The sequence below is a fragment of the Clavelina lepadiformis genome, chromosome 2, assembly GCF_947623445.1.
Source record: "Clavelina lepadiformis chromosome 2, kaClaLepa1.1, whole genome shotgun sequence".
In the NCBI taxonomy this organism is placed as follows: Eukaryota; Metazoa; Chordata; class Ascidiacea; order Aplousobranchia; family Clavelinidae; genus Clavelina; species Clavelina lepadiformis.
In genome coordinates, this window is record NC_135241.1 from 19,893,737 (window position 1) to 19,998,813 (window position 105,077).

Genomic DNA, 105,077 nt, shown 5'->3' on the forward strand with positions numbered 1-105,077 from the left:
ACCACAAATAAAAGACTATTTTTCGATTGGCCTTATATCAATTATATAATTTTTGTATAGTTATACGTTGAAACTCTTTGTAAATCGCCAATTAATAATTGTGGAATGAAATTAATTTATTTTTTGATTCGTGATTGATATCACTCGGCGTGATTCTCTTCTTGACTGAAAGTTCTCTTTAACTGGCGGCAAATTGTCACAATGTATGAAATATTGTCGCAGCAAATTTCTGTAGCTGCTACAGGAATTTGCTGCTACGGTGTAGCAATATGCGTATGCCATTGGCTACTACTGTAAATATTGATCTTGTAAATCGTGATCATTGAAGATCTTCTGAAACACACACCCCAAACACTAATTAGTATTATAGTTCCGTTTTACGTGCTCGCTATAGTTTTTACATGCTGTATAGTGTATATAAAGATTATGGTTCTCACGGTTTCGGCTACAATAAATAAGTTATGATTTAACAATAGCTATATTCTCTTTAGGCAGATATTTACATAATAATAAACTAATGGCAGTATTAGGTGGTGAGAGTTTGGTTATTTAGCACACATTGAAAGGCTGAAAGCACTACAAAGAAAATGAAAACAGTGTTTCCCAATTAGACCATTTTTATCATTTGGTGCTATGGTATGATAATGTTTATCCTCGGACTGAGGAATGTCTTTGCAACACTTAAACCCGGCGACGATTCCTCATCGCTCGAGCCTCGGTTACCAAATTCGTCTTTTTCAAGCTTTTGGTGAGATCCGATTAGTTTAAGTCGTGTCCTGCCAGTTTCAGATATATTGCGAGCGTAGTTTGAAAACCGTGAATTTCGTGTTAGTGAAACAGGATGATAAATACACTGCAATGGAAGATTGTGATATACAAAGGGATTTAACTATACCTTACTTCAAATAAAATCGTTATTAACCTTTTGTTGGTAGGTCTACCACAAATAAAAAAGTGTTTTTCAGCGATATTATTCAAAATTCTTGCTTTATGGGCATTGCTTTTGGGCAAGATATTTAACAATTTTTATGAACCACTACATTTTTATTACGGTGGTTGTTGATATCTGATTTTCTTGGCATGGTTACATAATTATTGAACCACCTTAATTGCACACATGCATTGCCATTTTGTCAACCACAAAATTAAATTAATGGTTTTCCTTGTCAGAAGATCGAAAGATGTTGTAACGATGTAGAGTTGGACGCCTATGTGTAGTGGGAGAGCTCTCACTTGATGAAGTAGGCGATATACGGTTTGCTCTTTGAATCGTATCCAAAAACTATTCAAAAATCGTTTGCACTGAATCATTTGCAAACCGATTCCAGTTACATTATGACAGCTTAATTTGCCGTCAAACAAAGCTTACCTTTGAAGAAGCTGATTGGCTGTTTCGACTGGCATCTGGTTCTTGCTCTATTCCTTCCGGAGCATCAGGCACTACATCGACTTGACGAGGGGAGGGTTCAAAACTGCGTTTCATTCGAATGGGAGTTAAAACCCGTTTTCTAAGTATGTCCATAAAACCTTTCTTTTGCGCAGTTTCTGGGGTGATGGGACGACCGTTCTCGTCGGTTCCACGTTGTGATTCACTCGTGCTTGGCCTATTTTGGTACGCGTCTAGTTCACCGTCATCTTCGTTGTAGATATCGAAATCGGCTTTCTTTTTGATAACTCCGCTCCTTTTTATGGCAAAAATAGAAGAGAAGTCAGTGCGAAATCAGTGTTACAGCCGACAAAACACAGACCTGTTGTCCCGTCGCTTCAATCCAGTTGCCATCACTAAAAGTGGTGAAACATTTCCAACAACGACTTTTACCGCTTCGCTCTGTCGTCTGCTGTCGAATGTCATGCCAGCAAGTTGCTTGGGTAACCCATCATCTGCGTCATCGTCATCATCACTGTCATGAATTCCGTCGGAGGAAGTGACTCCTGCGTGATTAGTTAAGAGAACTGTTGCTATTAACACCGCTCGTACAGTATAGCTAAGGTTATTCGAGATTACTGAAGGAAACTGAAGGAGTTTTCTTTTTAATTATCAAAGTCCAAGCTGGTTTTTATACGTGTACGCCAAGCAAGGTATAAAATGTTTGCAGTTGCACCTACACACTCATCTAAGCGCAAGCATCTTGGAGAAATCTGTTATTAAATGAGCTAATTCGTACCAAGCTTTGCGACGAGCGACTCCAAAAATCTTGTTCTATCGTGACGGGTAGAAAGCTCAAAATAGTCCTCACTCATTCGTCTCAAACGCTTTCTGTTTTCTATGAGATCTATCACGTTACCCGTGCTTATCTGTAACTGGGTAAATTACAGACTAAAACAAGACTACAGTCGCTTACTGCCCAAGTCAGGCTAACAGTTACAGCAACGAGACAACTTTTTAGAACAAGTCGTTATAAATTGTACCTTCGTATACATTGAAGTCAATGAATTTTTCTTCGCTGATGCATCCGTGCTTTCCTCCGAATCTTTCTTAAATGGAATAAATTCTGGTTTCGAGATGTCACAAGGAAGCAAGAATCCATCGTCATTTTTTCGTTCCAGAGTTGGAGGTACTGGCATGCAAAATTTACATTAAAAAAGGAGTCGTAAAAATGGCTAATTTCAAACTTTTCTTGAAAGTTTCCGTGTTGAAGTCATTAAGCATTTTTTTGCATTGACGCATTTTTGATTGCATTATTGGCCAGCGTATGATAACATTCTGTTCAATGTTTAATACACTTGAGTTCTGTTTACCATTGAAAAACATAGATTCTTTCAAGGTGTGAGATATGGACTGATCGCTCTGCTTAAGTTGATGTGAATATCCGTATCCGAGAGCTCCGTAACGGAACACATATTCCAGATCTACGTCAGCTATCTTTTTATCTTTCACCATCATTGGAATTAGTTTGTTTCCGTACATTTCCTTCAGAAGATCATAGAGGTGAATTGTAGCTTGGCTGTGGCAAGACCGCAAGAAGACATGCCAAAACAAGTTAGGTTTTAAACAAAAGTGAATATGGAGTTCGTGTATTGGCTATGCTACCATCACATCCCTACCCGACGTTTGCTCCTCGCTTCATACCGGAAGATTGATTCTCAACTTCTATGAGCTCAAATTTAATCAAGTTTCTAGGATCGTCCGGCTTCTGGCTAAGTTCAATGGAAAAAATCTGTGAAGACAATATTCAAAGTGGAAGTTGGGAAGTGTATAATTCAACACGTTAGGTAAATGCATGAAGTCAAATCATGTATTTTCTCCTTCTCGCACAGAGTGCACAAAAAACTTTTTTTACAGTTTTGTTTTTACCTTCAATTCATCCAACGCTATTTCAGCATTTGTACTCGTCGAAGTATCACGATTGGCATTACTAGAATTCGCAGCATCAGAAAATGTTGATCTACATAGTTTTACAGAAAATTGAAAGCTGAATGCGGCACCACGTGGCGTAATTACGTTTTGTACCTTCCACTTTTCCCCATGGTCAACTTGGTTTTAACTGCAAAGCCATCTCTACGGAGGGAAACAGTTTTCGAACATTTTACGATTCCCTAAAAATTAAGTTATGGAAATTAACTTGTAGTGCTCGCCAGTCTAACCGTTAGGTAACGGCAGAGCACCTCGTTTAGGCATTTGCACAAAAATGTTTTTGAATGTGTTTTATTTCACCCGAAATAAAGTGCAGTCGAAGATATTTTTCACAGCTTCTTGTTAACCTAACTTAAATGTTATAAACCCAAAACTAACCGAAATCTTGCTTTTAATGTCATAACCACTTTTCTTTAACAACGGAACGGATGAGCTTGAACTACTTTCGGTGAAATGGTCACTCTCTAAAAATCTAAATTCATCTGCATGCAGTGACTTATTATCTTATCGCACATATTTTTTTGGTAAGTTTAAATTGTTTTCAATGAATGCATTCATGCGCGATTGAACTACTCCCAAAGAAGCATTCAAACACATTCGATGGGCTACAAATAAATTTTCTGTTTGCAAGTGGGCCATAGGTTAAATAAGTATGCAAATCACTGATTAAGGTTAACTTATGTCACGTTACAGAACGTTTGTATTTTTTGTAACCCTTGGCAACAAATTGAGGGTAAAAAGTTGAAAACCTTCCGGTCAAAGTTTGCTGATTGTAAAACAAAAAATCACCATTTTTTAACACTCTCCCTCTTATGAAATTGCGTGTGGACCCATTGTGAGACTGTAACTATACGTTATATCCAGGGTTGCCATTGTTCTGGACTCAAAAATAAGGACGACTAGGAAACGAAAGAATTAAGAATAGGCCTACTATCTTAAACAGTGCACAACAAGAAAAAGCAATCAATGTTCCTAAAAAAAAAAAAATACGAGACACTATTTGCATGTTCTTAATTTTGGTAGGCCTATCTCTTTGGTACAGAATCAATCGTATACTAAAGGGAGCGAGATGCTTAAACTAGGAAACTCTGCCCTAAAAAAAAGACAAAAATAAGCACGTCATGGTAACCCAGATTATACTATACAGTAAGTGTAACGGTACCTGCACACTGATTCGCAGTAAAAGCCTAATTTCCGAATATCCAGCAAAGGTTGAAGTAACAAAAAAAGTCTTGCTAAAATTGCTCAAACTTTTTGCATGAACACTCAGAATTCCTGGAATAAATTAGGATTTTTAATGTTTAGATTAGCGTAGCCTGTTCTGCAGTTACCGTTTGAAATTTTCATCTTTATACAGCTGTCAGAGTTTTTGGCAGATTTACCTTGAGGATAGGAGCTGCAAAACTCCTGACGTTTACGCTTCGCCGCGGGATCGAGTTCCTGCAATATTAGCTTTGCGGCTGCCGCCGCCTTGAGGTCAACTGCTTCCTTATTGTTCATTTCACAGTAAAGCTGTGTTATAGGATAATCTATTAACATTTTTTAACAATTTTCATTTGCCATTCATACCCTAAGTCATCAAACAGGATTTATTTTATTACATTGTGACATAACAAGTATAACTAGCCTTGTTCACAATATTTTTTGCAAGGTAATGCTTTTCCCAATTATCCATTCATGCTGTTTATTTGAAAGATTAGAGTTTTTTTTATATCCCATTTACCTTCCCGTGGTCGACGAAGAAGATAAACAATACGAATAAAACATTGATGTACTGTGTAGTCTATACCTCTAAAGTCTAAAGTACTTAAAAAGCCATGACCCGTGAAGAACATTGAGTACCACGTGATTATTGTTTACCTCTTTTGTCACGCTTCGGTAGCAGTTGTGGGCCAGAATGACGAAATGATGGTATTTGATTGCTTTGCTACTAGGGATGTGCTGCGGGGAAGATTATTCTGGTTTGTGCGAACCGGAATATCATGAAGATCGACACGAACGAATCCCGAATCTATTCGTATTAGAACCAAACAATAAAATTTCATCCAAAAGTTGTCAAGTCTTGCTTCTAAACTTATGTAATCGATAAACAAAACGCTTTGTTTCGAAAAATAGTGTTTCAAAAACGATCGAAAAAGTAAAATCGTTAGGAAAACGACCTTCAATGTAAGTACTGCTGACTCTAGCTTAGCATTGTCGGGAAACTAGATCCAGTTTTTGTAGGAAAGTCAGTAAATTTATAAGTAACATTGTATTCTGGTTCGCCATTGTTGGTATTCGTGTTCGCCCGAATCTTCCATAAAGGCAATATTCGGCGAATCTATTCAGGTTTGGTTTCGTATCGGCCCATCCCTAGTTGCTACCCTATGTATTCAGTCGGCTCAGTCCGTTGTTATGCCGAATTGTAAAGCGTGAGAAAATATTGTAGCTTACTTCAAATCAAATATTTCCGAGTTTAAGTCGAGCAAAAACTTTCCTCAGTCCGAAGATAAACATTATAACGCCATACTCATTGATGACAGAGCAAAACAAAGAATGCCATTGTCATTCGCTGGTGTATCGTACAAACTTTACAGCAGGGTAGTTGGACCCCATACTCGACTCCAAGCCTCGGGGATGAGAATTTACGATTTCTCATTATTTGTATAGTCAACGGCACTTGACTAAGATGGCCAGTCTCTCTCGACGGCCTGATCATTCATGACGCTTAGCTTATAGCCTACCCAGATGTACCCGTGCCTAGTGCACAAGTACAGAAGAAGCACAACCACATGACATCGCAAAACCAGTAATAGCAGGGTTATAGTATGGAAATATATCAGTGTATCATGTGGTTGGGCATTTCTGTACTAGACCTATAAATAATATTAAAATGGCATAATAGCAGTAGGCCGGCTTTTTTGTTAACTCATAGTTGATGTGCCTTTGTTTGATTGTCAGTGGTGCACTGCACTAATGCTTGTAAATTTTTTATTTTATGTTGGCCACAGCCATGTGATAACAGAACAAGTCAACCATGTAGGCTAACTAGAGTTAATAGACCCTTTCCGAGTAACGCCCGCCATTTTTTGGAGTGGCAAGGTTTTTTTCAGCTGCCTATACTTAACAATTGAAATTGTCATTTCACTTTTATTCTGTTTTAGATTAAAAGTTTTCTGGGCATCGGATTTGAACAACTTCGCTCAGGTGAGTAGAATATGAATTCTTTATGCAATAAAGATGGCTGCCACTATTTCATAAAAAAATCATGCTTTGAAGCTATTTTTCACAGTTTTTTCTTAACCGAACTTAAATAAACTAAACTTAACATAAATCTACCTTCTAATCTACATTTAACTTCAATAAAACCTGAAATAGTTAAAATCAACTTTTTACATGCCCCCATTCTTCTAACCTAACCGCCTATCTTTAACAACAAGCTGCGTGACCTACATATGGTGAAATAGTCACTTCGAATAAAGATTGTTGTTATTGCCTAGTTCTTAATTGTGTATAGTGGTTTGAATCCTACGCACTGGACTTATTCGATATGACATCTGGATACGTGGCCAGCGAAGCATGCAACATAAAATGTGTAAGAGTAAAATAAGAACTAAGCAACATATTTAAAAAATTTTTTTATTGCGTGAAGGAATTCATATGCTACTCATTCGGTCGAAATCGTTACAATTCAATGTGTAAACGCTTGCAATTTAAAAAGAATCAAAGAATCTTTGTTAAGTATAGGCAATCGAAAAAATCTTGCTACCCAGACAGTAAGTCCACAAAAATTATTCAATTCCACATTTTGACTTGAGGTTGGTCGAGTCTTTTAGGCGTACCAAACTAGCAACTCGAGTTTGGGTCATTCATGAAACTGATTTGAGTCAAGTATTTTTTGTTTGCACTGATATAGGTAATGATTGAGTGTTAGAACTCTATCTTCGGAACCCATGTTATACTCCAAATCCTCAAGAGAGTCGTGCGGTCAGTAATATGGCTAACGTTACATACAGATTAGAGGCATACGTTATCAATGATAAAATTGGGGAAATTGATTAAGAAAGGGATTCCTTACTAATTGACATAACTTGTTGATCTATATGTTGTTAACATATATCCCCATCATGTACATCAGATTTTCCCAATTCCAATGTCATGACTCATTGTGATAAATTAATGTACCTCAACTCTGGTGTAAACATTTCATTGATGTTAAGCATTGTTTACATTTTCTCTCATTCTATCTTTCAATAATAATCAATTGTATTACTGCCGCAGTGTTATGAGATGATACACACAACCAGGCTTCAGTACTTTTCATGAAACTTCACTGAACGTAAAGTGCGAATGCTTGCATTGACGTTTCAGTTACCTCAACGTAAAACTTCCAACATACGACTTGAGTGTTAATCTGAAAAAAATTTGGCACTTCTGCGTTTATGAGTTTTATTCATCTTGTGTGTGCCTAACTTTCCACTATGGGCTAAGACTAGGTATCCATCCATTCCCTTGGAAGCTTGACTTGGTTGTATGGTTTTGGAATAAGTATCTAAGGCTTTTGGCATATTTGCCAAATTGCAGTTCTGTTCACAGAGATATAAGATAAAAAGCTGTAAGTAAACTAATATTGTAGTTTATAAACGTCACTGAATATTTACTAACTTACTGCATGTGTTGTAGCAGTTATAAATTCATAATTTAATGAAGTTCTTTTAGGTGGTCGGTGTTAAAAATAGGCATTATATACTTGCACGTTTATTAGATATGTGCAAAACCGTTTTGGATAGAAGTTATCTGTTTCTTCTTGTTACACGATGAATGCAAGTAACGCAAGTATACAAAGTTTATCAAAAATTGACATTAAGACAGCATCAATTACTGATGAATATGATGTAAATTGGAATCAAAAATTAGGAACAGGAATATCTGGACCTGTTAGAGTTGCCACAAAACGAAGTACTGGGGAAAATTTTGCCATAAAAGTTGTTCTGGATAGACCAAAAGCAAGACAAGAAGTTCAGATGCATTGGATGTGTAGTGGTCACCCACAAGTCGTATCGCTATTTGAGGTTTTTCGAAATGAGTTACAATTTCCCGGGGAATCGGAATCACAATGTAGACTCTTGTTGGTTTTGGAGCTTATGGACGGAGGGGAATTATTTTACCGCATCAGCAAGCAACATGGTTTTACAGAACGTCACGCTGCTGCAACAACTATGCAAATTGCATTGGCTGTACGTCATCTACATAGCATGAACATTGCACATAGAGATCTTAAACCAGAAAACTTGTTGTACAAAAATTCATCAGAAGAATCTCCCATAAAGCTTTGTGATTTTGGTTTTGCAAAACATGACAATGGAGATTTAATGACCCCACAATTTACTCCGTACTATGTTTCACCCCAGGTTCTTGAAGCACAGAGAAGACACAGAAGAGACAGAACTAGTGTTGCCACTTCAACACCATATACATACGACAAAAGTTGCGATATGTGGTCACTTGGTGTCATTATCTATATTCTTCTGTGTGGTTACCCGCCTTTTTACTCAGAACATCCTACCTCAAGAAGAGCTATAGATCGAAGCATGAGACGAAAAATTATGAGCGGGACATACCAATTTGCCGACCGTGAGTGGGGTCGGGTGTCCAATCGAGCGAAAGATGTTGTGAAAAAGCTTCTCTGTGTTGATCCTCATGAAAGGATGACTATAGAAGAGCTTGTTCAACACCCTTGGCTCACAGAAGAAGCACCTGACACCCTTCTCCAGTCTCCTGTATATATGTCGAACAAGGCAAATATGCAAGAGACTGCCTTACTTCACGATGGACATCTAAAGAAAATGAGAATTCCTGATCGGCCCACTAATTTAAAACCTATTGAATCTGCCATTAATCCTATACTTTGTAAGCGAAAAGAAATCAGCAGACAGGGAGGTATTCACTTCACTGCTCACGAAGCGCCTATTGTAGATCACCCATCTGCAAAATCTTTGCGTGATGTCATTGCAAAATGTATGTATCCAAAGAGAGAAATTGATAATCCTCAAGCAGAAGTGGAAACAGCGATACAGGTTGCTGTTAAGGAAAATTCAGAAAACAAAGTGTTAACTCAAATTTTAGAAGAGAACTCTTGGAATGGTGATAAGTTTGACACTGATGTTGAGTTAATGGATTTGGCCCATCAGTTTAAAACAATTTTGGAGTCGTTATCAACTACGAAGTTGTATATGTATGCGAAGGAATGATTTTTCTGAATGAAAATTTCTGTTACCACTTATCATACTTGTGCTAGTCGCTTATAAGCCATAGTATACTGTATTAGCACATCAGGCAATTGTATACTTTCTTTATCAGGCAATTGTACTGTAATTCTCTAACAACAGTCAAAGTTTTTTGGTAAAAAGTTTTCTTCGGGATGTTCATTGGTTTATAAAAATTGTATCCGAGTTATTTTGCACGCATTTTAGTTTTTGTGTTTGCATATAAATTCTCTATAGAATTGTTTGTTAAACTTTCTTTCCTGTTTCTCAAAGCTTAAGCAAATTGTTTTTGATACTCATTGGTGCATTCTGTTATGATTGGTAAAACTTAGCATAATAATATAGCTTTTCAGCATAATTTACATTATTGTGAAATGTTTAATTGTGAATTATGCTGCTCAATATGCTTCTGCATGCACATGCAATTTTACTAACAAACTTTGATTTTCTGGCAATGTTCCTGTGCAATGTTGTATTTTGTATTCTAATACCACATCTATTGTTGTGAAACCTATAAATTTTGGATCTATGTAATTTGTCTTTCTTTCTACTTGTGTATTGGTGTAAATTTTGTTTAACCCAAACTGAAAGTTTTTTTCTTTTCTCAAAAATAATATCTGCTTTTGTTCGTTTGTTTTCTAGTTGGTCATAAACATGCCTGTATACCTCCTGAAAGTTTTGAAGTGATTGCTAGATGACACAATTAGAAAGACTATTTTTAAACACAGTAAAACTCCGGTTAACAACCATTTAAACACAGTCCGGGATATCTTGTGTGGCAGTGTATATCATTTTGCTGTTTTGTTTCATTAACATGACCATGATTGCAATATACTTGGCATGAAACAGCTAATCCAAACCCACCTAACACAACCGTTAGTATATTCTGATTTTATGCTCCACTAACATAGCTGACCACCAACCGTGGTTCTACTGTATGTGTATAATTTTTAAAATATGTTTGAACTACACACCATTATATGCTCATAATAGAATGCCCTACTGTATAGTGTGTACACCTGTACGCTGTTGTGATTTGGTCTATAATGAAATAGTACTGCCATCTTCGAAAATGATTTCAAATAGAATGAACTCAAATGTTTCATACACCATAGGTAATCTTTGCAAGTTTGATCAGTTTACCACTTTGTGCATATTATTCATGAGGGGGATTAACGCAGTGCCGCTTATGTATTGTAGGTATGTTAGCTTTAATTAATCGGTTTACTTGTTCCAACTTGAATTTAAATACTAGGTTGCTTAGCTGGAAAATGTTAAACGTTGATCCAAGAAATCAATACAAAACAGAAAAAGATGCTTTTACCGAAGACAAATTAGTTAGTAGGAACCCATACAAACAATTTGAGAGTTGGTTTGACGAAGCGTGCAATCATCCTGACATTGTTGAACCAAATGCTATGGTCTTAGCCACTGTGAAAAAAAACAAACGTCCAACTGCTCGTATGGTGTTAATGAAAGGATTCGACGAGGATGGATTTCGATTTTACACAAACTATAGAAGCAATAAAGCCTCCGAGTTGGAAGATAATCCATACGCTGCACTTGTCTTTTACTGGTTTGAACTAAATCGTTCTGTGCGTGTTGAAGGACGTGTTGAAAAGCTTTCGAAGGAAGTTTCAGAAGAGTATTTTAGCAGAAGGCCGAGACCAAGTCAGTTCGCCGCTCATGTTAGCCAACATCAAAGTTCTCCAATTTCAAGTCGTGAAGTTTTGAATCAGCGGGAGTTAGAGCTTGAAAAGGTATATCCTGATGGTGAACCTGTTCCGAAACCCGATTTTTGGGGTGGCTATTTTGTCAAACCAGATTTAATAGAATTTTGGCAAGGCCATGCTACAAGAATTTGTGATCGAATTGTTTTTACAAGAAAAGCAAACATATCCGATAACTTTTTAAAGCAAGGAGAAGATGGTTGGATATATCAACGTCTTGAACCATAAAAGGTTTTGGCAAGTTGATGTGATTTGCCTTGAAAATGCTCAAGTGCCTTGGGTCTGGGTTGATGTGATTTATTGCTATTCCTAACTCCCTGCTGCAATACTAATATGCATATTACCTAAGCTCGTATTCATTGGTATTGGGCAATGTCACGTATTTAGGAAATTTATCTAGGAAAATGTAATGCAAACCCTGTAGGCTAATGATTTCAGTAGGTGTATGATTTTAAGACAAACTGAAGTGAAATGTTTTTCCAGCATATATTATTTCTGTAGATAAAATGCTTTTAGATTTTAGAGAGATTTTATTGTGAGTTATACAAGTGTATATGTAAATTATTTTGTTTATTTAATTGTGAAATGACAAAGTGACGCTTTGCATTGCACAAGCAATTTTGAAAGAAGTATATATTTGATTCATAACCATAAAAATGTTTTTGCAACCAAGCCTGTATCCATATCCTACAACAGATGTTTGCAAAATGTTTAGAAAATTATTTATTTGTGGGATCTCAGCTTATATCAGAGTTAACATCTAGGTTTAAAAATGTTACTGTTATTTTAGTAGACTTTATAAAAGTCAACATTTGCAGTTGACATGTCTTGTGTTGTACCATATTTATTTTGTTACGGTAATTATATTGATTGGAAAATTTGCAATGAAATTTACTCAATCACAGTTTGCCTTTTATTCAGGACGTTTAGGAAATGTTCACTGCATCCAGGTTTGTTACCAAAATTGCAACGAATTGTATTAATTTGGTCCTAAGGCAGAGCTACAGCAGCATGTCAAAAAATGACAAAATATCAAACATGCGGAAACCTTACAATGATCAAAAGCATACATTTGTAGAGGGAGATCTAGTCAGCAAAGATCCGTTTAAACAATTTGATAATTGGTTCAAACTGGCCAAAAGTAATCCTGAAATTGTTGAACCTCATTCCATGACGTTAGCAACTGTAAAAGAAGATGGTCGACCTGCTGCAAGAACTGTTCTTCTCATGGGCTATGATGAGAAAGGGTTTAAATTCTTTACAAACAATCAAAGTGCAAAAGCCTCTGAACTTACTGCAACACCCTATGCTTCCTTAGTATTCTACTGGGTACAGATATGTCGTTCTATTCGCATTGAAGGAAAAGTTGAAAAGTTACCTCAGGAAATCACAGAAGATTACTTTGCTAGGCGACCACAAACCAGCCAACTTGCTGCCTTAATTAGTCCAAATCAGAGTAGTGCAATTGAAAGCCGTAGTATTTTGACACAGCGCTTAAATGAACTTCAAGGCAAATTTAAAGACGATTCCCCACCACTGCCAGAATTTATGAGCGCCTACATTGTTATTCCGGATTCAATTGAGTTCTGGCAAGGACAATCAACACGGATGCATGATCGAATACTTTTCACAAAGAAGGAAAATAGGATTGATTCAGAATTTTTACATTATGGGGAAAACGGTTGGGTATATCAAAGATTAGAACCCTAAAGAAAGAAATTTGTATGTTTTGGGTTGATAATCAGTTAATTTTTACATGTTTTGTAAGGTCAGAAAATGGTTGTATGTAATTGCTTGTGCACTGTATTACACATTATTTTTGACTGATTAACGTCACTTCATGTTAAGCGATTAGTCTATTGTGTACACTAAAAAGCTGTCTTTTTATTACAATACAGATATATATAGTATATACTTAATTTGTTGGTTTGTAGGCAAGCTACTAGCATATGCGATTTGTTTGTGAAATGTTTTCTGTTTTGATTTCTGTTTCAACTAACAGTTTGGTAGCATGTGGGATTTTACTTGTTCACCTATTATTTAAGTTATTTCTAATAGTTTTGTATAACCTGTAAGGCTTATACAACAATATACGTAGAAACAAAAATGTTAAGGAATGTACCTTTAAGTCTATACATAACCAAAACGTATTTGAGAAACCGTGGAAAATCCCTCATCGACTCTCAAAGCTTCATATTAATCTCGGTCTTTAGACCAATTACTTTATACTCATAGTAAGAAGTTTTATTCAGTGATGTGCTACAATTTTATAGATACTGTTCTATGTTGTTGTCCATCGTCATCATCATCAAAACCATAATCCATTTGTGATTTGCAACATGATTGATTGCTATCAAATCATTGCTTTTAGTGAGCAGGTGGTATAGGTACTGGTGGTGGGCAAAGGTAGGCAACAGAGTTTGCAGTTTGACTTTGCATCAGATGGATGCTCTGAAGTTTCTTAATGGTCCAGTTCCAGTGGCATGGTTTCAATATTTCTGCGGAGTAAGGTGGAAAAACAAAAATCCTAAAAATCAAATTTATCCAGCATCTGTTGCTGGTTGTTCAAACAATGTCGGGGAAAAAGACCGCAATTTCATCATCACCAATAAGACGATTTTCATTTTAGCCAAGGCTGGGTCAGAGTTGGCAGGGGAACCTTTCTACTACATATTTTTTCCTGCATGTTCGTGGATATTTGAGATAACTTTATCAAGACGTACATTAATGATGCTTACCGCTTCAATGTACATTGGGCAAAGTCTCAAGGTAGGGTCAGCATCATTAGGATAGGGTCTTTTTTTATTGAAGCACATAAAAGCAGAGATGATTGTTGTCATTTTTTCAAACTAGGACGTTTTAAAGAAGCCACGGCCTTCATCGCCACCTGTGATTAGGATGGATGAAAAATACGAAACTGAATATGGGATGCCATCGACACACACAATGTGCGGTGTGACGGCACCGTTTTCTCTCCTGCTCGTCGCTTCAAAGTTTTACCAGGTTACGCAAAATGTTAAAAGATTTTTTATACATGTGGTCTGCAGTGTATATCGTTAAAGATCTTGATTTTTGAAGCTTTGCATTGAATTTTAGATGCCTTTGCATCAAGGAATTGTTCTTTCTGGCATCTGGTCTTCAGCAGTAATGATTAGCAGGGTTTATTTAGGAATGCATTCTATAATGGTTAGAAATTTTGGTAGTCAAATTATTTTTAGTACTGTAGTGTAAGCTATGGTAAATTCAAAATCGATTTACTTACCTTTATTGGTATTTGTAACAGAAAAGAATATTGTGAAACAAAACGATAATAAAACAAATGTAGCCGTCAGTCGGGATTTGAAAATGTATACAGGTATTAGGTTTATCAAGCGCCACATGGTTTTACTAAAACCAATGTCAAGCCAACTAATAGAAAGTAGCAATCAATACCATACCAGTAATATGAAAAGCCAGAGTACCACACTGAAATCAAAGGCCTTTCTTCAACATAGGAAACATGTACTGGAGCAATACTTTCTATCATTCTGCTGTCCTTATATCCCACCGTGGCATGGCTTGATGAATCACTTGTACACAGCAGCCTGGTGTCTTGGTGTGTTGGTGCTGGGTCTTTCTTGCTTTCATGGGTGGTCTTTCAGCTAGATGCTGACATTGATCAGCAAACTGGATTGCCGAGATGGAACACTGCTCGTGGTGACATGGCTGAGATATTAGGCTGGTGTGCAGGTATTTAATGCAAAATAAACTCCTTTCAGTTTTATTCAGAAATGTGTTGAAATCAGTTTCTCCACTCCACTGTAAGTTTTAAAGAGCGTTTTTTGACAAATATGGAACGTAACAGGTTTTTTAATTGGATCAAGACAATCTGTGTTGTCTAAAACGTTGATGACTCATTTGTCGCCAACATCTCAACTTCAGGTTTTGTTGCCAATTACAGAGGCGGGTCCATCAGCGCTTCGATGTTTAGTGCGTTTCACAGCAGGCTCATCTCTGCTTGGCCCATTTGGTTTCATGGTTAGAAAATTGTTACTTCGGTTTTTTGTACGTGTAAATGGGTATCAGATTTCTGATATTAAAGCAGCTAAGAGAAAGCCTAACGTTGAGCTTCCTTACAAGTTTCTTACCACATTTTTATCTGGTTTTGTGAGCACGTATGTTATTCCCTCAATTCTCCAATATTGTAATTTATGGTGAAGTCTTAACTCTAAAATCACCACTCGTTTGCCAAATTGAGTATTTTGTTTGTTATTGATATTTTAACCATTACCCTGGTCTAGCTGATATAATTTGTTGACAATTATGCTTAAACTAGATTTTATCTTAATTTACTTCTTGTTTTATCTCATTGTATTTTCGTGGTAAAATTCTTTTTAATATAGTTTTGTTGTTTGTCAGTGTGCCTTTCTGCGAATGCTACTTGTTGTAATATTCAAAATTTATTTTAAGAGACTTTTACTTAACCTATTGTTGTGATTAGTCTGGTTTTTTGCAATAATGATTAACTAAACTGTAATTATTTAACTAAAAATCATGATTAAAAGTTTTATTCATTCCTGTTATCTATGCCTCAAGACCTGTCTGGTTGGTCTTGTTACACAGTAGTGTCTGTGTGTATTTGCAAAATTTAATCAAATGGTCTGCTATTCAGATGTTCTTTTGTTCTATGAATACTTTTGTTATTATGAAATATTGCGAATTCAGGTATTTTAAGCAAATTTTTGCGATTATTATTTATGCAAGTAAATAAAACTGAGCTTTACACATGATAGAACCATCGTCTTGTTTTAAATATAATCTGCAGCATGCTACGCTATGCTGCAGTCCTCATAACACCTTGCACTAAATGTAATTTCTAGTCTGTCCATGTCTTTGCTTGTAGGTGGATGCATTTTGCTCCAGTATAGTGATTTCCAAACTTTTTTTGGTCACAGCACCCATTTTCAGTGAGAATAATACTGCAAAGTTGCTTACTGATTTTAACAAACTGACTACCACTATTTGTTATGCTGCAAATCCCTTATTTTGTCTGGAAACACTGCTCTTGTACGTATTACTTTTAGCTTAGCTGAGTATTTGTTTATGAAGCTGAAAGTCATTGTTTGGAGCTTGAGGTCCAACCGACTTTAACACAACATTTCTTTTCATGAAGATCTTAGATATTTACATGGTTTAATGTAGTTCTGGCACTTCGCATGAAGATAAACAAACAACTTATAAAGACCAACAAGAATAAAACGTATTTACAGTATGAAGTTTTGAGCAGTGAAAACCACTGATACATTACCAACGCTGCTAAAAGCACAATAGTTGTAAATGCAATTTGGCAATGATAAACAACATTGACCTTTTTAACGTTTTTCAACAACAATGATTGATGGCTTTTTAACAAGCTTTTCAAAGTCTTGTAAATTTTTACACACCACAGCATAAGAAGAATGCCTAGTCAGGATAATGCTGAATTTACTTCATGTTTAATGATGCTACATGACACTAAACATACATTAGCATTTTACTACTCATTTAGTAAGTACAACAAGGCATAGAATAAAACTGTGTGTAAAAATATCCTTTCAAAAGCGATATATATGGATCATAGCCAGCCTGAGATGAGAAATGCAACCGTCACTTAAATATCTGTTCGTCCAAGACACCATGCGGAAGTATTTTGGAAGAAAAGCCCATCGCTGATTGAGGAGAAAGGTTTTCTTTCTGAATTGATAAATATCGTCGCAGTGCAGCATCCTTTTCATCAGGTTTCAGTCAATTGTTCGAGAAGTTGCTCGGTTGATTGCTGATTCTCCACAATAGGAGCAGTTGTTGTAAGAACCTGAGGAAACATATAACAAAATTAATACTTGGAATCGTAATGATCACCTGTAATGAAATTCAGAACTGTAATCTGTTTCATTGTAGAGTGACTTGATCTATGCTGTCAAAAAGTAAAAGATGCAAATTATAACATGAACACTGAATAGCACCTGATCTGTCAACTCTGTAGTCGCAGCAGTTGTCTCTTCTGAACTAGTCATGTAAACATTACCATCTTCTCCCTTATTTACAATATTGAAGCATTAAAAGCATTTTCAAAAAACATCACACTTACCAAAGCTCTAAACGTTTAATGGTTTGTCAGCAAACACATAAACTCTGCTGATAAAAACACAATACCTGCACGAAGGTAGCGCCAGGCTGTCCTATAATGTAACCCTCATCAGTTTGGATGAGAGTATATCCTTCAGGTAATTCGACATATTGCCCATCACCAATGGAAACCAGTTGCTTGCCATCCTCTGCGGCAACCATTGGAGTTCCATCTTCAGCAGTTGGTACAACATGGGTTTGCACCTCAGCTGCCTGAGTTGTGAGGTCAGTGTTGAGGGCTGCACTAAGATCCATTGACGTATCAATTGTGGTCGACGATGTTTGAACCTCATTTCCTGTCGTAGGCAACAGGTTTCAGTCTTATGGAGCCAATTATTCTATACTGATGCCAGATAACCATACCTGATGACACCAGACCAGCAGCCTGCGAAGCAACCTGTATGGGATTGACTGCCGGTGATTCAACCACGGCGGGAGTTACTCCAACAGCTTCTCTTGTTGCAACCGGTTGAGACTGGTAACGACTAGCCACTTGGATTCTGGCGTGCTCTTGCAAAGTGCGATAGTTAGCATCATGCTCACTTTCACCAACCAGATAACTAGGTTTGCGAACCTGATACCCACGTTTCCATGATCCTCTAAAATAACACATTTCAAATTTGAAATGTAGATAACATTGCAGTCAATAGTGAAGGTCATTTGCAACTTTTCTCACCTTGTTTTGTTGTTGGCAGCACTCATTGCACGTTGAATGAAATCAGCTTTATCTGTCTCCTGATGATAAACACGTTCTATGTTGACTGCACCACCACCTCGCTTTTTACGATTTTGACCTATTTTTATAAAGTAAGGCTGCACGTTTATTAATTGATCAAACATAGCTAGACAACTGTCCTCAAAATATGATATTCTATCCTTGGTAACTCAGTTTGCTTGGTATTAAATTTCAACGGCATACTTCTGTCCGAAAGCTCTGGAAGGTTAAGGCGGTGAAATGGTGTATCCATTTTGCAATTCATGCGAAACGAATTAGCTGCAATCATGTGAGTGGTTGGCTTTTGATGAATGCCACCTATATGGGCATCGATGCTGCTGCTGTTGATTCGAAGAGATTCAGCTGCCTGTGCGCGAAGTCAATTAGTTAGCACCAATACATTGCGCCGATTTTGGCGACTGATAATCCCTTACCAGCTGAATTGTATGATATCTGCTATACTATGTTAATGGTATTTAAAATTAACTCATCATGATTTGCTATTCTTTGAGATCTGTAACCAATGTACCTGTTTGTTATAAACAGGCATTAAGATAACTTTTTCCATTCTCCTTTCACCACCAACTTTATTTGCCCGCTTAAGCAAAGTGCTGTATCGCACCGTCTCCTTTTCCAGTGCTTTATGAAGTTCCTCCAGTTGTTGGTAAAGGGCACTATAACTAACTTTCTTGCTGCACATTTGCCCAGCCTGTAGAAAATACACAAACGCATTATACAATACGTAAACTAATACTAAGCAAGACACAAGATAAAGATGAATTATACCTTGTGCAAAAAGAAGTCACCGACAGTTAAAATCTCTAATGCTTTTGGAATTGCCACACTTCGAATTTCCTCAATAGAACATTGTTGTAATAGTTTTCGTAACCTATATTTGTTGTCGACGTCACCTTCTTCCTCAACCTGGTACCAAAGCGCACAATAATGGTAAAATAAAAAAAAAATAGAACCACATTCATGGGCGCCAACTTAGTTAAGTAACTGACCGCATGCGCAAAGCAGACCATGTCAAGTTTTGCAGGTAAGTTATTGCTAAAGTTGCTCTGAATATTTCGAATAAACGATAGATACGAAATAAAGTTTAAACTGCAAGCGCTCGTATTTAACTTAGCATCTTTCCGTTAAAGTATGTTGTGCAGAAAACATAACGTTCGCCAAGGAGTTAAAATAGAAAAATAAACTCAAGAAGAACGGCGCGAAGAGAACAATCCACGCTCCTCACCCAGAATGCGCTGCAAGTTGCAGGGTTTAAAATAAGGACACGCAGTTTGTTGTAGAGCAGGCGGGACGATGTTAAAGTGTCCATTAATGAACAAAAAACTTCTTACACAGCAGATTTTGCCAAACATAAAAGAATTTTGTTATGCTTAAACAAGTCTTTATACTACGTTATAGGGCTATGCGCTACAAAAATATTTCCAGAAATGAAGCTCTGTGCTTACATTGACATGATATGACACCAGTCAGCGATTATTAAAAAATTAATTTAGAGAAACTTTGACTATTTTAACGAGTCTAAGGATCTTAGAAAAACACAAAACCTTGCCAAAGTCCGGGCGTACTGTGCACGCCCGCACTCCCTACCTTGGTGCCCATGACCACATTTCTTATGAATACTTTTGCAATGAACTTACAAAATCCTTGAGAGTTGTTTCTTCAGATCCGGATTGTGGTTTGTCTGCCTCCTTTGCCTCAGCCACAGGAGTTTTGTTATCATCTGATTTCATATCTAATTTACGAGCCAAAACATCTGACGGAGTCTCTGTATCCGTTACAGCAATATTAGTTACATCCTCAATAGTCTCCAATTCCTGAGGGGCAGGCCCTGATTCCTCTATTTTTTTATCCTGATCTTCATCATGCATTTGTACTTTATCTTCACTTTTATCATCAGTTTTAGTGTCAGTTGAGGTAGATTCAGTTTCTTCTTTTTTATCTTCTCCGTCGAGTTTTGTTTGTTTCACTTCCTTGTCTTTATCTGTTATACTTACTTCGTCTGTTTCCTGCTCAGACTCTTCTTTTTTAACATCTGATGTGTCTTCTTTCGTGTTTTCTTCAATTAATTTTTCTTCAATTTTATCATCTGTTGGTTTTTGTTCCGTGTTTCTGTCTTCAGTATCTTTTGGTTTGTCGTCATCAGTTTTTTCAGATTCATCTGTACTCTGTAACCTCATATCTTCAGCAAGTCGTTTATCAGCTGGTGACATCATCACTCTCGGTTCAGTAGACATTGGCGGAGAGGACGTCTGTGAGTCTGATTTTTTACTCTCATCCCCCACTGATGATTCGTGGATGGAGACATTTTCCACAGTTTCAGTTACTTCTTCTTTTCTTATTTTTCGGGGACGACCACGCCCTCGCTTTTTTACTGGTGCATCTCCATTTTGGGTGGTCTGGGCAGGTTTAGGTGGAGGAGGAGGCCGTTTGGGAGGTGGTGGGCTAGCAATCACGTCTTCGTCAGGAGAAGTATCACCATCTCCTACAACTGACCGACGCTTTGTCATTCTTGCAATGTCCAAACTATACCTGTAAATCAGTTACGTATTAATATTGATAACATACCATACCACTTCATCTTGAACTTGCTTCAAGTAATTTAAAGCCACCACCAACTCTTATAAAGGAAATACATTATATGGCACGGAAAAATAACTGCCACGTTAAAAGTTACTACTGTATATAATAAATGCAGTTAACCTTGAAGGTTTCCTGATCCTTCCAGAACGCGAGGTTTTTTCAAGCAAAGCCGCTGACAAAAGTTCAGCTTCTTCTTTTTCCTTTCTCTCCTCCTTTAACTTGTGTTGCTGTCTGGCCAGCACTTTTTCTTCAGCATCTTTTGGTTTTCTCACTTTTGCTTCATTTTGTAACAGTGCAGTTTCCATCTGTTGGATCTCGCTGAACTCTTCCGTTGTTTTGACCTCGCCTTCATTGTTGTCTTCACATGCTTTTGTTTCTTCCACCTAAGAACATAATAATATCTGCTTTTTCAACAAGTGAAAATAATGTATAACAAACTCATAAAACAACTATGGTAGTCAGAAGCTAACACAAAATACATTTATCTCCCAACAAATTCAACAAAAGCCAAAATAAAACTAACTTTGTTTTCCTCAATTGTTTCTTTCTCTTCCCACTCTTTAACAAGCTCTTCTAGACTATGATCAGGTGGCATGTCACGTTTCACAGTAAGAACAATATTGTAGTCAGGATTTAATTCCATGTTTATGAGAATGTCGTGAGTAACTTGCTTCACATGAACTTTTACCTGGCATACAAAAAATTTCAGAAATTTAGTTGGCACTGACCAAACATATTAACTGCTTACATTACAAATATATATATACTAATATATACCATATGCTAAGTTCATATATACCATATACCATCTTACATAGAAGGTTTAGCTCAATAAACTCACAGTATGTGTTGCACCGGGCTTATTGAGTTTTACAAGGGCGTCAGTCAATTGAATTTGAGCCGGCAAGGCAGGTTTTGAAGTCTTGGCAATCCCGAGCTTTTGTTCAGGATTAAGTCTAGGCCGACCAGGGCCCCTCTTCTTAAAGCCGACATTAGGGTTGTATCGTGCATATCTATGAAAAACACACACACATTCAGTAATTGAACCCTCAATGCATTCACGACTGCCAGCGCCCGCGATTTTATACTTGGCATTTCCATTTCCCAGGTTTGGAACTTTCGCTCTGGGCTGGTCAGAACATATATCATCATCTATGTCTTCATCGAAATTGTACACGGAATCATCAAGATCTGGAGTGCTGATCTTTCTTTTTATTCCACTGCTTTGAGGGTTGAATAAATTTTTTGGTGCCTTAGTGAAACTTTTGCCAGTTTGAATATGACGAAATACCACCTTAACAATTACAAACAAAAACTTAGCCCTTAAGCATGCAATCAAAGTTGATGCAAAGGTAGGTTACAATACAATAGACCTTTAGATTAAAACTTTAATGCAACTGTCATTACTTTAATATTAGGATTCGATTGTAAAGCTTTCAGCTGTGAAGGGGTGATTTGTGATTGGTGAATTTGTACCATTTTTGTGCCATCACTCGCTATCTTCAAGTTTTGGGCAGAGAAAGTTAATCCAGGGATACCCAAACTGAAAGAGCCACTCTAAAAGTACACAAATGAAATATTCAAAGATCCACATTGGAGCCCCTTAAAGTAAATTTCACAAATGCAGCAAGCACTGGCCTGGCCTATATATATATATATATTAATATATATATTACATACATACAAATACGATAAATTTACCTTTGGGTTTTTTGTGGAATCAATAACATTTTTTGCTGCTTCCCTAATTATGTTTGTACCATCTTGTTTGGATGGCGACGCTTGCTGCACAGGTTTATCTTCACGGAATTGTTCTGCTGCATCCTTCCCTTGTATAGCTTCATCGTCACTTGTGACATCATTTGCTGCAATAACAGCTGTTTCTATTTGGGCATGAGGAGCTTCCGACTGGGCCTCGGGAGCTTCCGACTGGACCTCGGGAGCTTCCGACTGGTCTTGGGGAGTCTTCGACTGGTCTTGGGGAGTCTCCGACTGGTCTTGGGGAGTCTCCGACTGGTCTTGGGGAGTCTCCGACTGGTCTTGGGGAGTCTCCGACTGGTCTTGGGGAGTCTCCGACTGGTCTTGGGGAGTCTCCGACTGGTCTTGGAGAGTCTCCGACTGGTCTTGGAGAGTCTCCGATTGGTCTTGGGGAGTCTCCGATTGGTCTTGGGGACTCTCCGACTGGGCTTGAGGGGTCTCCGACTGGGCTTCAGCAATTTCATTAACTGTTTCATCAAAGGTGTCCTCTTCCTCTTGCTTGTCTGATGTTGAAACATCCACCTCCATTTGTTCTTCCATTTCTGGAAGTTCCAGTTGTTGGTGTTGTTCTACCACTTCACTCGCAGCTTCATCAAGTAATTCTTCCAAAGATGGTTTTGTTACTTCCTCAGTGACCTCTTTATTTTGGTCAGCATCAGCATCCATCGCAATAAGCTTTATAAAGTTTCTTTCAACCGGGCCAAGATCTACTGCAGTCTGAACTGAATAAACAAGACAAAACAATTAGGTATATAATGCCTAAATGGTTTTCCTTTAGTCCAGTAACATATGTCAAGTGTTGGACAGAGCATCCAACTCCAACTACAAAGTACAGCAGTTTTCGACAAAAAATCATGTGTGCGTTAATGCTAATTTCGGCGTGATGACATGCACCGAAGCCTCAATTCTTTATTTATTATAAATCGGTGTTCAAACAACCACTAATTCTTTGTTTGTTCATTATAAATCAGCATGAAGATAAAAAATTTGGTGTGCATGTTGATGAACTTTGTGTGTGCAGCTGCCACACTTAAATCCATTATGCCTATGGTGCAAAGACGCAAATTCTGGAGCGACGGTATGTATTGAAACTTCGATTGTTTACATATAACAGCTCGGCTTTTTCATCCACTGCTTTGTCTTGTCTGCTTGATTAATAAATCACTGTGTGCCTTGTTGAGTCATACGTAGGCCAGTAGGCAGCAGATACCAGTTTTTCCATTTCTGAAATCAACAGCTGAACAGCCTGTTACCGGCATGCTGCTCTTCTGCTAACACGTTTCAATACTATACTCTTGGCATGCGCTGGTAGAGCGGAAAGTTGGTTCAGCTAGTCGGTAACGTTTTCTTATGATGAATCTTACGTTTCCAACGTATAGGCTTAACCCTATTCCACCGGTTAAAATTTATGGTATCATTCCATGCAATTTGTCCTGGACTGGGAGTATGGGCTACCAGGTTGGGCTCAAACTGTATAGTCTACAAGTAATTCAACAGTGAACGAGCTTTTTTTCTGCGACATATGCTCATTTACAAGTGAATAAAATTCATGTGTAATAGGTTGCCTGATCGCAACATATAGGATAAAAGTTTGCTTGCATTATAAATAAACACAACCGCAACTATCTGCTTATTTTTTAATATATTATCACACTTATTCAAACGGATCATTCTAGAAATGGAATGCACTTATTCACACCTTTCACTGTCTAACTCGGCCAAGTATCAACTCATTCATTTCATAACTTGGTTATGCAGATTTTCAGCTGCATTCAAGGCAATATATTCTCCTTATTTCAAGAATGATTTTAGTTTATGATTGACTGGTTTCAACATAAAAACATCAAGATGCTCGGATGGGCCCTTTCATACCTACCAAGCGCGGGACACTCAAACAACATAAAGAATAAACCAAACAAAGACGTCACTTAACTACGGGTACCAGAATTGCTGTCTTCTCTATTGATACGTCATAACCTTCAAGTTAAAAGTATAAATTTTCTCATTAAATACATCATGTGAATCATTCAAGTTTGATGCGTTCAATACAAATGTAAATACAAACTTCTTCAAATTCCAAACCCAATACGTCCCGGTCTAATCGTAGGTTGCAACGTAATTTTTGAGTGTCATCACAAAGTCTTTCTCAGTTGGGACGGATTATTTGGCACCCGTAGTCCCTTGCCATTTTCTCTCTGCGTATGCAAAGTGCCAGCTTTCCAAGGTTGAATAATTACCAGAAAAATTTTCAAAGTTTGAAGCAGTAGAGTGATAAATAAGGTAAATAAAATAAGATTTAGCTATGTTTTGATTTTTACTATTTATTGTATATTTTAAGTACTAGTTATAGGGTTGTTGTTGGTACTCTGGAAAAGTTTACATTGTTTATTTTAAAAAACCATCAGTACGGTTGAGGCCTTCCCGCGTTATCTAGTAGCAATTTAAATATATTTAGTGTCAAACTTTTTGATGATGCATCTGTGCACCACCATCGCTTCATATGATATGTACATTTTACACTGGTGAATTGCTTCATTTTAACATAAGAAAACGCAACTTATGTAGGCTATCTTGTACCGGTAAGAACCCACTTTTTAACGAAGTACATAAACTGGATCTAACATGCATCCACATAGCCTATTTTAACTACTGAAATATTCCAATATATTAAAAGGTTTAGTCTATACTGCAACAAAAAAAAACAAATTAAACATGATATTACTGTTCAATTGTCAACGATTACCTTATTATGAACCTCTGAACTAGCTTATAAATAACAGTACATCAATGCAAATATTACCAGAAGGTGTTTGCAATTAATTAGCATAGTGTAACTCTAGCCCATTAATAAATACAGCTTCCTTGAACTCATATAAAGTTAACAAATTATTTTCTGCTGACATAACGGTAGGCCCACCGTATGTAGGCTATATGTCATGAAGCCTAGACAATATTACATGCAAAGTGTAACTAGGGATGTACAATACAGAATAATTGACTATTCTACAGTAGAATAGTTTATTCCAGGTCTAGAATTTCGAATCCTATTCTAGAACAGCATAAAAGTTAAAAATATTAAGCATTGGCAGTGTTTTTGTTTTGAGCTTGCAATAAGCTCAGAAAATTATTATGGTTCAAGCAAGTTTACAATCGTCAAAGTGACATAACGCATGTTTAATTTATGACGATTAACCCACCCACCACATATTTTTGGAATTTGAAATAACATTCGACGACAACATCTCTTGCACTTGTCAAGGAAAATCTTCAATCTTGATATAAAACCGGCTTCTAAATTTTGGGAAAAATACGAAAATTGGATTCGAATCTTTTGAGATTCGATTCTTTATGATTTGTTGTACTAGAATGTGCATTCCTAAGTATAACTCTGTGCTCACTTTCCTCGTAAAATTGCAATCAAATTTGTCTCTAATGGTAGTGGTATATGGTAGGCTGTAATTTTTTTGGCTGTCACTATTACCCTGGAAAAAACTTGAAGCTATTTTTCGTTAATGTAACTCAATAGGCTAGAATTTCCGGAGTTCGACTGGAATCTTGTTTTTGGTGGCAAGGTTTTTTCAATCGCCTATACTTGACAATGGAAATTGTCAACCCACTATGATTCTTTTTTTAAATTGCAAACCTTCTAGGCATCGGCTTGCAAAGATTTTTCTTAGGTAGCGTATGAGATTCTTTACACAGTAGAGAAAAAATATCCAAGAAAGGTTGTCTAGTTCTTATTTTACAGTGGCTTAAATTCTACACACTGGACTTGTATGATATGAAGTCTAGACATGTGGTCATCAAAGCATGCGACATGAAATGCCTAAAAGTTTGCGAGGTATCTGTGGCATGTTACACATGTAATTTTCCCCTTGAATTTCAACTTCATGGTGAAAAATAGACCAGCAGTAAATATAAACTGGGATTACTTTTAATTACACCTGCTGCAGATACCTTGCAAACTCTTACGATTGCAATTCATGCGAAAATGTTGCCACTTAGTGATAAACCTGGAACGGGTCTATTGTCGACCCGCTTTGATTTTTTTAAATTGCAAGCGTTCTGGGTATCAGCTTTTAAAGACTTTGCTCAAGTTGGCCATAGTGGATCAGCTGCATGCAGGAGATTCATCAACATGTATGCCGAATTTTTTTATCTTCACACCAATTATCTGACTGCAAATTGCTCCAATTTGCAACACATCTTGCACTCGTTCACACCAATTTAGGTTGTCCTGCACACTGAGATCTCGTTGAAAAGTGTCTTGCTTTCCAGTCGTAGTGACATGAAATGCATTAAAGTTTGCATGGTAATTGCAGCGTGTTACACATGTTATTTGTGCCTTGCATTTCAAGGAAAGTTTAAAATAATAGACTAGCAGGAAAAATGAACTGAATTATTATAATTACATGCGCTGCAAATACCTTGTACACATTTCACGTTGTATGCTTCGCTAACCACATATCTAGACACCATATCGAACCAGTGCATAGCATTCAAACTGCTGTAAAATAAGAACTAGGCAACATGTTTTTAATATTTTTTCTTTATTGTGTAAAGGAATTTAGATGCTATTTAGCTGAGTGAAATCGTTAAAATCTGATGCCTGAAACGCCTGCAATTTTAAAAAGAACCAAAATGGATCGACAATTTCCATTGTTATGTATAGGAAATGAATGAAAAAAATTTGCTACCCAGACAGTAACTTGGAAAGGATTTATTATGTTATAACAAATTAACCTAAATTTAACTTCAATTGAACCCTAAATAGCTAAACGCAACTTTTTGTATACCCATTCTTCTAGTCGCTTATTTTTAACTAAAGGCTATCTGGAATTAACTAGAAATAGTCTTCAGTTCTATATGGGTGCAATCCCATGGAAACGTTGGTTTGTAATAAACAAGAAGGGCATAGTTGGTGGTTTGTTTGTAATTAACAAACAAATAAATGTTGCTTCTTTGAAAGACAATTTATAATAAATAAACATAGAATTGTGCCTTTAGTGAACTCCAAAATTTGCGTCTTTGCACACTCGATTTTTCATTAAAATCTGTCATACTTTTCAGTTGGGGGATCACAAATATATATAAACCAATGCACACATATTTCACACACACTTGAAAAATTTAGTATTCCAAACTAATACTGCTGTTTCTTTACTGCTATGTTGCACATTTGAGTCATATAATGTGCACTATATACAGTATTATATATTTTGCTAGTTAAAGTGAAACAATAATTGGATTTTAAATTAAATTTTTTGTATATAATTTTTAGAAACATTTGGTATCATGGCAGAAGCGGAAACAGTAGAGGGAAAAGTGACTCTGGATGCAAATGCACTCATAGAAGAAGCTGTCTCGGCAATGGACAGTATGTTGTAAACATTCACTTATGTTTAAAGAATTAATTTCGGGCCTTGCCAACTTATCACTTCTCTCAAGTTCATTATTAAAGTATTACTCTCAGTATTAAAGTTAAATAAAAGTAAAGGTTGTGAACATGAAACTGCAAATCAAAATGGTTTATGCCAAGTTCTAAACTTATATATTGTTGATCTTGTAGAAGAAAAAACATCGGAGGAAGGAGCTGTAGCAGATGATGCAGACACAACCGATATTGTATCGAAAGCATTTACAAGCGTTGAGGGAGGTGATGGCTCGGAAGTGCAGTATGTTACCATGACGCCTGAAGAAGCTGCCGCAGCAGGAGTTGAGGAAGAGGAACAAGTAAGCAAATTTTTATTCTGACCGGACAAGGCGATGTCAGCTGCAAGACACTCTTTTGACTCTGAAATCGTAACTTTTGCTATGTGATTATATTGAGAAGTCGACAATTGTGTATCATTTTCTATGTTGCATGTTTGGTCTACTGATACATGTATATTATGTATGTAATAGGTTGCCCTCCATCCTCTGGATTGCACCTTTCCTTTGCTAAAATGATTCCTTTAATTTCTCTTCCTCTGCCCAGCCACAGATACTCCTCATGCAGCGCGTTGTATGTTCATCCGCTGTGTTCCAAAGTGTCTTACTTACCTCCCATTGATTAAAGTAATATCGTTGTTACTTTGTCAATTCCTCTCCACTAAGGCGTCAATCTTTAATAACAGGCGACATAATGTACCTGTACGTACGGTGAAATTTCTCACTTACAAAAAATCAACGCCCAACCAAAACCTTCAAACATGATATTAGCGTGTTTATTTTCAATTATGCTTATTGTTGTTTAGCGCTGTCAGGAGGTAGGCTATATTGTTACTTAGTTGAAGTTGCCTATACATCACATATTAAGTCAGACTGGGAATTGTGACGTTACAAGAGGGTGTGATTTGCAATGTTGCAACAGTGCTTGCATGCTTGTTTTGCTTTGCCGGCCAGAGTAAGGCTCTTACATTTTCCGATTTCTTCGCTAGTTACTGCAGTTAAACAGAAAGCGATTTCACGGTTGGAAAGAGTGTTGCCATGTTAGAAGTGTTTTAATTGTCAAAATGAACCCAACATATATCGAGTAATTTAGTGAAAAGTTTAACAAATTTGACGTCGGTTTTCGTGCTGGATCCGTACGCAAGCGTATGCATGCTTTTTTCTCTCGATAGCGGCCAGAGAGAAGGGTTCTGGGGCAGGTTTTCAGACCCTGGCGTGCCTCCCGGGTGGGTTAATCAAAAATCAAAGGACGTTACAATTTTTCCGGTATTGAGTTGTATCTATGAAAATTTGGTGTCTCTAGACCCTGCCGTCTACATATTTTACTAATTCGTAGTCGAATGCATTTTTCGGATAACTTTTGTATACAATAGAAAAAATATCTATGGTATCATACCTCAAGTGTTAGTCTGTTGTTTTGGAGTGTGATTATAATATTTTAGCATTGTGATTATACTTTTACAAATACTACTATTGCTATTTTTAAATATGTATATTAACAGAACAATATTCGTGTTAAACATTGCTGACCACATTGCTACCAGACAAATCATACTAGCCACTTAGATTCAAGTTGCTTGCTTATCTGTGATTACTATAATTACCCCAGGTTATGTAGTAATTGCTGTATGCAAACAAATATGTCAGTTGACTGCGGGTACAAATTTCATTTTAGTGTATGTGTTAATTAGGGATGGACCAAGTCGAATCCGAGTGCATTTACTCGGTCGAGTATTGACTTGTTTTCAATACTCAGGTTCGATGGATTAATTATATATTGGTTAATACTCGATGATGTCACACATGTCGGTGTTTGCATGTAAGTAGATTTCAATAAAAAAATTTAAATACATAAATCGTTTAAATAGTAAGCTAACGTGATTGTTGTTTCCTCATTCAAGCACCTTTAAGAAACAAACAAGATTAGTCCGCTCGTTTCAGTAGCCTACGTTCTTACAATGATGTAACGTTCACACCCGTAGTTGCTGGGTATTTTCTTGTGCAATTTGACGGTGCATCGATATTCGCTTTTGTGGAAACATAAAATCTATCGTCATTGGTTTCGCAGACTAGGATCAGGACTAAGTAATTACTTAATAGTCAAAACAACGAATTCAGCAAGCGGCACAATGCAGTAAGTTTTCAAATGTAGGATTTTGGCAAAATATCTCTGCAAACGCAGTGTTTGTACGAAAGCATTTGTGGGTAATTGTGCAAAAAAGATATATTTTTTCTCTCTAAAATGTGTGCAGTTGGCGGTAAACACCATTGTTACAATTTTTGTTTAGTACATTACGATACATAGATATGTGCTGCCAAATTTTCATTTTAAGATTTGTTTTCCCACTGTTAAAGTTAGGCGGTTAGGAGAATGGTTATGCAAAAAGTTGATTTTAGTTATTAAGGGTTTGATTGACGTTAGATTTAAACTTGAAGGAAGATTTAGTTAAGTTTGGTTTACAAGAAACTAAGAAATAGCTTGGAACACATCATTCTTTTTCGGCAAATAGTGGCTGCGAAAAATATTGGCTGTTCTTTGGTGATAGCTTCAACTCAACTTAATGCAGCTAAAGCTACATAGTAAATAGCGTTTACAATATTTTTTGTCTTTAACTTAAGAAATATAGAATAATACAGGAAAAATTAACTTATCTAGGTATTGGCCATACATCACATTTGTAAACTGTCGAGGCAGCAATAATCCATGGCTTTTTGCCGATACCGTGAAGACACACATAGCTTGTATAGCAGTTGTAATGTCTCACGTTCATGGTTTGTTGATGTCTTAGGAACAACAGAAACGTGTAAAGATCTAAATGCACTATTTTATGCTTGAAGTTTATAGAATGGAAAACAGTAACCTGGGTGCCTTAAACGTTTTATGACGTACATAGTTTAATGATGATCAAGTACTCAATGGAGTTATTTATCAGATTTTTCGGACTCTGATTTTGTCTTATCTCTAGTGTTAATGGTTGCTTTGTTTCATGCAACGCTGAGATTGGTTGGACATTTTTTGCACAATCATAAACATTAATCAACTTTTTCCGTCAATTACTTCCACTTACTACCATACTACCATTGCTGCATTTAAATTTTCACACCATGATTATTGATCAATGATTACCTACCGCAATTTCATAAAACACAAAATGCACAAGCATTAACTAGCTTAACCAAACCACAAATCACCAATGCACAACATATATATTTGTGTTGCTTACTCTACTGAATTAAGTGCCTATAAAGTGAGCGTGGTTTATGAAAATTATTCTCTATTACATAATTTCTTTGAAATTTTCTGCCTGGGAACTAAAGTCAGCTTTGCATTTATTCTTTAAAATGCCTCAGAAGCCATGGTTCAAATGCAAATTTAAAAATTCAATCTTAAGACGTGACATGATAAAGGCATGAAGTGCATACCACTGTTTTCTTTAAAAAATTATTGAGCACGTTCTTATGTGTGCGTTTGTAACTTTGAATGTCTAGTGCATTTTTGACATTCCATTCAAACTTAACAGCCTAACTTGTTTATTTCAGGTTGTGACAACATCATTGCAGTTTGACCCAGCCAATCCATCTGTGCTTTACACAGCCGATGGTACTTTGATCAACCAGTCTGACCTTAGTCCAGAAGAACAGGCGCTTGTGCAAGCAGCTTTACAGCAACATCTTGCAGAGCAAGAAGCTGAACAACAACTTGCTATGATAGAGCAGGTGTGTCAGTGCGTGTGTATATGGGGTTGCAGATGTTGTCAATTTTAAGGTGGTTACCCTCAAAGTAAGTAAAACGTCATAAAACATAGAAATAATTTTGCAATTTATGCAAACTGCTTTTACTGTCATTGAAGAATGGAACTGCAACAGACTCTGGCCAATTTACTAGCCAAGCAGTCACTGCGTCTGAAACAACTCTTATACAACAAAGTACAGCTGGCGGTCAACCACTAGATGGTAATGTTGTGATGATGGATACTAGTGCATCTTCAGCTGTTGACCCAGTTGCAGTCATTACACCAGCAACAGGTATTTGTGGCACTTGAAAATTTCTCCAAAGTCTGCTATAAATAATCATCAGTTTTGTTAAATCCTGTTGTTATTTCTGGCACTTTGTCCTAATTATGTTTGGTATGTGTTTTGTACTGTATGTGCCACAGCACCAGTCACCATGTTTAATTAAGCCCTTTGTTGCCCTTTTTTAAAACGGATGTGATTTTTGAATTAGCAACTGCTGTTTCAACTTTGGCAAGTAGTGTAAACCTGGCTTCACCAAACACAAATGCCTCGCAGATCGTACAGACGTTGGCTGATAATGTTCGCAGGCAGCAAGAATATATCAAGGCACAAAACTTGTTGGTATGTTGTTTTTGTGAATGTATTTTTTGGTTAAAGATTCACTATTTTCTCAACCAGTAACAGCATCATCCTTTCTTCTAGTTTAAATTTTTACAGTTCTGTTTTCATAAAAGAATAATTCCTTTAGAATCGTGTCAAAATGAGTTCCAAATCGGAGCTACCAGAAGGTTTTAGGTTAGTGTTTTCTTTTTGTCTCTTGGTAACTAACGCCAGTAACTAGCTTAATAGTGAAGATTGATAACAATATATTCACAAAACAGGTACGAAGAAAAAATAGTTATTCGAAATGGGCAGCCCCAGGTCGTGAAAATGCCGGTTAAAAACACAGCTCCAGCTCCAAAACGAGTATGTATATTATTTATATATCATTTCGTAGTACTGTACAGTTTGTTTAGTTTTAGTTGTATTATATTACATAATGTTTGTTTTCATGTAAAACTTTGCATCTTTGCTTTTCTTGTGTAAACTGGTAAAAGGCACTTTGTATTTTGAATATACTACCATATGCAGTAGAAGCCACTTAATATGACCAAACCCTTTTTAGGAAGAGTATAGTTTTCAAAAAGGATTAATTTCTTTGTTTACTTCTTAAGGTAGTAAAATTGTTGAAAATGCAGTTACTCTAAAATCATTCTGTGGAGATCCCTGAAATTTTGCACGTAAACTAAGCTTATTTGATACTATCTCATACTGGAATATGGTAAAAAATATCTACATCTCGTTACATAGGCCCAAAGTCAAAAGTGGATTAGTGCACCTAAACACACACAGTTCCTACTTTTTCATGCCAATTTCTATCAAAGTTTTTCTTGCAACCTAAAACTCTGAAATGCGCCAACTGCCAGGGGAATTCCCAGGCAAAAAACACCAACCTGCCTCCGATTGGTGGAAACAGGTTTTTTAAAGCCCTACACAAGAGTCTAAAATATGAGAATAATCTTATTATTGCAGGCATACCTTCACTATGACCATTTTGTTATAGTCCCAAATTTTGTCCATATAACTATCTTTGTTAATATGACCAGACTTTAGATATTATTATGAGTTATGGCCAATTTTTGGCTTCACTTCTTTTTTCATTCAAGCAATACAACATTGCATTGGAGCTTTGTTTCATAGGCAACACCCTTCAACTCTTACTTTGTCTTTTGTGCTGGTCTGTATGTTTTTACATTCTTACTGTGTACCATGTGACAGTTGATATGGATGTATAAAACGGTTTTCATTTTCCTTCCTATGGCAAAACTCTAGTTTGAGATTTTTTGGCATGAAACATGCAGCTATGCTGCAAGGAACTAACCATGTTTTTTATCATTTTAAAATTAATCATGTCGATTTAGGTTTGGGTATAGCAGCTTCAGGTATTGCGACCATTCTTGTGTTAATGACCAAAACGATGTGGTCACCGTAAGGCGTAAGGGGCTTCTATTGTGTAAAAAGTACAGCATTTTAGAATTTTGTTAGTTACTATACAGTGGTTACATTTTTAACATATTGTAAATACTAAATAACATAATAAACTGTTTCAGCCAGAGATACCTGCAGCTCTTGCAAATTTAATGCCAAAAATAGAAGTTGGAAAGGATGGAAGTCAGGTGATAAGGATTCATCAGTCACAAATCAGCGCCGATCAACTAAAATCTTTGCAGGTAAATGTCTGTCATTGTGTTCAACATAATGCCTATGCAGACTCATTTATTGCTTAAAGTCATAAATTACATCGCTAGGAAAATCCGAATGTGCGTCTCGTGTTTCGTCCTGCCAGTTCGTCTCGTGCTCGTACAGCTGCAACTGCCACTGCTGCTGTCCATGGTATGCAGGGGCGAAAGAGAGGTCGTCCCAGAAAGTCATTCGATGATAACGCTACAGCTAGACCTGCTGCTGTTGTACAAGCTGCAGATGACAGTCCTCCTGCTAAGACCAGGTTACAAAATGGTTCAGTTTGTCTTACTAAAATATCTCTGTTGAATACTGCACTTCAGTATTTCGTCGGGTCTGTCCTACGTTGACAGTTTGAGTTATCCATATCAATAAAAGTTGTATTAAGCATTGAGCCAAGGGTGCAGATTGTGGTAAATTATTAAGTTGTGTTACAACAACAAGCAAATTGCATGACAAATTGTTCTGTTGTTTTTGTAGATACGGTCGTACGACAAAAATGCCGTATTATCAGAAAGATTATCTATCACCCGGGCCAGAAAATGGGGAGGAAGATAATGGGAGATCCGAGAAAATCCTACCAAGACCTCCTCCTGTTCCTCAGTACTTCCCAGCGAGGAGAGGACGTCCACCAGGTAAATCCCTGTCTGCAAAGTTTATGTTACATTTTCTGATCTAAAGTGCATGCCGTGATTCCTTTTAACTGCTGTCCGCTTTCATGTATTTTCTTGTAATAACAGCTCTCTTTGCTTATTCATTGTTTTTGGTCTCGTTTACTACCTCTAGGCTCTACAAATAAGAATGTCTTGGACAAAGCGTACAGACGATCAGCATCTTATGCAAGAAAAATAGAACAATTAAGAGAGCAAGAATTTTTTGAAGATGAAGAACTAGCAAATGCAAGATTATCAATTGTGGTACTATTTGTTTTACTAAATTGATATTTTATTTTCGTGTTTTCAGCAAGTCCTAGATTTTGTGGACCTCAACCTAATTGCTAATGTTTACCAAATAGAAATGGATAAACTTGCCTAATTTTTGAACTTTGGCTTTTAGGGTTGAATTGATCAGCATATAGACTAAATTGTAATTCCCACGTAACAGGCTGCCAAGTATGTAATGCAGTGTTCTTCATTGCGGGTGATTTTGTCAATTATCAGAATTGGTGGCGATTTCAGAAAAGCAAAGTTTCGGTCATACATATGTGTTGTACATGATGGGCCAAATATTGGCCCTCTTCCCCTATTGCAAATAAGATACACTGCCGCAACAAGAATAGTTTTTTCTCGTGGCTTTTTAAACTATATTTAAAATACTGCTGTAAGCACATCTGAAATACAAATTGGCCACATGAAATATCAGTTTGCATTTATTCAAACAGCTTCACTTAAAATTATTCAAACAACCTAACTTCGTTCATTTGTCGTTAAGTCATAGAATTGTAAAACAGAAGCAAACATGCTAGTAACAAATGCTCAAATGCTGTTTGTCATGTCAACAAGCCAACCTTTTGAATAAATGTGATAATGGTATTACAACCAATTCTCAGACTACAACTACATCTTGAAAATAGTAGTTATGCTACATTTTATTTTATCAGCCTCAAAAACCAGCCCTGACCTCAGTTGAGCAAGCTATATCCACAAGGCGGAAGAACAGATTACGTGAACTTCTCAGTGCCTGTTCTGAAGAGGAGATTATGGAAGTTGCTCTTCCCCACCTTGCGAGAGTCTTTTCACTGTGGGAATTCCTTGTTATGAAGGTTTTCTATTGAATTTTGTAAAGATTTTTTAATCTCATGTTGTTGACAAACTCCTTGGAAGCTAACTTCGTTCTGTTTGCATATGCTAACCTCACGCGTGCTTTAATTTAAGTATTTCCAAATGTATTGTTTACTAGCATTTTTCCATCATTTTTAAGGTGGAGAAAAATAAGATGAGTCGTGTATATTTTGCTGATGTCTACAAAGAATATGAAGTACTTCATCGCTATGTTTCACGTTTAACTGAAAAGTACAAGCAAGTTCTCTCACATGAAAAGGAATCGCAAGTTGAGAAAAATGAAGGTAAAGAAGAAGAATTGGAAAACGAAAAAAAAAACTTCATCAAAATTCGTTGCAAAAAGGTATATTTTGCATTTTGTTTTTAATGGTTTGTTTTGTTTTGCTCAATTTCTTTATTTTTTTGTGATTCTACTTTTTTGTTTTGGCAGTTTTCTATCTATTTTCTATTTCCTTTTACATCCCATTCACACACCGTTGTCTTGCAGGTTTTTGTTGTTGCGATATTGAAACAGTGGTGCTGTTGTTTTGCTGACGCAGAAAAAAAAACATATATACTTGATCCACATTTTTTTGTCAACTTTCCTCAACTTCACAGTTACAATGAATGAATTTCATTTGAATGTTTTTGCTATCCTTATCGATATACTGAAGACTTTCATCCAAGTTTTACAGAGTGTAAATACTAAATTTATTGAACCATAAAATACAACGTTTGGATTGCTAACTGCACTTAAGTATTTTTAAAATGTCAGCTCTAACCCAGTGGTACCAAGCGTTGCTTGGTGAAAACCTATAACTGAGTCATGTCAATCTGTAGCAGTAAATCTTAAACGTCACTTAGGGTCCAGTCACTTCCCGTGGGCTGTGGGTGTGTGTAGTCATCATATTTCGTTCACTTCATAATATTACCTGATTAGGTTGTGATTTACGTCATTTTGAATTCCTTTTCTATTTGTATTGTTTTTATAAAAAAAAGTAAAAACACATTAAGCTGTTCTGTTTGCCCTAATGTCATTTTTACTTTTCATTTGGTAAAATCAACGTATTTTCTCTTATCTTTGATTGTTTTTGTCTTGAAAATTTTTCAGTTCTCGTCGATCTCATTTCCTGCTAATTTTTTCTTTTCAGCTGGCAGAGTCACTTGGTTTGGATCAAGATGAATTGGAGGATGCATTCATAAATCTCATCGATTCTGAAGAGACTGCTGCCGCAAAAGCTCAAGCTGCCACTGACACTCAGGTATAAGTCTGATATATTACTAGGGAAAGTATTTATTATTTTTATTATACTAGTACTGAAAACGTTTCTGTTCTGTCAAATGCCCTAAACTTTTGTGTAAATATTAACTGCACGGCTAATTTAGCCTTGATGTGTATGCTTTTTTTTAAATGAAATTAGTTATTTGAGAGGTCTAGGCTGTTGTCAGTGTCTGTAAACATTTTTGTAGTTGTTGCAAGCAGATCAGTCTTACCAGTGGTATGGCAGGTTTTTTGGTATCATCAAAGTTATCAACCACAACCATAACTATTGCTTGGTTGGTTAAGAAAATGCATAAATAAGTTGTGAACAATACCATTTTTGGCTGTCATCAGGCCGCCTTTACCAAACGCCTTTTCATGGCTTCTGTATTGTTCGGCATGTTTTAACATGGGGCCTCCAGGAAACCAACTTCCACTCAAGCATAACTTGTTAAGAATTCCTGAGATGATTTTCCTCTCTTCCTCTTAATTTGCCTTCTTGTAGCATAAGTAATTGAGTAAGCCTGTTTTTGTCGCCTGTGTTCTGTGACCTTTGAAAACTGCATGAATTGTTGTGAAAACTTCCGTGGTGGGGGCCTGAGTGAAACCTGAAAAGCAGTCACTGTCTGGTAATCCTTTATGGTGCCCTGACAAAAGGCGTCAATTCTTTTGTGGCACGTTTAATATAGGTAATGTTGCATGGCAGAATAACCACTCTTGTTTACAGCCACACTTATCTGTAACTGTATCCTTCCTGTTTGGTGGGCTTCCCTGTTCCTACTGTTACTTAACAAGGTTTACTAATTTCATGGTGGATTTCTGCTTTATTTTAGAACGTAATCAGACTAAAATAATAAAGTGACTACTTACACATGAAGTGAAACACTATAAAAATAATAGAAAATAGCTTGGTTAATTGTTTTAGTGTCATAGTTAGACCATCTGCTATCAAATTCTTATGCTTAAGTAATGGTATGTACAGAACAAATGGGTTGTGTACTTGTTAAAGCAAATTGTGTGTATATCTTTAATGAACATATTTCACAAATATTACACAATGCATTGTAAAGTATAATAGGACATTGCTGATCTGTAATAAGTTAAATGGTTATACAATATATGAATTTATAAAAATACAAAATGGAAGTATACTTTTTGTGCTACAACAGCGTTACACATAGTGATATGCCAAATGCTTAGTAATAATGATACTTTCATTTCAGTATGCAAAAATGCAATGCATTTTGTCTACACAAGGCTATGCACGCAATATGTCAGTTATTCTTTCACATAATTTTAAAATCAAATACTTGACTGATGTACATCCACATTTACACAGACAGTGAGGTATCACAAATGCCATTGTCACAAAATAAAACAGGGTCCACTTTCGATTGTTTGATGGGCACCTAACCTTGGGTTCCCCTTAATTTTTCAAACATTTCCTGCTCTCACAGACAGTTGTTTTTGTAGAAATTTTAAGTCTTCATGTGAGGAACAGGTTTAACAATTACAATCATCATCTGCCCATAGCAAGTCCTCAGCAAAATAAGCTACACCTTCATAAACACAGTAAAGGGCAAGATAAATATATGCTGAATAGGCCTTTATGGAACACGTCTCTCAGAATTCATGCTTACGAAAGGAGGCATAATTTTTATGGGCGGAGAAGAAATAATTGAGGAAATCCATGGGAGCAGTGTGTGACTGATGTAGTAAAGGTTTACAGAATTTACATTTCATTACAGTGATCATGGCTATTCAAACTATAGTAACCATTGTTTCCCTTTCATGAAATGAGACTATCTTGTGTTCCATTGTTTCTGAAATGCTTTCAGAAATCATACTCTGATACAATAACTGTGATTGTGAGCATTCGGTTGTCTCTCATGTTGCCTCGCTTGTCGTATGTGCTCATATCCACCTTCACTGCGTACTCTGCAGGGCCGGTGACTTCCTTGTTTAAACGCAGATATGCCATTGGCCTGTATCTACTAGGCTGGTGCAGGTTGAACAGTGACATGTCACCCTGTGGGATGGAGAAATGGTATTCCTGGCGCCGTCTTCTGGCAGGAAATGAAATTTTTAGAAGGTTGGTCGGAGTTTGCAATCCGCTGGTCACATCAACATAGTGAAATGACACACTCAACGGTTGACTTCTGCATTCGGCGTAGGCAGTGTTGTTGCTGGTGATGCGGCGGCATCTCTTTCTTCTGCAGATATTTGTGGTGACTTGTCGATAGCCAAACTCATCGGTTGTCATCAGTTTACGGTAGAAGCCACTTTTTGGGCAAGTGAGGGCTTCTATGCAGCGATATCCACCGTGAATATTGACACAGGTTTCTCCACGTCTGCACATCTTTTGTCCATCGCATTCGTTCTTGTCGATGCATGCGTAATCATTTCGGTTATATCTTGAAATTATATTTATGTTAATGATTTGTTGATTCTGAAATCTGACAGGTTATCAAGATTTCTTTGCACCACATTTGAAACAAAAAAGTCTTTGCCCGATCACATGTTTTGTCTTTAACAGTATGCAGAACAACTTCCAGTCATAACATACTCTATCTGAAATCATTGGTTACAACCTACCCATCTGGACATTCACACTCAAATGATCCTGGTGTATTTTTGCATCTCCATTGGCACTTGCTTCCTTCACCCAAACTGCATTCTTGGTTGTCCACACACAAGCCTGAGCAAATAGTCAAAGTTATTGGGATTGACGATGTCGTTTACAACATTTCACCAAAATAACCTAAAGCTGCTTTCGACAAAAAGCAAACAGTCTTTCGCTTGGCATTGGATAAATGTTAACACATGGGCATCAAAGCTTATTTTGGACCACATCCTGTCAAGTAGAGTATTATTTAATGGCCAAATAGGAAAGTTATTTGCAAAGGCAACACAAGATGATTTATAAATTTGACATGAATTGTTAGACTTTGTTTAAAAGTAAACATTGTTGGCTAAAAATAAATATATGACTGATGCTGTCTGTATGCTTAACAAACAAGTTATATCTCCGATTTGGGCAGTGCTGTTAAAATCATTTTGAGATGTATTTAATCATTTCAAAATAATGCTTTGCAATTTGTGTGTGAAGTAAATTTTCGATGCTTTTTGTAAGTGGCTATCTTAAGTTTTTTTTAGATCTTAAGATCTTTTAATCTGAAGTGTTTGGGTTTGAACATGATTTGAGCCAAAGAAAGCAGATTTCTTGAACTGCTCTTGACACAAAATGAAAGCGCTTGAACATTTCCGGATGGCTAATCAAACAAATTAAGCTGTTTTGAATGAGTGATTAGCCATATCAATGACAGTTTAACTTCTCAAGTATCAAAGCGCATTGTGTGTGGCTGTTTACATTTTTCTCGATCAACATTAAGTTCTATCCAGTAACCAAGCAAAACCTTGGAAAATTTTACTCAAAACAAAGTTCTATACCTGACAGTTTTGAAAACCCTCTGTGACAACGGCAGAAGTAACTTCCCTGTGTGTTGATGCATTCAGAATTTGATGGACAAAAATTTTGTTTACATTCATCAATGTCAGTGCAATATCTGCCATTGGTTGATGGGTCCTTGCCATATCCAGCTCGACAAACACATTCGTACGATCCGACAGTGTTACGGCATTCCTCACCAGCACCTGCAAACAATTTTATGAAACAATTTATGGGATTATATGAAAGTATGTTACCCTTATCTGCACCGCTGTAGTTTTTTAGGCTTCGCCAATCAATGCTAATGATGCTGCTAATATAACTATAAGTGCATTTTTTGTGAAAGGCTAGTGTCCATTAACCCAATAATGAATTTTACTTGTCCTTACTATGTACTATAAGCTCATAATTGGAGCGTAAGAGCTTAGGACTTAAGCCTTTTTGTGGTTTAACATATTTTTAATCTGCCTCATCTGGTGGTTAGAATAATAAATGCATTGTTCAGAAATTGAGATTACTTATTACTAGGGCGATTATTTTTTGACCTAAAAAACGAAAAATTTTGACCTAAAAATTGAAACTTTTGACAAATTTTGACATTAAAAAACTTTATTGTAGTCTAACAGAAGGGCAAAAATCTGAACACAGACCTAGCCTATTCTGAAAAGAGAAATGAGCTAATTACAAATCACTGCCAAAAAACTGCAGCTAAGACACAACAAAAACTGTTCAATTTATTCAATACACTAAACTAAAGATACATGAAGTATCTAAAGCAAAACCGAAGCAAGAGCTGCACTTAACCTACAGCTACCGCAAAATGACTTAGGACCTACCAAAAATTTTACTCGTTTTGAGGTGTATTGAGCATCACACCATATCAACCTAATTGTTTAACTTAATGGTTTATGATTCACAATAAGTAGACAATGGGCCATTTACAACAGTATAAAGTAGGCTACAATGTGTAAAATGAAAAGTTCACTGACAGTGAAACCTCTGCGACACCATGACAATGCAGTTTGTAAAAAATTTTGTCAATTTTTGACCTAACGCTATAAATTTGACAAATTTTTGACTTTTTTTGACTAGTCAAAAAATAATCGCCCTACTTATCACTAAAGGCTTTTTTGGCTCAGAGTCATATACATACATGCATTTGTATTGAAAGTAAGGCCATATTTAATATTTTTTAACACAGTGTTATAATAGTGAGTGATCTGTGCATGTGTGAAAGGACATGTGAGGTCAGTTATATACGGACAAATGAGCAGTGCTATATATCTGACACACTAATGTCAAGAAATATGTCTTCACTTGCCCCGTATTCACAGTGTTGTGCAACCCCAAGACACTTAGGCTTATGGCCGGAACAAAATTTGGTTTCAGTGTTTTAACCACACTAATCTGCTAATCTTTTATGCCCATAACTAAGGTATGAGGTAATCTACTTGGCATTCTTGCGTGTCTGCTGAAGATACTTTGGTCACGCTGTTACTAACTGGATTTCGAGGTGTGCTTTATGCAACATTAATTTCTGTGAACATTTTTCTCACATTGAGAAGAGAATATTAAATGCAAAGAAAATCGTTCTGTGCCTTACACCCTATGTATTTCACTATATCTTTTATATTCCTGCTTTATCATGAAAAAGATCTGTTTGCTTGCTGTGGCGAATCCTAAATTTTCATAATAGGGCAGGTTATGTGTGATTAAATCATGGACAGTGTTGTCCTGTGCTTTTCTTTGTGAAAACTGTATAATTTCGTTACCTCTGCACATTCCTTGAGTACATTCATCTGTGTCTTCACAAATATTGTCAAGAATATGCGTAAAACCCATTTTGCATCGGCACATATAACTTCCTCTGGTGTTAATGCAGTATTGGTTGTCTTCACATGGAGATTGAGTGCATTCATTTATGTCACGGCAAAATCTGCCAATCTGTTGAAATAAACCAACCGTAAAAGATCAAAATTTTCACAGTGTGTAAGTAATCCCAAGAAAAATTGTCATGTCCTATTGTAGTTAAATTTCTATTTTTGTCACCTTGGTGGTGCCAGGTGAACATAGGCATCTAAAGGAGCCCACAGTGTTGATGCACTTTTCTCCATTGCCACAATATCCCATCTCACATTCATTTTTGTCTTCACAAAGCCCTAAGAAGTTTTTGAAATTAATATTGCGATTTTGTTAATTCCAGCCAATGCATGCTTTAACATGTGTACCAAGCAATAACCAAATTTGAAAGGAGATAAACGAATTCTTGCAGTTACCTGTTGCAGCATCATATTTATACCCATGTGGACAAATGCAAATATAACTTCCCCACAGGTTGCGGCAAGACTGTCCTATCTTACATGGCGCTAATTCAGCACATTCATCAATATCAGTGCACCCAAAATTCTCTTGATACCTTAAAAGTTTATCAGGATTTAGGCTTATAATTACTTGTTATTAATACTATCGCAAAGATTTAATTGAAATACTTAACGTTGCATTTTTTACAAATAATAATTTTAATTGAATTTACTGGAAGTCAATGGTCAAATATTTCATAATTGGTCAAGGTTTTGCATTCATGTTCATGCATTGCGGCATAGTGTTGGATTAATATATTCAAGCATAAACTAAAGCAAATCTTATTGTAAAATCAGGAATTAACTTGGTGGAAAAATTGACACCTCTGAGCATTGAAGTGTGATAAGACAGATCAATTGAAATAAAAGATATCTATTTCCAGACATGTCACTTTTTTTGAGCTAAGAATTAGGTTGCAAAAACAATAGTTTAATCTCAACAACAATATCTCTCTCCCTTTTCACATCATGTTTACCGTACAATAACAGTTCATGTCATTGTCCCGTGTGAGGCAATTGTGCTTTCTATGTGTTAATGCCACCTGTCTCGTTTTGTTATATGATCATATTTCTACAACCGCTTATTACATTTGAAATAATCGGTTTTTATTACGACAGCTTTTTAAGCATTTATGCTGTTTTTAATTAAACATAATCTGCACACTTAAACTAATTTGTAGCTTAATGGGTTTTCCTTTACTGAACATGAACCACTTATCACATGTCAATCCAGTGCTTAGAAAACAGTAACACATTGTCGATTTTGTTACCATGTAAATCTCAGCAAATTACCTAAATCCTTCTTTACAGGATCCATTTATACTTTTTCCAGCTTCAACTTTTTGGGCAAAGTTCAGCCCAGATGTTGCAAGAACGACGCATATAGTAAATATTCCTTTCATTCTGTTGATTTTGGGTAGTAATTCGTAACCATGCAGAAAAAGGTTTTTGATCCTGACCTATTTATTTTTTTAATCACTTACTCAATACAGCAGTAAATCACAATACAAAGTACTTAAAAATTCCTGAACATCAGATCAATTTATCTTGATTGTGCCACTATATTGTGCATCGCGGTTAAAATTTCAAAAAGAGTTTAAAACAAAAAACAAATATGTAATTACCACTTCTGTTAATTCATAATCAAATACGGATTTCATATGTATTCTGAATACCAAATCCTTCAAGTCAGTGTACTAAGGTGAGCATTTCACACCTAACAAGTCACTTTCAGATTGTTAACTTACCTCCCTATTCATTGCCGCAATTGAGCCTTTGTTTTGATAAACTTCTTCAACCGGGCCTCTTGGTTCTTGTGTAGAAACCTAACCTGACCCCACAAATGGTATTATGACAATGGTCTAGTGAGGAATGTGCTCAAAACAACTTTGAAGTTACATTGCTTTTTTTCTTTCTTTGACCTGCCCCTACTCCCGCCCATAGAAATTAAGCTTAAGTGTTCAAGGTTCTATTTTAGTGTTCTGATGCTAATACTGGCCCCCTCGTTGGAGAGATGAGTTAATTTGTTTGCCAAGCTATTTAATCTTGTGTGTAAATTTATTTTAAATGCTCTTCTTTGCTTTTTGACACCACACCTCAAAGTTATCCCCGATTTTCTTTAACTGGAAATATTTTATTACCAATTCACGTTATCACTATTACAAAACACTGTGTGTTTTATGAGAATGCTTACATAGGCATTGAGAAATTCCCTTTTACTCACAATACATTCTTTACACTCCAAATCTAATAAAGCACCGGCAGAGTGGTAATTTTGTCCTCAAATTGCCAAAATTGTTGTAAAATACCACTATTATCTTTACATCCCTCCAGGGTCCGTTGTAATGTGGTCGTTGCTTTCAGTTTAACTATTTTTGCATTTCTGAGGACCATTAAATGTCATTCCGCAAAACTTGGAGTCAATTTTAAGTGAAAAATTGCATATTTTGCTGATGGGTAATCCTATTTAAAATTTCGTTTTGGTTTAAATGTATTGAAGATCTAGAAAACTTTTATAATGAAAATTTTTTCTGGCATAAAATATTTGATATATTTTTCAATATGCAAGTCAATGGAATTGTTTAAATGTCACCTCCTCTGTTTTCCATTCAACATGTCGATCAACATAGAAAAGTGGCTGCTTTATGTAATGAAAACTCTCTTTGACTTGCACTTGTCAAAAATGTCAGAAGTAGTAACAAGTTTCCATTGTAATCGCCGAGCAAAGCCGTACAATGGACCTAAGTGAATAAAATTCAACAATAACATTGTAATCTGATGTAAGCCCTGTCCGGTTTGGCTTGTCGCCTTTTAATATATTTCTTATCTTAATTTCTGGTCGGAAGTTAGTGAAGAATACCTGAGTCTGCTACCTCGGTTTCCTGTTTCGAAAATATTTCTGACACGAGTAGCCCTTTGGGCTTGTTACATATCCTTTAAATACGTTTCATTATTCTGCGCAAATTTGTTTGTTGGCTGTGGTGAGGAATGTGCGACTGTAAACATGCTGCACTTCTCTGTTTATTTTATAAACAAACCTATTTATCATTGAAAAAACGTTATAGGAAAAGACAGAAAATTTTTTTTTAAATCACTGCATTGGCTCTGATAAACGTTCCACACTGTATGCATAAAATTAATACTGACAACTCCCGTTGGCCTATTTCTATTTCAAACACCTTTTCTATTTCTGCCCCATTTTTCTTTCTCTGCTCCGACATTGGACTTAAGCAAAAATAGGAAGGAAGAGGAAGTGCGATTAACCTATAACAGCTCTCATTACGGAAGTACTTGCCCTTTATCAATTCGTCTCATTTAAGTATTTGCAGTGCAATATCGTTTTCAGTACTCAATAATTGGAATCAATAAAAAGGCAAGCATCTGTTCAACTGGGTTCACATGTGTCCAGATTAACCTGCTGCAATTAATGCATCAATCAATACCAAGAAGAGAAAATTAATCAGAATTAAGACAATAGGTATTTGGCCTGCTCCCTCCTGTCATGGGAACTGACATTTACACATTTACTTATTGCCGTATACCGCATTATAATGCCAACTACCGCTGCAGCACATTGAAATAAAATGTCTCTATGACATGCGTATTTTTATTTATAAAATGTTTTCTTCTAAATCCAGCAGGTGATGTAAACCTTATTGCTGTTGATAAATGTTTAATCCGAATTTACTTTTTAGACTACATCTGCAGTGCTGAAGTCAAATGGAATTCAAGAAGCTACAGGTATAACCTTTTTCTGCACTTGCAATAATCTACCTCTATCTTTAAAATTACCTACTTTCATTAAACTGCTGATAACCCTATTAATTAATTATAAAATCATGTGGTTCATGTCAACAACTGCATAATAAATAGTGTTAGCCTGTAAACGTACATGAAATATATATCACTGCATTTCTTAAGCAAACAATGAAGTTCTCCATACAACAGATCAGTAAAAAACTTTTAATTATTTATGTTTCACTTTTGTTTTGTGCTCTGGAAAATATACTCTTACTATTGCATTAGGCACTGATTTGTTGTTTTGTTTCCCCACTACACACTCTTACAAATTTAATGAGACGTAACAAGTGCCCAGCACTTGTAAACCTCTGTCACACATAATTAGAAAGCTAATTAATCTCTGAAGGCTTACAAATTCTTAGTCAAGCAGAAGTTATTGTTTAAAGCACATTTTATTGCCCACTTTTTACAACTACCTCCAAGAATAGAAGCTATAATTAGACAGTTCAAAGAGAATCTGCAAGCTTTTCCTCTAAGGGCACATCTCACTCAGTCCAGTTGCTCTGGCACTTTGGTTTAAATATTTACATCTTTAATCGCATAAGTCATTAATTTGTTATACAGTGGTAAACTGTTAACCAAGACCGGTTTTTGTTTCCATCACTTATTACAATTAGTATGTCACTGAGTTGAGGCACTTCATATGCTAAGTTTTACATAAAAACAATTCAAATTGCAGAAACCTCAGAAACAGTAACGGATGGACGAACCAGCGATGTGAAACAAACCACTGGTGACCCTGAGGAAGCATCATTACCCGCGATAGAAGCCTCAAAAACAACAGAAACGGTAAAATTGCTTAACTTTAAACAAAGGGCTCTGTGATAGTAATAAAGCCCGGCATTTTCATGTCTTGAAGTGATTTTTAGACAAAAGAGGATGGAACTGAAGCTATGGATGTCGACCAGACAACCACTCAACAACAAAGGTTTTCATTTCACCTTTTTTTACTTTAAAGCTCACCCTAACGTGTGCGTCAACGACGTTCTTGTATATCTGTTTTTATTCTACTACTATTGGATTGCACTTAATGTACTATGCTACGTCTTGCATTCACGTGAATGCTGATATTTTTCATGATTGTAATTGTGAACGGAACACAGTCATAGGCCCTGTCGTCGATATGCGTTGACAACTTTTGTACTTTATCACTAGCGCTACCGACGAAATCCCGGTAGCGGACGGCCAGTCCTCGGAAGAAGGAAAGTCCCAGGCTGTTGCCGAGGCCACTACCGCAACCGTAGCGGCGGAAGAGGGCGAAGCGGATAACGGCGGTACCCAGATAATACAGATTGGAACCGGGGACGACAAACAATTTATCGAGGTCCCTGAAGGTTACACTCTCATACAGACACCAGAAGGCCTTGTGATGTCACAAGTAAGTATTATGACGTTTCTAAAGCTCCTGGCTCGCCGCATAGTATGCTCTTTCATCAAATATTCCCCTGCTACGTCAGACAGAAAAATATTAGGTTTTGTCGTCATAAGACGTGTTTTGGACTATCGCGTCAACACTCATAACAACATTCCATGTTGTTTTGTATGTCACCACGTCGTTTCGTGAAGCCTGTTGACCTGGAACCGATATAACAAGTGACTTGTAGTTGCATCGTCAACAGCAGCAGCGTGAAATTATTACCAGATGCACTGTTAGGTACAGAATGACGTCAATAGTTGGGAGTTAGGTTGCAAGGAATTGTTACAATTTCTTGGAATTCCGGGTGGTCTTGACGATATTTCCTTAATCACTGTTACATAGTGCAAATCACCATCGTTTCAACATACAACAACAGTGTAACTACAGTACTTCGGCATTTTTGATACGCAGTCAGATTTAATGCTGTTTGCGTCTGTGGGACCGATTTCGATGACTTAATAATTTCGTAATTGTGACGTAATTTCGATGCTACTACTGTGTTGTATACACGAAAAAGAACAACGCCATATGAATTTTGAAGTAGAATAGACAACAAACTTATTCTTCTGCAGTCATTCAACTCAAATATTTGGCAAACAACTTGTTTTTCACGCACTTTAATCTTCATTTTCATCCGCGCAAAATAACCCACACTTTTTTACACTAGCCCGGTACTACCCTCTCCCAAGCCGAGGACGGAACAATCTACGTAACACAGGAGGATGGCTCGACTGCGCCGTTGGATGCACAGAAGGGGGTTCCCCTGGAGACAGTCGAATCTCTTTTGTCCTTGGAAGGGCAGCAATAATGAGCTTAGAATGGGCAGCGGACGACGCTGTGGAGTCAACGTCTTTCAAAGAAATTGTCGAATCGTGCGATAAATGATTGCTCTTTTACTTTGTTGTCAACGTAAAAGCGACGGCGCCAGGAGATAAATCATAGTACTCGGAAGTTCTTTGCTTATATGAAAACTATGATCGCTTTTGTCCATTAATCGCAGTTATCATTGATATCACAATAGACAGTGTACTGTATATCGATTACGTTTTTGGTTCGAATTATTCGGAAGCGCGCGTAAGCACGTCTTCCATCTGGCATTTCACCTTGATTTAGTTGGCGTTTCTGTTCAGTTTAATGTCAATAAATGTACAGATCTTGACGAGGACGTGACGACGAATAACAATGTCTATTTATGGCCGCACGCTTCTGTTTGATCCTATTGTACGCGGGTGCCCGACATTATCAATATGTGTTCGATATTTTAGTTCTTATCGACTTGCTCCGAACGGTCGGTTTAATTAATAGATGGTAAACGAATGGGAATCACATATTGTTTCAGAAACTCCATGTTAACGATTGATTATTGTGGTGTGTGAGGTAAACGCACAAAAATTTTGTTGTTCTGTTTCTGTACATTATGGGTATATTTGCAATAATTAGGCTATTCCGCGCAATAGAGGTTAAAGGAACAAGAACTACATTCAAACAGAAGTTTCTCGCGAGAGAATTTGGCCTACGTTTGTTGAACTCATAGCCAATGAAGTAAGGAAACATAAAATCTATTCGCAAGATGATGACCGCGCAAACACATCTGCTAGTGCTTTTGTGCTGTCGGATGGTGCTAACACATTATTTTACCAATAAAATGCTCTTAATTACATTAAGAGCACATGTGTAGCATTGCGTTTTTTGTAAAGCTGCAACTGGAGATAATTGGAATTTTAAACGTTATTCAACCAAAATTCTCTTCATTTGACTACAATATTAGGTTTTGCCACAAAAACACTTGGTCCAACTGTTTTCACCAAACAACAATTTTAATGGCCCAGCTCTTGCAGTAAAATCGTCTTTGGGTGAAAAAGGCTTGACTTGAAACTATCCCAACAACGACCAAGAAAAAATATGGCTTTGATAGAATAAATTCATGTATTGCTAGAATATAGGTTAGGTTTAATTTTTTGCCAATAAAAAAATATGAACTGATGAGGTTTTATTTCAACGTTCACATTATCGCAACCCAGTTGGTATTGGACTAGTGGAGTAAACTTCAAAAAATTGCTGCGATTCACTGTCTACTGTAATTTGCACATACCAGTGACAAAAATACAAGTAAGTTACTTTGATTACTAGTTCTACCACTTAAGGAGTCTCCAATAAATGACTAAAATATGTGTTTAGCCATTGCAATTTGTAATTCATAAAATGTTGCTTTAAAGTCCGTTATTTTACAAATTAAACTTTAAAACGCGGATACTAAAAATTTTTTCTTGTGCTGTATAGGCACTACACTATATCGTTGCTCATGCAGAAAAAGAACTATACCTACCAACGTTAGACCTATACGAACTTACACTAGGACCCGTGCAATTATGCCGCCTACGTTACAGTGATTGTTTTGTGAAGAAGTCGTTTAAAACCGTAAACAATTATAAATACTGTTTAAAACTTTAACGGCACAACTGGAAAACTTTCAAGCCGAAGTAGTAGTGTACCGTGGCACAGAGTTTGAAAAGAGAAAAACTGCTTCAAAGTGGTTTGCGAAAAGTTATTGCGGAGGTTGGGCCAAAACGGGCCACTGAAAAATGTTTGCGATTAATTCTATTATTTAATAGCCAAGGGATTTATTGTTTCCATTAAGAAATAACTCAACAGTTAAGACAAACCATAAAGAGTGCAAAACTTCTTCCAAGTTATTGCCTTAAACTAGTATGTAACCTCATCAAGCATACTATATCACAAGAAGCCGTCGGTCTCAGCAAACGCGGCGAAAACACAACACGATTTAAAGCAGTCTAGAAAACAAGCATGGTCATACCCAGTGGTGGTATTTAGCCGATTCGTGCGAACCGGTTCTTGGAATTTTGATGACCTCCACGAACCGGCTGTTAACAAGCGCACGTATAGGCCATAGGCCTAAGTGTATATCGGCCCCGGGTAAATATGGCATGCTGCTAGTGAGAGAACCGGATTTTAAAATATTTAAACCCTACCACTGGTTATACCTTAAAGCTTAAACTTGGTTCGACCGGGGAGCTCGTTTAAGCAGCCTACTAAAAAGTTTTACAAACACATACAGCTATAGAAATATAAGATAATCAAATAAAATTGCTAAAATTTATACATGATTTTCGAATAGATTCAACTTTCAACAAAAACATTCATTTCAAAATTATCTGATAAAAGTTTAGGTGAGCTAATGACTACGTTAAACTTAAAATAATTCGACTGCTGGGCAAAGTTTTTTAAAACTTTTGTTTAAGTTTTGAGCTGTTTGAGGTTGGAGACATTCGATTTTGAGGTATCGCCAGACACCAGGTCTATTTAGCGATGGCGGAACCTTTTTCAAACTAGGTGGGCACAGTGGGTAGTCATGCATCACAACACTCTACAGTCTACACTCTAGTTTTGCTGTAGGTTCACCAATTTTTAACACGTTTGGTTTTTAAAACTGAAGGGGCTAAAGGCCCTCAAAAAAAAAGGGGGAGAGTTTAGGCCCAATCTTCTATCCCCCTGTTCAGCCATCTATGGGTCTATGTTTAAACAACAAAGAGGCGGCTTTAAAACTACATGTGTGTGAATTATTCGTGAGTTAGTAGTTTTAGAAAACTTTCGTGTCCTTCAACTTTTTTTGCTGTCGTGCACCATCCAATAACGATGCTTTGATTCCATACACCCTGGTGATTGAAATAGCTCAATAATAACGTCATAGCGTCTGTTTTTCACCGGTTTTTCAAATGTATGTTGAAAATGTCAACTCTGCATAAATGTTCTTGCACCAGCACTTCGAAATGACAACTTACGATGATTGAGAAAAAAAAACTAAACTAAAACAGGACTGTACTTTTTGTTTAAATCCGTGGGGTTGCAATCGTCATGGTTGAATGAAAACAAATAGTGAGCAGGATTAGCGCAGAAAAAAAATGAGCATGGTTAACTCATTAAATAGGGCTAATGAAACAATTATACAAATGAGATTTATCATGACTCAATACTTTTCTGCGGTTGCAAATTTTTCACCAAGAAGTCACAGCGAGAAATTAGTTCCGTTTCAATTGCTGCTCGCACTAAATGATCAATTTCCTGGATTGAGTTCCTAGTCTTATATTTTATTTTACTTAAGCATGAAAACCCACATTCACACAAGTATATGTTTAGGGTATTTCAACCAGTATGGAAATAGTTCTTTCGGAGCGTTTTTGACATTCGGGTAAATGTCAAAGATTCACCCAAAAATTAGCATAACTTATGGCATTCCTTTTAAACACAACTTTTTGACATCAAGATATGACATCAAGACTTACATCACCATGGCTTTGTTTCGTTTGTATGCTTAATCGTGTAACAATGCCGGCTACCTCCTTTGTTTTTTGGAAGGGTTAGGCTTGTAAATGTTCGATTTCTCCACTTATTACTGTAGTTAAAAGAAAGACGATTACGCAGTTGGAAAAAGGAATGTCCTGCCGTATTATGAATACTTTAATCGCGATAAAGAAAAATTAATTATACGGGATCGAATAATTAATTTCGATCCTGCTGTGGTAGCAGAAACCTAACTTGAAGGTACGCATGCAAAAATGGACGGTGGGTAACGGGCCATAAATTTGCCCACCACACACGAGATACTCAGTGTCGGCTTTAGGGCCTAGAACTGAGCAAAGTGGGCCTGAGCCCATCACAAAAAAAAACATTCATTCAAAGTAACATAACTGCACGAATTCATTTTAAGCTAATAAAACTAGCACCCGCGATGGCCTACTCAATTTTTTATACGTATGCTCAAATAGCAAATTGCTACTAAACTCTCACTCATTCACTATGGTAGGCCTATAGACCGGTACCATCTTTTAATTTTACTATATTTTGCTTCCCAAGATATTGCCTACCTATTTGTTAATATTTCGGCGTCTACGAAGCATTGTTCGTATTCCGGCTATAGGCCTACAGTAAATTACACAATAAAAAGTCGGTGGTGAGCCGCTGTGTACCCGTTCTTACTCAAGCAGCCCTTTAGCTGTTGCGGTGCACTCTGGGTGCACCGTCCATCCCGGTTGAAGAGCACTGATGGTAAATGCCATTGAGTTTGATATTTTGATTAGGGGAGAAAAATTTTACATTGATTTTTAGGAAAAAACTGATCTACTTTTACTAAAAGCGTCTTTTTGTATATTTTTTTTTCTGAACAAAAAGTATAAAGGTACTACTTACAAACTAATTACTTCTATAGTTTTTGGTTTCGACATAATATACCAGATTAACAAAGAGCGCCACCACACAGCATTACAATCGCCTAAGCAACCAACGATGATTTTGTAACCTTTGACCCTTGTAAAAGAATTTTCTTTTGAGACGTTGTGTTCATGTAAGGTTCAATTTAGCTAACCTATAGAGTTTGCTTTTCAATACTTGGTCGTTATCTACCAACCTAAAGCCAATTAAATTTGCAATGGACGATTTTCAGGCAGGAGAAGAAACTACATTCGTAGTGGATGACGTGAGTACTGTGATAAAGGAATCCATCGAAAATACCATTGGTGGAAACGCCTATCAGCACAATAAAGTCAACCAGTGGACTTCTAATGTGGTAGAACAGTGCCTGAATCAGTTAACAAAGCTTGGTCGTCCCTTCAAATATATTGTTACGGCCGTGATTATGCAGAAAAATGGAGCGGGTTTACATACAGCCAGCTCTTGCTACTGGGATAACTCTACAGATGGAAGCTGCACATTAAGATGGGAAAACAAAAGCATGTATTGCATTGTCAGTGTTTTTGGCCTCGCAATCTGAATGACGTACTCACTATTGTTTGTTTAAACATCTCATGTACCTTTTTTATAGTTTTATTTTTGTTATCCCAAATGGCTTCTATTTGTAACTGAACCTCTTAATTTACATTGAAATATTAAGCATTCTGATTGTATTGTGCAAAATATAAAACTGACAAGGGTTCCCGATAAATGGCAGCCTTAAAGTTAATTTTTCTTTCTTTATTCTTCTCTATTTTATGAGCAATTGGTTTGGTTAGATTTCCTGTTTGATATTTGCAAGATCAAATTGTATGATATTAATGCATTATTTTATGTTAGTCGTTAGCTTCATGCTCTAATTATTTTGATTTGTACATATGTTGTCATTTTAAATTGCACTGATAAAAAGATACTTAAAAACAGAAAAGATTATTTGTGTTGAAACCTGTAAGTAGTGTCAATTATTTATGTGGTTTCTTTCTGTTCAATCTCACTCAAATGTAGTAAAAGCAGTACAGTCACAATTTTATTTGCTTTATTTCTGTTACCATATGTAAACTATTTGTCACTTGCGTTCATGAAGTGCTGTCATTTGTGGGATTTGTAGTGTAGAAAAACATGTCATAGGGTAATTTACCGCAAAATGGATGACTGTGATCTCGAAAAATTGTCAGCAACACCTGCAAAATTGTCACCGAAATTCAATCGAAACATCACAGAATATGAAGCTACAGTGCCTAGCAGTGTTGAAAAAGTGAAGGTTGATTGCCTAACCAGTGATACAGGAGCATCATATCAAGTGTTTGTGAGTGATGCCTTTTGTTGTAAAATTGCTGATTATATTTATAATTTGTGAATGTATCAATATTGTTGGTTCAGTTAATCATGCTAAAGGAGGTTGTAGATAGCATTGCAAATGCTGTATAGTAGCCAGTCTTCCTGATAATGTCTACCGAAATTTAAGGGCGCAGGTGGTGAGAAAACAATTCCTTTAAAAGAGGGTGATGTCACTGAAATTAAAATCGAAGTTTCGGCTGAAGATGGAACAACAAAAAGTTATATAATTCGAATAAAACGCCTATCGGCCTCTGATGCTTCATTGAATCAGCTTTCGCTTTCATGCGGGAAACTTGATCCACCTTTCGCTATGGACCAGGATGAATATACATGTGAGGGCTTTTTGATAATTCTGTTGATTTCCTGTATTGTATATTTTATATATCTTATTATATATAAATTATTATATCTTCATTTTTAGGGTTATAGATATTTTATTTACAGTGCATATAAATATCTTATATATAGGCTTTCACTATACGCAACATTTTTAAGACATAAAAATTTTGAAAACAACTTGTAGTTTTGGGTATTTATTTAAAAATGAGGTTTTTGCTGATTTCAATGTTTTTCTCCCATGAAATGTGATATTAATGATTTTATTTATAACTTATCATTATAATGTATGTATGTTTAATGTTTGTAAAGGCATATTGCCCTGTAGTGTTGAAAGTGTCACCGTAAAGCCCGTTGCACCGGACAAGAAATGTGTTATTGTTGTTGCTGGTTCCGAACCTGATTTTTTGATGCCACTGCAACTTGGAGAAACAAAAATTATTACCCGTGTCAGCTCTGTTGATGGAACAAATACAAAGGTATTTGGCTGTTTCTCATTAACGTCATGCAATATTCGTGTTAAAAATATTGTGTGCTTATTTTGCACTTGGCATACTGCCGTTTGGAGTTAAACATAAACATTTTAGGATTACACTATAACTGTGGTTCGCAAACAACTACCATGGCCAGTAACCTTGAAGGACTTAGCGATGGCAATGAAATATGAATGTCCTATGTCTTTGTCACCATTGTACATTTCCATATCAATAGCTGGTTCCGACCCTAAGGCCTCCATGTCTCAGCCCTGTATTGACATGCTTACAAGAAGGTATTTTATTATAGCATTGTTACTTTAATAATTTAGTTGCTAATTAGATTCATTTAATTGCCAGTCAGTCAGAGTTTTTATGACTTTTGTTTTTTCTCAGATTTTAAACACTTCTTTGTTACTGTTATGATTTTCATTTAGATCGAAAGTCAATCCATACAACGATAGTTTGCTTGATAAAGACTGGCGAGTCATTGACAGCAAATTGGATAAAGAAATTTCTAGTTGTGTCGCGAATTCAGTTTATGCTTACAAAGGTGAATGTGTCTAGTTGCTTGAAACAACAACAAAACTCAGCAGTATACAACGAAAGTTGGTCTTGGTTTTTAATTAAATTAGAACTTAGTTTTATAGAACTGTCATCATCATTTCCTGTAATTTAAGTTTATTTATGCTTTTAAGGTGTAAAGGATGAGGTTATCTTCAGCAAGATGGCAAATCATATAAAGTCTTGTGACAAAAAACCTCCTGCAGAAGTCGATTCCAAACAAGTTACTGACAGCGCCTGGTACAAAGCAGAATTCGAAAGCTCATCTGCCAAAGCACCAGATTTTAACCATACAGTACAGGTTGGTAACTTCTAATTTTGTTGTTATTTTTACATTTCAAAGTGTTTCTGTATTAATAACTACCGATCATGTAGTTTTCTGGTTGTATCGTTTAGCTGGTTGTACAGTATTGAAGTTTTGTTATGCTCGTGTGTGGTTAGGTCCGCAACTGGGAAAAGCGCTTACAACATATGGCAAGTGGAAACAGTGCTGATTCATTGGTGATATCTGCTGAGGAGAATCTTGCTTCCTGCAAGAAAAAATTGCCAAAGAAACCGGGTGAAATTATTTTAAAAGCAATTCAAAAAGATTCCATTCTTACTGTACAAACATAACGTTTTCTTGTCACATCGGTTGAAAATCTCAAATTATTCTTGGACTTGACCAGACTTGGTCATGAAAAAAATAACTTGGAAATAAAAACATTGGTGACAAATTGACAGCAGCTATTAGCAACAGATTAACAATTGATCAGTGACCAAATGCTTTTATAGGTCAAACTGTGAGATATGTTGATGGTGAATCCCCCTTTGATGACGTGCAGAAAGCTTGCATTGCACTTGCTGCCGCAATTAAAGACAAGAGCAAAGTTGCTTCGCATCACTTGAAGCTCGCTTATGCTTTGGAAGAGAAACATCATTTGTCAGAAATCTTTGGTTTCTCTGATAAGGTGGTTTGTAAATTTCTAACGGTTTTCGAAATCAAATTTTATACGACATGGCAAATGTAATAGCATCATTTTCACGGAATTTCTTTTTATTCAGGAAGAGTCAGCGGAAGTTGGAGCTGGAACTGATGTTGCCGCAAAGGAAAGCTCTAAATTAGAGGAGTGCCAGGCTATCTGTCGTCTTCGAGGAGTTGCTCCAAACGCTCCAATTGCTCTCCAACTAAAAGCGATTGATGAAGAGTACAAAAGCTTACTTGAGAGTGGACAGTCGGGCAGAGCAGACCATGTTCAAAGCCTCTATGTATGGAGGTCAAAGCAAGCAGTTAAGGTAAGAATTCAAGTTATTGCTTTCTGCTCTGTTTATTTTACACTGAAAGTTTCCTTTCTATTAACGGTGTTACATGCAAATTTATTACTATTAATTATTATTATTTGGAATAATATTTTCCCAGGTCAGCGATAAGATATACGTTGTATTAATTGTCAATACTTATTTTATGTTTTGTTTTTTTGCAGAATGACCTGTCTGGCTTGCAGCAAATGGATGAAAGTGATCCCTTATCTCAGGCTTACTTGAAATACATGGACGCATTGGCTATTGATCAGAATAATTACATCTGCAATCTCCATGTCGGTCGCATGATGCTTCAACGTGAAGAATATGATGAAGCTGTAAAAAGGCTACAGCAAGCCGTTGGTTTAAAGCCCGGTAATGTTGAATCAAGGTGCTAAAGTTATAAAATTTTGGGATTTAACTTCCTGTCGTTACGTAATGTTCCTTATTGACAAGCTTGTGTTTTGGATATGATAGATGCACTCAACTTAGCTGTAGTTTTGGTTGTTTACTTTTAATAGTATGCCAATTTATTTTTGTGCTTAATTTGTGTGGTTGCAGGCTCTTTTTGGGTTTTGCACTTTGTCAACGCAAAGGCGGTGCTGGGGATAGAAGAGCAGAAGCACTCGGCTACTTACATGATGGCCTTGATCACTTTTTGATGAGAAGACAAAACGAAGCGGAGACAGAAGGTTTTTGGAATCTGCATTATATGGTTTCATATGCAAGTCTGGAAAAGCTTTTAGTTTTATGGATACATCAGCTGAAACAGCAATTGAAACAACTTTTTTGTTATCTTTGTTTAATCACACATCTGTCGTCAGTTGTTTTTTAATTTGCCTTTTTCTTTAGCATACAAGTTACTATGTTACAGAGATTATATTGTCATCATCATCTGATGTACATGCTGAAGACATAATGAGACCGGCAAATGTACAACTTATCCATGCTTTTGTCGAGCTCGCCAAGAATCTTAAAAAATCTCCACAGGAAGGAATGAGATCTGCTAAAGAAATCTATCACTGGTATACTTTGTTTTCATATCAAGATGTAATTTGTGGTGATAGTTTCCGCTTTTATAAAACCCTTTACTCCTCTAATTGTGCACATTAATTTTTCAGTATTTGTCTTCATGTCTCGATGGTTCTGTGTTCTCTTTTCCATAAAGGTTTCGTCTTTCAGCAGGTGGGATGTGATTTGTAATAGTTTGCACATAGTATTGTCTGGATATTGGATATAGTATGAACCATGACCCATGTCATCTAAATGCAGCTCGTAAATTACAGACCGCGTATCTTAGAATAACAAACTCTTAATAACTTATCCTCAAATGATTGGAACTCAATTTTTCAAATCTTAATAACCGATTTTCTTTCAAAATTAATGCTTTCATTCGTTCTCATAGTGCTGTTATCGATTTTGATTTCACATCACAAAAGTAAGAACTACATGCGTTAGTGATCATGAAGTAAACCACGTTATGTCAGTGTCACAACCGCCATCTTAAGTAAATCGTTATTAACTTTGCAAAAGTGACGGAAAAGCTGAGGCTTGATTTTCCAACTTCTATTTCGGAATTGGATTCAATTTTTTTTAATTTGAAATAAACTACCTATTCTAAAATAACCTAATTGAACCTAATCACATTTGTGTGCTATTTCATTTTTCAGCTTGAAATGATATTGCTAAATTGTCAATATGCATTATTGGAAATACTGATTGAAGAAAGGCCAAATGATACAAAGTGGATCTCTCAAAGGTGCTTATATCTGTCTGCCATGATTCGTTCAACAACAATACCGCGTAACAAACCTTTGTTAGCTTTGCAAGAGAAGGTAACTTAATGAACCATATCATCACCCAATTCATTATGTTGCCCTTGTCAATTTTCTCATTCTTTAAATAGTATTTTTTATTATATACAGATTCAATAAGAGGAAAAGTATTCACTGTGTAACTTACTCAGATAGTATATAAATGGGATAGTGTCATCAACATTGTCATAATTTTTTTAGAGTCTGTATTTTAAATTTTGCATGGGGTCACTGACTTTGGCATTATTATGCCACTGCACCAGATAATGAATGAAAACGTTTGTTATCAATCACCTGTCATTACTTTCAGGTCTCGCAAAAATTAGTCAGTACCAACCCATGCAGCAGTGAATCTCTGTTCTTGCTTGGTCTCTCGCAACTTATGATTTACGATAACAATGGTCTGGATGCCAAGAACGACAAACCTCTCGTTGAAGCGAGATTAAGCCTAGAAGCAAGTCTTGAAATGGAGGGAAAACCTGCATCTGGAGAGCCACCATCACAAATTAAAGGTGATTTAAGGCAGGGCTTCTCAAATCGTGGTTCGTGACCCCAAAACAAATTTAAATTTTATAAATTGAATTGTTTTTTGATTATTTTTTATTCGCATTACTGTTTCCATTACGAGATTCTTTTATTACTGCAGACTGCAGTTACTGTACTTCGGTGGATTGTGTGCACTTGTATGATTTTGCCAGAGACAAAATTACCACTTGAGATTTGTAATTGGACGTTTATTGTTTTAACATCATAACATGTAACCTCTCAAGGGGTCGCATATAATTTTTTTTTAAATGGGGTCGCAGACCTAAAAGGTTTGAGAAGCCCTGAATTAAGGAATGTTGAAGTATTTGCAACTTTCTAGTCGTTCTGTAAATGCGCATAATATTATTCCACATCCAAGTTAAAAAGATTATGAAATTTGTTCAGGTCAAAAATGGTGGCAGAACAAGGTCGCTGCTGAGAAAGCAACTCAGGAAGCTGCTCAACCTCCAAAGAGTCAACCAGCTGCCAGAGGTAGAGGAGCAGCTCTTGCTCGGGGACGAGCTCCAGCGAGAGGAGTCCCTCCCACTAGAGGGACCGCAGCAGGTTCTAGAGGGCGAGGAGCAGCAAAGACTGCCCCTCCTGCTCGAGGCCGCGGTGCTCCTGCAAGAGGAGCAACTCGTGGAGGATTTGCTGCTTCCACTGCATCTTCATCAGATGTCAAATGTGAAAAATCAAATGAACAAAAAAAACGAGCTGCAGAGGTAAATCTACCAGAATATGCAATCAGTCGGGTCATGTGGAAACTTGTAGAAAGTATTTTTTTCATTTCTTTTAATACAGTCTACCCCTGCAACCGCAACCGCAGCCTCTGCAGCTTCTGTTGATAAGAATGCGCCGATCAACCGTGCATCGTATCAGACACGTCTTGCACTTGCTAGAGCTTATTCCAGAACTGACGACAGGATTAATGAAGTGCGTGAAAAATACGAAGAAGTCATCAAAATGGCTCCTGAGGTAATTTTGCAGAAGAAAAAGGAGTTAATACTTTCAATTAAAACATGTTATTCATAACCTGAGCACATATATTACTACTACTTTTATTAACAGATGAACGCGGTTATTTTTAGGTTCATGATTCCTACATTGAACTGGCTGAGCTGTTAGTTAAAACAGATCCCCTCGCAGCGGTGGATATCTACTGCAGGTGAAAGTGTAGAAGGTTGTTACACGGATCCTATCCAGTGTCAAATTACAGTAACCTTGTACAATACAATGCCAGCTTAATAAGTAAACGCGCTTACTTGCAGATTCCCTAGTAGCGGTGATGAGGAATCATTTGATGACGCATATCTTAGTGGTGAGATTGTCAGTATCCTGATGAAACACGAAAAACTGGATGATCCACGACTGGTCGAACATATGATTAAATATGGAAGGGTTATGGGTATAGGTAAATATTACGAACTTTATTATGTTACTTTATGTTTATCAATTTAGGAAAATTCTTTGGACCTGCACTGTAGGTTATTTACACTTCACGTACATAGAAATCAAAGAAATCGCATTTATACGCATCCTAGTACACTGATATTCTCAAATTATTTTATTGAGTAGGTGTCCTTGAAAAGTACATGGGGATATTGGACTCGAAATTTAAGACTGATATGCTCAAGAATATATACGCTGGTGTTCACAAGAAAGACGTTGAAGACCCAGACCTTGCTGCCTTTTTCAAGTTTAAATGCTGGATATAGACGTTGCTTTCCTTAGTTATTGAGCTGTATTCACGTTTATTTATGTAGGAACAGCGTTCGTTGAGAGTATGGTGTTTGCCAGCGAGGTGAATGCGCTTCATTTGTGAGATGATAACTTTAAAAACGATTTAATGCGAGCACTAAGATAATCTCTTATGTTTTCCCCACGTTACATGTTTAATTTTAAGCTAGAGGAGATGGTGGAAAAAATTGAAAATAACTGTAGTTTTAGCGTTAAATCACATTTCACTAATTCTTTCATTGCCTGCTTTACAGTGACGTCGGAAAACGGTTGGATTTGCGCTGCTTTTCGTTCTCTAGCTTGCTTTGCTTTTATATTCCTTTGTTTCACTGTGGTTTTCACGCCTTCGAATATAAAATAGTGCCAAGTTTGATACCTGTGAGTTGAACTTCGTAACCATTTTACCTAAAAAGTTTTTGTCCTCGTTTAATTAGTGGAAATGTGCAACCACTTTTTTCCTCTCTGTTGAAACGACAACGGTGCTTTGAAATGTCATCTCGTTGAAAGTATTAAAATTAATTCTATTCAAAATATTTCGACTGTGAGTTTTCATAATGAACAAGTTCCTTTGCAATTTTACTGTGACTTTTTGTTTTACATAATGCTTTTTGTTTGGAGGTACTATTGCCAAAAATATTTAGTTGTGGAAACACGCACAAATAGGTTTGTATTGTAAGTTACATTTTTTCCATTGTTTGCTTATGTCATGAGTCTCATGACCCATTGCAAATGACACTTTATAAATAAATTCCATTAAGCTCTCTACAGTCCGTAAGTTCGTGAAAACACAAACGTAAAAGTGTTTGCATGGTTTGTTCAGTGTCTGTATACAATGAAATTCGCCTGGTTTTCGACAGTAGTTGCTTGCCTTGACAACGTGTTCCTTGATGCTTCAAACTGTAGGCCTACTTTGCTTTAGGTTTTATATTGTACTACTTTTTTACACAAAACTTATGAAAATGTTGAAATATTTTCCCTACCAACCTTCCTAAAAGGAGCCGTATATGCTGAAATTATGCGATATCCATGATTTTGTCGGACGTCTTACCTAATGGTTAAAAAAGGTTTGTTAGATGGTGTTGTTTTTCAGTATGGGGATTAAGCTAGCAAATGTCGCACTAAAAACTTGCAAGTCGTATGTTTAAGTTAGCCTAAATTGTAGATGAAATTTGACTTTTTTGGCCCAAAATTGCAGTCTTGACTTTAAAATTCTATTGCAAGTGTTAGAGATATATGATTTTATTAGGATTTCATGAAATGATAGCAGATAGCCTAAAGCATACTATAGTGACATACAAAATTTCAGGAAGCCCCATGCAGGATTTGTCGAGTAATTGCATTTTTAGCAATTTCACTTAATTATAAAGTAAACAAAGGAATTAGTCCTTTTTACAAGCATATACGGCGCCTGAGAATGTAAAAACAGCGCACTTATGGTGGCTATGCTCAAAACCAAAAAGATCGTAGAAATCTCGTGTTAGCTAATTTAGTGATGCGCAAAGTAACCTCTTTGGGATTTCTATGGTCTTTGTGATTCACGTGTTGGAAGATGAACAGGCAACGAAGGCTATACTAGTTTTGCTTGTTGTGTAGCCTATGTACATGTGTGTGCAGTAAAAGTGAATCTGCAACTAAAGATTAATCAGGATTTAAAGTTACATAAGATGGAAAAGGAGATAGTCAAAGCCAAAAGCCAACGTCACAAACGAGTTCTGAAAAAACGCGAACCAAAAATACATGAGAATGATAAAAGAACATTATTTATTCGCGGCGGCAATACAAGCGAAACTGTTACAACGGCGTTAAAAGAATTGTATTTATTGAAGAAGCCGAATGCGATTCTTTTTAGAAAGCGTAATGTGGCTAGACCTTTCGAAGATTATACAACTATGGAGTTCCTGACGAAGATGAACGATGCGTCCTTGTTTCTGTTTGGATCTCATTCAAAGAAAAGACCTCATAATATCGTTATTGGTCGTACATACGACAATCAAGTTTTGGATATGATTGAACTTGGAATAGAAAATTATCAATCATTGCGGAGTGTTAATGGAAGTAAATGTTCACTTGGAACAAAACCATGTCTAATATTTAGTGGTTCGGACTTTGAAACTGATGATGAACTGAGAAGAGTAAAGTCAGTTTTCACTGACTTTTTTCGTGGGCCAGTAGTAGACAATGTGCGGCTTTCGGGTTTAGAACATCTAATTCAGTTTACAGCCTTTGAAGGAAAAGTTTTTGTTCGAAGCTATAAAGTTGCCTTGAAAAAATCTGGCTCTCGAACCCCTCGTATCGAACTGGATGAAATGGGACCAAATATGGACTTGCTGGTTCGACGCACACATTTGGCATCTGACGATCTGTTCAAAAAGGCATGCAGAAAACCAAAGGCTGCCAAGCCAAAGAAAGTGAAAAATGTTACTACGGATGTGTTTGGAGCTAAGCATGGCAGGGTTCACATGCAAAAGCAAGAATTGAAAAACTTACAGTTAAGAAAAGTCAAGGCACTGAAAAGAAAATTGAGTACTGATGACACGAAAACTAAAGTTTTAAAAAAATAACATTGAAATGTGTTCCTGTATCTCCATTTATCTTGCAGTACCACTACTGAAATGTTTTTCTCTTGATAAATTGTGATAATAAGTTTTTCCTATATGTGTTTTGAACGACATTACTTGGCAGATGGTAGGCATTGGTGCTATGGTCTGGTTTTAATTTCTACTTACACCTATCTGCACAATTATAAGGGACAACAAATTTAGGCTGCAGATGTTGTGCAAAAACTTTCAGTGATGCCTCGCTATTAAATATGACCCAAACCTGAATTAATTTTTGTCTGTTTTAGAGTATTAGATAAGTATATATTCTTAGAAAGGATTACTGTCTGCCGGTACGGTTTACCTACAAAATGTCGTGTTTAGCAAATAAACTGGGAACAAGAATAATCCGGCAGCCTCATAGCTGGTGTACCTTGCCATACATCTCATTTCGTCACAGCTTTTCCAGTGAATTTAGCAATGTAAGGGCAAATAATGCATTTTATTGGTAGATATATGCTGAATTCATTTACATGTCCAGCACAGTGTTCACTTGGTTGAACTATAGACTAAATCAATATCATACTTAAAGCAATCGCATATTACCCAGGTGTTTGACACTGCACCCGTTATTCGCTATCCACAAGCTTTGAAAAGAGCAATTCTACGACGAACAAAACCCAAAAAAATGGAGACAAAAAGTAATATATTTTATCCCTTTTTAGCAGATAAGCTATATTAGATAAGATATATTTCTACTAAAGGTTATTAGAGTTTCACTTCACTTGCAGTGTTACAACTTTTTCAACAACAAACTTATGTAATGTTGTTGCTAGAGAGTGCACTCAACCTTGCCAAGCCTGGAAAGTTGTTGGTTTCCTGTGACAACAGATCAGAATGTATGTTCACCAATGAATATCCAAATAAGTTTAGCCCTCCATCAATCACTTCATCTACTTGGACGAGCAGAAAAAGCCCTGGCAGACATTTTACTATTCACTCTACTAGAGAAGTTAGTTATTTTATCAGATTTTGAAACGTGGTGACCTCTTTTTTAGTAGGCCTGTGAATAGTTACCGCACTAAAAAAAAACACAGGTCACTGCATTGACTATGGTGATTAACCAGTCATCAACTTCATGAGATAATTTAATTATAATTGCCGAGAAACATTTACATTCTAAACATGTAATATAGAATAATCCATCATTCAAAGAATCGATTGCCTCCTTTTATGAAGTTGGTTTGTCAGAAGAAATTTTAAAAGCTCTACATTTGGCCAAGATAAAAAATCCTACTGTGATACAAGCAAAAGCAATTCCAGAAATTCTCGCAGGTTAGATTCATGTGCAGTTGCATTTGTAAGAGTTATGTTTTAGTTGAATAAGACCACTTCTTTCAATTCACGTTTATCTCCAAACCTTTTGAGCAGGGGTTCTTAAACTTTTTTGCACACGCCCCCCCTTGACGGTACCTAAAAGATCCGCGCCCCACCTCATTGCAAAATAAAAAAGCATTACACAAAATAACAATGAAAAAAACAAAAAAATCATTAATGTGACGGATGTAGTTGTTTTTGGGAAACCAAACGTTTAATTCGAGGCTTTGTAGAAGATAATGCACATCTTTCATCTCTCGCGCCCCCCAGTTTAAGAACCACTGCTTTTGAGGATGCTACTTTGTTCTCATCTCATTGGTAACCACGTTATTGTACAAATTTTGCTGGCTTAGTGATAAATAATTGTTGTGCTCTAAAGCTGATAACGATCTGTTTTCACATCGACTCAATTCCGAGGGAATCTCCCCATGATAAACTGTCATAAAAAAGACTGCACTGCTTATGACTTGTGATTGACATTTTATTACGTTGCTAAAATGGTCATCTTATACAATCACAAACCAACATTTTCATACAGGTAAAAACGTTCTTATGGCAGCTGAAACGGGATGTGGTAAAACATATGCATATTTGCTTCCAATACTTAGAGTACTCATGCAATTGGAATCATGTGCAAGTGATGATATTCTATCACCTGAAGCTCTAATACTTACTCCAACAAAAGAGCTGAGCAAACAAGTTGTTGTAAGTGAAGAAATTATTGCACAACACAAATGCTAAATTTACTTATTTACATTCCACAGTTAACGTTTGCTTCTGTTCCAATATACTTTCATACTGTTTGTTCCAGACCATGGGAAAGTCACTGAATCTCGGTGTTAATTTTCACAGTGTTCACTCATCTTCTTTCTTGGTAAGCTGCAAAGTAAACGGTTATATACAGCAAGGAACGCGCTCATTTTTCAGCGTTATCTGCTCATCACTCCTTTTTTGCACAAGCAGTGCTGTGAATGCACAGAAAGGATACAAATGGTTGGACTCACGTTTTACAATGCAAATATTGAACATACAAATGTGATTGGAAAATGAGCGTGCTCTTTTCTTTGTAGATGAGCCGCGCTCTTTTTGAAAGAGCGGTTACCCACCTCTTATATACAGTAAATGCAATCATTGCCCATATTTGAGCATCTGCTGCGGTTAAATTACTGATTAAAGACCAAAGCCGCTTGTGTAAATAGTCCAGTACGATGCTGTTACTGGCCTTAGTTAACGAGTTGTTACCACATTTTCAGAAACTGCGTAAGAAACAAAAATCCATGGAAAATACGGCCAGCATTGTAGTTTCCACTCCAGTCCCTATGATATTAGCTTTGAAAAGAAGTATAAAATTATACTATTTCTTCACATGCACTAGTGGAATATTTTACATAGATGTTTAAATAATGCATTTGCTGTTGCTTTAGAAAATGTGGATTTCGGAAAACTGAAGTTTATTGTTCTTGATGAATGTGATACACTTTGTGATGACAGCTTTTCCAAACAAGTACAACATATTCTCAATCAATGCAGCGTAAGACTGAAAGTCTTAAAAATAAAGCGATATTTTACAGTGCACAATACATCTTAGGCCATTTTGTTACTGTGCATTTCAGATTACTAAGGGGATTCGCATACCAATGGCTGAAACCAGTCCTGCACAGTTATTACTTTGCAGCGCCACCTTTCCAAAATATGCTTCTGAAGTATTATCAGACATAATTACAGTAAGATTACAAAATATAGATTCCACAATTTTGGTATGAAAGCCATTTGAGCTTTACATTGGATTTGTGCAACAGAATAACTGGTGTTAATAAATGTAGTTTAGCACTGAAGTTGTCTTGTCCCAAAATTCCTGAAAATTTACAGAGGCAAGTTACTCATTGTAGCTACGGCCCCAGAGTAATGTTTCACAGTGATTTTACGAAATATCTTATAACATTTTTGGGTAAATCGGATAATTATCAGATGGAAAATGTGGAAGTGATTAGAAGCGGTTATCTTCATCGTGTCTCCCCTCATGTTACACACCGTTTTCTTCGCGTTCGGCCATCAGAAAAACTTGGAGAACTGGTAAAAGTCATTGAAAGCAACCAGAAAAAGCAAACCCTTGTATTTTGCAACACCAAAGCATCTGTTGGAAAAGTGTACCAAGCCTGTCAAGAAAATGCTATACCTGCGACACTAATCGATGGAAGCATAATTGCAAAGGTTGGCCCTAATAGTTCCATATGATTGTGGTGAGAGAGTATTTTGAAGAAAATGGTGTATGAACTAGCCTGTAGTTAACTGAGTAAAAAATAAGCTACGGGATAAGTAACTGTCTTTTTCATGAACTCAGAAAAGGTCCTTAACTGTGGAAGACCTTAAAAAGGGAAAGGAATCATTACTCATTACAACAGATCTAACTTCACGAGGCTTAGACACTCAGAAGGTAAAATCCACACTTAAGATAGTAGCCATCACAACGGCTACTCGGCGACCGTATGACTCAAGACTTCTGGTTTTAAAATTTTAGGTGATGATCACATCACATTCATTATTTTTTCTTGCAGGTGGAACATGTTATCAATTTTGAGATACCAAACAATGTTTCAGATTACATTCATCGTTGTGGACGTGTAGGTCGCATCGGACAGCAGCATGCTGGACTAGTCACCAACCTGGTTTCAAAGAAATGGGAAATAGCTACTGTGATGAAAATTGAGGTGAATGCATTGATCCTGTGTTACCGCTGCCTCACTTCAACACTTTTGACGTTTTTGAACATAATAGTCTGTTTCAACTGTACAGGAAGCAGCCAGGCGACGCGAAGAAATTGAAGGGGTGAGTGCAAATATCAAGCGAAGACACAACATAAGATGGGAACAAAAGGAGTAAATGGGAATATTTTGATTGAATACAACAAGCCAATTTAATTGATCGTTTTATTTACACATATGAAAGGCAGTAAAAATATTTACACATGCAGCATGTGAAATTTGAAAATCATTGTAGAATTGGAAAGTTAAATTGAATAGTTCTTGCTCCAAGCAGTTGTGCAGTTGACACTACAAACCCTCATCACTGGCAATTTCCATGCTTATTCCACTTGCATCCGAAACATTCCCACCATCTGTAACAACTACATGTTTTCAACAGCCTTTTTTACTTTAAGCAAGATGATGATAAATCTTACCTTCATTTAAAAATATGTCTTCTTCACCAGGAGGAGGTGGTTCTCTTTTCGTTTTCCTCAACTCGACAAGATTCTGATTTTTCGATTCCGCTGGGGATGTCTTATTCGAGCGTAAATTACGTGTTTTAACATTAGGTACAGTCTTTGTTGCAAGTAAAGCAGTCACAGAAGTGTCCCTCCTTTGTGAAAGTGTTGATCTTCCTTTGGAATTTGCAGCTTCTTTCCTCATCCCAGTTTTAATACGAGTAGTATGAGGTGCAATAGTGCCCATCCTTCCAGACAGACCTGCCTTGTTTCTTGCAGCTTGGGTTGTTTTCAGGTTTTTCTTCTCTGCTTCCCCTTTCTCATAGTTTCTAGTTTTGATCGGTTTCTTCTCTTCATTTGCTCTTTTTTCGTTTTTCTTCCATGTAAACTTCCCAAAACCCAATCCTGTTGGTTTTTGATTCTCTGGCTTGGAGGAACGCTGTGCTTCTCTTCTATCTTCTTTTTCACGAGCTCTTTCAAATTCATCATATCCTGGTGACCACTGACCCTGTCTGGAACGCTTCTTTTCCTCTTTTATTTTCTTTACATCTGAAGCGCGTTCTTCAAAGCGGCGCTTGGTTGACTGCTTGTTTGATTTATCCACCACTCTTCTAACATCACGTTCACTTGGTGAGTGGGGTCTTCTGTATGGGCTCCGTGGTCTTTCGCGATTATATGATCTTTCACGTGGCGGTGAGTGATCAAGGGAGCGAGGGGCAGTGACCCTTGGTGGAGACCTTTCGCGAGAGAGTGGTCTTTTGAGACGTGGTGGGGAGTGCTCACGAGACCGTTGCATTCTTTCTCGATCGTGGTGAAATGGCGATACTTCACGATCACGAAAATGTGGATGAGGCGTCATTTCTCTGGAATTTGATCTACCGTCATTTCGCATTTCTCTCTTACCTTCACAAGCACCAGTGTCCTGTTCTCTTTTCAATTTTTTAAGCTTTTCCGCTACATTCTGAACGTCAGATGCATTTTGTGGCCTTATGGGATGTCGTTTTATATGCTTCTGTAAAATGAAAATACATTTAATTTCTGCCATCAATATCACTCCTATGAATGTGAAAAAGTAGATTAATGCACCAGGCCTCCAGGCAAACACCTTCATGAATGCAAACCTCATATTTAAGATTATGAGCTCTGGTCTTGCAATGTTCATCAGCCTCCACTTGGTCACCAGAAAAAATTTCACAAATTTTGCAATAGAAGCCCGTAATTGGCATGATGAAATGAGCACCTTAAAAAGAAGTATAGTGATTAGCGATCAATGAGGTAACAATAGTCAAGTTTTGCCTTACTTTACCTTTCAGAGGGACAGTAATTGCATGTCTTGATTTATTTACTCTCTTGGATTTTTTTTTACACCATGGCATATATTTTGGATCCATTAACTGTAATAATTGAAACATTTTAGTTTATAAGAATTTTCTCTTGGTAAACTTAATGTGGCATAGTAAAACCATGTCATAAAAGATACCTTTTTGTGCATTTTTGTATGTAAATGAACAAGAAAGTCTGCCAAGGTCTTAAAGGCAATATCACACTCTTTGCAGAAATGCCCTCCAGTGTCAATATAGTTGTATTCCTCAGCATCTCCATCTTCACTACTGCTGCTATCTGAACCACTGGTCTGTTATGCATTTAAAAAAACAAATAATCAAATACAGAATAAACAAAATTAATGTTCATAATTTTTTTATTAAGAAAATTGTATACTTACACTACTTGAACTTCTTATTCCAGCTGCACGTTCAGCGGCATCCCTGATTTCTTGAATTTGTTTTTCAACACCAGCCTGTTTACAAGAAAGCTATTGCTAAAAAATGTGTTCACTTGGATCTCATTTGTTACACACATTAATAGAAGTTCTCTTTAAAGTGGTCTTAGCACGGAATTACCTGTAGAAGGGTGTTTTGTTTCATTAATTCCTTATCTCCTTGATTAAATTGCCGTTTCTTTTTACGCAAGAGATCACTTTGTTGCTTTTTCAACTTCTCAAGCTCCACCTCCAAGTAATCTAGTCTCTTCTTCCTTGCTCTTCTTTCATTCTCCAGAGACTTTGCAGCCGTAATTGGTACAAGATTTCTTCTAGAACCCTGTGGACTTGTGTTTTCATTGCTTTGTTCAACATCCGTTTGTATAACTTTAAGGTTGGGGCGATTCATTTGAACATGCGACATGAAGTCAGTAGCTACTTGCCCTGGAAATCCAGCAACTGCTTGAGAAACAGCCACCTGCGGTTGGAATGTCAGCTGATTTCCATCTGGAAGTGCCTGTGGTTGATAAACATAAATCCCACCAGGTGTTGTTTGGCTTGGTGGAATAACCTGAGGGTTTATTAACTGAGCAGTTTGCAAGCTTTGTATCTGGTAAGCAGGTTGCGCTGGTTGATGCACAGGTACAGGTTGTTGATATACAGGGTCAGGTGGAGGGGTTCTGCTGTGTGATTTCTCATGCACTACACGATTGTCATGATATGCATCTTGAGTTACTGCAGCAACTGGTTTAGATTCTTTCGATTCAATGTTTCCGGTTGCTGCTTTCTGAAAACTCTGAGCAGAGAGCTCAAAATCAAACCCAATCGCTTTAAGCACATTCTTCAAAGCGTTAGAGTCAAATCCACCTGGTGTAACGCTGCTTCCTTTATCATCTTTACCCGAGATTTCTCTTGGCAGAGATGAATTATGTCTTTCACGTGCTCTTTCAAAATGTCCTGGAGGGCTTTTTCTATGATGACTATCATGTCTTGGCGGGCTCTGGTAACGTTGTCTGTAAAGATTTTCTTCTTGTTTGCTTAGTTGGGTAGATCCTATTGAGGAGTCACCATAAAGATATTGTTCTTCTTCATCTTGTGCATTGTTGGGGAAGAACAACTTTTGTGGTGGAGTGGTTGCACCATAAGCTTCATTTAGGACACTTAAAGCATGTCCATCCTTCAACAGAGCAGGACTTATATACGCACGTGATTCCTTCTCAGCATATAAAGCTCTGTTCTGAATTTCGTCTTTTCGTTTTGGAATGCGATCCAAACTTTGATGGAGATATCCAACATTCCTATCTTCATCAGAGCGATCACCAGTTCTCGAGTATATTGATAAGAGTAAGTCATCATCCAGTTTAGCCATACCCCTTTCCCTTCTGGTAGCTCTTCCACGGCTGGAACTTCTTCTGTTACTACTTGAATCGGAACCAGACCTGTGTCTTGTCCTGGATGCTTGATGTCGATATGGGGATCGACTATGCCTACCATGTGATAGAGGTGGAGAGCCACGATGGTGAATTGGTGCTGACGGTCTATGTACTTCAGGATTGTAAACATGGTCCCTTGGAAGTTTTCTGTCGTATCTTCTTTCTGTTGGCTCAGGTGAAAAACCTTTTCTTCCACGAACTACATGTGGCTTTTCTGGAAAGTTATCTGCATGTCTGCCATGACCGGGAGACCGATGGCTAGATCTTTGATTCCCCGATGTTTGGCGATCCCACCGATCACATTCGGATGTAAGTAGATCTTTATTTCTTTCCACAAATGCATCTCTTTCTTTTGATCTTCTGTAAGATGTAACCATTTAATAAAGATTTGAAGCAGCAAATACAGGAAAATTTGCAGAATGATTTACATGCCAATTTTTTTTCCACCAATGCACAACCTTTTGTGATGATTGTAACTTGTCAGGCTTGTTATCAGGTTACATACAGTGTCCAGAAAATTTGGATTAAGACACAAATTTGATGGGAGCACTTGAAAATTTTCCTGAGTTCCTTTACTGCATGTTCCCTACCTACTTAGTAAAATTTGTCTTTGCTTATGCTAGCACAGCCACTCAACGCTATACTGCATTCTGATACTTTTGTTTTGAAATCTTCTGCAACAATGTAACACTTAACCTAAGTGCAAACCTACAGCAAATATCTGACTAGAAATTCGTGATACATTACACAGTTGTAGCATGGTTATCTGGCAAATGCCTTGATGCATCCAAGAGTCTGCAAAATCTGGGTATATGTTACTTGTAAATCTAACACGTTCTTTTCTATGAAGAGCAAAATGTATCTTTACATATATATTTTGGGATAACAATGTGCTCTGCTTTGCTCATTAGGCAGACTATGCGTGCGATTTTTATCTTGGCTTGCTGAGTGTAAAACTGTAGCCTAAGATCATAATAAACAAATTTGTTGCAGATGGATGTCTTTAACTATTCATACATATAAAACCAGACTTGTACACTCTGAAAGTAATTTTACTAGCTAGTCAATACAAAACTGACAACATCTCAGCAATTAAATCAGTAATCATTTCTGATCACAAGTACAGATAAATACAATTACCTTTATAGGCCTAAGCTTGAAACTGCAATAACACCACCTGTATTCAGGTACTATTATTCCTTCCAAAAAATAGAATTTAGAGTAATATGATACATATATGATTTTGAACTTACCTGCGATCTAAATCAGCCTTCTGGCGCAAGTGATTACGAAGATCACTTGGAGATCTTTGTCTTTCATAATAAACATCATTTCCAACTGTTATTCGAAGGCCTTTGTCCATAGCCTATAATATCAACCTTTTTAACGAGCCTTCAATACGGCAAGCACCAAACTGCAATACGACCCTGGGCAGAACTCTATGGGGTTGGTATGTGTATGTTATTAACTAATTTGATCTAAAATTAACACGTATTTAAACGAATTCCTTTCCTATGTTATTTTCGAAAGTAGGACATTGAATTCAGCTTGAATCTACAGGTACGGTACCGCTAAGTCTGGCAGCAGTATAACCTACTGCCAGTGGCAGTGTGTCAGCGCTGTTGACCTTATTGCATGTGCTACGGTAAGCTATAGACTTGTTTGTTCTTAATTATCATTTGCGTAACCAAATTTCCTCCGGAATTACTGACTGAACCATGCATACACACTTAGTAAAAGCTGCTCATCATTACACGATGCAAGATTAAGTACGTTTCAAAGCAACCTTTTCATACTTTGCAGGGCTGTATACCGGTAATTGCCTTGCTGCCGTCAGCGCAGTATCTGGTTCGGTAACGTTACTAGAGTTATGAAAAAGTTAAATTACAATCCTCGAATCGAATACCAAGGAAGTTTATCAGTGCTGTTTTACAATCTGTGACAACTACAGAACTGCAGAAATAAAACTTCGTTCAGTTGCAAACTGCTAAATGTTCTGTAAAAAATTTTTTTGGTTGGCACCTGCACATTCTTGCTCAATATCATAAACCATAGAAATCCCATAGATAGAGGTTAATACCAGTACGAAGACTTTGCGAAATATAGTCTCATATCAGCAAGAACGCACGTGTGGCCGGTTTTGTTCTTGGCGTATCAACATAGACGTAATAACAGCTGAGCTTTGTATGTTACCGTATATTGTTTCTTTTTCCCCGATTGCTGTGCGGAGCGAAAATTACAATGTTAAACGTTATAATGAAATGATAAGCATAGATTGACTGAATTTGTTTTAGAAAAGTTGTGTAAATGTGTTGTTTTGTGTGCACTAGGTAGAATGAAGTAGAATTCACCCTGACCCAGCCGTAGCAGCATAGCGCTATAAACAATTTTTAGACTACCACACTAGGCTACTAGCTTAAGTTTGTGAAAGGCTTGGCTAGAATATGTGCCAGTCTGTTTGAATTTCGTACCGTAGGGCGTAGACTATGGATTAGGCCTAATGGAAAAAGGCCAAAATAATATAGCGTAGCTTACGGTATACCCAGACCTACACTAATCTAACATGACATGACTACATGAGTATATATATCAGGCATGTTTAACCAAAGATTGGAAACAAACAAATGTATTTGGCGTACACTATAGGAAAGGTGTAACCTGTAGGCTACTGCTAGGTGTGTGCTCCATAGTGGAAAGTGTGGTAGTTGCACACCGGAGTTTCATCAACATGTACGCCGAAAGTTTTATTTTCACGCTGATTTATAATAAACAAACAAAGAAAAGCTGGTTGTTTGAATGCCAATGTATAATAACTAAGCGAACAATTGAGGCTTCAGTACACGCCTTTACGCCAAAATTTGCATCTTTGCACACTCGATTTTTGAACGTGAAAACTGCCCTACTTTGCAGTTGGGTGTGTGCATAATCACTGAACTTTATTCATGCAACTCCTAGGATACTTGGAGTAAACTGTCAGGCTAGCTGATGAATATTATAAAATAATGACAGAATGAGATCTAAAATCGTAGTTCTAAATATTTCGAATCTTGTGCTGAAGTGAAGTGCATGTGATGCCACAATTTGGGCAGTAGGGGTTTGGTTAGATAATATATATTTAAATGCATGATTGTACATTTTTGTACTAGACCCAATATTTCGTGATCTATTTTTATTTGATTGTGTAAGATCAGAACGTACAGTAGGTTGGTCAGTTTCTTGCAGAGGTCTTTCCAATTCAATTTTCACATGCTTTAAAACAATAAAGTCAAATATTTTTTCCTACAGCTGTTTAACTAGTTAACAGTAACACAACTATGTCATTTCGAGGACGAGGTGGCGGATTTAGAGGAAGAGGTGGTCGAGGTGGTGGAAGAGGAGGAGGAAGGGGTGGTTATGGAGGAGGAAGGGGTGGTTATGGAGGAAATAGATACAATGATGAACCACCAGATTATGTTGTGGAGCTTGGAACTGCAATGCATACTTGTCAAGAAGAGCTAGTTTGCAAATGTACCAATGAAAAGGTAAGATCAAGTGAATTGAAAATTTTTAGGTACACACGTTAGATTGTAATTCCATTACACTGTTATTATTATAAACCAATGACTTTTTACCTTGGTTTGCAAGCAACTGTGGGATCTTTTCCTTTTTTTTCTGGGAGTTGCAAGATCTTTGAAAAGAGGGTGCATCTTTAATGATTTTAAGAGAAATGAGAAGTGTTTAAAAGCTGATTTTGTGTAGATTGTAGCAGACCTTATTACACTGCTGCCTGCTGTATTAAAAACTGGTATCGCATATCTGGGTCTTATCTATCTTTAACTATGAAGAGCTGCAAAAGTTGTTATCAAATTCTTTTAATTTAGGCAAATCACAAATGTTTTTATTAGGCATGTAGCATGGAAAGCTTTCTGCACCCACTTAAAGCCATCTTTTGTTTTCATCGACCGGTGACCTTTCTAAATGCATTAAATAAATTTGTATAAATGGCACATGTGCATTTCTTGTTGTGTTTACACAATTGCATTTCCATTATTTGAATTAGAATTTTTGGAATAGGGTTGAAAAGATTGCAGATTTTAATTGTGATCAAATTTCTATACTTGTTTGACGAAAGAATAGACGATCTTGCTGTTAATATGTATTCATACACAAACTTTGTGTTTCAGGTGCCTTATTTCAATGCTCCTGTTTATCTCGAAAATAAATCCAAGATTGGAAAAGTTGATGAAATCTTCGGACAAATTAGGGAATTTTACTTCTCTGTCAAAATGGCGGACAACATGCAAGCATCATCATTTGCTAGCGATACAAAATTCTTCATTGACCCAGCCAAACTTTTACCCTTGCAGCGCTTCTTACCTCCACCTCCCGGAACAGTTACCAAGCGTGGAGGTCGTGGTCGCGGCGGTGGCCGGGGTGGTGGCCGTGGTAGAGGCGGAGGTTTTCGTGGTAACAGGGGTGGTGGGTTTCGTGGCCGTGGTGGCGGGGGTTTTCGTGGTAACAGAGGTGGTGGTTTCCGTGGTCGTGGAAGATAATGTTTGTGGTTATGTTTATGAGGTGGGAAAAAATAGATAGACATTTCTCACCCTGGCTTCTGGGATGCTCATAGAGATTTTGTCTTGGTTCCATAGAAACTAACACTGATGGAGCTGATACGATTAGCTGATTAAAATACGTCGTGAAGAATGGATCCATTCACTGCTTTAAACAATATTTCATTCAATATTCACCAAATGAGAGCAATGACAGTCTTCTGTGCTGATATCCAGTGTGGCAGCGTTTATATTTTGTCATGCGTGAACCTGGTCTAGTGCCTGCAATTGTGCCAAGTCAGCAAGACAACTTTGCGTTTCTTACCAGTTCTTTGGGTGTGTTTTAGGCAAAAGTTTTGAAAAGTTAAAAAAGATTTTGCAGACATACCTGATCTCGCCTAAAGCTCTTTTAATAGTGTCTACTACTGTACATGAATATGAACTATTGTTAAATATAGGAAGATGTATCTACTCGTACATAATAGTATCTAAAGCGAAACACTAAAATACGTTTTTCTCTGAGTGTACGGTGGCCTATTTTGAAGTTAACTGTCCAGGTCCATCGCTTTCCTCCAGTTTTTCATTTTGTTCATCCTCAATCAATGTGTGATGGAAGAGGAATGCTCCCAGAGATGATGAATGAAATATTTGCATATAGATGAACAACACAGATGAATTGTCTGCATACATTAGCTCGCTAACCGCTAAATAGCTTATTGAAAATCAAATCACTGTCAATGCGCTGTCTAATTTCACTCCATATCATTACGAAAAACTGTGTGCCTAAGGTCTGAAAGTTACACATGATCATATGCAAATTCCATTTCTGTAGGATTTTCCACGATATATTCGCGGACACGGGTTCCTTCACACATGCTGAAGCTGTACGTTGAGGATATATCTTTCACTATGTCTAATTCTCTTGAACAGAACCCCGAGTCTGGGGCGATAGTCAACATTATTCTTAGTAACCGGTTAACTAAGACGGATACGAACTAACAAGTGAGAAGACCTTACCTACAAATGCAGCAAAATTTTGCAAATCAAATTTATTTTCGATCACGCAATATATCAAATTCAAACGAAAGTCATCAAAATTGCAAAGAACGGTAACGGGAATTAATTCGAAAACCATATACAAAGCGTATTGACCGTACAGCACCAAATTTTAGTTTATAACTTATATCTACACCTGCGGAAATATTATTTTAGATCATTGTCAGTACAAAAATGGCTGCTTGAGCGGGACGCAAGCTCAGTGCATACAAAAATTAACTTAGTAACAAAATAACTTGTTTCACGTTTTGGTCGGCCTGATACTGGAAGTACCACACAGCGTGGAAATGATTTTTTTACAATGTCGTAAATGTGATGTCATTGGTGTTAATGGTGTGTGAATCGGTAGCAATGTATACAAATAGTGGTCATTTCACGTACGAAAAGGCTAGCTTTCAAGATTTTGCCATGTTTCATTAAACTGTAAAATGAAAGGCGACTAAAACAAGACAACAAGATTGAATGGGATCATTTCTTGTTACGATAAAACCGCTTTTTCTCGAAAAGCGTACAATATCGACATTGGCAAGAAGGGGCACGGATGGCAGTCGAAAAAAAACGTGAAACTCAATTACGTTTTTTTTACCGAAAGGCGGCAGACAACTTAACATGTTGAGTAAAATTAAATAATGCAACAAAAAAACTTAGAAAAACGCGCATTTGCGGTGATTTTTACATTATGCTACGTGGGTGTCCTAATCCTCGTATTAAAAGGTGCACTTAAACGGCAAACGTTAAAACTTTATCGGTAGAAAATTGTGTAAGGCATCCCTGATTTGTCAAAATATGATTGCTGGTGTAAATGTTTGTGCAATGAAGGTGATTCTATTCCAAAAACGCCAGGCCGGTTTGCGTCTTTTCTTCTGTTGCATCGGTAGAAAACGTAGAAAAAATATCTCGCAGATCAATCTTCACCAAGCCTATCTTCAGGTTTCACATCGAGCATGGCGTGCAATTCAGCAGGGGAATAACCAAGTAGGCTTTGAAGGTCGCACACGAACCGGTAAACGTACCTCCTGGGAAACAAAAGTAAGGCTAGTTAACTTGCGTCGTGAAAAAGACACGTTAACTGCAAATGTATGTTACTTTGCTACCGGCCCGATCAAAGTGTTACGATCTCAACGGCAACCTACCTTCCGGCCGTTTTTTGGATGATGTTTTTATCGTAATAATATCTGAGACCTCGAGAAAGTTTTTCATAATTCATCTTCGGCTTGTTCTTTCGCCTCCCCCATCGCCTGAACAACCCAGAAACACTATTGATTAATTTCTAGTTTTTTGGACACCGGAGAATAAAAATTATATTGTATACGGCGGTATAACGCTAGTGGAACTATCACGATACACACCTTGCAACCTCGTCCGGGTCAGCCATTTTGAATTCCCACCCGTCGCCAGTCCAAGTGATGAAATGTTGGCAAGACTTGTCAGTAAGCAGCTCAATGAGAAATTGCCAGAGCTGTATGGGGCCACTACCATTGTAACCGGTAAGAAACGCCCCTGGTATTACAGGGTTGCTTGGAAAACCCGGATCTGCACCTCCATGATTCATGGAGTTGTGCATTCGATGGTGGGTCATGAATGGAGAGTTGAAGTTGGGTTCTTCTGTTTCTGGAGTGAGTATGTCATGGTCTGAACTTCCCCAACCAAACGAGTCGCTTCTTGATGTGAGTAGTCGATGTTCGTTGTAGTTGTTGTGAACAGTTTGCTGAATTTTCTCTATAATGAAAAAGACATCAAGACCCGTTTATTTGCACATGTCACAGTACCTGAAGCCATTGCAATAATAGCAAAGCATTACTAAAACATACCTTTGGTAATCTCCTGTCTCTTTAAAGTCTCCATCTGTTTGTGGTGATGATAGGATGCAAGATTGACATAATAAAGATCCTGCCATTTGTCAGGATGCGACCCATTCATTTGAAGATGGGGCAGCCGACCATCCGCCAGCGGTGGAGTGTTGGGAGTTGTTGGCGTTGGAAAGGGATGAGTGATTTGATGGGACAAAGGCACAGTTGGGCGATGAAAAGGCTTCAAAGGGGTTAAATTGGGTTCGGATGATCTCCTGTTTTCATAAGTGACAGAAGCAGGTATTGGCAACGACATCTGACGATGAACATCATTGGGGTTATGATGCCTGGCGTTGGGTTCAGTTTTAACGTAGTGCGACGGGTAAACCCCTTCAAGGGATACAGTTCTCCGACTCTGATCGACTGGGAAATGCGGGTGAAATCCAGGTTCGTTCTTGACACAGGATGTATCGATGCTGGAAACATTACTTCCTGATGGTCCAACACAAGATGTGGGTAAATAGCCTGATGACACTGGTTGGGGCTGAGGAATGTGGTTGGGTCTATTAAATGGCTCAGTTGAGTAAGAAATGTTGACTGCGTGGGGTGGAACAGGTTGGTATTGGGGTTGTTCTTGTTGATAGTTGCATGATGTGATGGTACTTGATCCATTGCTGCAATCTATCGCAAAAACAAAATTCAGATTAAAGTAACAGAAAAAAAACAATGACTATTTGTTGCTAGCCTGGCGTAACATCTTTACCTAATTGTAGTCTGTCCAAGTGTTCCCACAAGATTTCACCAACATAAGGTGGGCAAAGATGAAGAAAGTCATCCTTTCTCAAAGAGCAAAGCAAAGAGCCTGGCATAGCAAAGTTGCTTTCGTCCAGAGACGGTATGCTAAACTCTTGAGCAATCCACCTTACCCATGTCTTTACATTTGGAACCGACCACTGTCTTGGATCTGCAGGGGTTATAGAAAGGCAAATGTGAAAGTGCAAGGTGTAATGTATACACAGAAGAAGACGTAGAAATCAACTGACTTACCCTTTGTCATGTGAGTTGCTTCCATTATTTTCCCAAATGACTGGAAAGACTGAGAGATTGCATCATTCATCTTAGCTCCTGTTCCAGGGGTGAATAGCGGCAACACTGGGGTCTTAAGGACTAATCATCAAAACAAAATCATTATTATTACAGTGATCTAACGCTTAAAAGATAAACACAATTAAAATCAATCTCACCATCAGTAGGCAGTGTCATTGGTGGCTTATCATGTAATCCTGGCAGACCATTTAATTCTTCCAATGGGGTTCCAGCTCCACTGTCAAATCCACATGATGGTGTATTGGGTCCATATTCTTGACCAGTTGGCACTTCCTGCGGTGCATCTTCAGTACTTGGTAATCGCAGTGTGAGACGTGGGCGCCTTTTTTTGGTACTAAAAAAAAAACAGTGGATGACATTTTTTTTAAATTATCCAGTCAGGAAGATTGGGTCAGATTTATATCTTCTTGGTTGTCATAACACAAGTCACCATTGATACTAAAACATTGTTTTGGATGCTTGTGCTGGACAAAATATTGACCAACAATGAAATTTATAATTTAGCAACGCGATCATAAATCACTAATAATATTTGAGTGATGATATAAAAAGATTTCAAATGTTTGCTAATATAGAGCAAATTCACATATGGAAAAGGTGAACATCGGAATTCCGGCATGGCTATTGTACACATTGACTTACCTAAGTGTTTGCTCTGTGACGTTGTCCATCCTATGTATTGATTTTCCAGTAGAACAAGGAACACCAACTGAGCCACCATTCTGAATCGTTTTACCCTAAAATTGAATTACAATTGATGTAAATAATGGAGAAAAAAGGTTGTCTTGGATGATTGCTAACCACAGCTGAACTCAAAGCTTGTCAACAGCAAAATCAGGTCACTGCACATTGAATGAAGTTAAGAAGATATGTGCTATTAAGTATATTACATGACAATAACCACATTAATCAACAGTTAAAACAAAATTAGCAAAAATCTCCAACACACCGGTGATGAAAATGTCTTAATAGGTGCACCATGTACATCTGATTCAACCAGGTTGTTTAATCCTTCGTTGTTGTTGCAGTAGTTATGATTGTTTTCAGCAATTGGAATATCTAAAAATTTATACCAAGGTAAAATACTGTAAGTGTACACATGCATTATATGCAGTTCCAATTTGTAAATTCATCAAAGACAAATTGTTATATATGATTACTCTTCTGACCGAAATTGTTCTGTGATGAAAATCCTCTCTTTGTACTTTCCTGGTGAATTGGGTAGGGGGGAGGGGGGGCGACAGACTCATATGCTGGTAGATCATTGGGGGTTGAAAAACTCGATGATAGCTTCCCAAAGCTTTCCAGTTCATCATCAAAAAAGTCATTTTCGTCTGGCTATAATGAGAATCGGAGTTAAAGGATGAACTGAAGTAGAACAAATATGCAGGACTGTAATACTTTAAAGGGTTTAGAATAGCTTACCTTAAGAGTCATTGTGGGAATATTAAGTTCAAATGAAGGAACCACATGTTGGTCCACCATTTTGGTGCACATGGGGTTTGCTTCAGTTTGCTTCGATTCCGTTTTTTATGTTCTGTGTATCCTTATAATTCCAATTAAAAAGGCCAAAACAGAATGCAGTTATTGTTCACCAACAATTACTAGCTACTATTTTATAAAGTGTCGTCTGAAGTGGACAGATATTTAGGCATTAAAATATAACTCTCCAGACAATAGACAAAGCTAAACAACTGCCACCAAGCTTACAAGTAACACTGACAAGCCTCCAACACGCTCAAAGCGGTATGAGTTTACAGATTTCCTAAGACTGCAGTTTTAAACTGAGCCGCTAAAGTTCTTTTTTCGCTCAATCTCCCCAAATTAGCTGCTATTTACATGCGCGTCTTATCTAAAAAGCGATAACGCGAATTACACCAGTGGTAAATGATAATGAAATTGTAAACTTGAACAGTATAAATTGTCGATTATTATGGCTCAGAAAGCTGTAATCAAAATTTTGAAACCACTAATGAACCAATTACGATTCTTAAATTATCCTTTTAAAGCACGCAAATCGCAAGCTTCATAAAAATATAAAGTAAAATCAAAAAATAATGTAACAATTATGGCGACTGGTACTAAACACCGATAGGCGCTAACCGCCAAATTGCCTGTTACATGTGCTAGTAATTGGGTATCGCTAACTAGTTATTTCTCACGGGTGTGGTGAATCGGAGATGGCATGTTGCGCGTATGATTCATCATGAAATATGAACCCCATCACCGTTAAGAGGACAGTCAGAAAAATGCAGCTGGTTCAGCGAACTAGCAAGACCAAGTAAAAAAATGCGTAATTTTATCAGCAAATGTCATTTCACTGTACAACGCGTAATCTACACACGCACCTAAGACTTGTGACGTAAAACGCACTTTGCGTTATTCGAAACAATTAAACAACATGTTTAACTGAATGTGTTAGGGACATTTGAAACACTACCACAGGCTACGTCTTTAACCTGAATACAATAAAATGTTTTAACTTTAAGATTAACGTCACTAGGCAATTGAACAAGTCAAATGTAAGGTGTAACACCACACTAACATTGCTTTTAAAGCATTTAAAGACAAATTCGTCATTAATCTTACGTGCGATACCTGGCTTATTCACTTTGGCTTGAAAACAACTAACCACAGTAACCATTTCATCTAATCTTTATTCAGTTTTGGCTAATCGCATTTTCTTAAAACTTCCATCGAAATCTGTCAGCGGCGGCCGTTACATTTCGTCACTGCGTTAAGCACTATACACAAGCGACAAATGAATCGTAAAACCGCTCGGACACGCGCGGATAGAAATTGCAAGAGAAAAAAAGACTCAGCGGTCGAGGTTGTAGCATATTATTTTCTCGCGTCTCGGTTGAAACGGTTTCCTTAAGAGAGCCGAATTGCTCGTGGGACCAATTGAGGGAAGTTTTAAGTTACTTTTAGAAAATCTCAAGCCACCGACGAAGAGTATTACCTGCAGTATGACCCTTAATGTCTAATTTTAAGGTTGTTACGCGCCCAAGACGTCTTTACGCACAACCTGCACGCAACGACGTGATTTTTAGGTACGTCTACATAACTCATAATATTTACCCCAAAATAATCTGCAGCTGAACGTCATAGACGTAGACTCGTAGAGGCTGAACACGCTTAGAATGGTTACGTTCAAAGGGTGCAATTGCGAAATGCAAAAAAAAACGAACAGTAAATACTAAACTGCCAAGTTATCCAATTTTAAACAAGTGCTAAACAATCTTTTACCATTTCTCATTGGTCTTGTCTTACACAATTATTTCATCGGTGTCAAGTGCCTTGCTGGGGAAGACCTGAATCATTCCGTACAAAAAGTTGGTAATTTTTTTGTGTTATCAAGCCAGTAACGCTTTTGAACGTATTTAGTACCTTACATAACACAAGCACACGTACACACTGTTTTAGGGCACGGATTTTTCTTAATTATATTCATGATTAAGTTATACGCTAATCAAGACCAAGTAAGAAACGGCGTAAGCCAGTAAAAATAGCAAGTGATGTTCTATGCTAATTTTTCTTGTACAAATCCAATTGTTTAGTTCTATGAAATTAAAATTTTAAGTCGTCCATAATATCAACCAAAATAGAGTCACAAAAAGCATATTTTGAATCATCGTTACGCCCTGGCATTTAACAGCAATTACATTGTTGTAAAAACCTCGATTAAATTCAGAAAATCTTAATTTTATCTTGAATTGTCCTATGTCTGGTCTTATCAGTTCATCAGTGAATAGCCTGTAACACCTTGGGTCAGACACTACGTCACATAAGACATTATTTTAAGCGTTTGGATATATCAAATTCAACGCTACAAGTCGCGTATGGAATTATTGCACATAGTTTCAATGTCAATCACGTAACACCCGTCTCCAAGAGTCTCCGAACGAATTGTTGATCAATTGACCAAATGTCATAAGGTTCATATGGAACACTCTCTCTGACATATCGTACGGTCCACATCTATTTGTAGACAAAGGGCTATAAATACAGCGCACGCGTGTCGCCCATTCACAAAAAAATTGGTAACAATAACCGCCGTTCTCATCGTAGTAAACACATGAGCCGTGAAAGCAAAATTGGCCAGAGACGAAATATCCAAACAAAGGAAAAGTACGTCATAGATGGACAAAGTGCGTTCCTGTGATATTTTATCTTCCTGCATCGTGCCAAAGTCGATCCCTAATTAAGTATTTGCGTGTTACCAGGAAACTAACGTTTGGTTAATAATATTATTTGGTAAAAACGTCATTGCGCAGAAACGTAAGCGTTGCGCTAAGTATTTCTGCAATAAGCTTCTCACGATTAAACACAGCCTATTTTATATTTCATTCCATCGTTATCCATCTACTCAAAAAAAAATCTGTTTAATTCTGGAGCCAAAAACTGAAATAAAATCTTCTCTGCAGTGCAATATGCGACAACTTCTTTCAACCAATAAACAAACAAACAAATAACCTCATAAAAACAAGAGCGTCTCACTCAGGTAAGTCTTCATCCAACGATGTAAGTCAACTATAATTTTGACCTGTCTCGTGGCGCATCTTAAATGCTAGCATTTACCTCATTAACAAAACCACAAACAAAAAAATCACTGTTTTATGACAAGAATCGCTCCAGAAAAGATACTTTTTACTCTTTTCCGCCTTTTTTTGGTAATAGTATTTCCAATAAGAGACTGGTTACCTTAGGCAAGCTTAATCGGTCGCACTTGCTTCCGATCATAACAACAACGTATGAATGAAAATCATTGATTGCCATCAGATAATTTCTATTTCCTTTAGATGGAGCGAAAAAACAAAATTCCAAGTAAGTGGTATAAGCGAAAAATACGACGCTCACCGTAAAAGTTTTCAAACCTGCAGCCTTTGTTGCGGTTAAAATCATCAAGATAAGGGGGCGAGTTAAGTTTTTATCTCAGCAACGAGTTTCGTAACAAAACCGCGTTTTAGCAAAAAAACGTAAATATTTTCAAATTTTGACTTTTGCCTGTAAGGTGCATGGGGACAGCGAGTACTGGTTTTCGAAACGTAAAAGTCAATGACCTTAAATTTGAGAGAATTTTTATATCGTTTGTTGTTATCATATCTTACCTGGCTACCTTACCTTATTTGGCATGATTACGAATATAGCGTTCGCGCTATGAACTACCATGTGTAATTTTGTTGATGAGCACCAGAGATATTGGGGGATGTTTTTCAGCCTTAAAGTGGAGAAAATACTCAATAACGAGAAAAAAAATGTTCTCAAAAAAATAACTCGTTAGAGATTTTGCATCATGTCCGCTTTTGACCGTTTAAAGGGCACTATCTCTACATTAAAGACCTTTGACTCACGCAATCATAGGAGCTTTTAAACAAATTACGGCACGTATATCTGATACATTACAGAAAAAACACCAGAAATTGAACACATTTAAAAAACATTATTCGCCCAAAATTTCAGACTCATTTTTCTGTTTCTTTTCTTGTAACATTCCTCTTTTGGATTTATTTGTGTTGAGTAAATAAAAGTTCATGCCTGGAGTGCTACCGTATATTCTGCTTTTTGATATACTGCTAGGTTAACACGGCTCTGCCACCATTAACTTTTTTCACCACATTTCTTACTAATCTCTGGACAATACAATGGTGTAGCTGCGCCAGGGCACGTTCGTTTAATGACGAACTAGATTCATGTTTCCTGTAGAAGGGAAATAAGTTCATTCTTGCATTAATTGAACAATTTTTTCTCAATGTGCATAGAAACCGCATTAATAAAATAAATGGGGTGTTTCCAATATTACGCAAGCACGATGCATGATATATCCATCTAATTATAGCTCATATCATTGTACATTGAAACGTTTTCGCATTTCGAAATCGTATGAGCTATAACGTAAGGATTGATGCTCCCCACTTTGGAACGAGTAAGTATTACTGAAAACCTGATTAACGTGGAGTTTCCCCAATTATTAAATAATTACGACATCGTGCTAATCAAAGATTATGTTCTACATGATCATCTGCTTGTACTCTCATTGGAAAACAAGTCATTGTTTCATGGAAGATCTCCTGTTAAACGTTGCCAGTCTCCAGAGAAAGCTGGCATTATAAGGCCATCATAACAAACCCTTAAAAACACGCTATTTCTCTCGTTTTTTTTTATTTTTAGAAGAAATTTTACTTCGATGAGAATCAATAAGAGAAATATTCTACAGGTCCGTCACAAGAGAAAGTAATTGTGACGTGTCGCAACTACGTTCACTCGATTTCTAACGATGCCCGGGGATAAATTTTCTATTCAAAACAAGTAGGTTAACACGTGACGGGCGCCTTAGACTAGTTACCACAACGGTAAAGATATATTGAACCGATTTGATACGACAATTGTGTTATGTTGGAATTCACAGAGAAACCGTTTACCGTAATTCTTCATTTTACAACCGGGTAAACATGATTTAGCTACTGCAAAGCCCAGGATATAATGGCAGCAAAAATGCGACACAAATTACCCTCGGGTAGAAGACCATTAACCGTGATGACACGAACTTGATTTTATTTTGTATGATCCATAACAAAAATGGATGAGTAGTTAATGACAATAGTTTATCATCCCGGAACATCTCATTAACAGAAAAATTCCGCTTAAATATTTACGACCTAACATTGGTAACGACCAGTACAGTCACACGTATGGAGAGTAGAATTTTTGGCGCAGGTTCCGTTCATTTTGGCGATTCTCAATTGCTACAACGGATGATAGCCTTGATATCAAAATACAAACAAATCAAACGGATAAGGTCCGCTCACGGGAAGTCTGTCGCACAAAAATAGATCAGAATTCGCTACAATAACAGTCCGCCGTCAAAATACAGCAATGCGAACGAGACGCAACTAATAAGTAATAACCACAAACAAACACGCGTGTCCGTAGTAGACTGTCCAAAGGCCGCCGTTTAAGTTTAGAAAGGCGGGGCGAAGAAAAATGGTGAACAGACCGAAATATTATGCTACAGGTTTAAGGTAGGACACAGACAGGATGCAAAAAGTTGGGTATCTGGTAACCTTTATCGGTGATTTATCATGCAATTATCTGGGTGCACTTACAAGTTTCTTTAAACAAATTACAGAACTGGGACACGAAAACGCCGCAATCAAACCAGATCGGGGGCTGAGTTCTAATCAGCAATCGGTTCCGGCCTTGTGGTATCAATTAACTCAAAGCGCACTTGAGAACATGACTATTTCGATTTCAAAGCATTGGTGGATTTTTGCAATTCAATTTCATTTCCACTGCCGCCATGAAAACATGTGCGGAGTTAAAATGTCACCTGAACACAATTTGAACTGCGATTTGGGTGACTCACCGGCTGTGGGAGTCGCCGTGTGATGGGGTAAATAGGTAATACCCTGCTATGGTTAAGGGGGCATTGCCGTCAACAAATAATAGTCATTGTGTGGCAGTGGAGCAGGATAAATGTGACTCCGAACAATAGACGATCCAAAAAGTAGACAAGATTCAGTTCTCATGGAGCGTTATTCACGCGGTCTCCATTAAACTGACAAGGAAATCGGATCATATTATAATCTCACCCTCAGCTGTCCTGATCGCATAATTAAAAGCTTACATTGGCTTTTGGCATTATATTTAAATCCGCTAAAAACAAGCATTGACACACACCGCACAAGATGTAGCGAAACAATGTTCATGATGATGTCATTTGTATGAAACGCGATTTCGAATATACGCGAGTGTCAAACAAAGCTGAATGCCAGTTTTTTAATTTAACAAAGTATGCTTCAATCAATGTCGTTAAATCGAGGGGTTTCTTTGACATTAACATTTCCGGCTTTTCATTCCTAAACAGAATGAGCAAAACATGTTGGTCTTTCATGGAAGAAATTTCCCAGGATTACAGTTTGTTAAATTGATTACCAACAATTTAACACATTCTTTTGTATAGTGCTTAAAACGTCCGTGTTTGATGCTAATGACAACGACAACCACCGATTTCTGTTATCCAATGAGGAACAGTGAGATTAGAGGCGAGTTTGGCGCTAAGATTTTGAATTATGTCTCGCTAATCGCGACTTATGACGCTCTTTTATCCAGGAAGCGATCCAGCTGGGAATTTGATGTGAGTAACTTTGCGTAAAGCAGCCGCTGTGCGAAGAAAACTACTCCATATCACGACAGGAGACAAATTTTTATCGGCAGAAATAAAAGGTAAAAAATGAGAGAAGGAAAAAACGCGAAAAAAAAACAAAAATTTTTAACTCTCATTTACGTCAGCAAGGGTCAGTGACACGAGACGACGCGGTTTTGAGCCAAGATTAAATTACGCCCAACATTGCACAGCACTTGCCACAATGACGTCATGGGTTTTGTAAGACGTTGTTTAGCGCAAAACACCAATTGACATGACTTGCACGTACAGTCGTACACCACAAATAATCAAAGCAAACACTTGTTTGCAAGATTTACAGATCGGTTCATGCACTTTTTGAAACTCTTGAGACCGTGTCTAACAGTAACTAACCTATAACAAGAATGCTTTCAACCCTCAATTTCTGGTTTAGTACACTCAGCCCTGCTTCAAGTGGTCTGCCAGATTATTCTTTGTAACTTGACCTCAGTTTGCAGCTTATTCGCGTCAAATTGAAAGAAAAACCAGGCAACACTTGCTATCAAAAGTTGCACTTACTTGCAGCAATGCACCAGCGTAAATTTATTACATTAGGGTCGCGTATCATTTTGTAACTAATAAGACTATGACACAACATCGTATGAGTCACAGTGTAAATGCGGTCACGTCTCATGGATCGAAACTAGCAATTCTTCTTACGTTTGTTTAGAAGATTTTATGCCTTCAATACCACAGGATTCATACAACTGCAACACATCTCAACCAGCTATTACCTTATGACGTAGTACACACGACAAACAAGCCCATAATCACAAATTGTTACTTGGTATCTTTTAGAGAGACGGTAACGCGTTGAGGGGTTTCTAAAACGAGAGGGTTCCATTAAAAATCAACAAACCTTTTAAGAATAAACAAACTCAGAGTGCTGATGTAACGACGGTTCAAATCGCTCACACAGTTCACATTTGAAAAAAAAGCAAACAACGTCTTGCATAACATGTTCCTTGTAGACCGTTGTCGGCTTGTTCAATGATAAGCCTTCTGTAATTCTGTTTTGTGACAAGCAAAAGTGCTCCACTGGTTCGGTTTTATCTCATGGTTCCGTCCCCTAGTCAGAGGTATATCGACGTAATAACAAATTCAACGCAACAAGATAGACACTGATATTATTGTTTGTAATATACGGCTCGTAAACGGAAAAATCCCCAAATTTTGGTCGGATTAAGACCGACTTTAAAGTTCAAAGCGAATACGTACAAAGTGCCTTTAAAAACCACTGTTAAATAATGATGGTGATGTCAACCACATAGGCAAGTTCTGAAATTTTCCGAACTAGAAGCACTAATAATTTCATGGAAAGACTGGAATCGTTAGCCACACTCTAAGTAATTAATTTCATGTCGTACATGGAATAAGCCAACAAAATTTCACCAGCACAATGTTAAACTACATGTTATACGGGTTGACCATGTTTGTGCTAAACATGGACATTGTAATTACACGGTCGAAGCACGTAGCATATATAACATGTAGTAACGCTGGTAAATTGCTTTTATCTTTACTTTCATACAACAGCTGCTTTAAAACTTATCCGAAAATCAGCAATTAAACGAGAAATGTGCACCAAATTAAAGCGCGAGTGACAGGTACGTTAAGAGCACTTAGCTTCGCTATGGTAAAGGCAACGATTAAAACGCCAATAACCGCCAAGGTCAAGACGAAGAAGTGCAAAGCCACTCCTTTAACCAAGCTAATTAATTGTAATTTGCAAGTCGGGAATACGGTTACTCACAATTTGAGCTTGAAAATTAAATTTTACCTTATAGCAAAGCAAATATGCTTACTTAAATTATAACCTTCGCTAGCAAGTCGGTTTCCTAAGCGCAATGTCTGAAGACGACGATTCAAAATTGCAGGTTACTTTATCAAGCATTACATCGAATCGAAACTTTATTAGATGAATTAGATAATATATGTTCTACGAGAATTGTTATTTTTAATTTTTGAAAATAAAAATAAATTTTTATGTTTTTAGAAATAAAATACACACGGATATCTTCCGTATCTTTGAACTAAATAGTTTTACTGCCAACGGCGTGTGTATGAATTATTATATAGGAAACAGTAGGAAAAAGCTCGACAATCGACAACAAATCAATTTTATGATAAAAAGCATTAACAAGGGCTCTAGTTTTCATCAATACACAGCAAGATAAATAAAGATATCTGAAAGACAAAGTGTATGACCAACACTTACACTAGGCGAGAAATTTTGATCTAACAAATTTTTCCCCGATGGACAACCGACCGTCCAAAGGTTTCCTCAAAACTGGCGATTCTTTTATAACTCGGCGGCGATTTGTCGCTTTACAAAAGCTTATGACTAAATGACCAAATAAACCGACTAAGGAGTCATGCGCGACAATGGTCAATTTACGAGTCATAATAAATCGAAATTCCCGATTTATACTTCCAATTTCCTGCGTAAATGAGAAAGTCCCCAGTTTAAAATGGGAACAGCAGTCGAAAATGAAATCGTTTACAGTCTAAGCCGCGCGTCACATATGCCAGTCGAGCCTTCGGTTGGAAAGGCCGGTAATGCAAGCAGGAAAGAGCGGAAGTAAAGATTTGGTTACGCGGCTTCAGATTTCACGAAAACAAACCAAGCAGTCAGTCTCAGTGCAATCGGTGTTAAGTTGAAGTTTTCGGTTCAAACGCGTTATGGTATACACTCGTATCTCTAACCACGTGAGTAATAAACACCACAGCACTTCTTTATACTTGGTGGTCTTGCCTCCTTTTTCGAACCAACAATGAGACAGATTACGCGTATGACGTCTTTCTATCCACAAAAAAACGGCGGATTATTGCACTTTGTCGCCCCCAGCGAAAACTTTGATAAGTAGTTTTCAAGCAAAACATGTCTGAGTACACACCTGTTATTGGCTTGGGTTGATTGCGCTAAAACCTTAAACTCCGAGTACAAACGAAAAAGCAGGAAAATGTACACATAAGATCTTACTCGCGTGCATACTGCACAGTCATATTCGCCTACAATAATATACTTGGAAATGCGGAATCAACGCATGGCTTCGTATACCATATCCATCCTCGTCTTTGGTTTTACAGCATAAAAATGCCAAAACACTTCTATCGATTGCGTTTGCAATTTCATTAAAATAACGGGCGTTTTCCTGTTAAACGGGAGAGCGGCGTACACAACTGAGAAACGTGACAAGCATCAAAAGGCCGTAACGCATTTGGTCACGAGTTGCCTGTTGTGTACTTGCAACAACGGAAACGATGACGCGAATGACTGATGTTGGATATTATTAATCAGAGCGGGCGTGGATCGCTAAGCTTCTGCATCAAAGACTTATGATAATGGAAGTCGTAATACATGAGCAGGGGCCACGCTAAAAATCAAACATGTTGTTTTCGCTTGTCACGCGCTGGTTGCAAAATGTCGACGTTTGAAACGAAATGCTGAGAACGTGTTCGGTTACGCCAATGTTGACAAGACTAAGACATATCACGTACGAAGAATTCTAAAACTTTCCATATCACGTGACACAGAGTCAGATGTTTTCCTTAAAATTCAGGTCGAAAGTCCGAAATAACGGTAAAGACTCTAGAACCAGAATGAAAGGCAAATTTTAATTTAAAACGATGGTCTTGACATTGTAAACGTTTAAACGTGACATTTACAACTTTACGTTGTTCTCAGCCTTGTATATCACGCACAATCTTTTGTTGTAATGTTATAACTACAGATGTACAGCAATAAACGTCAGGTCGTTTTAACAAGCTAATCGTTTTATAATATCAATGTTCGTGATTTAATACAAAACCATACACTGAAATCATTCGGCCTTTTATACCCGACATGAGAAAGTTCTATCAAAAATATCAGCAACCAAGTACCATTTGTCATAACATTGCATAGAAAATCATTTGCGCGCATTCTTCGGTACATATATTTGACGCAAACCATTTTTTCAAATGAAGCACAGCTATGCAAACTATTCTAGTGTTTCCTATAGAAAGCCACAGTCAGCATGGGAAATATATTTTCTCTGTTTTGGGGGCGAAAACTTTCATTCATAAAAAGCACACTCGCTGTGTTGCCATGTAAATTACCTAATCATGTTGGTATGTTCAACCAATCAGCCATTCACGCTTCTCACTCAAACATGCCAAGTATTTGCGTGGTCGTTAGTTTGTGCTGTTTTATACATTAATGTTAACGTGACGGTTAAGAAAGAGTGAGAGAAGGACAGATACAGAGAGCTACAAAGCTTTTAAAGTTTACTTTAAAGGAGGTTTGAGAAGTTTAAACTTGAAAACTCGGGAGAAATGAGATTTTTTCCGCCTCATTACCCCTGCATGGAAAGTCACAAACTTATCATTACTTTTATACTATACCAACCGTACACTGAACTGCACCAAGCGTATATTTTACGCCTGTCAATGCTTTAGCGTTTATAAATACCACGTCGTAATCAGCAAATACTAAGCCCGAGCTCTCAGGCAAAACTGCGTAACTTTGACATTTCAGCAATAATTAATCTAAAACTTGCACTATACTGTTTACTTAAAAGTGAGCATGTTTATCTGTAACACCACATGAGAGCCTCCTGGCACTTTCATACGCAATTGAATCCTGCCAGCAATACCGATAAATTAATACCTTCTTAAACGCACCCAGTGCGATGACGTAATGGCATATTACGTCAATGTGTGTGACGTGAATCAAACTAACCAATGTACGCACGGCCGTGTGCGTCCTAGAGCGAGATTGATGTGTAGTATCTCCAACAATGGACACTAGTCACGCAAGAAATTCCCATTGTTGTTTCAGGTCAATTCGTATTGTGTGTCTCATTTCTGTCATGCACTGCGAGCTGATGCAAAACGTTTCCCACCTGAATGCAGATTAGGGGTACGACCAACAATTTAACAGGTTTCTGTTTTTCAACAGTCACGTAGTACCGTAAAGATCCGAATTTTTGGCAAATTTGCACGATACTATGGCCTGTGCTAACCTAGATTCTAAAATTAATCCTAAAATATCGTAACTATTGACAATTAACTTTTAGAAGCATTTACGCGTTCCCAACACCGCCCCATCATGTCATGCTTGGCATGTACACGTTCCAGTGGGGACAAAAAGTTTTTCTATGTTGCTTATCTGTCGCAATAATTTGTCACAAGACGTAGTAGTGCTGTATTAATAGATAATATGTATTAATAAGGCAGGTAAAAGTATGTGTACGCTCCGTTTAAGGCCATCTTACGTAACACAGTAATCCTGATTCTCCCTTGCAACATTAGTCAGGCATGCAGTTACCGAGTCATTCTTTCTAAGCGTTCTATATTTAAATTCAGCTTTCTTGCACTTTTGCTTGATAGAAAATGAAGGCCATGGTAGAACTTTTTTAATAGATCCCCCGTACCTATTCAGGTTTCGTATTGCAAGCTGTGGCTCAAGCGGAAATCGTGCACTGGCGGTTAGTAGAAACTTGGCCTGATGAAAGCCGCAATTGGGTGTCACGTGAGTTGTACCGACAATTTCATTGGTTGTTTTAAATCCATTTTTATTTTTTCAGGCGAATCCTATTGGCAAAGAAAGGCTGCTTTACCGTAGCTGATAGCGGCATAGAACGTTCACTTTCAAGATCTGTCAACTTTTCCTATGTAATCATTGCTCACGAAAGTTTTACAAGTAGGATACCATGCAATCATATTCAATATCACTAGCACTATATAGAGTAGGCCTGATCAACGTTGTTACAGTATACATGTTAGAAGATCAAGCCATGAAAAAATAATCCTATTATCTTATTCTGCCTCTAAAATATACTTAGACTTGCAACTAGCCTGCAATTCTAACACATTTAACTTCATCATGTATACAGATCAGACAACGAGTTGGATATGTTATCAAAAGAATCCTGACAACCTGCAAACGTTTAGTAGTTAGGTCCTGTTATAGTTAACATGTGGTCCAATAACGACGCAAAAAGGAAAAGATTAACAAAGCTGGGTTTTGTGCGAGACAAATAAAGCAATTAGTGACAAGAAAGCAGCCGGTAATTTGAGCTTCACGTTAGGTGAGGTATAATGCTTGTACAGCCACACATTTAATCAATAGGCGACGGGGGCAATTTATGTTGATCTTTCGACTTCGCTGGACAAACCTATTTAAAAGGATTCGAAAAAATCTAAAACCAAAATAGGGCAGAAAACTAGCCAGAAACTAAAGTCGATAACATCTCAGCGCTAAAACAGTAGCAAAACCCGTATGGGACTTCCATCTTCAACAGCTTTTGTTTGTAGCATATAATAAAATAAGCCAGTTTAATACCATCATTCTAGAAATCGATGCCTAACAAAATTATAAAAATACTATAATATACGCGCTTTTTAAATACGTATGTAGGTTGCAGTGAGTTGTTCACGGCTTCAACTACCCGCAAATTTTTGGCGAACTTTTGCACTGGAAGTTATAGCGACCTAGATCGTGGTAATAATCCTGGCTATAACTGCCAAAGTGTTAGCAAAGACATTTGAAAAACTAACTCCTAATACCATTTGGTCAGTTAATTAATTCCGGTTCACAAGCGATAACGACCGAATCCATTCCGGCTTTTCGCGCCGCAAATTGATTAGAGGTGCCGCAAACACATGATACAGCTGATAAGTTTACCGCTATGAAGCAAAAAATCGCATTAGTTGCAACACACTTTACATTTCGAATTCCCACCAAAGCTAAAACGTGTACGCGGTGAAACGGTTACAGCTGAATGTATTCTCATTTGCTATGCAAAGTAGTCTAAGTCTAAATAAACTACAGCTACAGACCAAGTATTTTGTACTTTAGACTAGAGTCCTTCACCTATTTAAGCCAATTTGGACCCTGAATCGGAAGTTATGACGTCGTAATCTCTGAATACTCGATCTTGACTTTGGCTTGCATAACTAGGCTGGTATAACTGTATAACAATCTACACGAATTGGAAAAATGTTTTGAAATGTTAAGGCTAACGTTATATCGCCGCATGGGCTACATTCAAACGTAGTAAGTGATATAGCGTCAATAAAGTTTCTTTCGTAGCGTGACGGTTGAACTTACAGTATCCGAAACCACATGTTCTAACCTTAACGCAAACTGGTCTTCATAGCGCGTTTCTCAATCACTGCAATGCACGTCCACAACACTTCGATCGTTCAGTTGGTCAAGGAGCATGACGTTTGTGAGCTGTAAAGATGGCGACGGGCTAATTACGTGGGACACGCGCTACTGATAACAGACAATGGGAGATCTGCGTGAAAATTAAATCAACAGATGAAAGGTTATTGTCCTGTTTGAGCAATCTGGGACCGATCTTTCAAGCAGTTTCATTGTGGTCTGGTTCGAATACGGAAAGGAACTGTGTTAAATTAGAACACGTTCCAGTGAATGCGTCTTTAAAAGTAACATATGACTCTACTCAAATGACGCTGATTTGCATAAAGATGACACCATACGTGACGTATGCGGTACCGTATTGAAACCGTTCTCTGGCATTTCAGCGGGATAGAATACGCGTTATTTTATTGGGAATCATTTTTATTATCTTTATATATGTATCAAAGCTATTGTATGTGGACGCAATTCTTTCTACGGTCTGATCAGTCCATGTACGTTTTATGCAAATTTTAAGGGGTCAGTTTGGCGTTATTTTTCACTACCGTGGTCTACTTCTCCTAGCTTTCAAAAGTCGTAAGTACAAGGTTGATTCAATGGAGCAAAGTTTTGGTTTATACTGTACACTGGAGTTCCCAGTTCCAACTTACTTCAAATTTAGGTTTAAACACGACGTGACGTCAAACATACAATGTCAAACCGTGACGCCGTTGAAAAGCTTTTGCGATCGTATTTTGTCGACTTTGAAAACCGTAGTTTTCATGCTCCCTTAAACTCTACAGTATTTCCAAACACTAACGAAATACATTACGTCGGTATTCATACGACAGACGTTGGCTTAAATCTATTTCGCGCAAGAGATATTCAGTCACTACGCGGACAGCATAGCAGCATCGAATGTCAAGGGCAAGAAGTTATTTTTGTACTAAACAAGCTACGGTTTAACGAAATAATACCTTCCTGGTACCAAGAGCAGCCGTACACCTTAAAGGTTACAGCTAACTAAACGTGGCGAAGGTATAAGATCGATTGACGCAATTATAGGAAAGACAATATTGTGAATTGCAATCCATAGTTATTTTATTACTGGGAAGGAGTAATATAAATTAAATATATCACGAAAACAGAGTTTAAAATAAATTGGTTCATATTCCTTCTTTTTGACTTCTTAAACCATTTGCAATTTTAAAACAAACCAAAAATGCTGGAAATATCAAGCAACACTAATAGAACAGAAAGACACAGTCTATATAATTATACCCAATTGACATTTGCAGTCTAATCAAATTACGTATCGGATATTGCAATCAAATCACGATTAGCGATATTATGTAAGAAAAAAACAATTTTTACGTGGAAGTAATATTTCCTGCTATAACATAAATCAAACTCTTACACCGAAAAGTTAACGTCAGTTGCTTTGACGTTCATTTTTACCACGTCCCTACAAAAATTTACTAATAAAACGTAAGTTAATAGGTTCGTCTTCCGGCTGCATGAGTTGCTATAATTTTTCTTTAATTTTCAGCTTCCGTGCCAAAAAAGCTCAAACTTATATTCATATTCGATATCAGCTATGACGCAGCCATCCGTGAGGGATAGTCTTATAGGTTACCCGTGTAGTGACAAACTGGAGACCTCTATTAGGGTAACAGCAAAAAGTCACAAATTTTGCTAAATAGCTAAAAAAAAATACCACATGAAAAATGTCTCAATTAATAGATGTAGGACGGTAAAACAACATAATATCAAACAACATTATTAACAAAACACAGTAATACTGTATTGATACTAACGAAATAAACTGGTCGTACAACTGGTAATTATTTCCACAATACGACGCAAACTTTACCTTGATTGAGCGGCAATTGTGATGAAATACGAAATAAATTATACAATGCGCGACGACTTAGCTTTAAACTGAGAATTTATCATTGGCAAGCGGCTAAAATTTAGCTTATCTCTTTAAAGGTAACCTATGGGGTCTTATACTGCTCCTACTATATGAAAACAGTGTTTTTAAAATTTGAACGTAAAACGCAATGCCATAGAATAAATTGTTCGACAGGAAAGAAATATGACTTATAACTGGGATAATGCAACAAACCGGGACGGGACGACAGGACAGGTATTCAAACCGGGTCGTATAGTAAACATATTTCTGTGTAATGCGGCTGAGACATTTATTTAAAAGCATTTCGTTGCGCTTGTTGCTCGTATATCTACGAATGTTTGTTGCAAAACTTATCAGTCAAATTTTATAACAAAAACAAACTTATTTATTACTCACAAGTCACGATAGCTCCAATGTCTTAAAGGTACAACCTCGTCCAGTATAGTCAAAATTAGGCCAAAAATGGAAATCCCAAAAAAACAAGAAGGCCTATTTAGCATTTCGCTTTGTACAGCTATGCAACCGAACATCTTCGTACTTACTACTTTCGCGCTTTGTCACAATTAGGTTTTCTTTAATTAAAAGCAGTAAGGATAAAGTAGGCTACACCTATACTTCAATAATGTGTAAGCAGCACTAGGTTTTACTGCTAAGTAAACAATTAGGCCTACTGGTCAATACGAAAAAGCTCAGATAGCACAGTTTCCTGTAAAAATGCGCCTTTAAGCAGGCTTGCTACAAACAACTCGTAAGCAAAGGTATTACAAAATGTGCTAAGGCTATTATGCAGAGGCTGTTCCTTTTGCCCAGAAGATATTTCGAATTTGCGCTACCGAATAGAGTTTGGCCACTCAAAATGCTGGCAACTCAGTTTTTAAGGTTAAGATTGCCAAATTCGCTTTGTGTAATTGTGTTTACTTTAAATCTGAAATTCTTATGAAAAGGCAAACGTTTTTTTGAGTCTTGGCAACATAAAAATTCGCAGCTACAAATCTATAAACTGTCACATAGCACTCCAATTAAAGCTAGGACAATCTATATCGTCCAATACTACCGGAACAAGCAGCAATTTGGTTAAACTTTACTTGGACAAAATGAATAACATATGTCTACATTTATATAGCTTATCCACTAAAGGCATTAATCCAGAGGGTGAAATACGGAATGTGAAAAGGGGCAATAAAATGCCACAAATAGGGTACAGTAGGCCCAGTTTTTACTTAGGAAGACCACCACAAAGCAAACTTTCAATAAATCTGGTGTACAAGACAAGTAACTGCTGTTTACTGAAAGAAGAATTAAATAGCATATGCCATATAGGCTAGGCCCAGGCTACATAGCCTACTGCTGTTAATTTTACAGCATTTCTAATTTTCTGTTAGGCTAGGCCTACATTATTAATTATAAAATTTATTCATTACCCGTACAATTGAGAAGGAAAATTTACCCATAAGTGGTTCAAACTACAAACCCCGTTGCAAAGGGACAATGGTGCGTCCGGAATATATCGGTAGCCTGCAGCATTGGTTTTATATATCAAAGTGCTTTCGCTTAACAAAGCTCGGCAAGATAATTTTCATGCAAAACACACGTCATTGATTTATTTTTGTTCTTGTGACGTAATAAGTCACAAGGAATTGAAATAACACTTACCAAACAATGACTTTCACTTTATTTATTTTTCGCCACTGACTGTGAGGAGAGAAAAAAAGGTGCTAACTACTAACCTTGTTAGCCTATAACAAAACAACACAAAGGTATGCTCACAGACAATCAGCGAACGGGAAAAAATGGTAACGCCCGGAAGCTTAAAACGTGCAAGGTGTTACTTGTACAGTGGTGCTATAATGATGGAAGGTTAGACTTGTACGAGGTAGTTATATTTACAAAAACGTTACAAGTATGCTGTCAGAGACATACGGTTTTTAATGAAATTGATATACGTCTTATTAATGTATAATTCTTCTTCCTACAGCAAGTACTCACAAAAAAATCAGCTAAATCGGCTAAGATGCACTTATTGCCAACGACCAATGCATGATTACAGAATTATCTCACAATAGGGAATAATCTACAAGCGCCACATTGTTTCGTTTATTTTTAACAATCAACAAAATCACAAATTACTGAATTATTCCAAGTCAAGGAAGTCGTCCTGCCTCCTGATGATGTTGAGTGTTCACTGTTCTTTTGGGCGAGCATTGTACTTGTGTAGCGGCCAACAGAAAAACTTTGATACTGTGTAAAACTTTTTTATTCCCAACCGTCTGTATTGAAACAATATAATTATGCCAAATGTAAACAAACACGTGAGTTTTCTAAATAAAAGCATTTGACGAACGAAACTAAAGTACGTGGTAAAACGAAAACTTGAAGAAAATGTCCAACTGACGTGGCACTTGCCGCCACAATCTTATTTAACTAGCTTTGCGCTGTTCAGTGTTTGCCGCCCTTCACGCTCTAGCAAGTTTGAGCGCCAAACCACAATCCGCTCAAGGCTCAACATCACGGTAGTGCAGACGCTTGCTATATCTGTATATAACCTTCCGCGTTTGATAAAGCATGCATGACCGCTCACTAAGTTAGTCGTTCAGTATTTTGAGATTCTTGTGTTGTAGACTATGGATGGTTTTATTACCGTGTAATGGCATTCTGAAATATGTGTAACCTAGCATCATAATGGTGTGGTACCGGTATGGTACGGTATGATAATGTTTATCCTGGGACTGAGGAAAGTCTTTGAACGACTTAAACCTGGCGATGATTCCTCATCACCTGAGCCTCAGTTACCGAGCTCGCCTTTCTGCAAGTTTCGATTGTTACACATTTTTATTTTGTTTTTTTACAATATTGCCCGAATTTAGAACTGTCCACCAGGTCCACTGAACAGGAGCATGCAAGTATCGTTAATGCCTTGCCCAATGGTATAATCTCAGAATAGCTTTATTGCCAATTTATATTCTCAGATTGCAAGAAAAGTTTTTGCATGGCTAAAACTCGGCACGAGCTAGGCTCTTTGTGAAAGTTTTGATCAACACTCGCACTTATTTTGTTGCGTTTTTTTATTTATATTTTTTTTATATTGTAATGCCCAAAGTTAAAACTACATTCATCAGGACCATTAAACAGAGGCAAGTGTCATCATAATTATTGCCTTTCCCGAGAGCATTACAAGTTACAACAGCCAGAGTGGAATCAGCAAACTTTGTTCACTCAAGATTTCTCCTAGCAGTCAAAATAGTTTTTGCTAACACGAGAATTTTTAACATGAAAACTTTTGATTCAAAATATTTTATTTAAAAAATTTTCCTACTCAAAAAACATGTAACTGTATGAACGTCGAAAATTACATTTGCCAAAATCCACCGGCGTAAAAATTGTGTTTGGTTTCCGCCATAGATCTTCAGCGGAAAAGGCTGTAGATTACAGTCTGGTACAACAGTAGTGTCATTCCCAGGCTGCACTTGGCATCAAACGTAAGCACACCACTCTAATAACTCTGCTAGCCTATCGAGCTGAGAAGTAAACAGCTGACTCGATCTGGAAATATTATGTTGTAGATAGGTTATAGCTTAGGACTTGCAGCCTATGTCGTATGGTAACATTTTTCAGATGCACCGTCTAGCCTAATCTACTTTCTAATCTTATGAATCTAGTATACTCAGCCTGGCTAACTTTGTTTGTTGAAGTGTATTGCACTAAATATTAAATTTGCTTGATTAAATTATTTGTGGAAGGGTCAACTCCATTTGTGGTGTGCCAAGGCTGATAGATTTGAAATTATGTGAGAGCTGGTTTGCTGTACCAAAGGATATGATCCACATCCGTTGACATTTTAGTTTGATTACCATTATATATGCAATGTGCATCTTTAATGTTTATAACCTTATATGGTCAGTGAATCATACATTATCAATCTCGAGTCTATTTGCTAACTGGTTTAAATTTATGTTGAGATTAGTAATGTTTACATCCTGTTTTTTGTTTTAACTTAGGTGTTTTGTTTGTGTATTATAAGCCGACTATGAAATAGGATTGCTAAGAAAAAACTTTAGCTATTTCCACAATCTTAATGATTTAACTTTCATTAAAACAGAATTTCTTACTAAAAATTAACACAAATAATGTAAATTCTATTGGTAAAAATGAAACAAACATAACCACTTTACAAATAAGTAAAATTTTGAGCCTTTAGGGCAGGGATGTCCAACCTGTGGCCCGCCTGAGATTTTCGTCCATCCCGCTAGTCATTTTCACTCAAAATACTTTGATGACTGATATTGTTAAAGTAGTTAAATTCATCAATTTTTCTTGAAATTTAATAGGTTCTGCGGCCCATTGAATTATTTCAAGTGACAATGCGGCCCACTATAATAAAAGGTTGGACATCCCTGCTTTAGGGTATATTTAGTGATGAATAATAATGATTTCAATATTAAATTCATATCACCAACCTATGTTAAGATTCTGTAAACTGCTCATAGCCATAGTTACATAGCCTGTTAAAAGTTTCTCTTACATCCTTGTTTGGGAGTTTGTATTAAATCTGACGCACTAGCAGAAAAGACATATATATGAAAAAGGGTGTTTAATGCCTAATTTTGTGTGAACAGGTTGTAAAAACTTATGTATTTCTACCGCAAGTGTATCAGCTTTATTGCCAACCATAAAAAACATAATGTTATCGTTTTTGTGGGCAAGATATATGAACATTTTTGTTACTTATATCTTTGTGGCCACAAGTCTATTCAATAATTTATGTTTCACCTTAAATGTAGGGGGACAAAACATTGTACTGCTGTATGTGGTCGCAAACATATTGAATTGAAACGATAATACATAACCTACAATAGGTGCCTACCTATGCATCCGTTAAGATGAGAAAAAATATTTCGACAAGCTGAATAACAGTGATTTTTACTATTAAATAGAAAAACTAAATAAAAAACTTATTAAGCCACTGGCTGTCATTATACTTGTTCATAATAAAATCAAACATGTCTGGAAGAGGAAAGGGAAAAACTACTACTAAAACAGCTGGATCAAAGGTAAAATCAAGGTCTTCCAGGGCTGGTTTGCAATTTCCTGTTGGTAGAATACACAGGATGTTGCGCAAGGGCAACTATTCTGAAAGAGTGGGTAAGCATTTTCATTTCAAAAATAATTTATTTCACAAAAAAACAACACATTTTGCATTTGCTAACATATCTTTGTATTTACCCTTTGTCAATTTACTAAGTAGGACGTGAATGTAAGTCAGTGCATCATAATGTTTTTAAATTATTTACAATTAAGTTTTATTTGTTGTTGATGTGACGAACATTTTTTTTTAATATTATTCTGTAGGTGCTGGTGCTCCAGTTTATCTAGCTTCAGTGCTAGAATATCTGACTGCTGAAATCTTGGAATTGGCTGGCAATGCTGCCAGAGACAACAAGAAGGCCAGAATTATTCCACGGCATATGCAACTTGCAATACGAAATGATGAAGAACTGAACACACTTCTTGGTAAAGTTTTCCGTGGTGGTTGACAATGTTTGTAAATATCTGTGATGTGACGGACAATATGATATATGCGGAATTGAAATTGCCGATGTATGAATATTCACTTCTAATTGTTCCTTTACAGGAAATGTTACCATTGCGCAAGGAGGTGTTCTTCCAAATATATCTCAGGCCCTCCTTCCAAAGCACACTGGCGCAAAGAAATCAGGTCCACCACAGAGTCAGTCACAGGATTACTGAATTGAAATCCGTTGAAAAACACTTACCACAATATGCTGAATTTTACTTAACAGCTTCTTTTGTGTCACCTTTTTTGCTGCGTTTAGCATTTTTCCGTTACACTCCTATTGCGTATACTGCCAACTTTCTTTTGTCAAATAAACACGACTGTTTTGCAATGGCATTTGTTTTAACACATAAATTGTCCAAGTAGATGTCAGTAAACACACGTATGAAAAACCGATTTCGTTTCTTTGATCAATTTGCGTTGTTAGAATAGCTATACAAGCAAATAGCTTATGTAAGATGCGAACCGTTTTTCATTCCACATTGATTTAGCGTTCATTGCTATTTTGTTTAAATTTAATTATTTTGAGAACGAAATGAATGCATATCGAGTCAATGCCTTTTGTATTCATGCAAATGTTCATAATACTGAAAATTTTATAACACGTTTAAGTTAAAATAGGAAGTGTCAAGAATTATTGTTGTAATGACTCGATTTCGATCTTCCAATGGCTTCATTTATTTTCCTTGAAATATTTAGAAAGACTCGATTTGACTAAACCTATGACAGCAAAACATAAAGCTTGAGGTTACAAAAAGGGAAATTTTTATAAACATTTGCAATTTTCTAAAAGAAAGCATCAACCAAACTAAGTTTGAAACAGCCTAAGCATTAAAAACCAACTTAGCGCAACGCGTATGACGTCAGAAAAATTTGAAGTTAATGACTTTCATTCAAGTCACAATTTATATTAACTGGAGTCAAACTATAATTACGTCAAAATTGGCGTCGGCGCTTTGCTTGTTGACAGAGTCTTGGTCATCATTACAGAGATGCTTTGTTCTCCACGAAATGCGGAGTTTACATGTTTTATTAACTTGTTTATATTGTCCTCAGTGCACTGTGACTTAGTTCTGATGCCTTGTTTACAACTTCTAGTACGGTTCATTCTATTGTGCTTTAATAACGTATTTTGTATTAGTTCTATCGGACAGTAGGCTTACATTTTAGCCAGGAACGCTTGTATATCATATTTTATATATTCCACATTATCATGTCGTCACAACAACCCTTATCGCGAAGGATAGCAAACGGTGTAACGCTGTTTAGATTTCGGATCGTTCTAAGATTTCTCTCCAAGCCTAAGCAGGAAACGTGTCGAACTTATATGCACGTAACTTTAACACTGGAAGTGGCTATTCTCTCGCTTCTGTATCCTTCTTGGACGTTATTTTCAGCCTGTTACTTTTATTGCATTTCATCGATCTAATCTAAGTTATAGTCGATTGCATCACTGTAACTTATTGCTCAACTCAAGTAAATAAAGCCCTTAATACTATGAAGTTCGCGTACGTCACTTGAGTATTACTACAAATAGGTTCGTATTCATGAAATCTGTCTCTAATTCAGCCTGTATATAATTTCATTCCAATAACTGCCTTTTGTTATGATTATGAATATGTTGTTTTTTCTCTAAAGCATAATTTTTTGCTGTCACATCAACCATAAAGTATCACGAGACTCGAGTTGTTTCAGACAACAAACTAATGCAACTCGATTAATGTCGACTATAATTGCGATTTGAATCGACGCGAGTCGTTACAACACTGACTTGCGACCTAACACTGATTGTTTAGGACAACAAACAGCAACACTTGTTTTTAGGGTCGTGGCAGTTGTGTATGAGACGTAACTGGAACGCCTTCAATTGTCATTTTCTGGATTAACAAAATTTATGGAGTTTAGTTATTGAAAAAATAATATAATTGATGAATGCAAACAAGAAATGAAATGTTTCTTTACCGTGGTAGTGGTATAAACATATAAGGATTGAAAACAGCTAACTTTTGTTGGAGCCTACAAAGAGGTTCAGCATCTACAAAATTGACGGGAGGCCTGCAGCTCTACACCAATAGGTACAGGTGTTGTAATATATTACTGGTAAGTACGGCAAGCGTTAAAACGCACTTTGTCTACTTTTATACGAAAAAGCGAGCGACATGGCCGTGTGTGCCGGCCGACACGTGCGGATCACTCGTGTCAACTATAAAATGCAAACGCGTCGCACCGAAGACATGAGGCCTGATCGTTGTGCTAAACCAGACACATCAAAAGTGCATTTGCTGGAATAGTTAAGGAGACATGTTTGTTACAGGGCAGGCTATAAGTGTACTTATTTCTAGTTTTACAATAAATAATTTCAGGCAAAGTTGCTTGTAAAATTAACACATGTTAGTGCTAATTTATTTACCAAGCATTAGGATTTCACAGAACTGCTGCATGAATATTTACCAGCTGTTTACATTGCAAGGAAAGGGTTACATGAAAGGGAAAGGGTTACAGAGTTAGGATTGTAGTTCCATATGCTAGACACATATTGTGTTTCACAATAACGACAACCGAATGAAATTTGTGAAACTGAGCTGTACCCTAACCTACTGCATGCACTTGTGCAGAATTACGTCAGTTATTAGGCTAT

At 37.0% G+C, this 105,077-nt stretch overlaps 14 protein-coding genes, 1 long non-coding RNA gene and 1 pseudogene across 21 annotated transcripts; 11 read left to right on the forward strand and 5 right to left on the reverse strand.

The window, feature by feature from the left end:
- Positions 1–1,037: 1,037 nt before the first annotated feature.
- Positions 1,038–4,880, reverse strand: LOC143444914 (uncharacterized). 2 transcript variants are annotated; one of them, XM_076943708.1, is made up of 11 exons: positions 4,738–4,880; positions 4,518–4,630; positions 3,452–3,537; positions 3,296–3,386; positions 3,046–3,158; positions 2,740–2,945; positions 2,410–2,558; positions 2,166–2,295; positions 1,749–1,932; positions 1,370–1,682; positions 1,038–1,282 (listed from the first exon to the last, which is right to left on the reverse strand). In XM_076943708.1, exons 1-11 carry the CDS (start codon positions 4,853–4,855, stop codon positions 1,151–1,153), a joined length of 1,635 nt encoding a protein of 544 aa, XP_076799823.1. In that variant the 5' UTR covers positions 4,856–4,880; the 3' UTR covers positions 1,038–1,150. The 2 variants fall into 2 exon arrangements, with proteins under 2 accessions (XP_076799823.1, XP_076799822.1); XM_076943707.1 differs by having other exon boundaries at positions 2,166–2,301.
- A 393-nt stretch (positions 4,881–5,273) lies between these two features.
- LOC143444915 (MAP kinase-activated protein kinase 5-like) lies at positions 5,274–10,800 on the forward strand. The gene has a single exon (XM_076943709.1). It carries the CDS (start codon positions 8,152–8,154, stop codon positions 9,583–9,585), a length of 1,434 nt encoding a protein of 477 aa, XP_076799824.1. The 5' UTR covers positions 5,274–8,151; the 3' UTR covers positions 9,586–10,800.
- A 2-nt stretch (positions 10,801–10,802) lies between these two features.
- LOC143444919 (pyridoxine/pyridoxamine 5'-phosphate oxidase-like) lies at positions 10,803–12,251 on the forward strand. The gene has a single exon (XM_076943711.1). The coding sequence runs from the start codon at positions 10,803–10,805 to the stop codon at positions 11,556–11,558; it is 756 nt and encodes a 251-aa protein (XP_076799826.1). The 3' UTR covers positions 11,559–12,251.
- Positions 12,252–12,263: 12 nt separating this feature from the next.
- Positions 12,264–13,701, forward strand: LOC143444918 (pyridoxine/pyridoxamine 5'-phosphate oxidase pseudogene; annotated as a pseudogene).
- A 62-nt stretch (positions 13,702–13,763) lies between these two features.
- Positions 13,764–16,104, forward strand: LOC143444917 (sphingosine-1-phosphate phosphatase 1-like). The gene is made up of 5 exons (XM_076943710.1): positions 13,764–14,099; positions 14,184–14,333; positions 14,427–14,516; positions 14,825–15,059; positions 15,175–16,104. The coding sequence occupies exons 1-5, from the start codon at positions 13,773–13,775 to the stop codon at positions 15,525–15,527; spliced, it is 1,155 nt and encodes a 384-aa protein (XP_076799825.1). The 5' UTR covers positions 13,764–13,772; the 3' UTR covers positions 15,528–16,104.
- Positions 16,105–16,483: 379 nt separating this feature from the next.
- Positions 16,484–24,415, reverse strand: LOC143446593 (uncharacterized). The gene is made up of 15 exons (XM_076946304.1): positions 22,489–24,415; positions 22,195–22,344; positions 21,876–22,081; positions 21,629–21,800; positions 21,311–21,475; positions 20,908–21,170; positions 19,845–20,736; positions 18,976–19,113; positions 18,719–18,898; positions 18,394–18,556; positions 18,151–18,268; positions 17,838–18,073; positions 17,502–17,770; positions 17,312–17,383; positions 16,484–17,160 (listed from the first exon to the last, which is right to left on the reverse strand). Exons 1-15 carry the CDS (start codon positions 23,209–23,211, stop codon positions 17,083–17,085), a joined length of 3,825 nt encoding a protein of 1,274 aa, XP_076802419.1. The 5' UTR covers positions 23,212–24,415; the 3' UTR covers positions 16,484–17,082.
- Positions 24,416–24,674: 259 nt separating this feature from the next.
- LOC143446594 (uncharacterized) lies at positions 24,675–48,695 on the forward strand. Of its 4 annotated transcripts, none has more exons than XM_076946308.1 (20): positions 24,675–24,825; positions 27,827–27,922; positions 28,115–28,278; positions 31,516–31,692; positions 31,827–32,001; positions 32,201–32,331; positions 32,459–32,505; positions 32,592–32,676; positions 33,861–33,980; positions 34,059–34,255; positions 34,471–34,625; positions 34,777–34,907; positions 35,591–35,752; positions 35,911–36,114; positions 36,902–37,012; positions 46,014–46,059; positions 46,799–46,908; positions 46,989–47,047; positions 47,275–47,497; positions 48,204–48,695. In XM_076946308.1, exons 2-20 carry the CDS (start codon positions 27,841–27,843, stop codon positions 48,342–48,344), a joined length of 2,520 nt encoding a protein of 839 aa, XP_076802423.1. In that variant the 5' UTR covers positions 24,675–24,825; positions 27,827–27,840; the 3' UTR covers positions 48,345–48,695. The 4 variants fall into 4 exon arrangements, with proteins under 4 accessions (XP_076802423.1, XP_076802420.1, XP_076802422.1 ...); XM_076946305.1 differs by lacking the exon at positions 24,675–24,825 and adding an exon at positions 24,995–25,124; XM_076946307.1 differs by lacking the exon at positions 24,675–24,825 and adding an exon at positions 25,031–25,067.
- Positions 38,025–44,353, reverse strand: LOC143446595 (uncharacterized). Of its 2 annotated transcripts, none has more exons than XM_076946309.1 (8): positions 44,067–44,353; positions 43,612–43,778; positions 42,736–42,875; positions 42,509–42,618; positions 42,232–42,403; positions 40,462–40,665; positions 39,607–39,709; positions 38,025–39,425 (listed from the first exon to the last, which is right to left on the reverse strand). In XM_076946309.1, the coding sequence occupies exons 1-8, from the start codon at positions 44,076–44,078 to the stop codon at positions 38,846–38,848; spliced, it is 1,488 nt and encodes a 495-aa protein (XP_076802424.1). In that variant the 5' UTR covers positions 44,079–44,353; the 3' UTR covers positions 38,025–38,845. The 2 variants fall into 2 exon arrangements, with proteins under 2 accessions (XP_076802424.1, XP_076802425.1); XM_076946310.1 differs by having other exon boundaries at positions 43,612–43,722; positions 44,067–44,350.
- A 4,621-nt stretch (positions 48,696–53,316) lies between the features above and the next one.
- LOC143446273 (uncharacterized) lies at positions 53,317–61,831 on the forward strand. The gene is made up of 20 exons (XM_076945845.1): positions 53,317–54,086; positions 54,246–54,450; positions 54,767–54,933; positions 55,042–55,223; positions 55,365–55,480; positions 55,626–55,792; positions 55,933–56,050; positions 56,266–56,441; positions 56,536–56,766; positions 56,955–57,163; positions 57,334–57,464; positions 57,647–57,797; positions 57,894–57,957; positions 58,443–58,607; positions 58,897–59,098; positions 59,517–59,833; positions 59,913–60,086; positions 60,200–60,276; positions 60,380–60,522; positions 60,687–61,831. Exons 1-20 carry the CDS (start codon positions 53,925–53,927, stop codon positions 60,824–60,826), a joined length of 3,297 nt encoding a protein of 1,098 aa, XP_076801960.1. The 5' UTR covers positions 53,317–53,924; the 3' UTR covers positions 60,827–61,831.
- A 530-nt stretch (positions 61,832–62,361) lies between these two features.
- On the forward strand, positions 62,362–63,694 carry LOC143446276 (ribosome production factor 2 homolog). The gene has a single exon (XM_076945849.1). It carries the CDS (start codon positions 62,513–62,515, stop codon positions 63,407–63,409), a length of 897 nt encoding a protein of 298 aa, XP_076801964.1. The 5' UTR covers positions 62,362–62,512; the 3' UTR covers positions 63,410–63,694.
- Positions 63,695–63,733: 39 nt separating this feature from the next.
- Positions 63,734–67,680, forward strand: LOC143446275 (putative ATP-dependent RNA helicase DDX28). Its single transcript, XM_076945848.1, has 13 exons — positions 63,734–63,867; positions 63,996–64,086; positions 64,222–64,397; positions 64,582–64,720; positions 65,301–65,467; positions 65,574–65,636; positions 66,016–66,103; positions 66,187–66,293; positions 66,376–66,486; positions 66,731–66,973; positions 67,104–67,196; positions 67,318–67,470; positions 67,556–67,680. Exons 1-13 carry the CDS (start codon positions 63,757–63,759, stop codon positions 67,640–67,642), a joined length of 1,629 nt encoding a protein of 542 aa, XP_076801963.1. The 5' UTR covers positions 63,734–63,756; the 3' UTR covers positions 67,643–67,680.
- On the reverse strand, positions 67,673–73,197 carry LOC143446274 (uncharacterized). 2 transcript variants are annotated; one of them, XM_076945847.1, is made up of 9 exons: positions 72,410–73,197; positions 69,866–71,516; positions 69,688–69,762; positions 69,445–69,597; positions 69,271–69,358; positions 69,086–69,204; positions 68,868–68,976; positions 67,941–68,789; positions 67,673–67,877 (listed from the first exon to the last, which is right to left on the reverse strand). In XM_076945847.1, the coding sequence occupies exons 1-9, from the start codon at positions 72,517–72,519 to the stop codon at positions 67,813–67,815; spliced, it is 3,219 nt and encodes a 1,072-aa protein (XP_076801962.1). In that variant the 5' UTR covers positions 72,520–73,197; the 3' UTR covers positions 67,673–67,812. The 2 variants fall into 2 exon arrangements, with proteins under 2 accessions (XP_076801962.1, XP_076801961.1); XM_076945846.1 differs by having other exon boundaries at positions 67,941–68,976; positions 72,410–73,196.
- A 1,224-nt stretch (positions 73,198–74,421) lies between these two features.
- Positions 74,422–75,846, forward strand: LOC143446277 (H/ACA ribonucleoprotein complex subunit 1-like). The gene is made up of 2 exons (XM_076945850.1): positions 74,422–74,677; positions 75,320–75,846. Exons 1-2 carry the CDS (start codon positions 74,471–74,473, stop codon positions 75,686–75,688), a joined length of 576 nt encoding a protein of 191 aa, XP_076801965.1. The 5' UTR covers positions 74,422–74,470; the 3' UTR covers positions 75,689–75,846.
- An 873-nt stretch (positions 75,847–76,719) lies between these two features.
- LOC143446319 (transforming protein p54/c-ets-1-like) lies at positions 76,720–81,288 on the reverse strand. The gene is made up of 11 exons (XM_076945911.1): positions 81,064–81,288; positions 80,808–80,976; positions 80,588–80,697; positions 80,281–80,375; positions 79,776–79,972; positions 79,579–79,698; positions 79,295–79,495; positions 78,553–79,212; positions 78,091–78,460; positions 77,875–77,979; positions 76,720–77,757 (listed from the first exon to the last, which is right to left on the reverse strand). The coding sequence occupies exons 1-11, from the start codon at positions 81,133–81,135 to the stop codon at positions 77,646–77,648; spliced, it is 2,211 nt and encodes a 736-aa protein (XP_076802026.1). The 5' UTR covers positions 81,136–81,288; the 3' UTR covers positions 76,720–77,645.
- Positions 81,289–91,850: 10,562 nt separating this feature from the next.
- On the forward strand, positions 91,851–94,303 carry LOC143446508 (uncharacterized). The gene is made up of 4 exons (XR_013113941.1): positions 91,851–92,726; positions 93,249–93,294; positions 93,394–93,509; positions 93,703–94,303. It is a non-coding gene; the product is annotated as an uncharacterized LOC143446508 (long non-coding RNA).
- Positions 94,304–101,704: 7,401 nt separating this feature from the next.
- LOC143446825 (histone H2A-like) lies at positions 101,705–102,770 on the forward strand. Its single transcript, XM_076946643.1, has 3 exons — positions 101,705–102,006; positions 102,214–102,375; positions 102,497–102,770. Exons 1-3 carry the CDS (start codon positions 101,865–101,867, stop codon positions 102,610–102,612), a joined length of 420 nt encoding a protein of 139 aa, XP_076802758.1. The 5' UTR covers positions 101,705–101,864; the 3' UTR covers positions 102,613–102,770.
- The last annotated feature ends 2,307 nt before the right edge of the window (positions 102,771–105,077 follow it).

Coding starts and splice junctions, on each gene's coding strand:
- LOC143446273 (XM_076945845.1), top strand. CDS start 53,925: ATGGATGACTGTGATCTCGAAAAATTGTCAGCAACACCTGCAAAATTG. Junction 56,051..56,265: donor AAAATTGCCAAAGAAACCGG/GTGAAATTATTT, acceptor ATGCTTTTATAG/GTCAAACTGTGAGATATGTT. Junction 59,834..59,912: donor AAAAAAAACGAGCTGCAGAG/GTAAATCTACCA, acceptor CTTTTAATACAG/TCTACCCCTGCAACCGCAAC.
- LOC143444915 (XM_076943709.1), top strand. CDS start 8,152: ATGAATGCAAGTAACGCAAGTATACAAAGTTTATCAAAAATTGACATT.
- LOC143446825 (XM_076946643.1), top strand. CDS start 101,865: ATGTCTGGAAGAGGAAAGGGAAAAACTACTACTAAAACAGCTGGATCA. Junction 102,007..102,213: donor CAACTATTCTGAAAGAGTGG/GTAAGCATTTTC, acceptor ATTATTCTGTAG/GTGCTGGTGCTCCAGTTTAT. Junction 102,376..102,496: donor AGAACTGAACACACTTCTTG/GTAAAGTTTTCC, acceptor GTTCCTTTACAG/GAAATGTTACCATTGCGCAA.
- LOC143446594 (XM_076946305.1), top strand. CDS start 25,046: ATGATATGTACATTTTACACTGGTGAATTGCTTCATTTTAACATAAGA. Junction 46,909..46,988: donor CCTCAAAAACAACAGAAACG/GTAAAATTGCTT, acceptor AGTGATTTTTAG/ACAAAAGAGGATGGAACTGA. Junction 47,498..48,203: donor AAGGCCTTGTGATGTCACAA/GTAAGTATTATG, acceptor TTTTTACACTAG/CCCGGTACTACCCTCTCCCA.
- LOC143446277 (XM_076945850.1), top strand. CDS start 74,471: ATGTCATTTCGAGGACGAGGTGGCGGATTTAGAGGAAGAGGTGGTCGA. Junction 74,678..75,319: donor GCAAATGTACCAATGAAAAG/GTAAGATCAAGT, acceptor TTTGTGTTTCAG/GTGCCTTATTTCAATGCTCC.
- LOC143444914 (XM_076943707.1), bottom strand. CDS start 4,855: ATGAACAATAAGGAAGCAGTTGACCTCAAGGCGGCGGCAGCCGCAAAG. Junction 2,946..3,045: donor AAGCGAGGAGCAAACGTCGG/GTAGGGATGTGA, acceptor GTCTTGCCACAG/CCAAGCTACAATTCACCTCT. Junction 2,302..2,409: donor TGACTTCAATGTATACGAAG/GTACAATTTATA, acceptor TAATTTACCCAG/TTACAGATAAGCACGGGTAA.
- LOC143446595 (XM_076946309.1), bottom strand. Junction 42,619..42,735: donor TAAATATGATGCTGCAACAG/GTAACTGCAAGA, acceptor AAAACTTCTTAG/GGCTTTGTGAAGACAAAAAT. Junction 39,426..39,606: donor GAGTGTGAATGTCCAGATGG/GTAGGTTGTAAC, acceptor TATAATTTCAAG/ATATAACCGAAATGATTACG.
- LOC143446593 (XM_076946304.1), bottom strand. CDS start 23,211: ATGGATGCTGATGCTGACCAAAATAAAGAGGTCACTGAGGAAGTAACA. Junction 21,171..21,310: donor AAACAATTGAGGAAAACAAA/GTTAGTTTTATT, acceptor TTATGTTCTTAG/GTGGAAGAAACAAAAGCATG. Junction 17,161..17,311: donor CTACAGAGTTGACAGATCAG/GTGCTATTCAGT, acceptor ATGTTTCCTCAG/GTTCTTACAACAACTGCTCC.
- LOC143444919 (XM_076943711.1), top strand. CDS start 10,803: ATGTTAGCTTTAATTAATCGGTTTACTTGTTCCAACTTGAATTTAAAT.
- LOC143444917 (XM_076943710.1), top strand. CDS start 13,773: ATGGATGCTCTGAAGTTTCTTAATGGTCCAGTTCCAGTGGCATGGTTT. Junction 14,334..14,426: donor TCGCTTCAAAGTTTTACCAG/GTTACGCAAAAT, acceptor ATTGAATTTTAG/ATGCCTTTGCATCAAGGAAT. Junction 15,060..15,174: donor GATATTAGGCTGGTGTGCAG/GTATTTAATGCA, acceptor GGAACGTAACAG/GTTTTTTAATTGGATCAAGA.
- LOC143446319 (XM_076945911.1), bottom strand. CDS start 81,135: ATGTGCACCAAAATGGTGGACCAACATGTGGTTCCTTCATTTGAACTT. Junction 79,699..79,775: donor AATGACACTGCCTACTGATG/GTGAGATTGATT, acceptor TTTGATGATTAG/TCCTTAAGACCCCAGTGTTG. Junction 79,496..79,578: donor AGCAACTCACATGACAAAGG/GTAAGTCAGTTG, acceptor TAACCCCTGCAG/ATCCAAGACAGTGGTCGGTT.
- LOC143446275 (XM_076945848.1), top strand. CDS start 63,757: ATGTCGTGTTTAGCAAATAAACTGGGAACAAGAATAATCCGGCAGCCT. Junction 64,398..64,581: donor CTATTCACTCTACTAGAGAA/GTTAGTTATTTT, acceptor CATGTAATATAG/AATAATCCATCATTCAAAGA. Junction 67,471..67,555: donor CTACTGTGATGAAAATTGAG/GTGAATGCATTG, acceptor TCAACTGTACAG/GAAGCAGCCAGGCGACGCGA.
- LOC143446274 (XM_076945846.1), bottom strand. CDS start 72,519: ATGGACAAAGGCCTTCGAATAACAGTTGGAAATGATGTTTATTATGAA. Junction 69,763..69,865: donor AACAAAACACCCTTCTACAG/GTAATTCCGTGC, acceptor TCTTGTAAACAG/GCTGGTGTTGAAAAACAAAT. Junction 67,878..67,940: donor AGACATATTTTTAAATGAAG/GTAAGATTTATC, acceptor TAGTTGTTACAG/ATGGTGGGAATGTTTCGGAT.
- LOC143446276 (XM_076945849.1), top strand. CDS start 62,513: ATGGAAAAGGAGATAGTCAAAGCCAAAAGCCAACGTCACAAACGAGTT.